At 45.0% G+C, this 124,596-nt stretch overlaps 7 protein-coding genes, 1 long non-coding RNA gene and 1 pseudogene across 15 annotated transcripts; 3 read left to right on the top strand and 6 right to left on the bottom strand.

Moving 5' to 3' along the window:
• Window positions 1-15,171: 15,171 nt before the first annotated feature.
• On the bottom strand, window positions 15,172-15,942 carry LOC149401168 (uncharacterized). Its single transcript, XM_089610610.1, has one exon. It carries the CDS (start codon window positions 15,940-15,942, stop codon window positions 15,172-15,174), a length of 771 nt encoding a protein of 256 aa, XP_089466736.1.
• Window positions 15,943-30,884: 14,942 nt separating this feature from the next.
• On the top strand, window positions 30,885-32,911 carry LOC149401167 (RNA-binding (RRM/RBD/RNP motifs) family protein). Its single transcript, XM_089611605.1, has 2 exons — window positions 30,885-32,231; window positions 32,551-32,911. The coding sequence occupies exon 1, from the start codon at window positions 31,007-31,009 to the stop codon at window positions 32,228-32,230; it is 1,224 nt and encodes a 407-aa protein (XP_089467731.1). The 5' UTR covers window positions 30,885-31,006; the 3' UTR covers window position 32,231; window positions 32,551-32,911.
• A 5,323-nt stretch (window positions 32,912-38,234) lies between these two features.
• LOC149401166 (uncharacterized) lies at window positions 38,235-40,439 on the top strand. 5 transcript variants are annotated; one of them, XM_089613264.1, is made up of 5 exons: window positions 38,235-38,396; window positions 38,611-38,693; window positions 38,899-39,466; window positions 40,045-40,193; window positions 40,278-40,439. In XM_089613264.1, exons 2-5 carry the CDS (start codon window positions 38,622-38,624, stop codon window positions 40,437-40,439), a joined length of 951 nt encoding a protein of 316 aa, XP_089469390.1. In that variant the 5' UTR covers window positions 38,235-38,396; window positions 38,611-38,621. The 5 variants fall into 5 exon arrangements, with proteins under 5 accessions (XP_089469390.1, XP_089469392.1, XP_089469389.1 ...); XM_089613266.1 differs by having other exon boundaries at window positions 38,604-38,693; window positions 38,918-39,466; XM_089613263.1 differs by having other exon boundaries at window positions 38,604-38,693.
• Window positions 40,309-43,380, bottom strand: TBL31 (trichome birefringence-like protein (DUF828)). Its single transcript, XM_089613262.1, has 5 exons — window positions 42,882-43,380; window positions 41,955-42,126; window positions 41,678-41,877; window positions 41,444-41,590; window positions 40,309-40,900 (listed from the first exon to the last, which is right to left on the bottom strand). The coding sequence occupies exons 1-5, from the start codon at window positions 43,208-43,210 to the stop codon at window positions 40,534-40,536; spliced, it is 1,215 nt and encodes a 404-aa protein (XP_089469388.1). The 5' UTR covers window positions 43,211-43,380; the 3' UTR covers window positions 40,309-40,533.
• A 27,879-nt stretch (window positions 43,381-71,259) lies between these two features.
• On the bottom strand, window positions 71,260-73,992 carry MMDH1 (Lactate/malate dehydrogenase family protein). Its single transcript, XM_089611275.1, has 7 exons — window positions 73,633-73,992; window positions 72,908-73,081; window positions 72,629-72,797; window positions 72,401-72,462; window positions 72,120-72,241; window positions 71,885-72,002; window positions 71,260-71,605 (listed from the first exon to the last, which is right to left on the bottom strand). The coding sequence occupies exons 1-7, from the start codon at window positions 73,879-73,881 to the stop codon at window positions 71,468-71,470; spliced, it is 1,032 nt and encodes a 343-aa protein (XP_089467401.1). The 5' UTR covers window positions 73,882-73,992; the 3' UTR covers window positions 71,260-71,467.
• Window positions 73,993-75,649: 1,657 nt separating this feature from the next.
• On the bottom strand, window positions 75,650-80,600 carry IPT9 (isopentenyltransferase 9). 3 transcript variants are annotated; one of them, XM_089611679.1, is made up of 11 exons: window positions 80,287-80,600; window positions 79,833-79,886; window positions 79,678-79,720; window positions 79,362-79,470; window positions 78,687-78,885; window positions 78,268-78,493; window positions 77,996-78,090; window positions 77,803-77,897; window positions 77,305-77,380; window positions 76,577-76,713; window positions 75,650-75,922 (listed from the first exon to the last, which is right to left on the bottom strand). In XM_089611679.1, the coding sequence occupies exons 1-11, from the start codon at window positions 80,536-80,538 to the stop codon at window positions 75,871-75,873; spliced, it is 1,338 nt and encodes a 445-aa protein (XP_089467805.1). In that variant the 5' UTR covers window positions 80,539-80,600; the 3' UTR covers window positions 75,650-75,870. The 3 variants fall into 3 exon arrangements, with proteins under 3 accessions (XP_089467805.1, XP_089467806.1, XP_089467804.1); XM_089611680.1 differs by having other exon boundaries at window positions 75,650-75,868; XM_089611678.1 differs by lacking the exon at window positions 75,650-75,922 and adding an exon at window positions 76,222-76,498 and having other exon boundaries at window positions 80,287-80,595.
• Window positions 80,601-81,324: 724 nt separating this feature from the next.
• LOC149401162 (ribonucleoside-diphosphate reductase large subunit-like) lies at window positions 81,325-93,290 on the bottom strand (annotated as a pseudogene). Its single transcript, XR_016296312.1, has 16 exons — window positions 93,189-93,290; window positions 85,209-85,270; window positions 85,032-85,119; window positions 84,338-84,887; window positions 84,192-84,268; window positions 83,929-84,090; window positions 83,745-83,837; window positions 83,481-83,630; window positions 83,300-83,386; window positions 83,042-83,206; window positions 82,826-82,945; window positions 82,387-82,589; window positions 82,156-82,298; window positions 81,939-82,086; window positions 81,696-81,768; window positions 81,325-81,599 (listed from the first exon to the last, which is right to left on the bottom strand). The product of XR_016296312.1 is annotated as a ribonucleoside-diphosphate reductase large subunit-like (transcript).
• An 11,003-nt stretch (window positions 93,291-104,293) lies between these two features.
• LOC149401161 (uncharacterized) lies at window positions 104,294-108,143 on the bottom strand. The gene is made up of 4 exons (XM_089610608.1): window positions 107,142-108,143; window positions 106,965-107,036; window positions 104,960-106,012; window positions 104,294-104,854 (listed from the first exon to the last, which is right to left on the bottom strand). The coding sequence occupies exons 1-4, from the start codon at window positions 108,141-108,143 to the stop codon at window positions 104,294-104,296; spliced, it is 2,688 nt and encodes an 895-aa protein (XP_089466734.1).
• A 13,912-nt stretch (window positions 108,144-122,055) lies between these two features.
• On the top strand, window positions 122,056-123,366 carry LOC149401160 (uncharacterized). Its single transcript, XR_016296815.1, has 3 exons — window positions 122,056-122,164; window positions 122,573-123,141; window positions 123,259-123,366. It is a non-coding gene; the product is annotated as an uncharacterized LOC149401160 (long non-coding RNA).
• The last annotated feature ends 1,230 nt before the right edge of the window (window positions 123,367-124,596 follow it).

Raw genomic sequence — 124,596 nt, 5'->3', positions numbered from 1 at the left:
ACATATCGACCCAAGTCTAGTCACGCTTACAGCTCGTCCAAGTCCGTCTGGCCAGAAGAATCGGTCAGTCAAAGAGGAGACCACGTTGTGAAGACCGGATCTGAGACGACTTCACCCTTGACGAGGAGAACGGATCAAGGAGCACGTGTCTTCAGCAAAGAAGCTCTGCCTCGTCTATAAATAGAAGATCATATGTCAATTTGTGGACACACAAGATTACAGTTTTCATCTCTTAACCCATTATTTCCGATATTCATATCGTTTACAATCTTGAGCTCGCCTTCTTGAGTTCGTCACTTCGCCCCCCCTTTGTAATTCAGTTTCACGATCAATAAAGTTATTCTTATTCTCTTCTTATCAAAACATTTCATTTTTATATTGTTTCTTATATGACGTCTTCTGAAACCCTCATTAAATAAAAATCAAATATAAGCATATTATTATTTGTGATTGTTAATCGACCCAGAATTCGACATCAACAATTTGGCGCCATCTGTGGGAATCATCAGAAAGACTAACCTCGGAAGAAACACTTCGTAAAAAAAAAATTATCATGTCTTCCACTCCGACTCATTATGAATCTCGAGAGGAGATTTCCCCGGGGATCAGGGCAATCCTGGATATGCTGACCCAAAAAATCGATGCACATGCAGAGACCAACCAAGCTTTCAACGACTGGTTGAATACTCTCTCGACCCATCGGAACACGCCGGACCCTCAGCGGGATCTGGAGATACGACCGCCTCGGAATCTGCTCGTCAAGCAGTCTCGGCTGCACAGACGAGCCGGGCTCTCCCTCCCGGAGTCCGTCTGGACGTCTCCGGGATCCAGGTCACCCAAGGAACAAACCAGTCTCTCGGCACAAGCTTCCAGCTTGGGGGGGCTGCTGGCGAAGTCACAGCAGAAGTCACGATCGACCTTACCGGTCTGCCTCCGCCTCCCCTAGTGGGAGAGCCATCCGGGTCTTTCCCGACTAATGCGGGACCTCGCCCTTCGGCGACCTACCGAATGTTCACCCTCCAACATTTTGGCGGGCTGAATCAGACCCGTCGTAACACCGTCGAGGCGACTGCGGTCATGCCTACTCGTATGGGACCTCGCCTCTTTCACGGGGGCGAACCCAGCATGACCGAACTTGTTCGATTTAAGGAGTCAATAACGGTCGAACTGAGAGCTGTTCGCTCAGAATTTCACTCTGCAACCAGTTCAGTCCCTGAAATAGATCGCCTCGTTGAAGAAACGAGGAGGACTCATTTTGCTAGAAATATCACCGAGGTGCTACTGGGAGATACCGGAAAGGTCCGCCTTCCACGGTATAATGGCACTTCAAGTCCGAAAGCTTTTATCTTGTCCTTCAGAGTCACGATGAGACGGGTTATGCTCATAGAGAGAGAATTGGAGGCGGGTTACTAACTATTCGCAGAAACCTTATCTGGGTCCGCTTTAGAGTGGTTCTCCAAACTCGAGCCGAACTCTATCGATAGTTTTGATAAACTATCGGCTGCATTCCTGAAACATTATTCGATGTTCGTGGAGGACGATCTGACCATAGCAGATTTATGGGGAATTCAACAGAAAGAGAATGAATTCTTGAAGGATTTCATGATCCTTTACAAGGATGTGCTCTCAAAAATCTCTAACGTATGTCACGAACCTGTCATAACCTCTCTAAGGAACGGGTTAAGGCACGACTCAAAGCTGAAACTAGAGATGACTGTTAATCCCCCCTACGTTGTAAGACGTAATTCACAAAGTCGCGAATTATGCAAAAGCCGAAGAGGAATTCGCTTCCTATGAGAGGCAACGTGCGGCTGAGAAGAAACCGCCATCCAACACTTGGGTGCGACCTGTCAGTGCTGGGGGCAACCCCCGTATGACCAATCCCCATGACGTTGTGCCCCATACCAGAAAACAACACGCCCCTCCTAATTACACCTTCAACATCGGTGAAGACAGTAAAGAGGGAGGTCCCCAGGCAAAGAAATGGACACGGGACCCCATCGCGTATTGTAGTTTCCATAAGGCTAACAACCATGACACGGTTAATTGCGAGACCATGCGCATGGCCTTAGCAAATAAGTATGCAATGGGGGAACTGAAGGACGTAAATCTAGGACCCCCGCAAAAAAAAAGGTCTTTAACAACAACAACAGAGGAATGGGCAACCCATCCCCTAAGAGATCGAGACCTGCCGAGGAAGGGGAACCAGATTCCCCGCCGACCATCGCAAAACATAGAGTTGACTTCATAATGGGTGGTTCAAAATTTTGTAACGGCTCGGTTAACTCAATCAAAGCTTACCAATGTCAGTTGAGTAATCAGACCACTAGAATCAGACCAGAATGAGACATCCAAATCTCGTTCTCCGAAAAGGAGGCTATTGGTACAGCAAACCCGCACGACGATGCACTTGTGATCACAATCGACGTATCGAACTGCGAGGTTGCAAGAGTCCTAATCGATGGAGGAAGCTCCGTAGATCTTATCTTCAAAGATACCCTGGCTAGGATGGGAATTAGCAATGACGAGATCGAAAGAGAACAAACCCAATTGACAGGTTTCAATAGGTCAACTACTCCATCATTGGGAACAATCAAGTTGCCCGTAAAAACAAATGGAATCAATAAGATAGTAGAATTCCAAATACTAGACTGTCTCTCTCCCTACAATATCATTTTGGGAAGACCATGGATACACAGGATGAGGGCTGTGCCCTCAACCTTTCATCAATGTATTCGTTTCCGTACGCCTGATGGGGTAAAAGAGATCCGAGGCAATCAGGCGACCTCCTGTAGGTGCTATTTCACTTGTCACAGACATTGCGTTAAAGGGGCTAAAGAGGAACAATAGCAATTAATGAACGTGGAATCAGCTGAGAAGATTATTGAATTGGAAGAGCCCGACTCCCTCAACGCGCCAAGCACTGAGATGACAATCTAAGTGCAGCTCGATGGCTCCGATCCTTCCAAGTGCGTCGGAATCAAGGCCGAACTTAAAGGTAGTATCAGGCGAGAGCTGATTTGTTTCTTAAAACGAAACAAGTCCATCTTCGCCTGGACCACCGAGGATATGCCAGGCATAAGTATCGACGTTACATCCCACCAACTTAACGTCGATCTAGTTTTAAACCCGTAAAACAAAAAAGATGAAAGCTTGGTCCCGACAGGGCACGGGTTGTCAGCAACGAAGTCAAAAGACTACTCAGTGCAGATTCAATCCGTGAAGTACAATATCTGGATTGGCTGGCAAACACCGTCGTCGTAAAGAAAAAGAATGGAAAATGGAGGGTATGCGTGGATTTCACTGATCTGAATAAAGCATGCCCTACCCTTCCCGTTGCCCCATATCGACCAACTGGTCGAAGCAACCGCGGGACATAAGATCCTTTCGTTCATGGACGCATTCTCAAGATATACTCAAATCCTGATGCATTCAGATGATCAAGAGAAAACAGCTTTCATCACCAACCGAGGCACGTATTGCTACAGGACCATGCCATTTGGACTGAAAAACGCTGGCGCCATCTACCAAAGGCTAGTCAACGAAATGTTCAAAGAGAAGATATGAAAAACGATTGAAGTATATATCGACGACATGCTCGTGAAGTCCCTAAGGGAAAAAGATCATATAGGGCATTTAGAGGAGTGTTTCAAGGTGTTGAACAAATACCAAATGAAACTCAACCCCACGGATCAACTGCACGCCTTGCGAGAAATGCCTTCACCCCGTAATAGGCGTGAAGTTCAAAGGTTGACGGGACGCATTGCTGCCTTTAACCGCTTCATCTCTCGATCCACAGACAAATATCTCTCTTTCTACCGGCTCCTTAAAGGAAACAAGAAGCTCGAATGAGACGACAAGTGCGAAGAGGCATTCAAAAATTGAAAGAGTACCTATCGACACCCCTGATCTTGGCAAAACCTATTGCGGGAGAGTCGCTCTACCTATACATCGCCATATCTCATGTGGCCGTTAGTGGAGTACTTGTCAGAGCAGAACAAGGGGACCAACGACCATTTTTTTATGGAAAAATTGGCCCTGACCGTCGTTTCCGCCGCGCGGAAACTTCGGCCATATTTCCAATCTCACACCATAATAGTAATGACGACGCATCCGCTCAGAAGTTTTTTACACAACCCCAACCAATCAGGAAGGTTAACTAAGTGGATCGTAGAACTGAGCGAATACAATATTGAGTATCGAATGAAGACATCCGCGAAATCGCAAGTTTTGGTAGACTTCATCGTCGAACTCCGGAGAGAATATCTCGCCGCAAACGAAGTCGAGGGCACCTGGACACTCAAAGTGGACGTGGCATCGTCAAAGCAAGGGGTAGGGATACGAATACACCTAACGTCCCCTCACGGCGAGACCATAGAACAATCATTCAAGCTCGACTTCGTTGCGTCCAACAATGAATCTGAATACGAAGTGTTAATGCCTGAAAATGGATCAACACGAAAACCGGTCCGCGGTTCGGTCTAGGGCCGGACCCTATGACCGCACGGTGGTCGAACGGAGAAGTTGTCCTAACACATGTACCTCCGCCGTGCCGGAAAAGGATTTCCGACGACCCGTCACCTGAGAAAAGAGAAGAGAGTGAGCTAAAGGACCGCGGAGGGGTTTCCTCCGGCGGGCACTCCGACGCTCAACATTAGTCTAGGTGTCGTGCTTCGAGTTCTAGAGAGATAAGCTCTGATGAGAGAGAAGCAGAGGTTTTGACAGTGTGAGCCAACTTACCTCCAAATGAGGAATCTGAAGGTATTTATAGGATTTTGAATGTGAAAAGTTATGGAAACTTGGCGGAGGGATTCTCCGGTTTTGTGGATTTTACCAGAGGGATCCTCCGGTTTTGTAGGTTTTACCGGAGGGATCTTCCGGTTTTGTGGGTTCTACCAGAGGGATCATCCGGTTTTGTGAGCTTTACCGGAAGGATCCTCTGGTTTTGTGAGCTTTACCGGAGGGATCCTCTGGTTTTGTGAGCTTTACCAGAGGTGTGCTCCGGTTTTGTGAGTTCTACCAGAGGTGTCCTCCGGGTTTTTGGGTACTACCGGAGGGATCCTCTGGTTTTGTGATTTTTCCCGGAGGGATTGGTCCTTGGCAGGGCTGTGTTTTTTCTTTCCTGGCCCTTGGCAGGGCTGGGATTGCCTTCACAATTTTTGGGTTGGACTTCCGCCTGGAGGTCGAGCTCGCCTGGAGGTCGAGCCTGGCCTGGAGGTCGACCCTAGCTGGAGGTCGAGCCTGGCTGGAGGTCAAGCCTGGCCTGGAGGTCGACCCTGGCTGGAGGTCGAGCTTGCCTGGAGGTCGAACTTGCCTGGAGGTCGAGCTCGCCTGGGGTCGAGCCTGGCTGGAGGTCGAGCCTGCCTGGGGGTCGAGCTCGCCCGGAGGTCTAACCTGGCTGGGGGTCGAGCCTGCCTGGAGGTCGAACTCGCCTGGAGGTCGAGCTCGCCGGGGGGTCGAGCCTGGCCTAGAGGGCGAGCCTGGCTTGGAGGTCGACCATGGCTGGAGGTCGAGCCTGCCTGGAGGTCGAGCTCGCTTGGGGGGTCAAGCTCGCCTGGACGGCGACCCTGGATGGAGGTCGAGCCTGGCCTGCAGGTCGACCCTGGTTGGAGGTCGAGCCTGCCTGGAGGTCGAGCTCGCCTGGGGGGCCGAGCTTGCCTGGGGGTCGAGCCTGGCCTGGAGGTCGACCCTAGCTGGAGGTCGAGCCTGCCTGGAGGTCGAGCTTGCCTGGAGGTCGAGCCTGGCCTGGAGGTCGACCCTGGTTGGGGGTCGAGCCTGCCTGGAGGTCGAACTCGCCTGGAGGTCGAGCTCGCCCGGGGGTCGAGCCTGGCCTGGAGGGCGAGCCTGGCTTGGAGGTCGACCGTGGCTGGAGGTCGAGCCCGCCTGGGGGTTGAGCTCGCCTGGAGGTCGAGCCTGGCCTGGAGGTCGACCCTGGCTGGAGGTCGAGCTCGCCTGGGGGTCGAGCTCGCTTGGAGCTCGAGCTCGCCTGGAGGTCGAGCCTGGCCTGGAGGTCGACCCTGGTTGGAGGTCGTCGTTACGAGGGAGGCCATCATTACGAGGGATCCTCTGGTTTTGATGGTCCTGGCGGAGGGGTCCTCCGCTTTTGCGTCGTTTTTGCATTAGGATTGTCGTTTTTCCCATACGAAAAATGACGCCATAACATTAACCCCCCAAGTTTCATGGGTGACTTGTCGCCCGTGAAATTATTTGCTCCGCTCTTAGTATTTCGTTGAACCTGGATCCGTGAGCTTCATTTTATTTATTATATTTATTACATGTATATATATATAGATATAGATATTTTTTCCTGCTAGGCTACTAACTCCCTTAATATATGGTGTCAGGGATAGTGATAAAGCTACTGATCCTTTTGACTTTCCGATTCCTTTTCCATGTGCTGATAGCCTTATGCTATTTGAGAAGGTATAGTTTATACATATATTGGTTATTTTCTACTGTAGCACATCTCTGTAAATTTCCATCATTATATTTTTGCCGTATGGTTTTGTGTTTGTCAGGCACAAGGATGGGCTTTCCTTATTTTTCGTGGTGATTAAGCTGCCAATCCCTTTTGACTTCCTGATTACTTTTCCATGTGTTGATGGCCTCATGCTATTTGAGAAGATATATTCTATACATACATTGTTTATTCTCTGCTGGAGCACATTTCAACTAGTTTCCATCATTTTATTTTTGCCGTGCGATTTTGTGTTTGTCAGGCACAAGAATGGGCTTCCCTTCTTTTCCGTGATTGACAAAATACATCTCTATTTCTACTCAGTTTTTCCTTCTTCGTTTTATTCTTCCAATTTGCATCTTCTTTGTCTTGGGTTTTAAATATTCGCTTTATCTCCCTTTCCTCCTTTTTTTCTCTCGCTGCTAGGTACTGTGATAAGCCTCTTTCACCATTTTGGACACTTGAATCTCCAATCATCCAACAAGAAAGAGGTAGATTCCTTACTCGCCCTCATTCTTTGGTCTTCGTTGCCTTTTGCGTTCTCTTTGTTTTATTTATATAATTTTTCATTTTCACTCTTAGTCTTCTTTTCTCCATTAATATGAGCAACACCAACCAGCTCACAAATGGTGGAGAATCACCACTGTCCCCTTCTTTAAGTGTCCCATATGATGAGTTGGGAAGTTGGACATCATCCCTTCAAGAATTCGATTAGGAGGATATATCTAGCTTTTTGGAAGGCAGCAACATGACCTTTTCACCCTCACACCCGGAAATTGACTATGGAGATTACTTTGACGATGCGCTTCTTTCCTCTTTGTCCGGGATGGCCATGGAGATGGGCGTCAGCGAGCCCGAAGTCACACCGCCGACTCTGCAAGGCGTGGAAACCGTCGTCAATGCGCTGGAGTCGAGCGTCGAAATAGCGACCGGTGGAGATAAATTGAGCGGGAAGTCCTCGCCTAAGGGTTTGGCAGCAGCAAGTGGTGGAGATTGGAACTCGTCGAGGCTGTCATGTGGGACGTGCATGGCGGGGACCATCGATGGAGAACAGATCGTCTCGGCGGAAGCGATTGGTGGAGAAAAGAGTTCGCCGGGTTTTGAGCCGGAAGCTTCGAGCGGTGTGGGAATTTTAGCCTCAGGTGTCGGCGAGGTTCTTGGAAGCACCGTCGTGTTGCGTGGCAGTGGCTTGGGCGAGAGAGAGCCACCCAAACGGAAGAGACTTATCGGTCCGAGGCCGGCGCCTGGTAAATTCACCGGTCTTTACGTTCCGTGTCTGACGACAAAGGAAAGAGTAGAGTATTTTGTTCGGGAGTTCGATCATCGTGCCCGAGCCTGGTGACGTCGCTAGCGAGCCTCCTGCGGGTTACACCGCTGTCCATGTCGAGAGTCTCCGAAACGGCCTTCGTTTTCCGCTTCATCCCTTCATTCTCGCTCTTTTTCAGAGGGTTCACTTGGCTCTCGGCCAATTGAACGCAAAGAGCTATTATGGTATAATTGCTTATTACATCATTTGGTTCGATGAGAAAGGAAAAGAGCTTTCCGTTGATGAGTTCCTTTCCGCATGTCGCGTGAGGCCGAATGCTCGGACGCCGGGGTCGTGTCTTGTTCGGCATCGGAGGTCGGCTCTGCTCGAGGAGTTTTTCAACAAAGATAGGGGTTGGGTAGATGATTTTTTTATGTCTGTTCTCCGGGTCTCGGCAGTATTACGCTTCGTTTTGTCGATGTCGCCGAAATCCCGAAGCCTTACGGGCCTTCTGAGGAGTTTGCTTCTTTTATAGACTCTCGTTCTTACTCAGAGCTTGTCGCGTCTCAGTATCGAGATCCAAGTCTTTGGGAGAGGGTCGGGTGGTTTCCCTATCGCCCGGCAAATGAGATTCCGACCGTCCTACCGCGCCCCTGGTTACTTCCTTCTCTCGTTGTTGAGGCCGTCGACGAGTTACCTCGAGAGTCTCTGGATCCTTCGGTTCCTTTGTCTCCTTTGGCAAGGGGTGGTCGTGGTGGTATTTGTCTAATTGTGCCATTTTTGTGGGTGCGTTTATCTCCATTTTTTTTAATGATTGGTATGCTTTAGGTATGGTGGCTGAGAAGAATCGTGGTGCTCGCGGGCGTAGGTTGATAGGGTCGACATCTTTCATTGACGCGAGGCTTCCTTCTCCGCCTCCTCTGCTCGTTTCGTCTTCTCATGCTGGCAAGGCCCCTGCCTTGTCCGTGAGGGTGTCTGGTGCTAGCTCGAAGAGGCCTAGAGATGACAAGGCTACGTCGTCTGCTCTTCTTCGCGGCAATATTTCGAAGAAGAATAAGGAAGCTCATCGCACGTCACCCGCCGCAGTGTTGTCCTCTTTTCGGGGGTCACTCCCTTTGGCTGCTAAGGCCATTGCTTGCATCGAAGCGGCTCTTCCATCGGAGGTGATCAAAATAGATCGGATGCCCGGCGTTGCTCTCGTCGAGACACTTACTCGGAATGTTTTGCAGGTATACATATTTACTTATATATATAATTTTTTTATTTTTAGCTTTTGCGTTTTTCATTTATTTTAGTTTATATGTTTGCAGTGCTACTTCTCTGCCCTTGCTGTGAAACGCAACTTCTGCGACTTGGCGAAGACGACCGAACCACCGTCCGAAGTCCTCCGTCTTGCGAGGGAAGATGGTCTGAAGGCTGGTCGGGAGGAGGGCGTGTCAATGATCAAGAAGTTGCGGGATGAGGCTGTTGACTTATCGGGAAAGAACCGCAATCAAGCCGTTGAGCTCCGACATATTCGTTCGAACCTACAGGCTGTTCGCGCAGATTGTTCCACCATTCAGACGGAGCGTAATGCGTTTCGGGTGGAGTGCGACGTACTTCGGGAGGCGCGGCGCCAGCTCATTTCCAATCGGGCGTACGAGCGTATGATTTCTTACTGGCGAGGGATCTTTTGAGGGAAAGGAAAGACGATAGCAGATAACCCGGGTCTCCCTATTTCTTTCTCCCATGTTCCTTCTAACTTGCCTCCGGAGGTGACTGAGGCTGGCGAGGACGAGGAGGTTCCCCCTTGGGGCGAGGAGCGAGTAGACTTGAGTGGTGATAGCGACTCGTCGTTTTAGGAGCTTGCATGTCCTTTGTTCGTACGGTCGCTTATGACATTCTGTGCTTGTCCCCCTTTTTTTGTCTTTTTTTTTGCGTAGTTTCTGTGTTTGTATGCTTTTGGGAAAACTATTATTTGTTGGTTTTTTCCTTTTGGTGGTGCAGCTTGTTGAGCGTCCTTCTAGTCCGCTGTATCTTTCGCGGGTCCCAGTTTTTGGTTTATTCGACAAATGAACAATTTCCCTTAGAGCATTAATAGTTGTATAATCTTTAAGAGTCTATGGATTATCTGTACAATCTTTTTCAAAATGATATTTTGTAAGAGTATTGATGGTGTTGGGATTTTGACCTCATCACCTCGTCTAGTCGAGCTCGTCACCAGCTAGTCGAGCTCGTCACCTCGTCTAGTCGAGCTCGTCACCAGCTAGTCGAGCTCATCACGTCATTTAGTCGAGCTCGTCACAGGCTAGTCGAACTCGTCTCCTCGTCTAGTCGAGCTCGTCACTTCGTCCCGTCGAGCTGGAATGACTTCGACACTTCGTCCAAACGTCTTTTTTTATTAGGGTCTCGACGACACGAGCTCTCTTTTTCCTTTTGTTTGAGTCTCGACGGCGCGAGCCCTTTATATATTGTGAGTCTTGATGGTACGAGCTCTCTTTTGTGGTGTTTAAATGGTGGGACGAGAGTTGTCTTTAATCTTAGTCTTTGAATGTTATACTGTGTTGAATATCTTGCTTGCTTTGATGTTTTTGACTTCAGGGGCGCCTTGCCGCCTTCCTCGTTGTTGGGCCGGACATCGTTGATGTCTCGAGTCCCTGTTCGCGTGAGTGCCTCGTGGGCGCCTCGCCGCCTTCCTCGCTGTTGGGCCGGACATCATTGATGTCTCGAGTCCCTGTTCGCGTGAGTGCCTCGTGGACGCCTCACTGCTGGGCCGGACATCTTTGACGTCTCGAGTCCCTGTTTGCGTGAGTGCCTCGTGGCGCCTCGCCGCCTTCCTTGCTGTTGAGCCGGACATTGTTGATGTCTCGAGTCCCTGTTCGCGTGAGTGCCTCGTGGGCGCCTTGCCGCCTTCCTCGCTGTTGGGCCGGACATCGTTGATGTCTCGAGTCCCTGTTCGCGTGAGTGCCTCGTGGGCGCCTCGCCGCCTTCCTCACTGTTGGGCCGGACATCGTTGATGTCTCGAGTCTCTGTTCATCATTAACCCCCCCCCCCCCCCAGTCTCTTGCGTGATCTTGTAAAGATTGGGGAAGAGACTTAGAAGGCTACTTTCACCCTTAATTCCCTTCACTGTGACATTAACATAAGCGATAATTGCACGTCAGGTGATAAATAAGGATTCAAGAAATGGGTAAATGCGTTTCATTAAACTAAAATAGTGTTTTGCGGTTACATGGGACCGATTACGAAGACACTTTCATATGTGTTTCACTACACACTTCGTGGAAATAAAAAATAAAGAAGGTAAAAATAGGTCGTTGGTTGAGTTCATGCATCACTGATAATATTGTCTCAAATGCTCGGCGTTCCATGGGTGCTTGATTTCCTTCCCGCCTGTCTCCTCGAGGCGGTAGGTTCCGTCACGGATCACTTGGCGGACGCGGTAGGGACCTTCCCAGGTGGGTCCGAGCACTCCTGCGCCGAGTTCTTGGGTGTTCTGGAAAACTCTCTGCAAGACGAGGCTGCCTTCAGCGAAGCGACGAGCCTTCACCCTGGAATTGTAGTGGCGTTCGATGACCCTCTTTTACACCGCCATGCGTGCGAGTGCGTCTTCTCTTCTTTCTTCGATCAGGTCCAGCTCGCCTCGGAGGGTTTCGTCATTCCCTTTTTCATCGAAGTGTTCCACTCGGGGGGATGGGATTGCTACTTCGGCGGGGATGACTGCCTCGACGCCGTAGGTGAGGGCAAAAGGTGTTTCGCCGGTGGCGGAGCGGGTTGTCATCCTGTACGCCCAGAGAACGAAATGGAGCTCTTCTGTCCACTTCCGTTTCTTGTCTTCCAGCTTCTTCTTCAGGTTTTCCTTTATGGTTTTGTTGACGGCCTCGACTTGACCGTTTGCCTGAGGGTGTCTGGGAGATCGTCTTGCTGATCCCTAGTTCCTCGCACAGGTGACGGAGCTTGTCGTTGTCGAACTGCCTCCCATTGTCTGTGACTATGGACGCAGGTATCCCGTGGCGACATATTATGTTCCTCCATATAAAGTTCGTGGTGTTGCCCTCCGTGATGGGACCCAAGGGTTCTGCTTCGACCCACTTCGTGAAATAGTCGATGGCAACGATCGCGTATTCTCGCCCCCCAGGTGCTTTTGGCAGTTTTCCAATCAGGTACTTCGCGAAGGGTCGCGGGACCAGGACCGGACACAATGGGGCCGGGGGATGATGCGGGACATGGGCGAACCGCTGGCACTTGTCGCACTTCCGAGCCAGGTCGTGCGCATCTTTCTTGAGCGTAGGCCAGAAGTATCCTTGCTTAAGGGCCTTGAGCGCTAGCGACTGTCCCGTCGAGTGGTTCCCGCATATCCCCTCGTGGATCTCCCTGAGAACAAAGTTGGCTTCGTCGCTCTCTAGGCATCGGAGGAGCGGCTGCGAGAATCCCCTTTTGTAAAGCGTGTCGCCCTGCAAGGTGTACCTGGATGCTTGGTACTTGAGCCGCTTTGCTTCCGCGTGGTCAGCGGGTAACTCGCCATGGCGCAAGTATTTCACCAAGGGTGTCGTCCAGGTCGGTTCACCTTCAGCGGCAATGGCGAGGACCTCCGCCTTCTCCACCGACGGGCAGGCGAGCTCCTCGACGGGGACCTTCCCCAATTCCTCGTCGTCTGCCCCAAAGGCCATCCGGGCCAGCGCGTCAGTTTCGACGTTCGAGCTTCTCGGAACCTGCACGATCTCGTACCACGCAAACACCTCTAGGCGGCGACGGGCCTCAGCTAGATAGGCGATCATGTTTTCTTCCTTAGCTTGATACTCTTCTTCGACATGCTTTGTGATGAGCTGGGAGTCACAGTGTATCTTAAGGTTGTCCACGCCAAGCTTCTTGGCGATCTCGAGTCCCGTGAGGAGAGCCTCATACTCGGCTTCGTTGTTTGAAGCCTTGAAGCCGAACTGGAGGGCATACTTGAGCTTTTCGTTGTGTGGGTTGGTGAGTACCACTCTCGCCCCTGAGCCATGGGAGTTGGATGCCCCGTCGACGTGCATATCCCACACCGGCCCGCAGGGGGCGGCCTTTCTCTTCGGAGTTGGTGGGTTCTCCTTCTGCCTGTTGTGTCTCTATGTCATATGTGAATTCTGTGATGAAGTCGGCCACCGCCTGGCCCTTGATGGCGACCCAGGGTTGAAATTCCACACCGTATTCGCCTAACTCTTGGGACCAGATGGCCACCCTGGAGGACGTCCATTTTTGTAGGGCCTTCCTGATGGGGTGCTCCGTCCGTAGTACGACCTGGTGTGCCTGGAAGTATGGACGAAGCTTCCTGGCGGCGGTGGTCAAGGCGAGGGCGAGCTTTTCAATCTCCGGGTACCTGGTCTCGGCGTCCAAGAACGCCTTACTTATGTAGTAGATGGGGTTGTTGGACTTTATCTTCTTCCCGAACCAGTACGGCGCTAACCGCCCTGCCCGAAACGGATAGGTAGAGGTAAAGTGTCTCGTTGTCTTTTGGTTTCGCGAGGAGAGGCGGTGAGCCGAAGTAGGTTTTTAGTTCTTGGAACGCTGCTTCGCACTTCTCATCCCACACAAAGTTTTTCCCACCCTTTAGAGCCTGGAAGAAAGGTTGACACCTGTCCGTCGCCTTGGACACGAAGCGACTCAAGGCGGCGACGCGCCCGGTCAGGCTCTAGACTTCCTTGACTCTTCGCGGGCTCTTCATTTCGAGCAGTGCTCGAATTTTCTTGGGGTTCGCTTTGATCCCTCGCTGGTTGACCATGAAACCTAAGAATTTCCCTGACTCGACCCCGAATGCGCACTTTGTGGGGTTGAGCTTCATCTTGTACCTGCGAAGGAGTGTAAACATCTCCTTCAGGTCTTGCACGTGATCGGGGGCCTTGAGACTTTTGACGAGCATGTCGTCAACATAAACCTCCATGGTCCTGCCTATCTGTTTCGCGAACATGCGGTTCACCAAGCGCTGATACGTGGCACCGACATTTTTGAGCCCGGAGGGCATGACTTTGTAGCAGTACAATCCCCGGTCGGTCGTGAACGCCGTGTTGATCTGGTCAGGTTCATGCATGCGAATCTGATTGTATCCCGAGTAGGTGTCCATGAAGCTCATGAGTTCATGTCCAGCCGTGGCGTCAACCAGCTGGTCGATCCTCAAGAGAGGGAAACAGTCTTTTGGGCAAGCGGCATTGAGGTCGGAGTAGTCGATGCATATCCGCCACTTACCGTTTGCTTTCTTGACCATAACCACGTTGGAGACCCAATCAGGATACTCGACTTCGCGGATGAACTATGCGGCGATTAGTTTGTCGACCTCCTCGTTGATGGCGAGGTATCGTTCGGCGTTGAACATTCTCCTTCTTTGGACCTTAGCCGTTTTTCCGTTGAGGATGTTGAGTCGGTGGACTACGATCTCGGGGTCGATGCCGGGCATGTCTGCATGGGTCCATGCGAAGACATCTTTATATTCCTGTAGGAAAGAGGCTAGCCGAGTCTTTATCATCACGGGCAGGTGGGCGCCGATCATGACTGTCTGCTCAGGTTTCTGTTCGTCTAACACAACCGGAGTCATGTTCGAAGAGGCCTCCACCGCCTTCCTGCGCGGTTCCTCTCGTGGGTCGAGTTCGTTGAACATCTGTGCGTCCCCGACCTCACACGGGTAGTCGTTCTCGATCTGATATATGGTTCCGACCGTCATGTCGATCGTGTCCTTTCGGGTGCCTTGGATGTAACACGCCCTAGAGTCAGCCTGGTTTCCCTGCATTATGCCAACCCCGTCGGGGGTAGGGAACTTCACGAGTAGGTGGAACGTAGAGGTGACGACACGGAGCTGGTTAAGGGCCGGTCTCCCGATGATGACGTTGTACGCCGAGGGTTGGTCGACTATCATGTAGTTAACCATTCGGGTGACCTGCGCTCCCCCTTCCATCCCGAATGTCGTTGGCAGTTCGATGGACCCTTCGGTGAAGACGCGTTCCCCTGTGAAACTGAACAAGGGTGTCTTTACGTGGATGGGAGAAATTTTCCCCAGGTTCATGCGGTCGAGAGCCGCCTTGTATATTATGTCTGCCGAACTCCCATTGTCGATTAGAACTCTCTTTACTATGTTGTTGGCTATCTGGGCTTTGACGATGATCGCGTCGTTGTGGGGGTGAGCTATTTTCCTTGCCTCCTCGTCCGTAAAGTGTATGACTTCACAAGGCACGGTCGGCGGTGGGGCGAAATGGCCTGCCAGGTTGACCTGATGCAACATCCTGTCTCCCTCCAATGCTCGCGCGTATAGCTTGCGTCCCTTGACGGAGTCGCCTGTTGCTGGTCCGCCCATGATGGTCGTTACGATGTTGAGCGGGGTGGCTGCTGCCTTTCCCCGATCATTGTTGCGATCGGAGGTGACCCTTGTACCTTCGAGCTGTCGCTGATCAGTGGCTTGGGGTCGCCGGCTGGACGAGGCTCCTTTGGCCGCCACTATCTGTAAGACAAATTCTTTAAGTTGACCTCCCTAGATGAGGTATTCGATCTGCCTTCTCAACTGGATACACTCGGACGTGACGTGCCCGTGATCCTTGTGAAAATCACAATACTTGCTCCTGTTGCGTTGGGTGAGGTGAATCTTCATCGGTGCTGGTTCGGTGAACTTGTCTCCGTGGAGACTTAGAATTATTTCTGGCGTGGTCGACAGCGGGGTGAAGCCTGCATCCTTCCGGAAGCGATCGACCAGCCTCGGCCTCGTGTCGCGGGGCGGGCGGACGCCGGTGATCGCGATCGGGTGTCCCTGATTTCTCTTTCTCCGCGCATCTTCGCCCTCGCGGTCTTCTTCATCCCTTCTCCGGGTGCTTCGTTCTGACGCCTTCCGGCCTTCGAGGTACTCCTCGATCGAGATGTGTTCGGCCGCCCGCGTCATGAGCTCGGTCATGGTCATCGGTCTCTTGCCAACGAGCGACTTTAGGAACTTGCCCATCTTGAGCCCGTCGATTAGGGCGATGATTGCGTCATTATCGGCGTAATCGCTCAACTTGTTTGCCTCCTCCGTGAACCTGCTTAGGTACCTTTGGAGGGACTCGCCATTCCTTTGCTTGATCGACCACAAGTACGACTTCTCCTTTTTTTGTACCAGCGAGCTTGCGAAACGGGTGATAAAACGTTCCTTTAACTCCTCGAACGACCCTATCGCTCCTTTGGTCAGTTTCTGGTACCATTCGAATGCCGGACCCGTGAGGGTAAGGCAGAACGCCTGGCACATGGCGGCCGGGGTTTGCCTTTGGATCTGCATGGTCGTCTGGTACTGCACTAGGTGAAAGACGAGGTCACTGCTTCCGTCGTAAATGAGGATCGAGGGGAACCGGAGATCGCCGACGACCTCCTCTGTGAGTAAGTGAGGGGCGAGGGGCGAGGGGCGAGGTCGTGCCTTCGACCATGTTGCGTATCGCAGGGTTCGAATTCTGCGTCGCCTGGAGCTCCCGTATCTCTCGTTGTAACCCTTGTACAAGGTTCGTCAACTCTGTGTCGGGGGTCGGTAGCGCCGCTGCGGGGGGTGGCATGATCACCCGCCCGGTGCCCTCGGCCGCCAGGTTTCCCTGCATGTCCCGGCGAGGGAGCGAGTTTTCCAGGGGGGCTCCTACGGTGTTGGCAGACTCTGCCCTCTCCGGGGGATATTGACGTCGTGGGATCTCTCATCGGCGGTTGAGGTGTTGCCTGAGATCTCCGTTTCTGCCTGCCTGCCCTGCATTGTTGACGCGGCGGGGCGGGTGGAACCTGAGCGAGTCTCCGCTATCCACCATTTCTTCCCTGCCACCGAGACGGGCGAAGGCCGACCGTCTGGACGCGTCGGTGTGTGCAACAGAGTGTGCGCGATAGTCTTGGGGAATTGGGTTTTCGTGAGGGCGCCTGGTCGGTACGTCGGGGCGACGCAGTGCGCGCTGGGTGCGTTCGCGGTCGGCACCTCGGAGGCTTGGGTCCGGGGCGTCTTCGCTCTCGTCTGGCCTGGGGTCGCGCCCTTCACGTTCAGGCGGGGTCTCCAACTGCTCCCCTCCCCCAAAGATTCCTTCCAGGGCGGGCTCATACCCCCCAATCCTGGCTAGCGCGCCGGTCAACCTAAAAAGGTTGTCCTCAAGACGCGTCATCCGCACGTCCCTCTCATCGTGGACGGGGTCGGAGGTCACGCTCGCCTGGGGTGCGTTTTGAGCCTGATTTTGGCGGGCGTGGACTTGAGCCCGAGTGTTCATCGCGATGCTCCCGCGGGGCGGAGGGCTGCGTTTTCGGAGACGGTCACGCGGTTGGCCATCTCGTTCTTCGGTACCTAAGGCGATGAACCTTCAAAGTCGTGGAGGAAAGATTTGCCGGTGGAATCTCGTGGTTGTTGCTCGAGACCCCCTACTTCTAGCGCCAAAATGTTAATGCCTGAAAATGGATCAACACGAAAATCGGTCCGCGGTTCGGTCTAGGGCCGGACCCTATGACCGTGCGGTGGTCGAACGGAGAAGTTGTCCCAACAGCTGTACCTCCGCCGTGCCGGAAAAGGATTTCCGACGACCCGTCACCTGAGAAAAGAGAAGAGAGTGAGCTAAAGGACCGCGGAGGGGTTTCCTCCGGCGGGCACTCCGACGCTCAACATTAGTCTAGGTGTCGTGCTTCGAGTTCTAGAGAGAGAAGCTCTGGTGAGAGAGAAGCAGAGGTTTTGTCAGTGTGAGCCAACTTACCTCCAAATGAGGAATCTGAAGGTATTTATAGGATTTTGAATGTGAAAAGTTATGGAAACTTGGCGGAGGGAATCTCCGGTTTTGTGGATTTTACCAGAGGGATCCTACGGTTTTGTAGGTTTTACCGGAGGGATGTTCCGGTTTTGTGGGTTCTACCGGAGGGATCCTCCGGTTTTGTGAGCTTTACCGGAAGGATCCTCTGGTTTTGTGAGCTTTACCGGAGGGATCCTCTGGTTTTGTGAGCTTTACCGGAGGGATCCTCCGGTTTTGTGAGTTTTACCAGAGGTGTCCTCCGGTTTTGTGGGTACTACCGGAGGGATCCTCTGGTTTTGTGAGTTTTACCGGAGGGATTGGTCCTTGGCAGGGCTGTGTTTTTTCTTTCCTGGCCCTTTGCAGGGCTGAGATTGCCTTCACAATTTTTGGGTTGGACTTCAACCTGGAGGTCGAGCTCGCCTGGAGGTCGAGCCTGGCCTGGAGGTCGACCCTGGCTGGAGGTCGAGCCTGCCTCGAGCTCGCTTGGAGGTCGAGCCTGGCCTGGAGGTCGACCCTGGCTGGGGGTCGAGCCTGCCTAGAGGTCTAACTCGCCTGGAGGTCGAGCTCGCCTGGGGGTCGAGCCTGGCCTGGAGGTCGACCCTGGCTAGAGGTCGAGCCTGCCTGGAGGTCGAGCTCGCCTGGAGGTCGAACCTGGCCTGGAGGTCGACCCTGGCTGGGGGTCGAGCCTACCTAGAGGTCGAACTCGCCTAGAGGTCGAGCTCGCCCGGGGGTCGAGCCTGGCCTGGAGGGCGAGCCTGGCTTGGAGGTCGACCGTGGCTGGAGGTCGAGCCTGCCTGGAGGTCGAGCTCGCCTGGGGGGTCGAGCTCACATGGAGGGCGACCCTGGCTGGAGGTCGAGCCTGGCCTGGAGGTCGACCCTGGCTGGGGGTCGAGCCTGCCTGGAGGTCAAACTCGCCTGGAGGTCGAACTCGCCTGGAGGTCGAGCTCGCCTGGGGTCGAGCCTGGCTGGAGGTCGAGCCTGCCTGGAGGTCGAGCTCGCCTGGAGGTCGAACCTGGCTGGGGGTCGAGCCTGCCTGGAGGTCGAACTCGCCTGGAGGTCGAGCTCGCCCGGGGGTCGAGCCTGGCCTGGAGGGCGAGCCTGGCTTGGAGGTCGACCGTGGCTGGAGGTCGAGCCTACCTGGAGGTCGAGCTCGCTTGGGGGGTCGAGCTCGCCTAGAGGGCGACCCTGGCTGGAGGTCGACCCTGGCTGGAGGGCGAGCCTGGCCTGGAGGGCGAGCCTGGCTTGGAGGTCGACCGTGGCTGGAGGTCGTGCCTGCCTGGAGGTCGAGCTCGCCTGGGGGGTCGAGCTCACATGGAGGGCGACCCTGGCTGGAGGTCGAGCCTGGCCTGGAGGTCGACCCTGGCTGGGGGTCGAGCCTGCCTGGAGGTCAAACTCGCTTGGAGGTCGAACTCGCCTGGAGGTCGAGCTCGCCTGGGGTCGAGCCTGGCTGGAGGTCGAGCCTGCCTGGAGGTCGAGCTCGCCTGGAGGTCGAACCTGGCTGGGGGTCGAGCCTGCCTGGAGGTCGAACTCGCCTGGAGGTCGAGCTCGCCCGGGGGTCGAGCCTGGCCTGGAGGGCGAGCCTGGCTTGGAGGTCGACTGTGGCTGGAGGTCGAGCCTACCTGGAGGTCGAGCTCGCCTGGGGGGTCGAGCTCGCCTAGAGGGCGACCCTGGCTGGAGGTCGACCCTGGCTGGAGGTCGAGCCTGCCTGGAGGTCGAGCTCGCCTGGGGGGCCGAGCTCGCCTGGGGGTCGAGCCTGGCCTAGAGGTCGACCCTGGCTGGAGGTCGAGCCTGCCTGGAGGTCGAGCTCCGGAGAATACTGGACTAGGGACGAGCGAATAGAAGCATACCTGAAAGTCATAAAAGATCTTGCAAAACATTTTAAAGAATTCTCCCTGACACGAATCCATCGAGGCGAGAATACTTCGGCAGACGCGTTGGCCGCCTTGGCGTCCACCTCGGACCCGAATCTCATAAGGATTATACCGGTCGAAACAATCAAACAACCTTCTATAACCATGACTGTGGCCACAGCCATAGCAATAGAAGAGGGATTGGAGAGATGAAATATTGCATTACATCACGACTGGTACGGTCCCAACCGATAAGATGGCGAAACGTAAACTCGTGTTGAGAAGCGCGAGATTTTGCATCATAGACGGAAACCTGTTTAAAAGAAGCTTCGCAGGACCATACCTCAAGTGCGTCGGAATGAAGGAGTCTAAGCGAATCCTAGAAGACGTGCACGAAGCGGAATGCGGAAATCACGCAGGCGGGCGAGCACTCGCCATCAAAATAAAGAGGCAAGGCTACTTTTGGCCGACCATGTTGGCAGATTGAGAGGCGCACTCGCGTCGCTGCAACCAATGCCAACGCTACGCACCTAACATAAAAAGACCCGCAGAAGAGTTGTCCTCCATCTCGGCGCCATACCTATTCAGGAAATGGTCTATGGACATCGTAGGACCAATGCCGGCCGCCCCTGGTGGTCTAAGATTTTTATTAATCTTAACAGATTATTTTTTGAAATGGGTCGAAGCAGGCGCCTTCGTCTTGATAAAAGATGTCGACGCCACGTCATTCATTTGGAAAAATATAATCTGTAGACATGGAACTCCACACGAGATCATAACGGACAACGGGTCACAGTTCATATAAAAAAAATTCAGGAATTTTTGCTTCCACAATAACATCGAGGTGAAAATGTCGACACCACGATACCCTCAAGGAAATGGACACGCGGAAGCTGCAAATAAGACCATAGTAGATTCCATAAGGAAAAGGCTCGATGCTAAGAAAGGACGGTGGGCAGAAGAGCTACCGGATGTGCTATGGGCTTATCGAACTAGTCCGCGAAGGCCGACAGGGGAAACCCTATTTTCCCTGGTCCATGGAGTCGAATCTGTCATCCCAATCGAACACCAAGTGCAAACCCTTAGGGTGATGTACGCGCCTGAGGATGAGCCAAAAAATGATGAGTCACTATGCGACGCCTTAGATCTTGTAGAGGAAAAGCAGGATTCAGCCCTAGCACTATTATCCCACTATAGGCAATCTATTGCCAGATTCTACAATAAATACGTTAACACAAGAAGATTTGATGTATGGGACTTGGTCCTCCAAAAAGTCTTTCAAAACACTACCGAGGAAAACGTCGGAAGGCCCCTATAGGGTCACCAAGGTAGTACACCCCGGCGTCTATGAACTTGAAACACTCAACAGAATCCGAGTTTTAAGATCATGGAACGTCTCGAACCTTAAAAAGTAATACTGTTAAAACCAATAAGAATCGAACTACGTCCGACTTGATCCCTGCATAATGGTACGTAGGCAGCCTTTTCTTTACAAAGGCACAGTCCCCTACTTCTTAGAACCCCCTGACCCTTATTTTCGCCAAAAAGGGGAAGGGGAAAGAAGAAGAAATATAAAAAGATATTCCTGACCTACGGAGCTCGCATCTCGGCCAACAATGCAAATACCTCACGATGTCTCTGGCGAGATCCGACATCTCACAGCGTCATCTAAATTAGAGGCCACACTCCGAAAAGTCGACCTCGTCCAAAAATCTTAAGGGAAACTTTTTAGATCTCTGACGATATAAAAGACTTAACAAAATCTTGATTAAATTCATTTGCGGACTTCGGCTTCAAATCTAAGGGGAAACGTAGAGCCGTTACAAAACCTCAACCTAAGGGAAACTTTTTAGATTTTTGACGATCTAAAAGACTTAGCGAATTCTTTGAAATCTTTAAGGGAAACATTTTGGATCGAATACATGCGATCTAAAAGACTTAACAGATTCTGCAAGTCCCAGTTATCTCGGGGGCGAACTAAGTAATACTGTGAACACCCTCAGATCGGTTGGACGGACTGAATGACAGACAAAATATAAACATTCATGCATGCAAACGAAAATTTGGCGAGCTAAAAGACTTGGCAGATCTTAAGAAACGAAATTGGGTTGCATAGAATAAAAATAATAATCCAAATAAAATAGGGGTACCGAAACCCCCTATAATTGTCTAAAAAATAAAAATAAAAAACTCGCCCAAAACAAACGGGCCCTAAGAACAAAAAAATAATAATAAATTCATAATAACCAAAAACAAAAAAGTAGACCCCTTGCTGGCACAGAAGAAGAGCTTAGACTTGGTCTTGGGGCAGAACCTCGGCACCTGTTCGCTCGGGAGTAGACGTAAATGCCGCCACATTCTCGCTCTCCTCGGGAATAGAGTTCAAGACCTCGTCGGTCTGATTGAGCATGGAGCCATGCTCATCAATGACGGCGGTCTCATCATCGGCTGTGGAGGCATCGGCAGGAGATCAGTCCGAGTAGGGGTGAAAGGGACGTCCTCGACCTCGGGGATCGCGATGGCTGCGTAGTCGGTCTCGTACTGGGCGATATTGTCCTCAGTATCCTTCAGCTCGCCCGCCCAGTCCGAGATTCACCCTTCAACGCCTCTGAGATCAGCTCCCTATTTCCCCGGCGCTGCTCAAGTTTTTTCAGTACAAGGATGGCCTCGTCCGTCTTTTCTTTTTGAGCAAGCTACTTGAGAATGTGCTCCCTGTATCGCAGCAAAGTCGCCTTATTCGCCGCATGCACGGCCCGATCTTGTTCCGTCTTCGCCGTCCTCTTCGTCCGAGCGAGCTCCTCGAGAGCGTCCTTCAGCTCTTTGTCCCGATCCGCCAGGTTGACCGCCAATTTCTCCTTCTCTCTCATCAGCCCGTCCGCATAAGCGCCCCACTTCTGGATCTTGGCCTTCTTGTCATCAAGATCCACAGAGAGGCAATGGGCCTTGGCGAAGAGATCGTCGCCCCTCTACTTCGCCCTTTCAAGCAGGGCGTCCTTGGCCAAGAGATCATCCTGAAGGGTGGAGATCTTCTCATTCATGCCTTGGAGCTCGGTCTGAAGAGACTCCGTCCCCTTTTGAACCTCGGCCAGTTTCTCATGCTTGGCCTTAGCATCACGAATGCGCTTCTCATAACGAAAAACGCCTCTGCTCAGCTGGGTCGACAGCTGAAAACAAGAATTGGCGTTAGCTCGACCTCAATAAATCCACCAAAATTTTTACAAGTACAATAGGTCGACTATAAAAAAATAATAATAATAATAGTCTAACAATGATATATGACGCTTACCCCGGTAATGGTAGAAGCCATCATCCGGTACCAATCCGATTCAGCAAGCTCGGGCACCTTCGGGAGCACCATCTCGGACCACGTGAACTGGCGTAGAAACCCGGCCAAAGAGTAAATGTCGCCGCACAACATGTGGTCTTGTGCATAGTGAAAATTGACGACGTGCTTCTTCTTACGAGAAGAAGCCGGAGTGGTCCCAGCTAGGCCACTGCTCCGCGAGGCCTTACTTCCCTCGGCAACAGCCTTGCCTTTGTCGCCCGGGACCGATGTGGCCACGGGGGCTTCGGTAGAAGGCTCCTTCTCGCCACCTTCAGGAAGTTCTGGGGCCTGGTCCTTCTTCTTCTTCTTCTTCTTCTTCTTCTTCTTCTTCTTCCTTTTCTCTCATTCTTCGGGCACTTCGCCCTCAAGAACTCGGTCCGCTGGCATCTTGCGCTTCTTAGGCGCAACCACAACCTCGGCGCTTTCATTGGCGCGCCCCTCCTCGGCGACTGGAGCAACAGCCTCGGGAGCTTCGGCCTCCAAAACGACCTCAGGCGAGGTCACGGCCGTCTCAGGCGCTTCGCCCGAATTCATCGAAACTACCGGGATCGAAGACACCAGTCTAACCCCCGTCACTTCAACCTCCGGGTCGTTAGTGGGCATCGATGGTGCCGGAGTCGAGGTAGAGGCCATGACCCCCTTCTTATTTTTTTCTCGCCTCGCGAGCACTAATTGGGGTGTTCATGTTGTCCCCTACGTCCCAAAAAAAAAGAGAGGAGAAAAGGCAGTAAAATATCCTGTACAATTGACAGTAAAAAAAAAAGAGACGAAGTCGACGTTTGTCGAACTGACCTTCAAGATCTCCTTCTAAGGAAGTCGGTGGATTTGGCCAAAGTCTGGCCGAAATGAACCTATAAGGCGTGAAGCTCGACCACTCTACTTCACCCTCCCGTAATTTCATAAGCTTCTCGGCGAACTCTACTCATTGAGAGGGCACCCTGATCTTTTCTGAAAAAAATAGAATAGGTAAATGTTAGTCCACTTCACTTACCCATAAAAAATAAATAATAAAATAAAATAAATTCTCATGCATACTCGGCGAGCTTGCCCACTTTGACGAGAAAGAACGAGCTCGATCCCCTAGGGAATGCCTGTTTATGGCGAAGTAAAAATATCGCCTCCCCTAAAATTTGTCTTTCCAGGGAAAACCCGAGATCACTCCCTTGCATGCAGCCCTCGAAAGATAGAAACACTTTGGATCTTGTTTCAAATTTGCCTTAACAACACAAAGACGGACTAAATCCATCAGTGTGAGTTCGAATTTTTCTTCATGGGCCACAACTATTAGATCCATTACCATCCTAACAAAATTTGGGCACATTTGGGGTAGGGTCAACCCTAGAGTCTGGATGAAGTCGAATAAAAGAGGGTGAATAGGAAATCTTAGCCCGCATTTCTCTAGCCAAATTTCATATATACAACAGAAGCCTTCCACGACGGTGTCGGCAGTGGCTCCCGGGGGGGGAGGATGTTAATCTCTGGGGGGAGTTGATATTTTTCACGGATTCTCCTAAGGTCGGTCGAGGTCAGGCAGAAGGCAAAAGGATGTCTTCGTTCCTCAACCCTGATGGACGAGGTCCTAAGCTCGACATCTAAAAGGCTAAGATTTGAGGACGAAGTGTTTAAAGATATGAACTCGTTTGAGTTCGCTAGCCGAACTGAGAATAATAAATAGCCGAAGTCTAAACAAAGTCGAAGAACTTAGAGAGAGAACTCAAGCTCGAAATAGAGAGAACAATTCAAAAGAGAGAATTACCTTTTAACCACGGATGATGAGAATATAAATGAGAAAAAGTGACTCTTTGTTGCGAAAATAACTCGCGCACGCAAGCGTACGTGAGTATTGTACCCACAGAGACTAGTGAAACAACGATTTCCTAAAACTTGATGCTAATTAACTCCAAATAATATTAAGAAGATGTTTGTAGCAAGAGTAATAATAAACTAAAGCAGAGAATTAAATACGAGTTTTGCAAGAAGAGAAAGCAGGGGTCACGATTTCACCAGAGCTAACTAGGTCGGGGGTTTCGGGTTTGAACAACAAAATCTACTCCTATGGATGCTAATCTCACTCTATCAAACTTATTCACTAGCCTCTCTCGAGTGTTCTAGCAAACTTATATAATTGACGGATTATTATCCTCTCGGCATCTAATCCTATTAAAACAATCACACGCAATTAAACAAGAGTTCAAACGATTACATAAATTGCCTAGATTTTCTAACCTAATATCAACTATGAAGACATGAACAAAAGCACGATTATTTACTCTCTCTCGAGTAGCTAAATAATCCTAGATAACAACTCTAATGGTGATCAAACATTAGAAAGCATAAGGAACAATTCATATCAAGCAATCCATAATAATGAAGCAAACAATAATTATCTAACCCTAACGAACCCCCCAACCATTATCAGTTCCGGCTACATCGCAACCCCATAAGAAACTTAGCCTCTAATGGTGTTCATAATCAACGCTAAACATAACAGAATAATTAAAAGCAATAAAATAAAGATTGAAACCTAAAGAGAATTCATATTAAATAAAATTGATGTTCAACAATAATTTAGAGCAATAAAATAAATAAAATAAGAGAAGAAAGAAGAACGGATGAATTCGGAGAAGGGGAACTCGTCGGGTTGTCAATTCCGTTGAAGAACGCCTTTTTCCTCTTTCAAAAGCTCTCAAGAACAAGCAAACAATAAAAGAGAAACTTAAAACAAAAGGGAAGATGTGTTTTTGAGAGCTTAAAGTCGAATATATAGGTCTAGGAGTGATTTTTGGAGCATATTGGGCCTTTGGAAGGGTTCAAATGACCCCAAAACATCAAAAACGGAAAGAAAAGTCCGTCAAAACCCGAAGGAACGCGCGGCGCGCCTGTCGAATGCTAGCGGCACGCACTGGTAGTCTGGAGATCCTCACGGCGCGCACTTTTTTCTCGCGGCGCGAGGATTCTTCCGGACGCGCGCACTGTTTTTTGTATCGGCCATATCTTCTTGCTCCGATGTCCGATTTTCGCAAATAAATATACGTTGGAAAGCTAAGAGATAGCTCTATCCAATGATGGAAATAAATTATCCAGAATCATCACTTAAAAAACTCAAATCATGCATAAGAAGACGCCATGTTTCTTGATTAGCTCTAACTCGTCCGAAAAATCTTCAAATCATCCCAAAGTTGCTCCATTGCCCTCAAAACACTTTTAGATCATGAAAACCTATAATAACAACTAAAAAACACAAAATATATATAAAAAAAAACTTAAGGATTCGCTTCGATTCAAGTCCGGGAACGAGCGATTTGTACGTATAAAACGCACTCATCACTCTTCGGCGCGCTTATTTTTACATTTCATTATTAACCAAAATCCCGAAAAAATCTAATGATTTTGGAAAAAAAATCAAATCAAATCGAAGATATTTCCTTGATATCTACAAAGATATCAACAGACGCCCCGACTTTTCGACTTCGACTTACGAAGTGCAACCACATCTCGCCACGTGTGGAGAAAACGCGCTTCTGCCCAATGCCACGTGTCAACAAAATATTTGATTTCCCCCCTTAAATTCGAGGCGGTTCGAATTTCCTGCGGTAAATATTTTCAAAATATTCGCAATATTTTCAAAATATTTGGGGGCTAATTGCAGGGGTAAAAAAAACTTCAATTATTTAAAATATTTATCTCAAATGGGATTCGACTCGACCAAAGCCCATTATCCATTTTGTAGATCGGCCCGCCGGAATAAATTTTGGGCCCAGTTTGATCTCGACATATCAACCCAAGTCTAGTCACGCTTTCAGCTCGTCCACGTCCGTCTGGCCAGAAGAATCGGTCAGTCAAAGAGAAGACCACGCCGTGAAGACCGGATCTGAAACGACTTCACCCTTGATGAGGAGAATGGATCAAGAAGCACGTGTCTTCAGCGAAGAAGCTCCGCCTCGTCTATAGATAAAAGATCATATGTCGATCCGCGTACACGCAAGATTACAGTTCTCATCTCTTAACCCATTATTTCCGATATTCATATCGTTTACAATCTTGAGCTCGCCTTCTTGAGTTCATCACTTCGCCCCCCTTTGTAATTCAGTTTCACGATCAATAAAGTTATTCTTATTCTCTTCTTATCATAGCATTTTGTTTTTACATTGTTTCTTATACGACGTCTTCTGAAACCCTCATTAAATAAAAATCAAATATAAGCATATTATTATTTGTGATTGTTAATCGACCCAGAATTCGACATCAACAAATATCAATTTATACTCTTAAATATCAAGAATTTGTTGCAACTAGCGATTCTTTTGGCCATTTTTAAGATTCTAGTCAAAATTTCATTTTATTAAAAAATAGCTCATGAGACCGCAGTAAATTAATTAACTAAAAAATAAATTTAATTAACTAAAGAGTAAATTAAATATACTTCTTAGTTCATTTATTTATTGCACGCTTGGTGGACTATTTTTTAATAAAATAAAACTTTACCTAATTTTTTAAAAAAAGCGTGAGCTATTGAGCTATTACTTAATTACCCATATATATTGATTAAAATAATTAAGAGTATTTCTGATCGATTAAAAATATAATCCGCATATAGTTTTTTGTAAGTATCAAGTCCACGGTCTTTAATGGACTTATACTTTTTCTTTTGTGGAAATAGCCTCCAATAGTTGTTTCACGTAACTTTTTTTTTCAATATTAGCCGGTGAACCTTTCATTTTTCATACAAACCGTTTAAATTTTGAAGTGCCCATTTTGTCTTTTATAAATGTTGAACAGATTTCAATAACTGTTAACCAGATTACTATAACTTGTTAACCTTATTTCAATATACCAATATTTTAAACGAGATTTTAACAATTATTAACCAAATATCAATAATTAATAACCAAATTTCAAAAAATGTTAATCAAATTTCAATAAATGTTAACCAAATTACAATAACCGTTGACCAGATTTCAATAATTGTTGATCAGATTTGGAACACAAGGGTATTTTTGTTCGGAGAAAAGGGAAACAGTTACTGCTAAAATGTTTGAAAATATGAGTGAGATATGAAAAGCGATGCACGTTTTAAGCTAATTATGTAATTTTATTTTTCATTTAACCCTTTTGGGCATTTCTTTATTTCAGTACATTAGGGCTTTTAATCTATTCCTTCTCCAGCCATCATCTTGCTCTAAATACACGCTCAAACAAAAAACGCCGCAAAAAATAAATGAAAACAACATAACATAGACAAACAATTCCGAGAGTGATGTCGACTTTTGTCGATTCTCGCCGACGTATTCACATTTTTCAATTACAGCATGACGAAATGACACCGGCACCGAAACTCGCCAAAAAATTGAATGTCTCTGCCATTTTTCTGGAGGGCCGGAATATCTCACAGCTTTTCATTTTCCCTTATTTTCTTCAATGTTCGCCGAAATTATGCATATTTTTTTCTTTAAATGAAACGACATATTGGTGTCGTTTTTCAGCCAAACAACTTGTCGTTTTCCCAAATATTGAACAACATATGACGACAAAACAAATAATATCATATTCATTGGCTGTCAGTTCACCGGCAACGGTTTCGCCGGTGAAATTCGCCGATTTTTTTCGGCATTTAGAACTTTGATTTGAACTAGTTACAAATCGATATAATTTATATTTTAAATAAATAATTAAAATTACACTGTCAATGTTAATATTTTTAAGGACTTCCATCAAATTTGAACGACCCCTACATTAACAATTAAGCAGAGTAAAAAAAGTTATTGACATTTGGTAACGACCTATTTTTTAAATATATCTATATTTCACTAATTAAATATAAATATTATATATTTTGCAAATTTATTAGTTTCAATATGCTATTTAACTAGAACACCCAATAACTCATGGATTATCAAATTGAATGTTTTTTAGTTAACAATGTCAAATTTTATTTTATAAACTAAACTTTCTCAAACCCATCAAGAGATTCTTAGCCTCGACAAGAGACTTTCGACCTTAAGAATGGGTCTTAAATGCGTCAAAAGGTCTCAACCCCACCATGGCCTCAACCCGTCAAATGGTTTCATCCCCACCAAAGACCTCAACCCCACTTGGCGCTATCAATTGGATCGGGTCGTCCGTTGGCTAACCGACCCGACTTTTTTTTAGAGGTTTTGGGCCGGTCCTGTCCTTTTTAGAAACGGGTCGAGCCAAACCGGACTTCATGTCTAGGCTGGGCGTAGGGTATAGGTCCTTAAGCCTGGCACTCAGGTCCTCAAAAAAGCACAACCCGGGCTCGGACTCGGACCCTAATTAGGCCCGATTCGGGCTCAACTCTTTTTAAATAAAATAATATTATATTTTTGTTTCAAATTTATGTTTTTATGTGTAAAAAGGTACTTTTGACACAATTTAATTTTATATTAATGATATTAGTGTTTTTTTTACTAACATACTTGTTTTTTTATTATTAAAATTGTATTTTTTTTAATTTTAAAAAATATTTTTTCAAGATTATAATTTGAGCTTTTTGAGGCCCAGCTTAAGCCTTTTTCAAGGCCCCCAGTTCTACCCTCGGCCCCAAGGGTCGAGGGCTTGTCCTGGTTTGGGCCTGAGTCCATATTCTTTAGGCCCATGCCGGACCGACACTCCAATATAAGGGTTTGGGTCGAACCCGATCTCAGGCCTCATTTGGGCTTGAAGAAGAAGGGTCGGGCCGGATCGGTCCGACCCTTTTGATACCTTTAGCCACACCAAAGGTTTCTTAGCTTCTTTAGTGGCTCATAGATCCCATCAAGGGACTCTCAGTCCCTTTAGTGGCTCACGCACCCCACCAAGAACTTCGCAACCCCACTCAATGACTCTACCAATGGATTCTCAACCCCACCCACAGATCCCACTAAGGGATTTTCAACCCCACTCATACATGCCCTTAGCCTTCTTCATAAATCATGGGCCCCACCACCAGGGTTCAAAAAATTCTATAAATACACCACTCACTCTAGAGTGAAGGGGAGACTCAATTTAGAGAGGCCAAATACTACCAAATTGATTCTTCACTCCTTTTTCTGTCAAAATACTCAAAATACTAAAAACATATACTCACTCATTCAAAATGTAGCTAATGTTTAGCGTTGGAGCGCGCGACGGGGAAAACCCTCCGCGCTAACTTGTTTAGGCAAATGGACATCGAGGAGAAGGCATTCTGGCGACTCCGGCGAAGACAAGGAAAAACAAGGAGAAGACACTCTGATGAGTTCGACAATGACCAAGAAAAGACAAGGAGAAGGCAACCCGACGAGTCTGGCGAGGATAATGAGAAGATAGCCAGACGAAGACAAGGAGAAGATAGTCCATGAAGACAAGGAGAATGCATTCCAACGAGTCAGACGAGGAGATATCACAAACCCAAAGGACCCTCAAAAGGATGATGATTTTCGGGTTTGCTCCGAGCCTTTCGCTGCTCTCTCGAGACCTATAGAAGAATGACCATGATGACTTAAGAGCGAGGCATGTCGTAAGCTCGCATCCCGACATGTGTCCGAATGTTATTCGAGAAATCGTATCAACATAAAGTAAAAGATGAGGTAAACTAGTTGATTTTTTCAACTCTTTGAATTCAACAATGGAAACAATAATCTTGGAGTTGAAGATAATGATTGGTGACTGGTCTCCATTAGAGAAGATGAAAGGCTAATATCCGATAAATAATAATAAAAGATATAAAAAAAAGAGTTTGTGATTAGAAAGTTTGTTATAATTTATGGAGAGGCTCTTTTTTTTTCCAAGGACAACTTTATTATAAGAGGTGACAGAACCGTGGTAGCTAGCTTGGTCTACCGGTAATCCCACACTCACCTCGACGGAGAGGTCATGAGTTCAAGCCCCCATGGGATGCAGAAATGCATGCTCCCTAGGATTTATTCTAATAAGTATGTAATCTTGGCCAATAGTGCTACCTACTATGTAATCTTGGCCGATAGTGCCACCTGCACTTTGCACTGCTAATATATCATGTAATCTTGGTCGATAGTGCCCCTACTAAAAAAAAAAAAAAAAAGAGGTGACGGAACCCATGACATCTATTTTGGAGGATGCTAGCTACCAAAAAAGAAAAATGATTGTTTTTTTTTTTTTTTTGAAAAAAGAAAAATGATTGTTTTTTTTTTTAAAGAAAATGATTGTTTAAAGGGGTCTGATTTTTTTATTTTATTTTATACTTTTGCATCATCGGTATTGATTTGTTTCATCAAAATAGGTATTTATTTGCTAGCCCTGCAATTAGGGACGCAAACAAAATTCATTAGGTCATTTACTACAAAGTTCCTTTTCCCTGCCTTCACCACCTCTTTCGATCTCTTCACTTTCTTAGGGTTAGGGTTTTCTTTGCCTTTTCTCTCTCTCTCTCTCTCTCTCTCTCTCTAGGGTTAGGGTTAGGGTTCGTGTACGATGGACCAATCCAAGAAGCGGAAGATCGAAGAAAACGGCATCGCTGGCGACGGCGGTTCCGACCTCGCCGCGAAGCTCACCCCCGAAGACGCGCGCAAGATCGTCGAGCGATTCACTCCGGACCAGCTCATCGCCATCCTCGCCGACGCCGCATCGCGCCACGTGGACGTGCTCGAAGCCGTCCGATCGGTGGCGGACTCCGACGCCTCGCGGCGGAAGCTCTTCGTCCGCGGTCTTGGGTGGGATACCACCGCCGACAGCCTCCGATCGGTGTTCTCGGCCTTCGGCGAGATCGACGAGGCCGTCGTGATCAACGACAAGGCCACCGGAAAGAGCAAGGGCTATGGTTTCGTCACATTCCTCCACGTCGACGGGGCGGTCATGGCGCTCAAAGATCCGAGCAAGAAGATAGACGGAAGAATGACCGTGACTCAGCTCGCCGCCGCCGGAAACTCTTCATCCTCCGGCGCAGTCAACGGATCTTACTCCGCCGCGTCGTCGAACCCCGCCTCGGGATCGGGATCGGGATCAGGACCTGGATCCGACATGACGACGAGGAAGATTTACGTAGCGAACGTGCCGTACGAGATGGTGGCTGAGAAACTCTTGTCTCATTTCGCTCTGTACGGAGAGATCGAGGAAGGTCCGCTAGGGTTTGATAAGCAGACGGGGAAGTGCAGAGGATACGCTTTGTTTGTGTACAAAACCCAGGAGGGAGCGAGGGCGGCGCTGGTTGATCCGGTGAAGAACATCGACGGCCGGCAATTGAACTGCAAGCTCGCCACCGAAGGGAAGAAAGGGAAGCATGGCAGCGCGGACGGAGCTCAGGCTCCGGCCGGGAGAGGGGACGGAGGCCACGGTCAAGGCCAGGTTCCGCACGGCTCGATGCCCGGGCACGGCCAGTACGGGCCCGGCAGAATGGGCCCGCCGTTTGGGGGGTTTCCAGGCGGGCCCGGGGGAGCGGTGGGGCATCACTATCCGCCAGAGATGGGCGGGCCTTACAGTGGCGGGTTCGGCGGAGGCGGGCCCGCTGGCAATGGTGGTCCGGCGCCGTCTTTGTACAGGCTGCCGCCGCATTCTGGTGGGGGAATGCCGGGCTCCGGTGGGTATCCCGAGACTGGACACTACGGGATGCCGTCGGGGCCACAAGGTTATCCAGGTCAGCAACCGGGGCTGACTCCGGTGCCGAGGCCCGGTGGAATGTACCAGCCACCCTATTACTGAGGTAATGTTTTTCCTTCTCTTTCCAGGCTTGTTTCTTTTTTGTGATGTTTTATTTCAGTTTTGGGCATGTGTAGGCATGTTTAATTCTTTTATCTTGTACTCTTCTGAACATGGTTAGTTCTTAGCTTCTTGTATTTCTTGTCCTGCTTTAGCTCTCGGCTTGATGTATTTCAGTGTTGTTTGTATACCTTTGTTACGGTGCATGGATTCTTACTTTTACTTTGTAAACTTGATGCTGTTTTTGGTAGAGGGTTGAGCTCATTTGTTTATGTGCTTTGAGATGCTATATGGATTGAGTTGCTGATGGGTGTTTGATTCAGGTTTGTTACTGCTTGTTGGGCGAAGATGCTTTTTATGGTTCTGGTGATTGCAGGCTATATGCTCTCTCGTTTGATGATTGTATTAGTAGCTGTGGCTTTAAAGCTGCTTCTTCACTTGGTCTGATGCACTTTTTTTTAGGCTGTGTTTTGTTTTTGAGTGCTGGTAGAAAACCGGAGCTGTTATGTACTTCTGTCTGAAACCTTTATCCCACCTGGTTTTTTATCGATGACGTAGTTTAGTTGCTAATTTTGATTTTGAGTATGTTATGCTTGGTTTAGAATTTGCATATTTTGTTGCTTCTATATTCTACAAGGGATTGGCTTATTGCTTGTCAAATAAATTATGTTTGTGGGCTAGTTATCTATTATGTTCAATCAAATGAACTCACAGCAAGCTTGTGGATTATAAGTTTAGTACATATTTGTTGCTGGTTTTGTTAGAATATTCGTTGCTTTAAAAATGTTTTGTTGCGAATTCCATGTACTGGTGACTTGATTGGTAAAGAGTACTTTGCAAGCGAAGAATCTGGTTTTTCTCCCGGGTGTCTTTTATGGTAGCATGACACCTGAAAACTCTTGATAGTGGAAAATGTTATCTTGATTGTCTTTTTTTAGCCCAACTATCCCTCTGAAATGCAACTCATGGCTGTACAATATGTGGCTGAAGATTGAAATCTGGTTTTTCTCCCGGGTGTCTTTTATGGTAGCATGACACCTGAAAACTCTTGATAGTGGAAAATGTTATCTTGATTGTCTTTTTAGCCCAACTATCCCTCTGAAATGCAACTCATGGCTGTACAATATGTGGCTGAAGATTGAAATCTTTTGGTTTGAAGTGCTGTTTGAATTGGATACTGGTTCCAATTTTGGTTGAATTCTGGAGATTAATCCACAAGCTTGCTCTGCTTTATTCACTTGGACTTGTCAGTTTCTGAATCTATAAGATGGTCTGATTCTTACTGCCCTCATTTGTGCCACAAAAATAGCTTAAAAGCTGGTTGGTTTGTGCTGAAACTATTTTGGTTCAGTTAATTCAGTCCTCTGTTATGTGTGTGAAACCAAGAAGCTAGACTTGTTACATACTCTGTAAGTGAGCCAGTTATCGCATCCGATTTGTTTGTTTTGGGTGAAACTGCCAAAAAAGCAGTGCATTTTGCTTTATCCCGATGAACCCAGCTTTTTTAAGTTCATCATATCTCTGCATTCAATAAATTTTGCTGCTTTGGAATTTTGACCTGTTTTGATGGGACGGAAAATAAACCGTTTTTTTCATAGTGTTGATGTAAGCTCATGGTTGGGTTTTGTGGTTGCATTGTAATCTATAGCAGAATGTATAACCCTATCACAAATAGCTTATTAAATAATTTGATTAACTATGTACCTTTTTTTTTAATCGAAAAACTATGTACTTCTTGTTGGTAGGATAGATAGTAGAGTTACAGATTGCTGATTTGAAGTACATTATGTCTTGGTTTTAACTTTCAAGTACATGACTTGCACTTATATATTTATTTATTTATTTTTATTCGTAACTCAAGAAAAGAGGTTCGTTGTTGGTGGCGGTGTAAATGCTTAAGCGTAATCTTAAAAGTCATGATCGGAGTCTTTATTTATTTATTTTTTTGGTCTGTATTATTGGTAGGTTGGCTTCTTTTTTTTTTTTTTTTTTTTTTTTTTTTTTTTTGCAAATTGCCTGGAAATGCTTTGTGTGGTAAAGTGATATAAAAAATGACATTCCCGTCTACTATTGTCTCCTCTAATTTTCCATTATTATAGTTCAATAAAAAAAATTAATTTTCTTTAATAGAATTGCATAAAAAGGTGTCACAAGGATCTACAAGTGGTGAATGTTAATTGCTTTGCTGGATAAGCATAAGAACATTGCTTACGTGGTTGGTTGGCTGGTTGGCGTTGAACTTGGTCCTCTGCTTTTCATGCCAATTTGCATGTTGAACCTTTTCAACTTGGAAATTTTGTCGTTTTGTTTCGTTGCTTACAATAGAGATTATTATTATTTTTTTTAAAAGTACATGCCTTATTTGTATGGTTGCCAAAAGTCGCCTAGTTTATACACCGAGTATATAATATATATGGTTGAGGTCTGTATTGGTAGTTTGGTTTTTTTGTTTTTTTGTTTTTTGTTTTTTTCTTTTTTTATACGACTTCTTAGAAAACGGCAAAGGAAAAGAAGAGGAGCAGAAATTGGCTGGTCTCAGCGCGCCTCACTTTCACCTACGCTTTGGTTGCTTGGGATTTAATCTTCCTAATTGTCAAAATGATGTGGCAAAGCCTTTGATTTTTTTTGTACAAATGTATGTTTGCAACAAACAATCGTCATATATTTATAATAATAATAATAAAAAACAATCGTCATATTGTATGTATAAATTATGTATCCTAAATTATTGCGAATTGGGTTAAGTTAACGTAGTCGGAGAGAGAAAGACTACTTGACATCTTTTCAAAGCTCTAATTAATTAATGTTAGCCGAAATTTGAAGGCTTAGAATTTTTGGTAAAAAATGGTGGATGAAAAAGTATTTATTCGACCGTATTTTTTAAAAGCCAAATCAAATTATTTCAACAAACTTCCGAATTCCCCTTCTCTTCTGCGTATTTACCCAAACCTTTGAATTTTTTCTTTAAAAATTCACAAAATAAACCTGTGATAGGGGGTGTCTGGATCAAATTGGACTGGTCCGGTTTAAATAGTTATAAATATTTTTATATTATGCTATACCAAATAAAATGGAAAATTGGAAAATATCACACTCGTTAAATTGGTCAGGTCTGGTTTAGACCATCAGACTTATTTAAATATGATCGTCTTTTATTTTTATTATATTTTTCTTAACAGGTCTGGTTCGATTTTAGTATGTTAGACGATTTTAGAACGGTTGATACAAATAGGTTTGTTTGTTTAACCGGCCGGATCGTTTATAAATACAAGCCGGACTAAGAAAAATTTTAAACCGTTTAAAATATGGATCTAAAATTTGCAGTCTACTTCGATTTACGATTTTATTTTTACGTATGCCGTAACATGTGACATCGACGTTTCTAGGGTCTAAAGCCTTGAACACTATAACCGTGTCTCTAATTTCTCAAGCAAATATCAATATAAAATGTCACTGTTTCCTTAATAATAATAGTGAAAAATCTTAATTAAATTCATATATTCAAATTTAAAAGTTAAGAAAAACAAATTGAAAAAAAATGAGGTATAAAAAAATATTTTGAAGACACGATCCGAGAGTTTTTTCCAGGGCATTTATGGCAAGTATTATGACTGTATATATAACCCCGATTCCGAAACATTTTCTCTTATTTCATACCTACCGTCTCTCTCAAGCCAAGATGCTCTCTAACACTACGGTATAACCCTTATCTTCCATTCTTAGACCATTTACTTCAATGGTTCTTTAATTCAGTTTTTCATGTTCGCTGGAAAATGTGGTGGCTCGGCGGAAGTCTTGGTGGTTCGCCGGAAGTGTCAGAAAAATCTGAAGGAAAAAAAAATCGTAGATCACAACGTTTCAAACAACTTTAATGGAGGACATTATGTTAAAAAAAATCAATTCGTAGACCAAATTATGTAATACATAATCTAGGTTTAAAAAAAAACGAGCACAAAGTCGCCGATTTTCTCAACCCGCCGTCGATTTTTTGTATAAATCACCTTGACAGTTTCCGATTCTCGCCTATTAGCAATGAAATTCGTCGAAACTTGCCGAAAAATTGACGTCGTCATAGCTTGGATGTATTCGTCCGATTTTCTCTTTTTTGGCCGTTTTTTTTTTCAAATGTCTGTAAATGTCGAGGAAAATATGCTGAATTTAGTCTTTATACACACCGAAAACGACTGATCATTTAGTGTTGAAACGACACGTCGTTTTCAGTGAATTTCGAACAACAAAAAGAGGAAAAATGACATCCACGCTTTCTCCGGCCGTTGGAAGTCCGAAAGCAGCTTTGGCGGCGATTGTCGAAGAAAATCGCTGGCTTTTAAATCCTTACAATTAATTAACAAATCAAAATATAACACGAGGATTAATGAAAGCCACGTCATAAATAAGCTATCGAGACATCAAGATAAACTTCATAAGTTTTAGGCCGGCACAAAAAAACCGTAAACCGGACTGGACCGTTGATTTTTAGACCGCCGGTCCGGTTTAAAACGGTTCTTTTTTTTTTCATCCGGTCCGGTCCGGTCTACTCATTACAAACGGTCCAGTCCGTTTTTTTTAACGGTTAAACCGGACCGGATCGATTTATTTTAAAAAAATAAATTAAAAAAAATAAATTAAAGTCCAACTATCCAAATTAGGCATTTGTGCATGTATTCCCCTCCCGTACATGATTATATATTTTTTGTTTTGGTGAAAAATTAATGATTTTTTTTTTTTTGCTAATTAAGTAAAACGGTCCGGTCTAAACGGTTTAAAACAGTCCAAACAGTTTAAAACGGTCCGGTCCGGTTTGGATTTTTTTGGACCGTTTTGAACCGTTCGGTCTGGTTTTTTGGTCGGGTTTGGACCGGACCATGCACAGCCCTAATAATTTTGGTGAGGTTGATAGCATCACAATATGTCAAGTCTAATAATAACCGTAGAATTAGAATTTGACAACGTAATTTTATTTATTTTTTTGAAAAAATTACAACTTTAGTCATTTTAAAAATGAATTAACTTGAAATGGCTATTTATTTATTTTTTTTAATGATTTTTCCTGCTAAAAGCTATAAACTTATACGATATATTGACATTATGGTAACAAAATACTTCAAAAAGTTGGATCTCGACAATATATCATATCAACAATATTTTAAACACTAACAATGTAAGAGAAACTTGAAAAACGCTACTAGTTAGATGTCAAAGTTTGATAACCATACCATGTACTCTTTAGATTTTTTATTTTTATTTTTATTTTTTTAGTGATTTTCAAAGTTTTTAGAGCATTTTTGAAGTATTGAGAACATTTAAAAGTTCTTCCAACATTTTCAAAGTTTCTCAAGATATTTTCAACAATTATTTATTTGTTGTAACTAGTCAATTTTTTACTTTTTTTTTTTAATAATTTAGCTCAAGTTCCATTTTATTAAAAACATAGTATATTAAGTCGAATTTAATTAAATTAATTGTTTAATTAATTTAATTAACTGAATATTTAATTTAATTAACTTCGACTTGGTGGAATATTTTTTTAATAAAATAAAAATTGAACTATTTTTTTAAAAAGTGGTGAACTATTGGACTAATGACACAATTACCGCTATTTTCAATCTGCAATGTTTTTCAACATGTTTGAAGTTTTCGGGACATTTTCAAAGTTTTGGAAATTTTTTATTAGCATTTTCTAAGTTTATGATTTTTTTCAAATTTTTTTTATATTATTTTTTTTCTCTATCTTTTTTTTTTCTTTCTAAATTCGAATATACCAAAAAAATATAAAAAAAAATAATAAAAAAATTAGAAAGAACAGAGAAAAAAACACAAAATTTAAAAAGTAATAAGTTTATTTTTTTCGGTTCTTTTTATTTGATTAATATTTTTTAATGTAAAAATAATAAAAATAATTTGAAACAATTCATTATTCTTTATTAAAATAAAAAATATTAATTATTCATTCTATTTCTAACTTTGAAATTATAATAAACATTTAAAACTATTAAACCCTGTTGCTTATCTGAATACCAAAACCCTGATGCCAAGCCATAAAATTAAGGCTAAAAAGACGACGAAGAGTCTCAATCGTTAAACAAGTCACCCGCTTTGTTAATCGTCTGAACCTGCGATCACCGGTCATCGCTTTTAATTCCCCGTCGCCGGAGATTTCCTTATTCTGGTAATCCATAAACGACGCTCGACCATCTTCGTTTCTCCTTCTTTCTTCACGCAAGTTCTTAAAGGGGAATCAGTTTTAGAGAATTATTCTTTCCGATGAAACCCACTTTTCGTGTATTAAGGAGTTATTATTATTATTTATTTTTATTTCATTGTAGAAACAATAGGAGAAGCATAAACTGATATTATTATTTAATTACGAATGAAGGATTCAGAAAACAAAGCTATGAATTGGAGTGGAAACATTTACCATAAGTTCGAAAGAATTATTCCAGATGTCAATGATATAAATATTCAGGTATGGTTTTGAATTTGTTATTCCTTTTCAATATACATCTAGATTCAATTTGATTAGGATGCTACAAATTCTTTCTTGTTGATACCTCGTATTAGTTCAGAAATGAAAAACAAATAAATAAAAATTAGTCAGGCTTTGTGGGTTTGAGTGATAAGTTTCAAATTAGTCTGTTTCGATTAATTGACCGAATGTGATTCTGAAACAGGGTACTTTTAAATATGTAGAAAGCCATGTGAACACAGTTGGTGGGAGTTTCAAGAAATTTTGTTCCGGCGTGGCTCAAGATTTTTTCCCACCCTTAATGGACCCGGAAGAAAAACTCAAAACCGACGAAGCGATACTCGGATCTCACGATGACTTGGATTCCGTCGCAACCGAAGATCAAATTGATCGCGGTGCGAATGTGGACGAGCACGGGCTAGCAAAATCCTCTGAAAGCCATGGGTTTAATAGCTCGGAGATGAGAGAGAACGATGAGAATGGGGTGAAGGAGTGTGAAGACGGACTGTTTAGAGAACCGGTCGTTGCTGCTAAGCATGGAAACGAGAGCGCTGTTTCGAGTTCAGCTCAAAATCACGAGACGAGTTGCGCTTTATATGATCTCGGTGTTGCACCGCCAAGTAGCGTTTCGGAAGTGAATTCTTCTTCTACTGGCTCTCATAAACGGAGTTTGTCTGATAGTTTCAACGCTGTTGTTCTGACCGAACGTATTTCTGATACTCTTAAACAACCTTCTTCTTCAACACTGACACCGGCTCCGCTGAAACCAAAGGGTTTGTTCTTTGATTCCCCTTTACTTATCTAGTTATTTGACCCACAAAGAATATCTCCGAAACATTCAGGTTTAGAAAATTTTTGTGCATAAAAGTGACTTGACAAACATAGATTTAGGTTTTCAGTACTCGTTATCTATTTGAAACTCCATTAGAGTTGGAGTAAAGTTCGAAAAGAGGTAGTATACATATGGTTGGTCTGAGAGAAGTGAAGAAAAGGTCATTTTTTTTTCATGTGAGAGGGGTTGCTAGTTATAGGGAAATAACGGGGATATCCTTTTTTAGCGTATTTATGATTTTGCCAATCAGATCAAGTTTAAGCTTGAATATTGTTCCCTTTTAGTGTTTACGGGGTCTAAAATCGGGTACCTATAGTTGTGAAGGTCCAAAACGCATTGATGACGTGGCTATTAGTAATATTTTGATCAGAAAATTTGGCTATGTTTGCTTTCCAAAGGTGTTCTATCCCTCAAAGTCGAGTGCACTAGTTACATGCTCAGAGCTATCCTTATTTTCTATGCTATGAGACTATATTTCAACGTGATTGTTGAGTTACTAATCTTAGAAATAATGCTCAGACGAGTCGAGTCTGGATATCGCTGCGGACATGGGAATGGAAACGATAAGCTTGAACGACGATGCCAAGCTTGGCGAGAGCTGTGTTTTCGTAGATGACACGCTCCTCTATGCCGTTTCTCGTAGAGCTCGAAAGCTCGCCTCGTACAAGGTATTTCATGAACACACAGTCCTATATATAGAGACCGATGTGACGAAAGTAATTAGCTTTTAATCTCTCTTTCTTCTTAATTAGAAAAAGATTCAAGACCTTTTCACTTCGAAGAAGAGGCTTGCAAAGGAGTATGAACAGCTGGCGATATGGTACGGAGACGCTGATATAGATTCCGGCCCAAACCCAAACCCACTCAACTCTCAAACTCGTCAAGCTTGTGACTCGGAGTGGGAGCTATTGTAAGTAAGTGAAAATTGTTTCTCTGTACAAAGTATCATCTTTTGCTATACTCTGTAAAAAAAATCTATGATTCAAATAAAGGAAAAAAAAAATGCTTTTAAGTTGGTAAAATATTTTGATGGGTCTTTAGTAAATGAGCATACAAGATCTCGTTCCACGTATCGGGAACTCCGGGCAGACACCAGTGGATGCAATCGGAAAAATTCTTGGGATCGGATCGCTGATCCTTTGTCAAGAGTTTGCCCTTGCGTTCGCCGTAAATCGTCGTGTGAGCGTCTTTTCGATACTCCGACAGTTGGGTTATGTTCAGAAGCGTGACTTTGGGTTTTAATCGGTCGAGAATTTCGCCAACGATGTCCATCATTTCGGGGCTCGAACCGGTGCCGCGGTACGGCGATCGAGTTTCGATCGGGCGTGTCTCGTTGAAACAGTTTCCGTTGCTCCCGGGATTCCATTCCCAGCTCCTACACACCACCATTAATGAAAAAAAATAAATATCAAATCCTTTCTGTGCAAAAACATAAACAAATGGTATAGGGACCGGACCACTGGTTTTTAAATATCCGGTTCGGTTTAAAAGGGTTTGTCCTGAACTCTGCGGGGTCTGATATTTCAAACTATTCTCAAATGGTCCGGTCCAATTTCGAATACTGAAACAGTGGTCTAGAGTTTAGACTGGCCAGACCGGTTTCAAAATGTTATATATTTTTTTCATTATGTATTTTAACTTCAGGGGCATTTAACTTTTGATAGTTTCAGCTGAAATATTAAGTTTCTGATGTACATGTTATATGCTAGCTTAAGTTAACTCAAATTTTCTAGCCATTTATTCTCCAAAGCTTGACCAGACTGGTCAAAACGGTCTGGTCCAGTTTGATTTATCTCATATTTGGCTCGGTTCGGTCTCAATTTTTCAATACATTCAAAGCGGTCCAGTCGGGTTTAGAGCCTCGTTGACCAAACGATGCACATAAATTCAAATAGAAGCTTAAGGAGTGTAAACTCACCATAAATGTGTTGGAGACATGGTCATGAAGAAGACCTTTTGAGATTGGGGATCAATGCTTGATTCTATCCACTTTCCCCAACTCTCTAAAGCCAACCTGTATGCTCTCAATACATCGTACTCTTCTACAATATCTGGATTCCCATATCTTCCAAAAAAAAAAAATAATAAATAAACGAGTTTTTTTTTTTTTTTTTTTTTCTAGTAAATGAAAAAAAAAAATTAGAAAACCAACGTAGCGTTAATGGTGGGCTTGTATCTCCACCAGACGTAGCTCTCGAAGATCAAGATGTCAACACCTTCCCAGCTCTTCCCATGCTTGGCAATGGAGTCGAGTTTCACAAGCCTTTTCATCACTGTGTGGTTCGTTGCGTGGTCTGAGATTGACTCCACTATAAACGGAGCCCAATAATACTCAATTGTAGCATCAAATTCCTTAATAATAAAAAAAGGTTCTCTGTCACAGACAAGTATTTATTACTATTATTTACAATGCGTGAGTGCCAAGTTACCTTGATTTTGAAGACTTTCCTGGGTGGTATTCTTTCAAGGGATTTCAATCCTTGAGGAATAACAGACTCGACCAAACACACCAATGACTCAAACTGACTTCTCTGCACTGAATCTCCCACAAACATCAGTCTTTTCCCTCTCAAAAGCTGTAGCAACTTCAACGCGTCAAACCTGAATAATCACTCACTCAGCATATCTATTTATTTATTTAGTAATAGTATAGGTGGTTCTATCCGAGCGAATCACATCACTCTCTCGCCGTGTTTGTGCGTCATAATGACTCGATCGACAAACAGATATTTACGTTTTTCCTATTGCTTCGTGATAATCTCATTTGGACTTCATGGATAATTCGAGATAAAATTCAGAGAGATAATACGAGTATTCTATAGTATTATCATATCATGGGAAGATCCATCCATATAAAAATCGTAGAGATAGGTATTCTTTAATGTTTCGATCTATAGAAAAATCATGTAACACCCTTTTAAATATTCACAACTTTGTCACTCAAATGAGACGTAGCTCAAGTAATTTATAGACTATTTACATCTAGGCCACTCAAATGAGATATCACTCAAGTCTTTTATAGAGTATTTACATCTGTGCCACTCAATTAGAGTCATGGCTTAGTCTTTTGTAGAGTGTTTACATCTGTGGCACTCAAATGGGATAGGGCTTTAGTCTTATCCTTTTTGCCAAGGTTTGGATTTTTTTGGATCTGTAGCTGAAACTCACTTTGCCTTGTCATATTAATGGCGTGGCTATTACTTACAGTAATAGTTTGACCAACAACAGGTTCGTATTCTATTTTTTCCCCAACATTATCCGAATTTTGAACACAAAAACAGGGACCAGTTTGTCAAAACTCGTAAAGTATAGGGACTATAGGTGCAAATAAGATATATTATAGATAGTCTATATACCTGGGAAGATCACAGCCATTGGGTTGCCATCTCCAATGCTTGTAAGAGGAATCTGGTCTCCCATTGGCTTGGCAAGTCACTTGTTTGACCAAATAAGGACATGTCTGCTCTGTGTAGAGAGGCCTTGACACGTCGTCCCAAACCCAACGGCCTTCGAACACGTCGCACCCGTCCGAGAACCGGTCCTCGGGCCCCACCACGACCGTCACCGCCGCCGGCGGTTTCTCTCTCCAGAATGTCGGCCTCCGGCGGCTCTCGAGGATCAGCCTGGCGGTCCCCACCAGGAAGACCGAGGCCAATGCCAGAAGGAACATTTGTTGCTGCTTCATGTTTTTGTTTGTGTTGGTCTTTGCCTTCTTGAGTTTTTAGGAGTGTCTTATTATGGGTTCTTTATTTTTATTTTTTTTGGGAAGGCTTGTTTTGTACGTGAGTTTAGTAAAAGAAAACCATGCAACAACCAGTTGGTGGGATAAAATGTTTTTGTTGCTGTTGGTATCTATTTAGGTAAGGTTGTGTTCGTAGCTATGATGTTGATTTCATATAAGTTTTGAAATGCTTGGCATTTAAGATTCGTTTTTGTGTTTAGATCCCGATGGCTTTAAAGTAGAACCAAGTATAGGAAAGAAAAAAGAAAAAAAGAACAACATTTTTGAGTGTTTAGTTGTCTTTGATTTAAACTTTAAATCGGATTTAGGACTTGGATCTTTAGGCATAAAGAAGAACACTCAATACTATAGTTTATTGTATAATAAAATACATGAAATTATAGTTTTAACGAAAAACTATACAAAATGACAATTTGAAACAAATTGATTTACAAAATAGCTAAAATTTTAAATTTTCATCAGTCAAAGTCACGTTATCGATTTTTTATTTTTTTATTTTTTTATTTTTATTTTTTGGCATCAAAATCAATGATTCTTCTTATTTACATAATTTAATTGATAGAATTTCTTAGCAGACTCATTGTATAATCAATTCGAAATGTTTTGCCTATGATCTTTGTTATGTGGATTTTTGCCATACTAAGAAATATCAAGGCCCAACCCAAACAAGAAGCAAGGCGAGCTCAGGCAGGGTCGACCTCTAGGCCAGGCTCGACCTCCAGGCCAGGCTCGACTCCCAGGCAGGGTCGACCTCCAGGTCAGGTTCGACTTCCAGGCAGGGTCGACCTCCAGGCGAGCTGGACTTTCAGGCAAGGTCGACCTCCAGGTCAAGCTCGACTTCCAGGCAGGGTCGACCTCCAGGCCAGGTTCGACCTCCAGTCAGGCTCGACCTCCACGCAGGGTCGACCTCCAGGCCAGGCCCGACCTCCAGCCAGGCTCGACCTCCAGGCAGGGTCGACCTCCAGGCCAGGCCCGACCTCCGGCCACGCTCGACCTCCAGGCAGGCGAGCTGGACTTCCAGGCAGGGTCGACCTCTAGGCCAGAGGTCGCCAGCTGGACTTCCAGGCAGGGTCGACCTCTAGGCCAGGCTCGACCTCCAGGCAGGGTCGACCTCCAGGCCAGGCCCGACCTCCAGCCACGCTCGACCTCCAGGCAGGGTCGACCTCCAGGCAGGGTTGACCTCCAGGTCAGGCTCGACCTCCAGCTAGGCTCGACCTCCAGGCATGGTCGACCTCCAGGCCAGGCCCGACCTCCAGCCAGGCTCGACCTCCAGCCAGGCTCAACCTCCAAGCAGGGTCGACCCCCAGGCCAAGCCCGACCTCAAGGCAGGGTCGACCTACAGGCAGGGTCGACCTCCAGGCCAGGCCCGACCTCCAGCCAGGCTCGACCTCCAGGCAGGGTCGACCTCCAGGCCAGGCCCGACCTCCAGCCACGCTCGACCTCCAGCCAGGCTCGACCTCCAGGCAGGGTCGACCTACAGGCCAGGCCCGACCTCCAGCCAGGCTCGACCTCCAGGCAGGGTCGACCTCCAGGCAGGGTCGACCTCCAGGCCAGGCTCGACCTCCAGCCAGGCTTGACCTCTAGGCAGGGTCGACCTCCAGGCCAGGCTCGACCTCCAGGCCAGGCTCAACTCCCAGGCAGGGTCGACCTCCAGGTCTGGTTCGACTTCCAGGCAGGGTCGACCTCCAGGTCAGGCTCGACCTCCAGCTAGGCTCGACCTCCAGGCATGGTCGACCTCCAGGCCAGGCCCGACCTCCAGTCAGGCTCGACCTCCAGCCAGGCTCAACCTCCAAGCAGGGTCGACCCCCAGGCCAAGCCCGACCTCAAGGCAGGGTCGACCTACAGGCAGGGTCGACCTCCAGGCCAGGCCCGACCTCCAGCTAGGCTCGACCTCCAGGCAGGGTCGACCTCCAGGCCAGGCCCGACCTCCAGCCACGCTCGACCTCCAGCCAGGCTCGACCTCCAGGCAGGGTCGACCTCCAGGCCAGGCCCGACCTCCAGCCAGGCTCAACCTCCAGCAGGGTCGACCTCCGAGTCAAGCCCGACCTCCAGCCAAGCTCGACCTCCAGCCATGCTCATATCTGGGGGGGGGGGGGAGCCCGAGTAGATGACGATTTTACCCCGACCCATCATCACATCTCTATAAAAACCTCCACTTTTCCCATTTGGAGGTAAGTTTGCTCACACTTACAAAACCTCTGCTTCTCTCTCATCAGAGCTTCTCTCTCTAGAACTCGAAGCACGACACCTAGACTAATGTTGAGCGTCGGAGTGCCCGCCGGAGGAAACCCCTCCGCGGTCCTTTAGTTCACGTTTCTCTCTTTTCTCAGGTGACGAGTCGTCGGAAATCCTTTTCCGGCACGGCAGAGGTACAGGTGTTGGGACAACTTCTCCGTTCGACCACCGCGCAGTCATAGGGTCCGGCCCTAGACCGAACCGCGGACCGGTTTTCGTGTTGATCCATTTTCAGGCATTAACATTTTGGCGCTAGAAGGAGGGGGTCTCGAGCAACAACCACGAGATTCCACCGGCAAATCATTCCTCCACGACTTTGAAGGTTAACCACCTTGGGTACCGAAGAACGTGATCAGAAACTCTTCCCACGAGATGGCCAACCGCGTGACCGTCTCCGAAAACGCAGCCCCCCGCCCCGCGTGGAGCATCGCGATGAACACTCGGGCTCAAGTCCACGCCCGCCAAAATCAGGCTCAAAACGCACCCCAGGCGAGCGTGACCTCCGACCCCGCCCACGATGAGAGGGACGCGCGGATGACGCGTCTTGAAGATAACCTTTTCAGGTTGACCGGCGCGCTAGCCAGGATTGGGGGGTACGAGCCCGCCCTGGAAGGAATCTTTGGGGGAGGGGAGCAGTTGGAGAACTCGCCTGAACGGGAAGGGTTCGACCCCAGGCCAGACGAGACCGAAGACGCCCCGGAACCAAGCCTCCGGGGCGCCGATCGCGAACGCGCCCAGCGCGCGCGGCACCGCCCAGAGATGTTAACCAGGTGCCCCGCAAGAACCCGCCTCCCCAAAACACACGCGCGCACTCCGTCGCATACACCAACGAGTCCCAATGGTCGCCCTTCGCCCGCCTCATAGGCAGGGAAGAAGTGGCAGACAGCGGTGACTTGCGCCAATTCCACTCGCCCTGCCACGTCGACGTACCCAGGTGGGAGAGCAGGGACGAAGACCTTAGGCACCGCCTAAACCGACAATGGGAGATACCACGACCCCAGAGAACACCCCCTGAGAACCCGCTCCCCCGTCGAGACGTGCCAACAAGCCAGACGGTTGGGGACACAGGACGAGTGGTCGCGCCACCCCCCGCGGCGATACCGCTGACCCCCGACAACGAGCTAATGAATATTGTGCAGAGTTGCGGAAGGAGATGCGGGAGCTCCGAGCGACAAATCGAGTGTCTCCAACTGAGAAGATAAATCGAGGACCTCATAGAAGGAGGTCAGCCTAAAGAATTCGCCTTACATGTAATAACTTCCAAGGGAGCCCAGCTAGCTGGCGACCCCAAACCGTCGAACAATGACGGCTTGAAAGCGCGAGTGACCCACTATCCGCAAGGACGACCGAGGGAAGGCGGCAACGACTCCACTCAATATCTTGCAGAACGACGGTGAAGTCAGCCTCATATAGTTTCTTCCGCAATCTCTGCAAGATTCCACAAGAAACTGGGGGGTTGATGATGAACAGGGACCGGAGGCGTCAAAGACGCCCAGCCTGACAACAAGGAAGGCGGCGAGGCGCCCTCCGGGGCACTCACGCGGGTCAGAGACGTTAAGTACGTCCAACCCAACAGCGGGGAAGGCGACGAGGCACCCTCCGGGGCACTCACGCGGGTCAAAGACGTCAAGTACGTCCAACCCAACAGCGCGGAAGGCGGCGAGGCGCCCTCCGGGGCACTCACGCGGGTCAGAGACGTCAAGTACGTCCAACCCAACAGTGAGGAAGGCGGCGAGGCGCCCACGAGGCACTCACGCGAACAGGGACTCGAGGCATCAAAGATGCCCAGCCCGACAGCGAGGAAGGCGGTGAGGCGCCCACGAGGCACTCACGCGAACAGGGACTCGAGGCATCAAAGATGCCCAGCCCGACAGCGAGGAAGGCGGCGAGGCGCCCACGAGGCACTCACGCGAACAGGGACTCGAGGCATCAAAGATGCCCAGCCCGACAGCGAGGAAGGCGGCGAGGCACCCACGAGGCACTCACGCGAACAGGGACTCGAGGCATCAAAGACGCCCAGCCCGACAGCGAGGAAGGCGGCGAGGCACCCACGAGACACTAACGCGAACAGGGACTCGAGGCGTCAAAGACGCCCAGCCCGACAGCGAGGAAGGCGGAGAGGTGCCCTCCGGGGCACTCACGCGGGTCAGAGACATCAAAGATGTCATGCCCTATAGCAAGGAAGGAGGCGAGCCATCCCCAGAGTCAAAGACATCAAAGCAAGCAAGATATTCAACACAGTATAACATTTAAAGACGAAGATCGAAGATAACTCTCATTCCACCATTTGAACACCACAAAAAAAAGTCAACAAAATCTAACTAGGCGCACAACCGACCGCACCACCCCAAAATCATCGTCTAACTAGGCGCACAAAAACCGCGCTACACAAAAAGAAAAATCTACTCAAACATGATAGACAAGGCACTAATAAAAGGAAAAGCTAGCCAAATAACGGGAGCACCACAAAGGCGTCAATCCTCATCGTCGGAATCACCGTCACGACCATCCCCCAGGTCCACGTGCGCCTCACCCTCGGAAGGACCCTCCTGCTGTCCCTGCTGAGTCGTCGCTGCGGGCGGCACGGCCGAACCCTCGAGGACGGCCCGGGGGGAGGCAGGAAGGGCGATCGGAACGTCGGGCTCGGCCACGGCAGGCTGGGCAGCACGGAGTCTCGCTGGAGCGCCATCGGTATCGAGAAACCTGTAGGTAGGCGTTCTCCTCCTGGTAACCGTCGTGACACATGGTAACCCCCATCCAAAACATCTTGCCAGAAGCCTTGTCCCACGTAGCCTTCATAATCTCTAGCTCGACCTCGACCGACCTGTTGAGCTGGGAGACGGTCGCCGCCGCGCTCGCCAGGTTAGCACGGAGAGACTCGATCGTTTTCTCACCCTCGTCAAGCTGGGCGCGCATGGAGACGAGCTTATCGGCGTTGCATCCCGCCTCACCCTGAAGACACCTCACTCGTTCCTTCAGATCGGAAATCTCATGACGAGCACGAGATACTTCGACGGACCGCTCGTCGGACGATAACACCACCTCTTTCAGCTCTAGGTCGCGTTGCTCCAATTTCTTCTTCAGCTGCGCCACCTCGACACGAGCGGTCAGACCGCGAGGCTTCTTCAGCAAGGGAGGGTCGACATCGGAGGCACGGCACTTCAAACCACCATCGTGCTGGGGGACAGACTTAGTCGCTGGGTCGCGAGCGCTAGGCACGGCGCGGAGCGCGACCAGTAAGGCTGAAGGGGGCGCGCCCCCCCCTCTCCTCACCGATAGCGCGAGGAACGGGAGCCACGTCGGAGCCACGGGCGTCCGGTCCGCCCTGAGAGGCGACCGGAAGATCCGGCGAAGAAGTGAACCTCCTCCGCTCGCTAGTCCTCTCACGCGGAGCTCGGGAGGTCAGAGCTTCAATTGGATCACGCGCGCCCGACGCCCCACGAAATTTGACGGGCGGAACCAACGAAGGCACGAACCTTCTCCTCCCACCCTGACCCATAAGAGCCATACCTGGATACCATAAGAAAAATCCATCAACTAATGCAAGTAAACATAGCATGAACAGAAGCTAAGAAATAAATGGCTAAGTATAAAGTTCCATCTAGGAAATCCGTCTACCACCCTACACCACCGTCGGCGACCCGGGGGGTGACGGGTCCGAGAGGTCTACTAGGGGAGTCGCCCCCGGGCGACACGGGACGCACGGCGGCCCGGGTCGACGACCCCGCGGAGATCGCCGAAGAGTCCGAGAGGGGCGATGTCGAAGATGGCGACATCGGGGTCCCTGAACATGACCTTGATACGGACCTTGATGCGTGACCTTGACACGGGGCACCTCGCCGCATTCCGACCTGCCACCACGCGAATCTCTATCCACACAGGCTCCAGAGTCAAGAGACTTACCCCCACGTCCCAGATCCGCGCTCGTCGGGACTGCAGCAAGGCGACCTCCCCCCGCCCGGACGTCGCCGCCCGCGGAACTCGACGCAATAAGGCGAGGCAAGCTCTGCGCTACGCCCGCTCCCATCTCAAGAACCTCATCCCGGCCCCGCGGGAAAGGCGCCCCTCCAACGATGACCTGTCGACGGTCAGATCAGGAGAGTTCCCCGCCGAGACGGCGCCACGCGCAGAATAAAGAAGGCGTCCGAGGAGTGGGTCTGGCACCAACATGGTTGAATCGGGCACCGCTTCAACGCGTGCTCCCGAAAGAAAGACGCGCGGCTTGTCAACAGAAGAATCAGGTTTCACCGTACGCGCATAGCCCTCCTCCCGGCCGAAGCTCTCACCCCGACCGGCGCTCCCGTCCCGGTCGATGCTCTGGCTCCGGCTAAGCCCAGCACGAAGGGAGCCGGCGTGCTCGCTCTCGCCCCGGCCGAGCCCGGCATGAGGAAGGGTCGCGCGTCCGCAGGAGATCTCGCCCCGACCGAGCCCCACGCAAAGAAAGATCGCGCGCTCGCCCCGGCTGCTGCTCCCCCGCGGCGGACTGGAGATCTGGTCGAAGGCCACCGCTGCTCCCACGCCTAGACGACCGAGATCCGGCCAAGGGTCGTTGTTGCTCCCGCGCGGCTGTCCGGGATCCGAGCTCGCGCGCCTGCCCAGGCTACTACCCCTAGGCGCTCGGGGCCCGACCGAGATCTGCTCGCGCTCCCGCTGGAGAGCCCGCGCGGCCGACTGGAGAGCCCAACCCCCGAGCGACCGAGATCTGTTGCTTCCGGAGCGAACGAGGAAGGGCGGGCTCCGTACGATCGGGGTCTGTGATGGCCGTTCCGGGGGAAGAGAAGTCGCGCGGGCCGGGCGGGCGTCCGAGATCTTCTCCTGTGTTGAGGGGGTCACGAGAGGAAGAAGAGAATGGGTGAAAGAATTTTGAAAACCCAATTTTGTCCCTTGGTTTAGAGGAACCAACAAAGAAGAAAGGGAAGAGAGATGGTCACGTGGGTTTTCAAATGTAGAAGGAAGAGACTTGGTCAAAACATTCGAATTTGATAAAAAAAAATTAGGAGAAGCAGACCTGTCCACATCACAACAACCCTGCAGACCAACTCCAACAACTCCCACATTATCAACGTCCTTTTTGGAGCTTTTTAGGGTAGTATCACTATCACAAGAGACCCCCTCTCTCCCTCTCCAAGGCTCCACACAACACCTGAAGAAAAAAAAAAAATAATAAAGGGTGTAAGAGAGAAGCAAGGAAATCAAGCTTAAGGAGCTAAAAAAGAAAAAATAATAATAATAATAATAGAAGACAACAGGGGAAGGCGAGCGGAGAGCGCTCACCATCGACGTACTCAAGCTAGAAAATCAAAGGCGGTCGGAGCGACGTCCGGACAGGCGACGGTCCACCCCGAAGACACAAAGTTTCCTGAACGACTAAGTCATCCAAGAAACTGGGGGGTTAATGTTATGTGGATTTTTGCCATACTAAGAAATATCAAGGCCCAACCCAAACAAGAAGCAAGGCGAGCTCAGGCAGGGTCGACCTCTAGGCCAGGCTCGACCTCCAGGCCAGGCTCGACTCCCAGGCAGGGTCGACCTCCAGGTCAGGTTCGACTTCCAGGCAGGGTCGACCTCCAGGCGAGCTGGACTTCCAGGCAAGGTCGACCTCCAGGTCAAGCTCGACTTCCAGGCAGGGTCGACCTCCAGGCCAGGTTCGACCTCCAGTCAGGCTCGACCTCCACGCAGGGTCGACCTCCAGGCCAGGCCCGACCTCCAGCCAGGCTCGACCTCCAGGCAGGGTCGACCTCCAGGCCAGGCCCGACCTCCGGCCACGCTCGACCTCCAGGCAGGCGAGCTGGACTTCCAGGCAGGGTCGACCTCTAGGCCAGGCTCGACCTCCAGGCAGGGTCGACCTCCAGGCCAGGCCCGACCTCCAGCCAGGCTCGACCTCCAGGCAGGGTCGACCTCCAGGCAGGGTCGACCTCCAGGCCAGGCCCGACCTCCAGCCACGCTCGACCTCCAGGCAGGGTCGACCTCCAGGCAGGGTTGACCTCCAGGTCAGGCTCGACCTCCAGCTAGGCTCGACCTCCAGGCATGGTCGACCTCCAGGCCAGGCCCGACCTCCAGCCAGGCTCGACCTCCAGCCAGGCTCAACCTCCAAGCAGGGTCGACCCCCAGGCCAAGCCCGACCTCAAGGCAGGGTCGACCTACAGGCAGGGTCGACCTCCAGGCCAGGCCCGACCTCCAGCCAGGCTCGACCTCCAGGCAGGGTCGACCTCCAGGCCAGGCCCGACCTCCAGCCACGCTCGACCTCCAGCCAGGCTCGACCTCCAGGCAGGGTCGACCTACAGGCCAGGCCCGACCTCCAGCCAGGCTCGACCTCCAGGCAGGGTCGACCTCCAGGCAGGGTCGACCTCCAGGCCAGACTCGACCTCCAGCCAGGCTTGACCTCTAGGCAGGGTCGACCTCCAGGCCAGGCTCGACCTCCAGGCCAGGCTCAACTCCCAGGCAGGGTCGACCTCCAGGTCTGGTTCGACTTCCAGGCAGGGTCGACCTCCAGGTCAGGCTCGACCTCCAGCTAGGCTCGACCTCCAGGCATGGTCGACCTCCAGGCCAGGCCCGACCTCCAGCCAGGCTCGACCTCCAGCCAGGCTCAACCTCCAAGCAGGGTCGACCCCCAGGCCAAGCCCGACCTCAAGGCAGGGTCGACCTACAGGCAGGGTCGACCTCCAGGCCAGGCCCGACCTCCAGCTAGGCTCGACCTCCAGGCAGGGTCGACCTCCAGGCCAGGCCCGACCTCCAGCCACGCTCGACCTCCAGCCAGGCTCGACCTCCAGGCAGGGTCGACCTCCAGGCCAGGCCCGACCTCCAGCCAGGCTCAACCTCCAGCAGGGTCGACCTCCGAGTCAAGCCCGACCTCCAGCCAAGCTCGACCTCCAGCCATGCTCATATCTGGGGGGGGGGGGGGGGAGCCCGAGTAGATGACGATTTTACCCCGACCCATCATCACATCTCTATAAAAACCTCCACTTTTCCCATTTGGAGGTAAGTTTGCTCACACTTACAAAACCTCTGCTTCTCTCTCATCAGAGCTTCTCTCTCTAGAACTCGAAGCACGACACCTAGACTAATGTTGAGCGTCGGAGTGCCCGCCGGAGGAAACCCCTCCGCGGTCCTTTAGTTCACGTTTCTCTCTTTTCTCAGGTGACGAGTCGTCGGAAATCCTTTTCCGGCACGGCAGAGGTACAGGTGTTGGGACAACTTCTCCGTTCGACCACCGCGCAGTCATAGGGTCCGGCCCTAGACCGAACCGCGGACCGGTTTTCGTGTTGATCCATTTTCAGGCATTAACAATCTTTGTCATGATTCTCGACTCTGAATTTTTTTTTGATTTTTTTCAGTTAATTAATTTACCAAAAGTGTAATTAAATTTATCGTTCGCATTTTTGTTGTTTGAAATCAGTGGGGACTGTTTGGAATTAGTGATGGTGATATTTACATAGTTTAATTGATAAAATTTGTTTACAAGCCCATTATATAATCAAATTCAAATTGTTATTGCCCCCGTTTTAGTTTCCCGCCCATTTGCATGTTGAAATATATTTAGAAAAAAAAAAATCAAATCAAATATTTATTAATAATGAAGCTGCGTGATTGATGAGTCAATCTTTAAACACGTAAGCTATTATTTTCCCTCACGCAAAGTCCATTATTCATATTCAGTTTCTAAAAAAAAACCTTTGTTTCTTTCTTCTATGTGAACACGATTTTTTTTTTGTCAGAATCAAACAAAAAAACACATGATAAAAAGGAATCAAATTCCAATCTGCATAATATGATAATAGTTAATAGTTATAATCTGATATTATTATTTACGGTTAGTAATAGTTAATAGCAAGAAACTGGTAACAATACATAATTACTAAATATTAAAACCGATAATATGTATTAACAATTTTTAATATATGTATTTTTTTTCCTCCATAATCGCAAAACTCACTCAATACTAGACTAGTTTTAGAAAAACAATGCAGGTAGGCAAAGAACAAGTAGGCTAAGGAATTCCACTCGATTTTAAATCTAAAAATCAAAGAATCATCGTTAATTAACATTGATATAATTACATCTTACAAAATTGGAAATGATTGAAAAATCCGCCCTTAGTGTTGTGTATCTCAAGAATTAAATATCAATTAAAAAAAAGTGAAATAACTGTTCCCCGTAAATATGGAAACAAATCTGGAAATTTGTGATTAATGAATAAAATCTTCTAAAAAAAACGTGTAATATGGGATGAAGGACAAAGCCGATATTTTGATACCCCTGAAGAATACAACGTGCGCAGGATGGTAATTGAATCTCTACAAAAAAGGAAAATAAATCCATAAACGCCACACGTAATAGGAAAAAAAATCATGTTTCAAACTCAAACCAATTAAATGAAAAAGGATAAAATGGAAATTTCAATATACCATAATCAAGGCCACCTAAGCGTATTGGCTATAAATAAAAAAAAATTCTAAAACGTGTGACAAAATAAAATTGTTAAGTTTCAACAGGCTTAGTAAGTTATAAATATCTAAATACAAAGTACCATGATTTAAGATACACAGTTTTTCATACAAGGATGTTATATTTCCGCATAAAAGGATACCATTGTTATATTGCATTATATGTAAGCTGCCGATTCAAATTATATATATATATATATATATATATATATATATATATATATATATATAAAATTTGAATCGGCATATAATATATATATATATACATTCATATATATATATATATATATATATATATACATTCATATATATATATATATATATATATATATATATATATATATATATATATATTTCCGCGTAAAAGGATACCATTGTTATTGTATTATATGTAAGCTCAGTGCCGATTCAAATGATATATATATATATATATATATATATATATATATATATATGTGTGTGTGTGCGCGCGCGCGCGCGCGTGCGTGCGTGCGTGCGTGCGTGCATGTGTGTGTGTGTAGAAGTTCAGTGATTTTAGGTAGGGGTGTTCATGAAAACCGTCAAACCGAACAATCCGATTATCTAAACAAAACCGCACTCTTTTATAAACTGCATCATTAAAACCCAATGAAGTTTGGGTTGTAACCAACCCAAACTGCAATTATTTCGGGTTGGTTTGGTTTTTATAGTTGTAAGATCAGGTTGAATCAAACCAACCCGATAGTGTTAATCATTTAATTTTTTTTTAAATTGCAAGTATTTTATATGTACTATTGTTAATTTTTTTTTAATAATATTATAATTGAATAAAAAAATACTCAGTATTAAACTTTATTATTTGCGTATACATGAAGATTTGGTAATTAGAAATATGGCATAATTTATATTTTAGTATGTAAACTTTCTAAAAATAAGTAAAATTTTGATTTTATTTGACATGCGTATTAAATATAATATACATACATGATTTTCATTCGAGTTATAAAGTCATTTGTCGATAATTATAATCCAAAAAAACCGACCCAAACTAACCCGATTATTTTTTGGTTGGTTTGGTTTGGTTTTACCTTTTAATCGGGTTGATTTGAGTTTTAAAACTAAAAATTAGTTGTAACAGTTCGAGTTTATAGCACATGAAAAAACCGACTAACCCAACCCGATTACACTCATAGTTTTAGGGATGAAAAACTCGTTGCTTTGTGAAAAAAAAAAATTGAGATTTTTTTAATAAATTGATGGTTTAGGGTGTTTTTTGCCAAAATAGAAAGATTAAATAGTTTTCAAATATTTCGACTATTATGCACAAGAAGTAAAGATAAGGTATTTTTTGTGTATAGATGATGTTCAAATCTTCCCTTGAATATTGAACGATTTAGAATGCTTATACTTTAACATGATGCATAAAATTAACCAATGGATCATCGAGTCACATACCCCCAAGAAAAAAAATAATAAAAGAGTGATAGAAAAGTTTTTTTTTTTTTTTTTTAATTTTGGAAAAAGATCTTTCGATTCCTAATTCAGAAAGGGAAAATTTTTATTTTGTAGATCTCATAACTAGAAATTAATTGTAAATTGACATTTTATTTACACACTTTCAAAAATGAACTATTGTCTCATTTTTTTGACAAAAATGCTCCTCCATACTAATATACTTTCTTTCAAACTCTTTTTGTCCTTTTCTCACTTCTAATTTTTTTTATTTTTTATCTCTTTAACTCTCTCGGTTCTCAGTTCTCACTCCTCCCTCCAACAATTTCCGATGATTGCAGACGAAACACGCACATAATTGATTTTTTAAAGTAAATCATTTCATTTGAAATATATCATTGAAGAAAATATTGAATTTCATCAAATTTAATCAGATTTAAGGGCAACATCAACTTTTTGGGGGCAACAATGTCTCTTAAAGAGTTATTGTTATCCTTAAATCTAAGTAATTTCGATTAAATCTGATTAATTCCAATGAATTTTATTATGTTCTTCAATGATATAGTTCAAAATTGATTCTGCGTGTGTTTGTATACGGTCACTGGAGGAGTGAGGATTGAGAATCGAGAGAGTTGGACAAATGTTATCGCTGTTTTTCGGACAACGATTTAGGAGTCAAAGGCGGTTAGACCCAAGGCCGGACCAAGTGGCCTCGCCTTGACTCGAGCGTGTCGGACTTGGTATCCCAAGTCTTCCCTTAGCTGTCAATTGTGTTTGAGCTCGCCGGCATACCTGAAAAAGATAGAAGAACCGTGAGCTAAGAAGGGAAAACAGAGGGGGTGCCTCTGTTTACCTCTCCGACGCTCAACATTAGTAGGATTGAGGTGGATATAGAGGGTTTAGAGGTGGTGAGAGGCCAAAGATGAGCGAAACGAGTGAAGTACGAGTTCGACAGCGTTTCGGGACTCAAAGTTGGATTACCAGGACCAAGGGAGGTGCCTTGGTATTTATAGGCGACCAAGGGGCATTTTGGATATCCCCTTGGCCGAAGGCCGGGTCTGAGTCGGCCATGGAGGAAGGCCGGGTCTGGAGGAAGGTCGGGTCTGAAGGAAGGCCGGCTCTGAGGAAGGCCGGCTCTGGAGGAAGGCCGGCTCTGACGAAGGCCGGGTCTGGAGGAAGGCCGGCTCTGAGGAAGGCCGGCTCTGAGGAAGGCCGGCTCTGGAGGAAGGCCGGCTCTGAGGAAGGCCGGCTCTGAGGAAGGCCGGCTCTGGAGGAAGGCCGGCTCTGGAGGAAGGCCGGCTCTGAGGAAGGCCGGCTCTGGAGGAAGGCCGGCTCTGGAGGAAGGCCGGCTCTGAGGAAGGCCGGCCCTGGAGGAAGGCCGACTCTGAGGAAGGCCGGCTCTGGAGGAAGGCCGACTCTGGAGGAAGGCCGGCTCTGAGGAAGGCCGGCTTTGGAGGAAGGCCGGCTCTGAGGAAGGCCGGCTCTGAGGAAGGCCGGCTCTGGAGGAAGGACGGCTCTGAGGAAGGCCGGCTCTGAGGAAGGCCGGCTCTGGAGGAAGGCCGACTCTGAGGAAGGCCGGCTCTGAGGAAGGCCGGCTCTGGAGGAAGGCCGGCTCTGAGGAAGGCCGGCTCTGGAGGAAGGCCGGCTCTGGAGGAAGGCCGACTCTGAGGAAGGCCGGCTCTGAGGATGGCCAGCTCTGCAGGAAGGCCGGCTCTGGAGGAAGGCCGGCTCTGGAGGAAGGCCGGCTCTGAGGAAGGCCGGCTCTGAGTCGGCCATGGAGGAAGGCCGACTGAAGGGTTCACTCGGCCATTGGCCGAGTGAACTGCATGGCTAGATGACCTTTGGGCCGGCCGTGGGCCGGCTGACCTTTGGCCCGGCCGTGGGCCGACTGAGCGTATGGCCGGCTGAAGGGTTCACTCGGCCATTGGCCGAGTGAACTGCATGGCTGGCTGACCTTTATGCCGGCCATGGGTCGGCTGACCTTTATGCCGGCCATGGGCCGGCTGAGCATATGGTCGGTCGTTGGCCGGCTGACCCTTGGGCCGGCCATTGGTTTGGGCCGGCCAATGGCTGAGGCAAGGTTTCGCCGCTCGAGGCCTCGCACTGGTCGCGTGGGTCGAAAGTGACGCCTTTGTCCCCGTCGGTCCGAGGCGGACCGACAACATTAGCCCCCCGAGTTTCTGGTCGAGCGTAGATCGAGCGGAAACTCAGTGCTTGCGTTGATGTGCGGACCCAGGACAAACACTCTCGAGTTTGTGGTCGCATCGTAGAAGGGCTTTCAATGCATCGTGAGGGATGGCATCAGTGCGTCACGAGGGGCGGCTTTTGTGCATCGCGAGGGACGGCTTCTGTGCGCGTGGCTTATTTTCTCGACTTGCCAACGAAGGCGTAATCGATTCGCACGACTTGGGCCCCGGGGGGGCGTTGGTGTCGCATTTGCGTGATTGGGTTTTCCGCGGACGCTGGATAGACCAGGTGCGCCTGGCGGACGCAGGCCTTTGAAACCCATTTGTGACTCGCTGCCTTTCGGCTCACGAGCTGGGCGGCGAGCGCGGAGCCACATTTGCGTGGCGAGGTTTCCCGTGGACGCTGGCTAGACCAGGTACGTCCGGCGGACGCAAGCCTTTGAAACCCATTTGTGACTCGCTGCCTTTCGGCTCATGAGCTGGGCGGCGAGCGCGGTGCCACATTCGCATGGCCAGGTTTCCCGTGGACGCTGGCTAGACCAGATACGTCCTGGCGGACGCAAGCCTTTGAAACCCATTTGTAACTCGCTGCCTTTCGGCTCACGAGCTGGGCGGCGAGCGCGGTGCCACATTCGCGTGGCCAGGTTTCCCGTGGACGCTGGCTAGACCAGATACGTCCTGCGGACGCAAGCCTTTGAAACTCATTTGTGACTCGCTGCCTTTCGGCTCACGAGCTGGGCGGCGAGCGCGATGCCACATTCGTGTGGCCAGGTTTTCCGTGGACGCTGGCTAGACCAAATACGTCCTGGAGGACGCAAGCATTTGAAACCCATTTGTAACTCGCTGCCTATCGGCACACGAGCTGGGCGGCGAGCGCGATGCCACATTCGTGTGGCCAGGTTTCCCGTGGACGCTGGCTAGACCAGATACGTCCTGGCGGACGTAAGTCTTTGAAACCCATTTGTAACTCGCTGCCTTTCGGCTCACGAGCTGGGCGGCGAGCGCGGTGCCACATTTGCGTGACGAGGTTTCCCGTGGACGCTGGCTAGACCAGATACGTCCTGGCGGACGCAAGCCTTTGAAACCCATTTGTAACTCGCTGCCTTTCGGCTCACGAGCTGGGCGGCGAGCGCGGTGCCACATTCGCGTGGCCAGGTTTCCCGTGGACGCTGGCTAGACCAAATATGTCCTGCCGGACGCAAGCCTTTGAAACCCATTTGTAACTCGCTGCCTATCGGCGCACGAGCTGGGCGGCGAGCGCGATGCCACATTCGTGTGGCCAGGTTTCCCGTGGACGCTGGCTAGACCAGATACGTCCTGGCGGACGCAAGCCTTTGAATCCCATTTGTAACTCGCTGCCTTTCGGCTCACGAGCTGGGCGGCGAGCGCGGTGCCACATTTGCGTGGCGAGGTTTCCCGTGGACGCTGGCTAGACCAAATACGCCCAGCGGACGCAAGTCTTTGAACCCATCGTTGCCTTTTGGCTCACGAGCTGGGCGGCGAGCGCGGACTCGGGACTCAGCCCGAGGAATGAACTCGTCTCGGGGAGGCATGTGAAGTCGGCACGAGGAGTATCTTTCGACTCGTGGACTCGAAGCTCGACTCGAGGAATGAGCTCGTCTCGAGGAGATGTGTGAAGAGTCGGCACGAGGAGTATCAGTCGACTCGTGGACTCGAACTCGACTCGAGGACTCATGTAGAGCCTGCACGAGGAGTTACGTGAAAAGTCGGCGCGAGGAGTATCGGTCGACTCGCGGACTCGGAGCTCGACTCGAGGACTCATGTAGAGCCTGCACGAGGAGTTTCGTGAAGAATCGGCACGAGGAGTATCGGTCGACTCGTGGATTCGAACTCGACTCGAGGAATGACCTCATCTCGAGGAGCCATGTGGAGTCGGCACGAGGAGTAGCTTGTCGACTCGTGGACTCGAACTCGACTCGAGGAATGAACTCGTCTCGAGAAGGCGTGTGAAGTCGGCACGAGGAGTAGCTTGTCGACTCGTGGACTCGAACTCGACTCGAGGACTCACGTAGAGCCTGCACAAAGAGTTTCGTGAAGAATCGGCGCGAGGAGTATCGGTCGACTCGTGGATTCGAACTCGACTCGAGGAATGAACTCATCTCGAGGAGCCATGTGGAGTCGGCACGAGGAGTAGCTTGTCGACTCGTGGACTCGAACTCGACTCGAGGAATGAACTCGTCTCGAGGAGGCGTGTGAAGTCGGCACGAGGAGTAGCTTGTCGACTCGTGGACTCGAACTCGACTCGAGGACTCACGTAGAGCCTGCACGAGGAGTTTCGTGAAGAATCGGCGCGATGAGTATCGGTCGACTCGCGGACTCGGAGCTCGACTCGAGGAATGAGCTCGTCTCGAGGAGATATGTGAAGAGTCGGCACGAGAGGTATCGGTGGACTCGTGGACTCTAACTCGACTCGAGGAATGTACTCATCTCGAGGAGTTACGTGGGGAGTCTCTCTTTGGGACCTCCGGCCTAACCATCGACCCCTTGAGACTTTACTATTATTATTATTTGTTTTCTGTTTCGAGAGGATTAGCCCAACACGTTTGGGTGAACTGGCGAACCGAATCCAAAGACGCTTGGACGAAGTGATGAAGTCGCTCCATCTTGACTGGACAAAGGGGCGAGCTCGACATACGAGGTGACGAGCTCGACCAGACGGAGTGACGAGCTCGACCAAGCGAGGTGACGAGCTCGACAAGGCGAGGCGAAATGGCGTGCTCAGCCTAGGCGAACTGGCGAGTTCGGCCTAGGCGAACTGGCGAGGCGAAGTGGCGAGGTCGGCCTAGGCGAACTGGCGAGCTCGGCCCAGGCGAACTGGCGAGCTCGGCCTAGGCGAACTAACGAGCTCGGCCCAGGCGAAGTGGCGAGCTCGGCCTAGGCGAACTGGTGAGTTCGGCCTAGGCGAAGTGGCGAGGGGAAGTGGCGAGGTCGGCCTAGGCGAACTGGCGAGCTTGGCCTAGGCGAACTGGCGAGCTCGGCCCAGGCGAACTGGCGAGCTCGGCCTAGGCGAACTAACGAGCTCGGCCCAGGCGAAGTGGCGAGCTCGGCCTAGGCGAACTGGCGAGCTCGGCCTAGGCGAACTGGCGAGCTCGAATATGCGAACTGGCGAGCTCGGCCCAGGCGAACTGACGAGCTCGACTAGGCGAACTGGCGAGCTCGACTCGGCGAACAGACGAGCTCGACTAGGCGAAGTGGCGAGCTCGACTTGGCGAACTGACGAGCTCGTCATCCCAACAATCTGTTACTCAACTCGAGGACTCATGTGGAGTCTGCACGAGGAGTTACGTGAAGAATCGGCACGAGGAGTATGGTCGACTCGTGGATTCGAACTCGACTCGAGGAATGAACTCATCTCGAGGAGTCGCGTGAAGGGTCGGCACGAGGAGTATCAGTCGACTCGCGGACTCGGACTCAACTCGAGGACTCATGTAGAGCCTGCACGAGGAGTTACGTGAAAAGTCTTTCTTTTGGACCTCCGACCTAACCATCGGCCCCTCGAGACTTTATTATCATTATTATTATTAGTATTTTTTTTTGTTTTTGTTTGAGCATTGATCCCTGTTAGCCCCCCGAGTTTCTTGCGTTTGTGAGACGAAGGCCAAGAAACTCTCGTGTTGGAGGTATACAAAAAGGTTGTCATGTGTAGAATAACTTTTTATTGCAATAAAGGGGGTCGTTACAGGTAGTCATGGCACTTGGCCTTCTTTGAAAAAAGAAGAAATTACATTTTCGAAATAAAAGTGATCACGAAGCCGATCGGGTTCGGGCGTGAGTTTAAAGGTCGAAGTCGCGACAATCATGGCTTGCTAGCAGATGCGACAAATTCTTTGAAGTCCCCACCTCGAATTAGGGAATCAATTCGCTTCTTAAGCTGGTAGCATTCGATCGTCACGTGCCCGTGATCTTTGTGGTATTCGCAGAACCTACTTCGATCTCGCTTCGCGGGGTCCTTTGTGAGTAGAACGGGGCTTCCCAGCTCATCGCGGCGTAAGCTCAGGATCCGGTCGGGCGTTGTGTTGAGCGGGACGAAGGATTGCTTCGGGGCTGGAGAAGGGTGGTCATTAGGGACTTGACCCTTCCGGCGCCTTTTCCTTCGTGACTCGGGACCAACGGCCGGTATCACAAGTGCGGCTGCGCGCTTCTGGTCGGGTGCTCGATCAATGTTGGGTGGTCGCTGCCCCAAGACGATCGCGGTCTCGCGTTGAGCGTCGAGTTTTTCTCTCAAGTCGAACTCGTGATCCTCTCTTTGAGAGCTGAGGCGGTCTCTCAAGTCTCCGGAGGCCGTCCCTATCACCCTTGTTAAGGGCGTGTCATTCAGGCGACGCCTTTGGTGGAGGCCGCGACCATCGACGTTGTCACCTTCACAAGGGTTTTGGACGCGGATGGTGAGCTTGGAGCGTCCCTTTCGGGACCTCGAGACTGAGCGTCCTCGGGTATCGTTCGACACTTGTTGTCTTGACGTGGCCGCCCGAGGGTGTCCCCTCGAGGGCGCGTGCGGGTGCTCATCAGAAAGTTGACGTTTCGACGCGGCCGCCCGAGGGTGTCCCCTTGGAAGCGTGCGCGTGTGTCCACTTTCGTGAATAGCGTGGTCGAGGTTGGTCTCGTGGTTGATGTCGACGTTGTTGGAGTCGAGGAGGTCGGCGATGAGCGCGCCGGTGACGCCGGGGCGGTCTAGGAGTTCGGCGAGCCTTCGAGCCGTGTCCTCTCGGACTGCGGCCTCGGGGTCATTCGCCGGGTCTCGGGGCTGGCTCTCGTTATCACGAGGTTACCCTCCAAGACGACGCACGGTGCTTCGGAGGCCGCACCTCGAGCCCGTTGCTCGGGCGCCCACGGCGGTGGCGGGGCCATGACTCATCTCTCGAGAGTCATAGAAGTGAGAAGAAGACTGGTAGAGGGAATGTGTCGCCAAGGTCGAGAGATCCCCTCCTTCTAGCGCTTAAATGTTGTCGCTGTTTTTCGGACAACGATTTAGGAGTCAAAGGCGGTTAGACCGAAGGCCGGACCAAGTGGCCTCGCCTTGACTCGAGCGTATCGGACTTGGTATCCCAAGTCTTCCCTTAGCTGTCAATGGTGTTTGAGCTCACCGGCATACCTGAAAAAGATAGAAGAACCGTGAGCTAAGAAGGGAAAACAGAGGGGGTGCCTCTGTTTACCTCTCCGACACTCAACATTAGTAGGATTGAGGTGGATATAGAGGGTTTAGAGGTGGTGAGAGGCCAAAGATGAGCGAAACGAGTGAAGTACGAGTTCGACAGCGTTTCGGGACTCAAAGTTGGATTACCAGGACCAAGGGAGGTGCCTTGGTATTTATAGGCGACCAAGGGGCATTTTGGGCATCCCCTTGGCCGAAGGCCGGGTCTGAGTCGGCCATGGAGGAAGGCCGGGTCTGGAGGAAGGCCGGGTCTGGAGGAAGGCCGGGTCTGATGGCTCTGAGGAAGGCCGGCTCTGGAGGAAGGCCGGCTCTGAGGAAGGCCGGCTCTGAGGAAGGCCGGTTCTAGAGGAAGGCCGGCTCTGAGGAAGGCCGGCTCTGGAGGAAGGCCGGCTCTGAGGAAGGCTGGCCCTGGAGGAAGGCCGGCTCTGAAGGAAGGCCGGCTCTGAGGAAGGCCGGCTCTGGAGGAAGGCCGGCTCTGAGGAAGGCCGGCTCTGGAGGAAGGCCGGCTCTGAGGAAGGCCGGCTCTGGAGGAAGGCCGGCTCGGAGGAAGGCCGGCTCTGAGGAAGGCCGACTCTGGAGGAAGGTCGGCTCTGAGGAAGGCCGGCTCTGGAGGAAGGCCGGCTCTGAGGAAGGCCGGCTCTGGAGGAAGGCCGGCTCTGAGGAAGGCCGGCTCTGGAGGAAGGCCGGCTCTGGAGGAAGGCCGGCTCTGAGGAAGGCCATGGAGGAAGGCCGGCTGAAGGGTTCACTCGGCCATTGGCCGAGTGAACTGCATGGCTAGATGACCTTTGGGCCGGCCGTGGGCCGGCTGAGCGTATGGCCGGCCGAAGGGTTCACTCGGCCATTGGCCGAGTGAACTGCATGGCCGGCTGACCTTTGGGCCGGCCATGGGCCGGCTGAGCATATGGCCGTCCGTTGGCCGGCTGACCCTTGGGCCGGCCATTGGTTTGGGCCGGCCAATGGCTGAGGCAAGGTTTCGCCGCTCGAGGCCTCGCACTGGTCGCGTGGGTCGAAAGTGACGCCTTTGTCCCCGTCGGTCCGAGGCGGACCGACAACAACAGATAATTTTAAATTTTTAAAATTTGTTCCGCATGTGTTCGTATACGGTCATTGGAGGAGTGAGGATTGAGAACCGAGAGAGTTGGATAGATAATGCCTCACATCTTTCATTCAAGTATTTGTCAACTTTATGCTTACTTGATCATGACGAGCCATTAGAATCTCTATACTCAGCAAAAACCCCTCGAGATCAAATTGAACACTTGATGTGCTTTCCTTAGCATTTGAATACTGTGGAATTTCTTTGGCGTATAAGTTGAACAAAACTTTAAGCAATATCTCAACTTTCTGACCTACATATGGATTCCATAATGCTTGATATGGATTCCATAATGTTTGATTTATCATTTTGTCCAATTTTTGGAATATGTCAAATACTTTTAGAATGAACAGATTTGTTGTATTATTTTGTTTTTCCCCATTCTTCAAAACTAGATGATCGCTGCTCAACTTTAAAAAAAAAATAGTTATCACAATTCTCATTGCAAACCATACCATCAAATTCCTTTTCAAGCTTATTGTTGTATCTGTTGGTGATTTATGATTCGTGCTAACTTAATACATAATTAGAGATTGACATAATATCATGATCTTAACGTTGTGTGGTTGGATCGGATCAAATCCTCCAAGTGTGTTTAGTTATTATTAATTCATATCCAGATCTAATCTAATCAATTATTAAATGCGAAGAAACATAACAATTATTTTCAATTTAATAACCATGAATTAATAACGTGGGGTCATTAATTTCTCTAATCTACATTATGAAAGTACTTGCAATCTATCGATTCTGGGTTCAACTACCTGTTGAGCGAACATTTGAACCCTTTCACCACTTGCTGTAAATTCCTTTATCCACCGATCATATTCTAGAATCCCAAAAAGTATTTAACCATCGTTTCTAAGTATGAACGAATAAATCAAAGACCCTGGAGATATGATCTTGAAGTCCAAGAACACATCCGGATTTAGATCAATTTTCACTATGACCACCATAAGGCTTTTGATAGCGTGTCATAACAGCTCCTTAAATGACACATCTAATCAGTCGTGTACAGACCTACTACACAGAATGTTTCCACTAACGCGTCCCTACACTTTGTAGACAAAATCTGCGATATTCTATCTAACTACCCAGACATAGATTAATCACCGACCATTTTTTAACATTCTACCCTGATGGATGTTCACATCTCGTTTGCAACATCTCAATCAAATTAATGCAATAGTATATAGGTTTGATGAGGGTTTTATATCTTTCCTCTCTTTGTCAAAATTATTCAAATGATAGTTTCCTCGTAGTTGAAGACCGCACATATTTGCAAGTGAGTATGATGCAAGAAACGGCTTTCTAAATCTCCGTCAAACATTTGTTCACTATGAAGTTGATGATGCGGACTCGCCCTACATCTCAAGTGTAACAAAATTTGTTTTAAGATAATGATAACAGGACCACAACCCAACTTCCTCTTTAAACTTCTTTGGGCCTCATTAGATGACGCATTATCAATTGTGGTTACACATATATTTTTTTTGTTCCATCCTTGCATGCACGTTTCAAGCTCTGTTCAAAATTTTCCCCCTTATGATTCAAATCTAAATTGATTTTTTATTTTAATATATATTATTTTACGTAATATATAAGAAACAAAAAAAATAAGCATTGACATAATAAATAAGGCATACCCGAAAAAGTTGATTCTCTTATCCAAAACCAAACTCTTGTCAATAAAATGTAAAGTGGCAAGCATATAATTGATGTTCTAAATGGACTTCCAAGGAAATTACATGCTTCTTTACACTACGACCTAGCTTTTTCTTCATCTCCTAGTATAATTTGTAACAATCTCGAGCTATAACTGTCCGAGATAGTGTGTCAAACTTTGGTCGTAGTGTGAAACAAAAATTCTTAAATTCTACGTTTTCAACATGCCTAAAAGAAAACTCCCCACAAATTATGTACTCGGCATAATCTTGTCTGTACGCTTTAGGTCAAAGCTCACACTTAACGATTTACAATCTTCGGTTGTCATCGACTGTTTTAGGAACAAGAGTTTCTTTTGCCTTTTATTACCATTACTCGGGTTCTTTTTTCACTTTGTAAGATGCAAATGCAAAGTACTTGTGCTTCTTTTGCTCTTATCACATTTGAAATACCTCCCACGGTGCTTATCATAGCCTCTCTCATTGTAGTTATCACGTTACTCACTTAACATAATTTTTTAAAGGAATCATAACATGAAGACTACAAAAGAATTAGGGTCTAAGCTCAACGTGGGCATGCGGACGGTGATTAACGATGGGTACGGTTACCGAACACGCTGTCTTCTTCCGCTGACAAGCCATTCTAGCCGTTCTGACGAAAGTGGAAATTGGTCTTCCACATGTCTAACGGTTAGACGTGGGCCACATAAATGAATTGTGTCGCTTATATTCGTTGTGCATGTGTGCACGTGTGTATGTTTTACTTTTTAATTTTTTAAGGATTAATCTCAGCTATTGAGATTCTATCCGTTGATGCAATCAACAGATTAAAAAAAGTATATGTTTGGGGCTCAGATTTCACACAAAAAATTTAATTTTGACCCTTTTAATCTTTCTCCTATAAATACATCCCATTTCATTCCATTTTCTTCACAACTCAAAACCTTTATCTCTCTCAAACCTTATAATTCTCTCAAGTATCAAGCTCTCGCAAACTTATATTTACATAGTTCTATACCTCTATTAAACCAAGATTTATATATATTTTTTTAAATAAGTTCTTATTTATATTACGTACTTGAGTTTTTATAAAATTTATACTACATAATTTTGAGTATGTCTGGAGAGTCATCGACTCACCGAGGTTCTCGTCTAGATTTGTGTGAATCACGTCGAAGTTCTAATCGCACTCTCACACCGTCACAAGCACAACAAGAAGAAGAGCAACATGTAGAAGTTCAACAACAATTTCCACCACGAAAATATCCACTAAAATGTGGAAATATTTTTCGAAGATCAACGATGACGATATCTGAAGAGGTCAATGCAACAAGTGTGGCAAGATCATCGACACTAACAATACGGGTTAAGAGACTTCCTCGTTACACCACTACTACAAGATGTGCGTGACAGTCAGATTATCTTTATCTCAGTTAAGTACACACGATCTCGACGAATTTAAAAAAGAACTTTATAATACATCGTCTCTACCGATCAATCATTTTCACATGCAGAAAGTAAAGGATTTGGTAGATTTGTGCCTTATTTAGTTTCTAGCATCCAAATTATTTCTAGAGGTACTCTGCGCATGGTAATTCTAAAAAATTATCACATAGACAAAGACACACTTAAAGCCATTTTCATGTCTGCTAAGTTTAAGGTTGCGGTGACGTCTGATGTTTGGTCGGGAAATGCAAAAAATGGACTAAATGAGTGTTGCTGTTCATAACATAGATGAGTCTTGGAACTTAAACAAGAGGATAATAGCCTTTAAGATAGTAGATGGTAGTCACATCACACAGATGCTATATTAGAAATCCTTTTAGAAGTTATAGAAGAGTGGAACATATAGGAGAGAATCACTGCCATAACCCTTGACAACGCCACAAACAACACGCCATGATTAGAGTTTTACGAAATATGACACCTCATCAAGACTCCTTTTTACACCAAAGATGTGCTACCCATATCATTAACCTGATAGTGAAAGTAGAGTTTGTACATTTTTCCGAATGTATTAATAAGATTAGAGAAGCTATAGTTTGGCTAAACAGTTCCAACTCAAGAGTAGACGAACTAAATAGGCTTTTTTTTTTAATTTAACGGCTTTGATAAGAAGACCTTTTACATCGATAACATGATTAGATAGAAATCAAAATTTTTAATGTTGAATACCTTTTTGGCCAAAGGTTATGTCCAAGTTCTTAGAGAATATGTGAATAAGGTCGGAGGCCATAACATAACCGAAGAAGACATCGAAGTGGCTAAAGTTTTTTTTATTTATTTTTTTTTATTTTTATTTTTTTATGATGAAACATGTGTATTGTCGGCCGTTTACACACCTACATCTTATTTAGCAATCCATAATATTACAAAAATTGCCGAACATCTGCATGATTCCAACTACTTTGAAATATTTCAACCATGTATCGCATCTATGAGAGCAAAGTTTGCAAAGTACCGAGGTTTAGGAAAATTCCTTTCTTATATGGTTTTGCATGCATATTAGACCGCCGAATGAAATTTGGAGGTTATCTTATATTTTTACAATATTTGAAATGCACTACCAGCAAAGCTTACGTTGCACACGATCATCTAAGGGTCGTGGAAGAGTTTTACTTATTCTTACCAAGGACAAATTACAACTCATCCCGAGCCGAGTCCACCCCGAAACGCATCAAAAAGAGCAAAGGAATGCACCATGAAATGTGGCATTTTTTCCGAGGAGGGAGTTCATCTTCATGATCATCACCACATTCAACAACCTCTCGAGAGACATCCGAACACGACGAGATCACGCTTTACAACTCTCAACAATTTGCCTCCACGAACCAAGACGACCTCAACTTGCTGGCATGGTGGAGGCACCACGAAAACATATTCCCAATAATTTCGAAGATGGTCCAAGATGTACGTTCGATCTCAATTTCAACGGTTTCATCCGAATCCGCATTTAATAGCTCGGTCGCATCATCGGCGATCGAAATCAAAGCTTGAAACCCAAAATGGTCGAGGCTTTGATCGTTTACAAAGATTAGGGTCAACATGACGAGCGTGCGTAAGAAACATTTGTGAACATCGATTTTGTTGATAATTTTGATGTACGTTTCCAAAACATGACTATACATGAGGACTAATTTTGTTGTAATGCTTCTATCATAATCTTGTTTTAATGTTTTAGCTTCTTTTTTTTTTCTTTTTTAAATGATTAATAAAGACGCAATTCAGTTTACATTTTAATTCCTTCTTTTAAAAGTATAACATTTTAATCCCTTTCATTTTCCATTTGAATTTTTTTTACTTAACTTAGAGGAAATCCTTATTTTCATTAAGCCTAACGGGAATACCGTTACCGTTAGCACCGGAAGTCAACCAAATGTCTAACGGACGTACCATTTCCGTAAAGCACCGGAAGACGTGCTAACAGTAACGGTACCTCCGCTACCTACCTTGAGTCTAAGCTGAAAGGGGGAAAATTACAGTTTTTAAAGTATCAGGAGTCACTTGTTAAAGACCCCATAATTCAGGGGCAAAAATATGATTAATCCTTAAGGTAATTATATCCATAATATTATACAGACAAGACATTTACTAAAAGGTCAAAAAAATAAAACATAATGATATACTCTAGTGGATTTAAGTAAGTATCAAACATAGTACCGATGCTAAAAAAAATTATCAGAAACATCAGAGCTCCAAACAAGGAAAAAATATATCCAAATCTGTACTAAAAATTATGTCAAATAGACATACCCATTACCATATATCCTCTAATTTGTCAATCTTCCATTACACCAAATAGGCAAATACCAAAAATAATAACACAACAACATTACAGACACCAAATATTAAAATAAAAGATTCAAAATCGGCACAGAGCAACGGACCAATCAAAATAAAATATTGGATAATTTACAAGAATACACCCTGAACTCTTGGTCGATTAACAATGTGCACCCTCAACTTCGATTTTCAACAAAAAATACTCTGAACTATCATTTTTCTTGACTTTTGCCCCTTCTGTCAAAATTTAGCAGTTACCATCCATAAGATACGCACGTTTTAGTCACATGTTACCTCAATTGAGGGTAGAATAGTATTTTTTTTATTATATTGAATTAATTTTTAATTTTTTTCTATATAAAATCTCTCTCTCTCTCTCTCTCTCTCTCTCTCTCCTCTTTCTTCTTGTCTTCTTCTTCTCTTCCCGCGCGCGATACACACCTGCAACAAAAGGAAAAAAAATTGCTACCATAAATAATCATCACCATCACCGCCATAAACATTTCTCTTTCCTTCTTCTTCCTTTCTTCTCTTCGCGCGCCATCACCCGAGCCTCCTCCACCGCGCGCGCTCCAGTCGAAGGAAAAGTGAAGCCGCCGCGCGCCACGATTACGCCGGATCGGGAAAGGACGTCGGGGAAGGCGCGAGAGTTCACCAAGGAGGCTGGATTTTACGAATTGAGGTGAGAAATCTCTCTCCTTGGATTGGATTTTGGTTAGGGTTCATGGTTCATATTTTGAGGGTTTTGATTTTGTGTTGATTTATGAGAAATTGATTGCTTTTATTTGGTTATTGAGCTCGATTAATGATGATTATGACTTAGATTTGTGGATTGAATTCGGATTTTCTTGTTTTGGTATGGTTTTGGCCGAAAATGTGATGAGCTAGGGTTGAGAATTCGAATTTTGGGGGTTTGATGATTCTGAAACATGTTGATATTTTGGATTGATTTTCTAGCTCGGATTTGCGACTGGAACTGATTTCCTTAAGGTTTCGAGAAGCGGATCTACGATTGGCAATGACGGTGGGTGACAGTGAAGAAGGGTTTGTTGGTAAAGTGAGTCACAGTTGAAGGAACGGCCATGGTCAAGAGATGAGCTACAACAATTCTTTGGATGGTTTGAGTGATGGTTGTGGTGGTGATGACCCGCCATTGGAGGATGAAAAGCAAAAGCTCGAGCAGGGAGAGAGAGGGTTCGAGAGAACCAAGTCCGAGAGAGAGAGAGAGAGAGAGAGAGAGAGAGAGAGTAAGGAAATTTTTAATAAATAATTTTTGAAATATTTAATAAATAATAAAATATATTAATACATTAAAAATACTATTCTACCCTCAATTGAGGTAATATGTGACTAAAACGTGCGTATCTTATGGATGGTAACTGCTAAATTTTGACGGAAGGAGCAAAAGTCAAGAAAAATGATTGTTCAGAGTATATTTTGTTGAAAATCGAAGTTGAGGGTGCACATTGTTAATCGACCAATAGTTCAGGGGGTATTCTTGTAAATTATCCTAAAATATTTTGAAGTGGCGACATGCAGCAAGAGTAGATCAATGATAAAAATAAGAAATGACGGTTTCCGAAGGGGCGACAATGGAGTAGATCAGGCATCCAAGGACTCCCAAACCATAATCCACCATAGATGAATGGTTCACCGGAGATGAGCTGATCTAGGTCAATGGTGAACAACAAAGGGGAATCGACAACGGAAAACTTGCGTCCTGTCTTTAAGTTGTTTTACTCGTACAGTACACCACACCACAGCTATCTTTTTTTTTTTTTTTTTTTTTTTTTTTTTCAAACAATAACCAGTCCAGTTTAAACCGGATTTCAAAATTTTGGACCAGACCAAACCGTTGGTCTAAAAACCAATGGTCAGCTCCGATCTACGGTTTTTCTGCAGAGCCATAGAAAATTAAAAATACTATAGGCTTTTCTTAATGTGCGAAATTTCCAGACCTCGATCAGAATACGCATGAAATGATCCAAGGGCAAATTTAATATCCTCTTGTTTAAATTCTCCCAGAAAATACAACCGGGAATTATTCAATTAACGGAATTTTGCAGCTTCATGTATAATAAGCCTATATCCTAACGGAACAGAAACAAAAGCCGGTGCTGTCTCGGCAGCAACAATACACACAAAATGCATAAACACTGCAAAAATTAGGACCATATTTTCAAGCCGATCATGGGTTAACGAACTTGACACCCTTCTCGATCGATGATTTCAGCTCCGGCATCAAGCTTTCCAGTCCTTTCTTTTCAAAGTCAGAGAGATGACCCAATCCCAAAACCTCCTCTACTCCGTTCTTTCCAAGACGAACCTGCAAAAACAACAACAAACGAGCTTATTTACCAAATTCTAACGAAACTCAAAGAAAGCCATTGAACAGAAGATTGGGAAAAAATATATCACCAAGTCTGGGTTTGGACACATATCATTAATTTATTACGATATCATACAATAACATAAAAAATGGTGATAAAAATATTCAAAATAAAATTGGCAATATTTGCGTCCAAATCTTTGTTATCAGTGTTCATTCTCCAATTCCCCAAAAAATAAATTATGCAATCTATTCAAACATGTTTAAAACATTCACCTTGGAAGCAAAGAAAGGTAGTTCCGTTACAGTCGATTGCACGTAAGAGCACTCAACAACATCTGGAACTCCGTTAAGTCCCTTCAGACAAGCATCGGCAAAAAGGGCTCCAGCATATCTGCAAAGAGAAAAATTACAAAAAAATATAAAGACGGCAAACAAGGAATGTACATTCAGAACTACTGTACGTAAAAACTTTAAAGAGATGAAGAACAAAGCATGAATAATCGCTTACGCCATCGACAATGTCGCAGATCCCTTCCCAGCCTTGGCCTCCACGACTTCAGTACCTCCGTCTTGTGTTCTCTTAGTGAGTGCCACAATATGATCGTCTGACAGGTTAGCTTGAGGCGAGGCCTACAGACACACATAGAAAACATCCATAAATATCACATGAATGCAATACACAGACACACATGCACACAGATATATATTTATATATATATATATATATATATATATATATATATATATATATATTCTAATTTCATAAAGAAGGAAACAGACATATCTTACCTGAGAAAACAATGGGAGGATAGTTACACCAGCGTGGCCACCGACGACAGGAACATTGACCTCTGCATTGAAATAAAAGTCAAAACTCCTCTATGTCAAGGCATATATAAATGTCCGAATCAAACCCTAAGGTAGATCTTCCGAACATTCACAAAATAGAACTTTCAAGCATGCATAATGATAAATAATATTTAGTTGAAAATTTGCAAAAAAGAGAAATAGAATCACCAGCAACTGGGACATTTGCTTTTCCAGCGTAGAAAGTCCTGGCTCGGACCACATCGAGAGTGGTGACACCAAATAGCTTCCTCTCATCGTAAGTGCCCGCTCTCTTGAATATCTCTGCGGCGATTGGCACCGTGGAGTTGACAGGGTTGCTGATCATGTTAATAAGTGCCTGAAAAAAAATATATATACTCCGTAAATAAAACAAGAAGGAAATAAAATAGTGGTTTAGAGCTAAGAAAAAAAAAAGAAGAGCATGCATGGTGGAGATCTGAGACCCACATTTGGGCAGTATTTGGCAATGGCTTCGCAGAGGTCTCGAACAATGCCAGCATTGATGTTGAAAAGATCGTCACGGGTCATTCCAGGCTTTCGTGGCACACCAGCTGGGATGATCACAAGATCAGCTCCCTCAAGAGCCTCACCGAGTTGATCATTACCTGCATACCCTTTCACCTGCGCATAAACAAATTAATAACAATAAAAAATAAAAATAAAAAACTCCAAATCAATTCTAATTCTAATTCTAATTCTAATTCTAATTCTAATTCTAATTCAATAACATAAATCTTGTTTTATGATCTCGCCTGAGAGAGAAAATCGTCCAATTGTTTGTTACACGCATAATGATTAGCATGTTTGAAAATAAATCCATTTCATAAACATGAAGACATAGCAATACCTAAACTAAAAAACACCAGACACGGATGAACATAAAACGCCCAAGAATTTCTAATGTAATAGTAAAAAAAAAAAAAATCAATCTGGGTAGGGAATAAGGACCAAACCAAAAAAAAATATTCCTTTTGATCCGACAAAGCCCCTGGAATTTAAGCAGATCAACATCAAGGAAGCAAAATCGGGACACGAAGATGACCATTTGTACAGAAATGAGATTTAAATTTTCCATTACACAAAACAAAAAAGAGAAATAAACCACAATGAGCAAAATAAGAAAAATCAAGCCTACAAACTATAGATAAACCCTAGAGAGAAATAGGGGAGACCTCAGATCTGGTGTTGATGTGGCTGACATCGGCGGCGACACCGGGAGTTCCCATGATATCGTAGAGCGAGAGCCTCGAGACGAGAGGGTTCAACTTCATCAGCAGCGACAGAGGCTGTCCGATTCCTCCGGCAGCGCCGAGTACCGCAACTTTCCGGTCCGGAGCTGAATCAGACGAGAAGCTCCGGCGTTGGATTTGGGCGGCTCTGGATACGGCGGATCTCAGGGATCTCGACATCGACGAACTCATTTTTGCCGAAGAGAGGTAGAGAGAGAGAGAGGGTTTTGGGTTTGGATTATTTTGTGGGTTTTTTTCGAAAGTATCGAAGTGAGTGAGAGAGAGAGAGATTGGTTCTGTAGCTGACTCGCTATTTATCGTATTGTTTGTAACAAAATATTATGTAATATTCTTTTTTATTTACTTTTAAGTAATTTTCAGAAATGGTCCCTAAACTATAGTACGCATTGAATTTTAGTCCCTGTCTTAATTTAATAGGTAAAAATACCCTAGGTGGCTTTTGTCCTTTTTCTTTCGTGGAACGAAATGAAGCTTTTGCCATAAATAAAAGGGAAAATATCAATACTATCCCTCGTGTTTAATCGAAATGTGAGATTTATCCCATCTATTTCTAGAAATATCAGACATATCCCTTTAGTTTAATATAAATGACATATACCTCCCATACAAAAATGTTATATTACAAATATCACCCTTTTCGTTTATTTTTTACAAAAAAATAATTTGAACTCCCCAAAATACCCTTAACAAAATAAATATTTATTTACTATTTTATTAAAAAAAATCAAAATCTCTCTTTATAAAAAAAAATCCTTAACTTATTATAAATTTTTTTTTTTAATTTAAACTTTTTGTATATAGAATAGAAAATAAAAAATTATTTCATTAAAGGTATTTTGGGGAGTTCAAATTATTTTTTTGTAAAAAATAAACGAAAAAGGGTGATATTTGTAATATAACATTTTTTAGGGGATGTATATGTCATTTATATTAAACTGGAGGGATATGTCTGATATTTCTAAAAATAGAGGGGATAAATCTCGCATTTCGATTAAACAGGAGGGATACTGTTGATATTTTCCCTAAATAAAATACGAGAGAGAGAGAGAGAGAGAGAGAGAGAGAGGTTGCAAATACTTTAACATATTCGAATATTCTAGGTGTCTCACTCTCATCGACGAAAGAACATGTACTTTCTCATTTTATTATTTACCAAAGAGATTGATAATCAGATAGATAAAGTGATTTTACACTTTCTAGATGACAAAGACATCAAAGCACAAATTTAGTATATATTCAAATTATATATAATACACGCATTCTAGTTATAATAAGATCATTCTAACCCAACTTTTTGTTTCACCGGTTGACCCTAATCCAACTCATGGACTTACATAATAATTAAATGCAACGAAGGCTTGGTCTTGTAATGGTCATAAGAAGAATGGCAGATAGTTTTGTCATCCAACGAAACATAATTGAAAAGTTATAAATTATTAAGATAGTTTAATGTTTTAAATGTCTCAAAATTCTTGAAACATTTCATTTATTTGCGTTGACTTTGATTGCATTATACTATTTCTACTATTATTATCTTATTTAATGAGATAAGTTATCTTTAATTTAGAAAGGTGTTTATATTCAAGTAAGTAATGGTATTTTTTTTTTTAAGAATAAATTACAGGATTCCCTCTTGAACTCATATCGTGATAATATTGTGCACCCTGAACTCGAATTTGTGACAAAAATTGTTATGATCTCTTTTTTTCTCGCACGTTGTACCTTCTATTAAAATTATCTGTTATCTCGTCACGTGTTGCTCACGTGAGGACCATTTCGAGGTAAATTATTTTTTGCCGTTTTGAACATCATTAAAATCAATAGAAGGATAAATAAATACATGGATCTTAAATACATTTGATAAATATTCAAAATATTACTCAAAATCGGGACGAGAGGAAAATTCTTAATCGGAACCCTAGAACCCAAAAAAAATCGCGTTCTCAATGGTGTCATCTTCCACATCTGGTTTCGCAATTAGCGTCGATGAAACGGAAGTTGTTGACCATCGTTGTGTGTCGAGCGAACTTCGTGGACGTATGACAACCAAGGACGTAGGTTATATGTGTGTTCTCTATACAGGGTAAGTGTTGCTTTTGTCCATGGTCTCTGTTCATAATGTCAATTGTGTCTGTCTCTATGGTGAATGCCGATGTTTCTTTATTTGCATAAAATTGGTGAAAAAAGTTGTGGAATGTTAGAGTGGATTGATCTACAATTTTGAAAGATAAGAGTTTTTATTATTTGCATAAATAACACCAAACATTAAAAAAAAAATTAATAAATAAACATCCTCTTACCAAAAAGTTAATGTGCATATAAAATTCAATGTAATTGAAAATCCAATATTTCCAGAGCTACCTTGTAGTTATGAAGGTTTCAAAAGCGATCACAAACTAGGCCAACATAAGCAATATCCATAATTATAAACTACTCAGACTCGAGCTTGAGTTGAAAAAAAAAAAAAAAAAAAAAAGTGGAAAAAGTTGATCTTAGATAACTTCCCGTAAATCTCGCTCAATTGGACTGTACCTTATAAATTATAGATCGAAAAAAAATCAACCAATGCAGTGAGATTTTTCAGTTTATGCTCATAGAATTAAGTAAATGACCCTTTTTCGAGTATTAACAGTCCAACAAAACTCGGACGTTGCTCGATACTAGTTTGCATTTTTTTGGCTGAACCTACACCTTGAAATGAAAATACTACACTTCGCTCATTGTTTTACATTGTGTTCTCGTTACCCACTCTAAAATCTCGGAACAATCTTCACGTTTAACGAAATGCCTGAACATATTAAAGGAATATTAAGACAAAAATGGGATACCGCAAGATTGAAATTCTCAAGTCCCTAAAGATTCATACCTGTTTTTAGTGCGATAGGCCTTTAGTGCAGCACCTTCGCGGTGACTCGTCTCTTTCCTCATTTTTAACAAATCTGGTACCACCACATTTTCACTTCTGTCTTGATAAGCTTCATAAATAAAGTCGAGCACCTTTTCCTGCAAAATAAACATGTATTTCTAAATTTATTTGTTGTAATATCTCCATAGTTGTTAATTGAGTTTGTTTGAGAGAATCCTAGGGCAGAATTCTGATAAAACTTTAGGTACATAAATAATTAGTAAAATGTTAGGGGGAAAAATAGTTTTATGTGATAGCCTATAAATAGAAGCTGAGAAATAATCATTTGGGGGAAGGAAAATTAGTTAGGTTCTAGGCTTAGCCTTTTGGAGAGTACCGGATCTCTCTAATACCCAAGTTTATCTTGTAATGTTTTATCATTCATCAATGAATTTCATTTTTAGAAAAATCAATGAATTTCAAAGGACTTTAAGGGTGTTATAATTCTTGGAAATTAAAAGTTAGCTAAAGCAATTACTTAGTAAAAATAAGAGAAGTGTGAAGAAGAAATGTCGAGTGAAAAATTGGGATGATTCCCTTGGGAGAGAACAAGCCCTCTCGAAAGCTTGTAATATCTTGCATACTCTATTTTCCAGGAATGAAGTATTCAGGTTCTTATCAAATTCATACCAAGATATGTTGCTCGAACAAATCAACAATATTTATCAACAATAAAAAAGAAGAGTTACCAAGGGCTTAGAAGCATCGATCCAGTGATATATTTCTTCATTTCGAAACCATGTCAATTGTCGCTTAGCAAAATTTCTGCATATATAGTAAAGCTACAATTGATTAGTTTCTGAGGGATCAAATTGAATCATAATGCAACATAAATTCCTAGTGTTTTCCAATCTTGAGCCATCCATTTTTTTTACCAGATCCGCTGAAGCCCAAAACATTTATGACATTGAAGCTACAGAGGAATCACACTAATGAAAAAAATTATGCATGAATTCTGAGTGAATATTTAATTGACAGAGTCACTCATTTTTTTTTTAAAATCGAATACAGAGTCACTCATCAACACCTAAGCTGAATGTTTTCCTCGTATAAGCAAGTATAATTCTGTTTAAGTTCTATTTCGTAATCCAACCCACAGGTTAAAGAAACTATATATAAAGTTCATGTGTATGACAGTTTCAAAATCATAGGGTTTCTTCAGTGAACACTAGGAGGTAATGCATTACCTAGATGCTTTCTGAAAATTGGATAAAAAGGAATAGAACGCTCCTGTTGAACTAGCATCGCCTAGACTTCTACACATCAATAAATACTCCATAGCCTGAAACATGACGTGTAATTCAATAAGAAATAAATGAATCTCGCAATCATCGCTGACAATGATATCACGTAAGGAATAAGGTAATATTGAGGCAATACATGTCTGTAACCGATTGCCCGGGAAGGCGAATTCGTATTTGGAAGTAGCCCTAGATCAAGAAGCTGTTTAGCCTCGGACAAAAGACCATCAGTACCTACCATCAAAAGTGACCAAATAAAAATAATTATAATACGAAATCAACCATAGCAATCAGTTGAGTTGTATTATTAGATCAAATTCTAGCACATTTTCTATAGCAATCATACAAATTCAGCTCACGTAAAACAAAAAATGGAAACAAATAAGGATAAGGATAATCAGATAATCATACCCAATAGCATATCCTCACAGCGATAATCCAGCGATTTATAGAGATCAAGTCTCTGGCTAGAGAGAAAAAAACAATAGAACTCGTAGTCCAATTCCCTTGATTTGATATCCAACCCCAAATCAGCAGAAGGATTGATTTCGGGAGACCCATCTGCTTCTGCAGACACAGGTTGTTTTCGGAAAGAATCGTACGGAACTCCAAAGGCAGACGGCGGTGATCCACTAGACTGTCGTTCCAACAAATTCAAAATATTTAACTCTTAGCAAGACTTTCCTAAGCAAGATGATCAAATCCTATGTTCTTGATGCACATTTCTAGACATCAACTAAAGTCTCTCTCTCCCTCTAGATAAATACAACAAGCTAAGATAATATAGGTGTTATCAGAGTTTAAGTGGTGACCATGGAAAGCCAGGCAACCTTAATAATCTCGAGGCTGCGTCGGAGTCGATACCAATCAAAGGCAGGCAAAAGTTCGGCCTTTGGGTCACCTGCTTTCACGACCAACTGAACCGCCGTTTCCCAGTCTTCGCTTTTCTGCAAACCATTCAGCTCTGCGTGCACTTCTGCAGCCACTTCATGAGAGGCTCGTGGAACATCCGGTTTTCCATATACGTACCTGTTCCACAACAACCCAAAAGCATTAGAAATGGCCTGGCATACCGATTTTTCAACACTCATTCCATAAATACCGCCAAAATGCTTTTTAATCCCATAAAATTCTAATTTTCTTTGTTTTCAAACTGTAGAATGTTAATTTCCTTAATGTTTACAGTTTTTTTTCATGCTTTTTTTGAAGTTTCATTTAACTTTTTACTGTTCACAGTTTTACAGTTTCAGCTTAAAAAATCCATATTCAAAATATTATCAGTTCAGCGCAAAAACCACATTCTCAAAAGAAAGAAAAAAAATTCAAATTCGGATTCGGATTCAAATGAACTATATAAGGTTATAAATCTACCATGAGATGTTAGGTAACAGACAGAAAGCAAACACAATCCAAAAAATCTTTAGAATAATGTGACTACGATTTAATTCGTTTAGGACGTGTTCAATAATAATAATAATAATAAACAGATAAACTGTTATATGTACCATCTCAAGTATAAACCAGTGCCACCGGTAACTATGGGAACGCGGCCATTATCAAGAACCGATCGTGTAGCTTCCCTTGCATCATCATAAAACTTCCCAACAGAATAATCTGGAGGACGAGGCGATATATGATACGTTTCGGAAGAACAAAAACATTTTAAACAAGACCTATAAGCCCCGACGGGTCCTTCCATATTCCACCCAAAGCAAACAATTTCACTAAATAGCAGATTCCAGTGTGGCAATTACAAATGCTCAATAATATATCAAGAAGCCATAGTAGCCTTATATGCTTATTTTGCTATATGGAACGGACCTTCGGATGGGTGCAAAATGTCGATCAGGTGATGTGGCACCTCCTAAACCAGACAAAACAGCGAGGCTCAATGATCAAAATCCTTTTATTCAACCAGAAAATTTGGGATAAAAAGCATAAATTCGCTTAAATCCACATCTGAATAATTTAAGAACCTGTCTATCACTTAGTGGAGGCTTGGCCGATCCAATATCGAGACCCTGATACACCTGTGAACCTCACAAGAAAGATCATCTTTAATCCATTGTCAATACTTTCTAACCCAATAAAAATCCCATTCAAAGCCAACTATCGGATATCTCAATTTCGCGTGTAGTACTAAACTAATCAAATGAAGTTTATAATATTTAACCAGTTTGATATTTGATAAACCCTAAAAATGCGAGCTTTATCAGGCTGCTTCAAACAGTCCTCTGTTTTCAGAACATTTTCATTTTCTCGGGAACCAAACAAACGGAAGAGAGGAAAGCGAAAGCCAAAAGCTAAACCTTAAAATTCGAGCTTTATCAATTATCACACACCACTCTAAACAGTACTCTACTTCAGGCTCTAATTTTCTTTTCTTTACCAAACAAACGGCAGAGAAGAGAGCCAAAGCGAAAGGTAAACCTGGACGGAATCGGCACTGATGATTTCACCGTTGAGGCGCTTGGCGAGGTCCAAAGCGAGCTTACTTTTCCCGGCGCCGGTGGGACCAGAGATCACTATCACCTTCTGTTTCTCCTTCTTCTTCTCCGCCGCCGCTGAACACTCCACGGTGAATGTCCTGCGGCCGAGAGGTACGGCGGCGTGGAAACAGAAACATGCTCTGAAGACTGTTCTGCCGCCGCCGGAAGCTACAGTGCTAGCGCAGACTATCATTTTAGAGGGAGAGTTTTGGGGGGATATTTTCCCCGTTTTATCTCTTTTCTAATTTCTATATAAAAAATGAACAAAACCTTCAAAATAAAAATTTATATGAACTGAATTAATAAACAAGAGAACTAAACCAATGTACTATATCTAATTTACTAGTACTTTATTGTACAAGTAAAATGATCTTGAAATTATTTATTTTGTAGTGTTTCAGTCATATTTATAATAATAATTTTATTATAAATTAATCACCATACTATTTAAAATATATTTGTCAACTAAAATAAGTTATTCGTTCTAAGAGAAACTAATTAAGTTAAAATTTAACCCTAAAATTTTAAATCGAATCTAAACAATTTGCATTGTTATTTTTGTTTAAATAATATATTTAATTATTAATAATTTATTTAAGTTTTTGAATATATCATCATGTATCTATCTATTCTAGAATTTATCATAACTAGTTAATCCCAAGTTTTTTTTTTTTTTTGGGTTAGAATATAGATTAAGTTTTGTTTTATTAAATAAATAGTCCACATATTTTCGCAGGTACAATTATACTTCTGTAGAGAAGAGTTAATTTAATTTACTCTTCTATTTATTTTAAGAGATTTGTTTAATCTATTCTATTTATTATATTTATGATGGTTAATTAACAATTATTAACAAAACGTTGGTTACATTGCAATTTTAAGTTTCATAATGGTTACTAAGCTAGACCACCCTTATTAAAACATCATAATTGCATATTTTAATTATTTCACTAAATAGCAATTAAATTTAATGGATTTGTAAAATGAACAGTATTTCTCTATAATTAGTGACCAAACCTTGATACTTATTCAAGCCCCTTCAAGAACAGAGGTCCCTAATTTAAAATCAACTCAAGGCAAAAAGATTTTGCCCTCTTCGAATGAAGATATAATTCAGAGAAAAATTTCACATAATTATTTATAGAGCATCCAGAATAAGTTTTCGTCGGAGCTTTAACTTCAATAAGCCATGCAATCGTCAGGTTGGACAGAGAGCAAACCGTCTGTGCCATCAGCTTCAACCTTTGGCTTGTCCTAAATTGCATATATATAAAAGAGAAATTCAATTGATCTGTACACAATAAAATGAAAAGTGACATCAAGTAGTTGCTCAATAAAACAAATACTTACTTTGATGGCGGCTTCATCCGCGGTCATCAGCCGCCGCACGAGACCTCAGATGGGACATTCCAGTTTTAAGACCCTATTATTGTTAGGACAAAAGGATCATTAATGTTGATTTATATATATATATATATATATATAATTCCAAAAGTGGTTCAGGTCCCTTTTTCAAGTTCAAAGTCGTATCACATCAGGTATATTTTATCAAAGTTAAAGAGCCAACTATTATTGCAGAACTGCATTCTTTACCTTCATCCATGTATAGAAGTGCAAAGAAGTGAGTTTCCCCAAGCTCGGTTTGTCAATGTGTAGGTTCAGACTTTGACTCCGATCAATGTAACAGCCGCGATCAACCGCCATATCAACCAACGTCTTTTGTTTAATCTCCCACACAATCCTGATAACACAAGATTGTTTTAGCACATACCCGAACAAAACAAGTAATATCACTATCTAGTTTTCTTACTTGTAAATATCTTTGAGGTCATCTCTGAGATGTTCAGAACGGAACCGTTTTCATGAATCATCTTGTTCCTGATAGCAGGGGACCAAAGGTCCATCTCAGTCAAGTCATGAAGCAGATGTTTGTTCACCGCAACAAATTCACCACTGACACATAGTAGTGAACATACAAGTTCAGAACCAAGGAGATCGGCTTTAAAAAATATAGACTACACAGCATGCATATAATTCAAACCTCGACACTCTGAAGCTGTAGATGTTGGAAGTATATGGCTCAAAGCATACACTGTTTCCCAGAATTTGGCTGGTTGAAGCAGTGGGCATTGGAGCCACAAGAAGTGAATTTCTAATTCCATTTGCACTGATCATTTCCCTAAGAGCCTTCCAATCCCATAGAACCGAAGGTTCTACATCCCACGTGTCTGGCTGAAGAACTCCCTAGTGGCCATTAGAATCAAGACAAAGTCATGACTAAGAATTTTGGAGTTATGAGCACTACAAGGAACATATGATAAATCCAAGACAAAGCATAAAGTCCATGGCACTATTTTTTGCCATACATATATATACCAATGTGATAAGTCATCAAACCTAAATTCTAGTGATATCTAAGTATTATCGTAAGTATATTATTTCATAAATATTCGTAATCGCCAACTTGGAAACTAGTCTACCTTGCTCACAGGACTGCCGGGATAGCTTTCATAAGTGCCTTCTTTAGCAGCTAATTCAGAAGAAGTCTTCAAAGCATGGTAGTATATAGTCTCAAAAATGTCTTTGTTTAGCTGCCGGGCCTGTAACAGGAATACTTAGCACTGTTATAATTGGCAAGTATAAGAAACAGGTAATTATAAATCTATCGTCCCATCAGATACAATTTTTTTTTGTACCTCGGACGAAGCAAATGGCATGCCAAGCAATATAAAAGTATCAGCAAGACCCTGAACTCCTATTCCAATTGGTCTGTGTCGCATGTTTGACCTTCTTGCAGTTTCAACAGGATAGTAGTTAACATCGATAATCTTTTTCAGATTTGTTGTGACAATGGCAGTGATCTGTCCACAGCAAATAATGTAAAGGCAATGGATTGCAGTGCACAAACTGAATTACAAAAACACTATCAAAAAGTTAGAAATATGAACGCAAACCTCTGCTAGTTTATCAAAGTCAAAGAATCGGTTTTTGGAGCCCTTGCTTCCAACAATCTTAGATGGATGGGACTCGAATGGAACTCCCTATAGAAGTAGAGAAAAGCTCATCTCGCACAACTAAAGAGAAAATCAAAGCAAGGGCATAAAACTTTTACTTTATAGTACATAAGATCCTTACCTTCTCTCTAACAAATCTTGGTAAAGCAATTGAAGCCAGATTGCAAACGGCAGTTTCATCTGGACTTGTGTACTCAATGATCTCAGTCCACAAGTTTGATGACTTTATGGCACCGAGATTTTGCTGGTTGTTTTTCTTATTGCAACTATCCTAAAAAGAAGGGGAAAGAAATGATTATCAAAAGGAGTTATAAAAACATTGTCGATAGAGTGGGCAATAAACAATTTCCACAATAATAAAATTAGACATTGAAAAGACCAGCACCTTAAAAAGAATAGAGGGAGTTCCCGTTTCAATTTGGGCTTTCAAAACTTCAAACCAAAGATTCTGAGCCTGGACAACCTTCTTGGCCTTTCCCTGGAAGTATATACAGCCAATATCAACTAAGTGGCTTCTAATTATAATAACCAGTAGACACAAGTATATGCATCGAGAGAAAATGAACCACCTGTGCTTCATATTCCGTGTAGAGCTTTTCGAATTCTGCACCCCAACAATCTGCCAACCCCGTTGCCTCACTGGGGCAAAACAAAGACCACTCTCCGCCGCTTCCGACCCGTTCCATGAACAAGTCGGGTACCTAGAGTGCACAAAACGGATCGTGTTCCTCCTAGAATAATTAAATGCAATTACATTAATTTACAAATATGCACAAAAAAGGCTTAAATAAGTAGCATCAGTCAAGGGCTACAAAACATGAAGAACATGTACCTTCCCATGATTTTTCCAAAGGTCAAGAAATTCAAATATATCAACATGCCATGGCTCCAGGTACACAGCAAAAGCACCTAAAGTAATCAAACACGAGATTCAGAACAAAGGACATTTAAATTCAACAAAACAATGACTTTGTATACCTTTCCTCTTCCCGCCACCTTGGTCGACTGTATCATTGAAAACCCTCAGCATTGGAACAATTTCATTAGATGTCCCATTCGTTTGACTAATATGAGTTCCAGTGGCATCAATATCGTGAACAGAGACACCGATGCCTCTACCACATTCCTTTAAAGTGTCACATATTCCTTCAATACTATCATCTTTCATGCCCAACAAGAAGCAGCTACTCAATTGCAACAACGTTATGTCGTGTCAAACATCAATAACATACAAAATATAGTGTATAAGAAATTTTCGACGTACACAAGGCCTTGGTGTTCCAGCATTCAAAAGGGTGGGAGACGCATGGGTGAACAAACGTTGAGACATCGTGTGATAAGTCTCGATAGCAGAATCAATATCCTGCTTGTGAATTCCAACAGAAACCCTCATTAACATGTGTTGAGGCCTCTCAACAACCGTACCATCAACCTTCTTGAGGTACGACCTCTCAAGGGTCTTGAATTCAAAGTAATCATAGTCAAAGTCCAGGTCGTAAATTATTTCGCTATCGAGGCGAACAGCATTCTGGTCCATCAAGAAAATATCAAAAACAAATAAATGGAGTCAGTCACTTTAGTCAACAGACTAGAAAGAAAAGAGATGACTAGTCGGTAAGCAACCATACTGTAGATGAAAATAGAAAGATCGTCAGATGAAAAATGACTTTACATTCATGATGATTTCATAGACATCGTCTGCAATAAGAGGAGCCTTCAAACCAGATTTCTCACTGACGTGATGATACATGATTTTGATCCTGTTTAAAAATTTCATGGTTAAAAAAGAATAATTTTATAAACATAGCCTCTACAAGGAAATAACAAACAAAAAAATGATGAGACTTACGTCTCTGAAAATGACTTCTTTGTGCTCTTGTGCAGATTTGAGACAACAATTCTTGCAGCCAACTGCAGAAAGAAAACCAAACCCAAAATGAATTACCAGCGTTCAGTGTATAAATGATTAACTTAAATCAATAGTGACCCACCCACTCATATAACCGGTATAGACAAACACTAAATCAGAAAAAGAAAAAAAATTGAGTCGCAAAATCTTGTACTTGATCCTAGTATGGACGCGCATAGCCCATCAAACAAAACAAACAGGAAAAAAAATTACAATGAACATCACTCAAGAGAATATACAAGCTGTTACCGGTCCGTCTCGGTCCGGTAGATCGACGACGGCCACGCTGGCGGCCGTCCTGAGCCCGGCGCTCGTCCGGGGCCGGCACTCGCCGTGGCCGGCGCTCCAAGGCCGGCCCTCCTCGGCCGGCGCTCCAAGGCCGGCCCTCCTCGGCCGGCGCTCCAGGGCCGGCCCTCCTCGGCCGGCGCTCCAAGGCCGGCCTTCCAAGGCCGGCCCTCGGCCAAGGGGTTCCTCAAACACCTCTTGGCCGCCTATAAATAAGAGGGTCTCTCCCTCGACCCAGGTAATCCGAAGATTGAGTACTGAAACGCTGCCGAACTCATAACTCGCTCGTTTCTCTCAACTCTCGACCCAAAAACACTAAACCCTCTATCAACCACCTCAATCCTACTAATGTTGAGCGTCGGAGAGGTAAACAGAGGCAACCCCTCTGTTTCCCCTTTGTAGTTCACACCTCTTCGCTTGTGTTTCAGGTGCTTGGACGAGATAGACATTACAGACAGCTAAGGGACGACTTGAGATATCAAGTCCGACACGCTCGAGCCGGAGTGAGACCACTTGGTCCGGCCTTGGGTCTAACCATTTCCGGTTCCTGAATCGTTGTCCGAAAAATTGCGACAACATTTTGGCGCTAGAAGGAGGGGATCTCTCGACCTTGACGACGCATTCCCTCTACCAGTTTTCTCCCTTTGTTCTCACGACTCTCGAGAGATGAGTCACATTCCCACTACCTCCGCGGGTACCCGAGCGACTGGCTCGAGGTACGGTCTTCGACACCTCGCACATCGTCTTGAAGGGCAACCTCGCGATAGCGAGAGCCAGCCCCAAGACCCGATGGTTGACCCCGAGGCCGCGCTCCGAGAGGACACGGCCCGGCGGCTTGCGGAGCTCCTTGACCGCCCCGGCGTCGATGGTTCGCTCATAGCCGACCTCCTCGGCTATGACGTTGAGGATAGGTCCGCCAAAGACTACTCCGACTCCGAATATGTGGGGGAGTCGAGGACCAACGAGGCAACGCCTAGTCTCGCCCCTTCGCGGCCCGAGAGGCCCAACGACGCTTTGGCCGGACCGTCACACATAGTGCGGCAGCAGGCACGGTCACATTCCCGGGGACTCGCCCCTTCGGTTTCAAGAGGTGGCCGGACACGGCCCCTCGCCGAGGAGAGAGCGACTCTGGTAGATGATGGGGCCGACAGCCGAAGCGCCCGCCGGACGGCCCGACCAAGGGCGACCTCACCTCGCCCCGCACTGAGTGCGGACCTTAGAGAGCGCTTGACGGCGCAGAGAAACTCCCGAGGGGAGGATCTCCGTCAAAGGCTAAACTCTCGAAGGGACGCGCTCCCCGCCGCAACTCTCGGCCGACCACAGGCCAATGTCGTGGACCAAGCGTCCAACGAACGCCAACCGGTGACTCCCGTGGCCCCGACGATCGGCCCCGCTAACGGGCTCGACATGGTCACGATGATTCAAAGCCTCCAGAATCAAATCATCGAAATGAGGGAGTCAGGGAGGCAAAGGCCGTACGGAGGGATCGAGGAATCATACTCTCCCTTCGCCGCACAAATCCTCGCGCAACCATGCGTGGGGAACTTCAAGTTACCGTCCATTCCCCCCTACGATGGACGCACGGACCCCCACTTCCACGTCCAACACTATGAGACGTGGATGACTATGCAGGGGCAGGCGGACGCCACCCTCTGCCAAGCCTTCAGCCTGACCCTCACAGGCTCGGGGTTTGAGTGGTTCCGAAGCTTGAGGCCGGGAAGCATCCCGTCTTTCCGGGCCTTGCGAGAGGCTTTCCTCGCCCGATTCGCCACCCTCGTGGCGCAGAAGAAGCCGAAGACCCACCTCCTCTCTATCCGACAAGGAAGAGACGAGACGTTGAGACAATACCTCGCTCGCTTCACCGAGGAGTCTCACAAGGTCGAAGGGTTCGACGACAGGGACGCCATCACGGCGATTACCGAGGGAGTGCGCACGAGCGACTTCCTCAAGTCTATTGTCGGCCAAGTCCCGCGTGACATGGCGGAGCTGATGACAAGAGCCCGCACATACATGGGAGTCGAGGACTATCTCGATGGTCGAGATGGCCGAAAGGCAGGAGGGCAGGGGAGTCGCCGCCGCGACGATCGAGACGAAGATCGCCCCGACCCCCGAAAGAGGAGGAACAAGGGAAGCCAGGCCCCTAACGGCCGTTCCCTCCCCGGGCCGAAGCCGTCGCATGTCGACAGCTTCCGGAGGTTCTCGCCATTCACTCCTCTGAACACTCCGCCGGAGCAAATCCTAGCTCTGCACCGTGACAAGTTGGGGAGCCCAACCCCGCTCACGAAGGATCCCGCCAAGAGGGATCAAAGCAAGTACTGTGACTACCATCAAGATCATGGGCACCTGACATCCGAATGCTATCAACTTAAGCGTCAGATTGAGGCCCTGATTCAAGATGGGAAGCTGAAAGAGTATGTCCTGAGAACTATCGGGACGGCCGCGGCGCACGGAGGTCGCCCGCGGCAAGGGAAGAAAGGTCCGGCGACGGTGACTGTCACAGACCGCGCGACAAACGAAGAGCCGGAGAGCTCGCAACTTCACGTCGTGGGTGCAATCTTGGGTGGCCCGGAGTTCGGGGACTCGGCTACGCAAAGGAAAAAGTACGTGCGCGAAGTTTCCCAAGGGAAAATAGCGCACTACATCAACCATACATACGAGGTCCCTCCTCCGGCCCCCTTCGAGTCCATGTTCTTCACCGGACAAGAAGCAACGCGAGTTCTCCATCCACACAACGACGCGATAGTCGTCTCCGCCCCGGTCGCCAACAACCTCGTCCGGAGAATCCTGATCGACAATGGGAGCTCCGCCGACATAATCTTCAAATCGGCGTTGGACAGGATGAAGCTATCCGGGGTAAGACCGACCCCGATCTCAACCCCGCTCTTCGGCTTCTCCGGGGAGAGGGTTATGACGGAGGGAACTATCGACCTCCCGGTTACCTTCGGTACGCCGGGGGGGCTCGAGGTTACCCACATCGTGTCGTTCCTGGTGGTGGATCAGCCCTCGGCTTACAACATCATCGTCGGCCGCCCGACTCTCAATCGGTTGAAGGCCATAACATCCACGTACCACCTGATGATGAAGTTCCCGACCGATAAAGGGATCGCCGTGATGTTGGGAGACCAATCCATGGCGAGGATGTGCTACATCCAGGGCGTGGATGGAAAAGGGAAAGCGAAGGTGGTGAGCACCGTCTTCCAACTCGGAGACAAATTCCCGTGCAAGTTAGAGGAAGGAGGCACCTTCGGAGAGCTAGACCAAAGGGACGAAGTCGAGCGTCGGAAGGTGGAGACACCGGACGACCTCGTTCCCGTCGTGTTGGACGACGCCAAACCTGACCAAGTGGTCAAGATAGGCGCCCAACTCCCGTCTGAGACCCGAATCGAGCTCGCCGCTTTCCTCCGAGAGCACAAAGATGTCTTTGCATGGACACACGCCGACATGCCGGGAATCGACCCCGAGATCATGGTTCATCGTCTTAACGACGACAAGAGAGTGGCCGAGCGCGTTCAACCGCGACGGGCGTTCAGTGGGGAAAGGTACCAAGCCATTGGCGAAGAAGTTGACAAACTTCTCGCCGCCGACTTCATCAGGGAGGCGGAGCACCCCAAATGGGTGTCCAATGTGGTAATGGTCAAGAAGCCAAACGGGAAGTGGCGGATCTGTATCGACTACAAAGATCTCAACAAAGCCTGCCCGAAAGACAGCTTCCCTCTCCCGAGGATCGAGCAGCTCGTGGACGCCACTGCGGGCCACGAACTGCTAAGCTTCATGGACGCCTACTCAGGCTACAACCAGATCCGCATGCACGAGCCGGATCAAATTAAAACCACCTTTGTTACGAACCGCGGACTTTACTGTTACAAGGTCATGCCCTTTGGCCTCAAAAACGCGGGAGCAACGTATCAAAGGTTGGTGAACCGCATGTTCGCCAATCAAATTGGCAAAACTATGGAGGTCTACGTGGATGACATGCTTGTCAAAAGCCTCAAAGCCCACGACCACGTTCGAGACCTTAGGGAAATGTTCACGATCCTGCGGCGCTACAAGATGAAGCTTAACCCCAACAAGTGCGCTTTCGGGGTCGAGTCTGGAAAGTTTCTGGGCTACATGGTGAGCCGCCGCGGGATCGAGGCCAATCCTGAGAAGATTAAGGCGATCTTAGAGATGAGGTCGCCACAAAAGGTCAAAGAAGTTCAAAGCTTGACGGGAAGGATCGCCGCCCTGACACGATTTGTTTCCAAAGCCACTGACAGGTGCCAGCCATTCTTCAAGGCACTGAAGAAGACCGACGGGTTCGTGTGGACGGAGGAGTGCGAGGAAGCATTCCGCGATATGAAAGCCTATTTCACCTCCCCCCCGTTCCTCGCGAAGCCAAAGAACGGCGAAACCCTGTACCTCTACCTCGCGGTTTCCGATAGGGCCGTGAGCGCGGTCCTCATACGCGAAGAAGACAAGGTGCAATGGCCAGTCTACTACGTTAGCAAGGCGCTCCTCGACGCCGAAACCCGATACCCCGAGATCGAGAGACTGTCCCTCGCCCTCGTCATGAGCGCGAGAAAGCTTCGGCCCTACTTCCAGGCGCACCCCATCGTGGTCCGCTCGGGGCATCCCATCGAGAAGGCCCTTCAAAAGGGGACCTCCTCTCGAATGGCGATATGGTCCCAAGAGCTGGGCGAATACGGGGTCGAGTTCCAACCGAGAACCGCCATTAAGGGTCAGGCCCTCGCCGACTTCATCGCCGAGTTCACAAGCGCGCCCCCAACCAATGAGGGCGACGAAGGGAGTAAGACCGCGGAAGACAAGGAGGACGACCATAGCGAGTCGTCAAGGAAGAGGACCAACGACCCGATAGGGCCGGTTTGGGATTTACACGTGGATGGCGCGTCTAACGCCCGGGGGGCTGGCGCCGGCGTTGTGCTCACAAATCCCGATAGGGAAAAGCTGAGGTACGCCCTGCGGTTCGAGTTCAAGGCTTCCAACAACGAGGCAGAGTACGAGGCTCTGATTGTTGGCTTGGAGCTAGCGAACAAGTTGGGCGCCCAAAACCTGCGCATCCATTGCGACTCGCAATTGATCGTGAATCAGGTTAAGGGCGACTACGCCGCAAAGGAGCCACACATGATCGCCTACTTGTCCAAGGCCCAAAAGAACTTGGAGGCCTTGTCGTGGTTCGAGATCGTCCAGGTCCCTCGAGAGGCGAACGTTGACGCCGACGCCCTAGCTCGCCTCGCGTCTGGGATAGACGAGGAAGGCGAAGGCAGCGTCCCGATCGAAGTGTTGACCCGACCCTACGTCTCGAGAGGCGACGTAGGGGTCATTGACGAGACTCCACCTCCCTCATGGATGACCCCGCTCGTGGAATTCCTTAAACGGGGAGTCGTCCCCGAGGACAAAGAAGAAGCTAGAAAGCTGAGAAGCCTAGCCCCGAAGTACACAATAAGGGATGACAGTTTGTTCAAGAGAGGCTACTCCATGCCCCTTCTCCGTTGCCTGACCGAGGTGGAGGCGAGGAAAGCACTCCACGAGGTGCACGAGGGGGTGTGCGGTAACCACGCCGCCGGGCAATCTTTGGCATTGAAGTTGCTAAGACTTGGATATTTCTGGCCAACCTTGAAAAAGGACTCCCACGAGTGGGCCAAGAAATGTGACAAGTGCCAAAGGTTCGCCCACATTCCGCGCCAAGCACCGGCCCCTTTGTGTCCGATCATCGTGCCGCGACCTTTCGCGAAGTAGGGAATCGACCTCATCGGCGAGCTACCTACGGCCCCGAGGCAGTACAAGCACGCGATCGTGGCTATCGATTACTTCACGAAGTGGGTAGAGGCTGAACCGCTAGCGAAGATCACCGAGGCGAACACGACAAGTTTCATTTGGAGAAACATCATCTGCCGCTTCGGGATCCCTGCGTCAATTGTAACCGACAACGGAAAGCAATTCGACAATGCGCGCCTCCGAGAAATGTGCGAACAGCTTGGCGTCAGCAAGACTTTCTCCTCTCCCCGCCATCCCCAAGCCAACGGTCAGGTCGAGGCGGTGAATAAGACGATCAAGGAGAACCTGAAGAAGAAGCTGGAGGCAAGAAAGGGGGCTTGGGCCGACGAGCTCCCCATGGTCTTATGGGCATACCGCACCACCGCCCGAAACGCGACCGGCGAAACCCCTTTCGCTCTCGCGTTCGGCGTCGAGGCTGTGGTACCCGTCGAGATCAAGCTGCCAACCTTGCGCATCGAGGAGTACGACGAAGCCGCCAACGATGACGCGATCAGGCTCGAGCTAGACCTCATAGACGAAAGGAGGGCGGACGCACTTACCCGGCTTGCCGCGCAGAAGATGAAGGTCGAGAAGTACTACAACTCGAAGATCAAGCTGCGGAAGTTCGCCGACGGAAGCCTCGTTCTTCGAAGGGTGTTCCAAAACACCAAGGTGCAAGGCGCGGGAGTTCTGGGCCCCACCTGGGAAGGCCCGTACCGTGTGCGCCGAGCCATCCACAACGGCACGTACGAGCTCGAGAACCTTGTGGGACTCGTGTTCACACACCCATGGAACGCGGAACACCTCCGGCAGTATTACCAGTAGACGTTCATTCGTCCTTTTTCCGCTTTTTGTCTTCATGTCATTTTCAATTCTAGCAAAAGCAGTTTACAATTTCAAGTTTGGCCAACGGCCTGGGATGTAATTTTTTGAACCATTTCGATAATTTAATAAATTACATTTCACTTCAATACACTTGGTATCTTAGTTTCTAGCCTCCTCTACGAGCACCCAAGAAACTCGGGGGGCTAAGGAGGATATTTCCATGCGCCAAACGGCAACAAAACACCCATAAATCGGATCCGCGCTCCGGACCTCCGAATTCGTACCCTCCCCGCGCGACGCTCTCGCACGGGTTGAGGCCGTATGCCGAGAGATAGCGAAACGTCGATGAGTTGGATCCGCGCACCGGACCTCCGGCCTCGCACGTCTTTTGCTGCGACCCTCTCGCGCGCCGATGCACCTTGCGCACCGATAGGCGACAAGTCATCGATGGATCACGTCCGCGCACCGGATTGTCGATCTCGGCAGTCAAAACCCAAAACATGACACGCGTACCAACGAGTACCACGCTCTCTGGGAGCTGCAAACCTACCCCGAGACGCACGCCGATAGGTAGCGTACTCGCCAGAGGATTAATGCGACGGCCACCCAGCTCGCGCGCGCCGATAGGCAGCGAGTCACAAATGGATGGCCGGAAATCACACCCGCCGGGTGAAACTGGTCTAGCCCGCGTCCGTGGGAAACTTCGCCGCCAAATGCGGCAGTAAGCCGTGCCAACCGGTTACGCTAAGCATAGTAAGCCGGGCTCGTAAGACACGTACTATTCAAATTGCGTAAATCGATTACACTAAGCGTAGCAAGTCGAGAAAATAAGACGCACGATGAAAAGAAAGCTTCAATCAAGGCAAAACAATATTGCGTAAACAACCCGATAAGAAGAATACGAGAGTACGACGCAAACATAGCAAGAATCCGAAAGAAAGCATAAAGCAAGCGCTAAACAAGTGCGCAAAAAAACCAAAGAGAACTCGATTACTCCGAACCATAATCGACCTGCTCTTCGTCGTCCTCAAGGTGAGGGGCGCCCGACCCGCCAACGGCTCCTCCGCCGGATTGACGGTTTGACGACTGGGCGGCCTCCGCAGGGACTTCGGGAGGCAGGTCGTCTTCCGGCTGCTCGTCCTCCAAGGGAGGAAACATGGCGTCGAAGAAGGAAAATGTGATCCCTCGAGACGCGTTCTCCTTCGCGGTCGCGTCTTTGACCCGCATGGCCACCTCGTAACGGGCCACCTCTAGCGAGAGATCCCAGTCCTCCTCTAGCTCTGTCTTCGATCGCACGGCGTCGTCCTTCTCCTCGATGAGGGTCTGCACCTCCGCCCGCAGGGTCTCCCTCTCCCTCTCGGCCCTGACCCGGGAGATCTCGCTTGCCGACAGTCGGGCGTGGACGATGTTCAGCTCTTCATCTCGGTTCGAGAGGGCCGCCTGGAGTTTCTTGGTCTCCCCTAAGAAAGTCTCGGCCGCCTACTCAGCCTTCTCCCGAGACGCCTTCTCGGCCGCCGCCTTCTCACGAGCTCGCCTTAGTTCTTCCTCAAGCGCTTGGAACTCTTGGACGGGGCGGGCCCCCGCCAAGGCAGCAGCATGGGCGGCCGCTGTATCCTCCTTGTCTTTTTCCATGATCTGCATGCGACGCAACAGATCCCGGAGAATGCGGTCGCTCCGTTCTTGGCGTGCGAGCATCTGTGGAAACAAACAACGTACATGTAATCGAAATAAGCACAAAAAATCGCAAATGAGGAAAACAAGCGAGTCATACCTTTCGAGCGTCGCCGATCCCGCTCTGGAAATGCTCAAGGTCGCTCACCGTCAGGAGACTCTTGAAATCCCGTAGTGAGGTTTCAAGGATCCCCTGAGAGCATCGGTCCCTCAGCTCCGCCGCCTCCGCCAGGAGCATCGACTCCATGCCATCTGGCGCCGCCGACGTATGAGCGCGCTTGTGGCCGGAGGATGAGCCGGGAAGGATCGTCGACGACGGTCGCTTGTTCGAGGAGTTCGCCTCGGTCTTCGCCCGCGTTGGAAGCCCCCTATGGTGGGCCTCAGCTTGTGGTTGAGCCGCGACCACGGCCTCGGCGTCGGGCGCCACCCTCGGTGCCTGCGTGCGTGGTCGGTGTCGCCGGGTCATCGTATCTGAAAAAGACGAAGAGATGACAGGTTAGAGTGCAATACAATGGATTATACACTAACTAGAAGCTTGTGTGCGATTGGTACCCCCCACGTCAGGGGGAGGAACAGACGAGCCCCCCGCCTCTGATTCGGGGTCCTCCGTAGCCTCCGCGGCGAGGCCCGAGCTCGGAAGGGCGTCGTCTCCAGGCGGGAACCACCCAGTCCTTGCCATTAGGTCTGGGGACTCGAAGTGGGGTCCTTGTCGCCTCGATTCCGGGAGCGCCCTGATCACCGCATGAAGCTCAGAGCTTTCGATATCGCCCGTAGGTGGAAAATCGGCCGCAAGACCAAAGAAGAGAGGCGCAACCCCGAAGGCTGATTCGGATACCCATATCCAAGGATATCGGTGCTTTGAATTAACGTTGCTGACGATAACGAAGCGCTTGCGATGTAGCGCTTGGTAGAAGCCCGGCTTCCCCGAATCCTCTCGTATCGTCATGAGGTCCTGGATGTCGTCGGCAGTGACAGCCCTCTTCTTCGCCCGGTAAAGCATCATGTGGCACGCTGCGACCACCCGATAGAAGGCCGGAGACATCTGTAAGGCGTGCACCCCCAGTCGAACTAGTAGCTCCTGGATAACCGGCTGGAAAGGCAACCTTAGCCCGCCGCGGAGGTTCGCCTCATGGACCGCGGCGTACCCCCTTCGAGGGCGGGACAGTAGATCGTCAGGCAACGGTCTGAGGATTGACACAGAGTCCGGGATGCTGTAGCGCTTCCTGAGGCTCTTGAAGCTGACGATGGAGATCAGGCTCGGGACATCGACGCCCGAGCAGTCAAAGTTACCCCGCACGGCTGACTCCCCTACCGGGAAGGACGAGGTCCGCGTTTCCTCCTGCGCAGTAGAGGAAAGTCCCCTCGCCGCGGGTGCTGCACGGCGGCTCGACGAGTCGCCGGAGTGTCCGGAGTCCGGGGCGGTGCCCGGGCGCTCGACCGGCTGCCGGCCGGCCGGGTCACTGTCATCGGGCCGGCTCGTCCTGTGGCCGGCGACGCCCTCGCCTGCGTGTGCGTCAAGCCCGAGGACCCAGCCCGCCTCCTGGCTGGGTGGCTCCTCCACGCGCGGTCCCGGCGACGTCCGGCCTTCGGCGCACGCGCCAGGCCCGTCGGCCCGGCCCAGCTCTCGGCCGGTCGAGTCTCCGGCGTTGGTGGCTTGCCCGGGCGTCCCGGCGTTCAGCCCAGGCGCGTCCTGCCCACCGGCCCGGCCCAGCTCGCGGGTTGCTGGGCCCTCCTCGCGCGCCTGTCGCCCGGCGGCCCTGTCCGGCGTTCGGCCGGTTGGGCCCTCCTCGCGCACGTCGGCCCGGCCCGACTCCCGGCCGGCTGCAATCTCATCACCTAGGCCCGGCCCATTGGGTCCTAGGGTTTGCAGGGCCACCAGGATGGCCGCCTCCCCCTTTCCAGCGTTGGGCGGCCGACACACCTCCTGTCCGGCGCCGGCGGCCCCTCCTGCAGCGTCGACCGCCGCCGGCGGCGCCCCCCCGACGTAGACACGCTCCAGCCCGGCTGGGGCCGACCCGCCTGGGCTCCCACGGCCGCCGACCACCTGCAGTGCAGCCCCACCCGAGGGGGTGGAGTCCTCCCTGATGCCAACGCCGCCCCGGGCGGCGCTCCTCTGCGCCAGCGCGTCCTCGCCGGCGTCGGCCTCGCCAGACGCGTCGCCCGCGTCCTCCACGGCCGGCTCGGTCCCCCCGGGACGAGGGACGTCTCCCCCAGGTCTGGGTCCGCCCCAGACGACGCCGACTCGGCCGGGCCCGGCCTCCTCCACGCCGGCGTCGGCGTCCTCGGCCTGGTCGGCGTGCTCCCCGGTCGGGGTCGTCGCGCGCGACTCCCCTGGCGCGACCCCGGGGCTGGGTCCAGCGCAGACGGCGCCGACCCAGCCAGGCGCGACTCCCCCGGCGTTGGCGGCGGCCTGCGCAGCGCCGCCGGTCTCCTGGGTGGTCGCCCCCGCGCGCGCGGCCTCCATGGCGCGTCCCTCGGCCAAGCCGGCCTCGTGCTGGTCGGCCCGGCCGTCCCCGGCGGCTGGTGTCATCAGGCCGGCGCTCTCCTGCCGGCGCTGGCCGTCTCCGGCGCTCGCGCCCTCACCCTCGTCGGCCAGCCACGCTTCAACCAGCGAAAAATCCTCTCCGGTCATCTCAATAGCGTTGAACGAACGCGATGAGTGTCGAGTGTTGGGTGGTGTTGATGGTGGCGAAAATTGAGCCCAAAAAGCATCCAAATCCACGTGGTTTTCCTCAAACAAATCATGTAAGCCATCGTCAACGGTCCCACATCCCGGGTCAATGGGGTCCATGGCGCGAATAACGAAGCGAGCACGATCGACAAAAAATATAAAAATAAAAACAACATGAAAGGACGTCGGAGCATACCTCTTGACGGCGGGCTTCTCCGATGGGCCAACGTCGGACTCTGAGTTTACCACACGATTTACAATCGGTGATAAACTCGGGGGGCTAATGTTACCGGTCCGTCTCGGTCCGGTAGATCGACGACGGCCACGCTGGCGGCCGTCCTGAGCCAGGCGCTCGTCCGGGGCCGGCACTCGCCGTGGCCGGCGCTCCAAGGCCGGCCCTCCTCGGCCGGCGCTCCAAGGCCGGCCCTCCTCGGCCGGCGCTCCAGGACCGGCCCTCCTCGGCCGGCGCTCCAAGGCCGGCCCTCCTCGGCCGGCGCTCCAAGGCCGGCCCTCCTCGGCCGGCGCTCCAAGGCCGGCCCTCCTCGGCCGGCACCCCAAGGCCGGCCCTCCTCGGCCGGCGCTCCAAGGCCGGCCTTCCAAGGCCGGCCCTCGGCCAAGGGGTTCCTCAAACACCTCTTGGCCGCCTATAAATAAGAGGGTCTCTCCCTCGACCCAGGTAATCCGAAGATTGAGTACTGAAACGCTGCCGAACTCATAACTCGCTCGTTTCTCTCAACTCTCGACCCAAAAACACTAAACCCTCTATCAACCACCTCAATCCTACTAATGTTGAGCGTCGGAGAGGTAAACAGAGGCAACCCCTCTGTTTCCCCTTTGTAGTTCACACCTCTTCGCTTGTGTTTCAGGTGCTTGGACGAGATAGACATTACAGACAGCTAAGGGACGACTTGAGATATCAAGTCCGACACGCTCGAGCCGGAGTGAGACCACTTGGTCCGGCCTTGGGTCTAACCATTTCCGGTTCCTGAATCGTTGTTCGAAAAACTGCGACAACACAAGCAAAAAAAACAAGTTTAATGAAAAACTTAATCAACTATTAACCATCGTTCCCATGAAAACAAAATTAATCAATGAAATGAAGGAAATAATTATAATAATAACAATGCATATAAAACGCAGAATTACAAACTGCATAGAACAACAAGTCTCAAAAAGAAATCGCCACAATCACAACCCTAATAAATGATTGAAACCAACCAAAGCATAAACCTAAGTAAAATCAATTCGAATCAAATCTACAACCACGTGAAGAGGGACGAAAAAAAGAATACCGAAGCTTAATCAGGATGATTCGCGGTCATGGCAGCGGCGGTCTCGGCGGCGAGCTCGTCAAGCTGGGTGGTGGTGACGCCCTTGCAGATGCCGGCGCAGACCTTCTGCGAAACCAACACGGGATCGCAGTGCTCGAAGCTTAGGCCATAGCTCAGTTTCTTCAGCCTCGCCGTGATCTTGTTGAAATGGACAGTCTCTTGGCGACCGTCTCTCTTCACAACATACATCGCTCTCTCTTCGTCTGGTTATCTTCAGCTAGGACTTTCGTCGAACAGTTTGCGCGCACGGGATTTGAGAAATTAGTGAGCAGATTGTCAGAGACGATTTTGTATATATAATATACAAGGAAGGAGATAAAATAAATGTCAAGCGATCTTGAAGAATTTCGATTTTTGGGAAATGCACGGGGTAATTTCCCGCCGAATTTAGGAGACGGATCATTAAAGCGTGTTTTCTTTTTCTCTTTAGAATTGCAGTGTTTCCCTTTCTATTTTGGTAAACTAGAAAGCGTGCTTGGCAAGTCGCTCATCCATACTATACAAGCGAAATGTTCGCGGGAAGCTTTGATGATAATTGATTAAATATATACAAATTGATAATAGATATATATTATATATATCTAAAACAAACAATTATAATTAATTGTATTTATGTAAAAGATGGACAGAATAATTTGTTTCTTCACTTGAAAATATTTAAAATAATTGATCGAAATATATCATTTTTAATTAATTAAAAGGAAAAATATCAATATTATTTCATGTGTTTAATTGAAATACGCGTTTTATCCCTTTAATTTTTAAAAATGTCATATATTTTCATTCAAGTTTGATAAAAATGACATACATCTCACCTAAACATATGTTATACTATAAGTTTAAAAAATTGTAAAAAATAAACGAAGAAGAGTGATATTTACCATATAACATACTTTTATGGGAAATTTGTCTCATTTGTATCAAATTTAAGTAAGATATTCGATATTTTTGGAAACTAATGGGAAAAAAACCCATTTCGATTATTATTGATATTTTCCCTAACTAAAATCATGGACATAATTATTTTTCTATTATATCCATCCCTCTCTATCTCAAATTCTCCTCTTTATCAATATCATTTTCATTAAAAAAAAAAAAAAAATCCTAAACCCAACAGCACTTCCCGTGCCCAAGCCCACAACCCTTTGACCACACCAAGAGATCAATTAAAACCACATTTTGTTTAATGTCGTTTAATTTAATGACGATCTTCGTCATTATGCTAGTTGTACATTGAACCATTAGATTAAATGGTATCCTAGGGTGAAATGAGATCAGCTATAAACAAAGTAACAAACACATATCACCAAATCAGAGGTGGCTCAAGGGTGGGACGTAAGCCTAAGGCCCCCCTCCAGGAACTAGGCCCCATTTTTCATAGTATAAAAACCGATGATCTTAACGGCCTATAGTCTTAACATAATTCAATACTGTGCAATATCCAGGTCCAATAGTATCAAAATCCAGAAGCTCATTTTCAGTCATAGCACATGATTTGTACAATTTTGATCGGTTTAATGTGATTTTTTTTAGTATTCTTTTGTGACTAGCCTAGTGTGGCCCATTTGGAAAATGATTGATTACAAAATTCCCCCTCTGAACTCATAATTAGTTTCAAAAGTATCCCTTGAACTTCAAATCATGTCAAACCTCCCCCGTGAACTCATAATTTGTTTCAAAAGTACCCCTGAACTTTAAATCATGTCAAACCTCCCCCTGAAGTCACTTGTAATTTCTAAGCATGAATGGGTGTAAAAATTAAGTATCTTCACATATAATAAACAAATTATTTCAAATATCATATTCCTATTTGCGATAAGAATTATTAAATTGAAAGTAGGTTTAGTTGTCGTGGTTGTTCATATCTAGGAGTGTAATTTTTCATTATATTAAGTAATGTTATTTTTAGTCACTGATTTTATTGGTTAATATTATTATAAATTAGCCATTTTTTATTTTATTTTTTCGCCCAAACCTCCAAATAGACTAAGCCGCCTCTACATCAAACGATATTCATTTTCTTCTTCTTCTCTGTGTCGGTCGTTCTCTCTTTCATCTTTCTTATTATTTTTCTTCTTCTTCTTTGGTGAACCACAATAAGAGACTCGCCGGCTCTGATAATCCCAACGACAAGAAGCAATTAGAATATTTAAAAAGAGATTATTTCGAAAGATGAAGAAAATCTTCATTTCGTATGTTGAACTAAGCTCTTCACCTGGTCTTCATATTTAAAAAAAAAAAAAAAAAAAAAAAAAAAACCTTTGAAGTATTTTTTTGTTTATCTCATTTACACTGAATATTTTTTATTTTTGTATTTTAGGCCAAGGACATAAAAGTATTAGCCTCTTTGTGTGAATGAGGTGTTATGTTCTTCTCAGCAATAAATAACAAAATCAAAATTGAAGAGAAAAAAAATGACTGAAGTTTTATTAGTTTTCACTTCGGTTTATTATTACTCTTTTATAGTTTAATGTGTGTGTGTGTGTGTGTGTGTGTTTAATTTTTTTAAATTCTTTGAATCTGAATTAATTCAATATGAGAGTGAGGCTTTTGGAACCTAAGGGCTCACGGAGTTCTTTTTTCTTGAATATTTTATTGCTCAAATGACCATGAGAAGTGCTACTTAGCAAGAGTTTGATTGCTAAAATTTGTGTGGAAAATAATATGATATCTGATGGATCTTTGAATTATTTTTGGAATTGGAAATTTAGTTTTTTATTTTATTAATATTTATTGATAAGAATTTATGGAAAGTGGAATACTCGGATTATTGTTTTTTTAGATGTGTTTTGGTTCGAGTTTGCCACTAAAGTTGCATCTAAAACGAAGAGCTATGAGGTTTGGTCAGTAATAATAAATACGATGAATTGTACTGTTGATGTTTGAATGTATGTTTGCTAAAATTCTACATGGATCTACGTGTTTTGTTGTGTTCGAGGGCAATCGGGAGATGATGTCTGAGCATTCAGGAAGTATAATGTAAGTATCAAAAGGTTTGAAGGCAACTGAAAGTTTGGAAAGCAGAGAAAGTTAGGGTCCGTTTAAACACATGGTGCATATATAACACATTCTAGGGGAAAACAAATTCCCCAAATATGTGGAGAACTCGAGAGAGTCAAAGTTTTTTTTTTTTTTTTTTTTTTTTTTTTTTTTTTTTTTTTTTTTTTTTTTTTTTTTTTAAGCAATGAGACAGCCCAAGAATCACCTATCTACAAAAAAATATGGATTTTTTTTTTTATTTAAGTGGCATTTTTGTAATTGTTGACAGTTTAAAGGGTTTTCAGATTCAATGGCAGAAATGTAATTTTGTAACTTTAGAAGAGCATAACTGTTATTGTAGAATGATCAGTAAATTTGTAAGAGGGGTCCGTCCTCGAATTTATTTTTATATAATAATATTAATAATGAGGTAAATCATAAATGTCAGCAATGCGGCCGAATCGTGAAAGCTATTGAACTTATGAGAGAACTTGCTAAACACAAAATATCTAATCAATCTTTTAGTCATATCGAAGTTCGATGATTTTCTTCGATACGCACTATTTGGTTGTAGAATTTTCAAACTAGTTCTATAAAGTTACATTGAGGAGGTATTTTATCAATTATTTTGTGGAAGAAAAAGAAAACCATTTTAACATCGGAGTCATTTAGTGTAGCTTAACCTCCGACATATACTAGAGACATTCTAATTTAAATTTCACGAGTCTTGTAATTTGTATTATAGACGAGTCTTGGACTTTAATCACAATGATAATTCCATTTAGGAGAATATAGAGAAGCCACACCACCAAAAAAATATCTTAGCAGTTGTTTTTATGAGTTGTAGAAGAGTGGCATTTACGTGATATATGATCATTCTGTTATAGGGTCAAAATCGTATATCGAAAAAGGACAAAACGCGATGAAATACGAGGAATGCAATCACCGCGGAACCACTTTTCGATAAGTCCCTGGCAAGGCCCAGATTGGCCCCGCGAGCCTCTGGCGAGGCACAGCCCAAAGGGCAGGCCTCGCGGGCTTCCAGCGAGGCCCGGATCTCCAAGGAGCCCCACCATACGACAGGCAAGGCCCAGCTCGCTGGAGCATGCCTCGCAAGCCATGAGCGAGGCGTAACCCAAAAGGGCAGGCCCTGCGAGCTCCCAGCGTGGCCCAACCTCACCACGGCAGGCCTCGCAAACCGTCCAGGGTGGCCCCACGACAGGGCCTCGCCTAATGACTCAAGGCCCCGCCTACCAATGGGCAGGCCTCGACTATGGCCACGCCTCTCATGGCAAGGCCCATAGGCCTCGCGCGAGCTTGCCATATGAGGCTCTGCGGGCCTACCTCAAAACTTGGGACACGCATATCCTCAGCTTATGTGCCTACACATATGGGTTCACTCCCTTCATTCTATATGTCATTCATAACCTGCAAAAGTCCAAACTCTCTCAAAGTACTCTAAACGCTTCTAAGCTAAGAGGATGTTTGCTCCATACACGCTTACATTACACTTACACTAATGTTGAGCGTCGTAGCACGCGAAGAAGGGAAACTTTCAGCGACCCTCTAGTTCAAGTTTGTTTCCTCTCACATGCGACAGGCAGAACAAGATTCCCGACTATCTTTAGAGGTCGGTGATCTCAGGCGTTTGACGACACCATCCTACGTGCAATCTTAGGGTCCGGCCCTGGGTTGAACTGCCGAAGGCTCTTTAGTGTTGACCCAATTTCCGAGCATTAACATTTTGGCGCTAGAAGGAGGGGACGTGAAAATACTTGCGTGCTCTCGCCAAAACAACAATCCAGAGGCCTCATACCAAGAGCTCATACTCCTTCACACTTTAAAGTCTATACGTAAGACTTCAACCACAATGCTAGCACAACCCTCCAACACTTCACGAGGAGGCGCCTCTAGGCACACCGGTGCCATATCATCTCACACTCGAGCCCGCTTCAGATTACGCAACGATGCCCTCGTTGCCCATGAAAAACGCATCAACAACCAAGCTCAGCATAGACCGCTCATAGCTTGAGCGTCTCATCTCATCTCCCTATGGACCTATGAGGTGTTGCGGGTATGCAGGGTATCGATGGGGGCATCAAGATAGGCTCCGGCTTGCGCATCGGGGTGAGGAGCATAGATGCTTTGTTGATGCGACATCCACGTGTTGTAGACGCTTTGTTGAAACTCATCCTTGTCGCGTTGTCTCTGGCCAAGGTCGGTGAGGAAGCTCCCGATTACATTATGGAATTGGCCAAGTGTTTCGATGTTCCGGTTGATTCAACCCAGGTGTTGGTCGAAGCGGTTCATCATGGCCAATATTTTGTTGTAGTTGGCTGCAGGTGCTTTGATGGGAGGTGGGACATCCTCGGGGGCATGTAAGATGGGAGGATTCGAGTTGCCTTGATATTGCTTAGGAATGTCGATGAACCCGCAACCATCCGGGTGCGTCCTCCCATGCTACCACTGCTTCAAGCTCATGATCTTTCGATCCTCAATTGGGTCCCCTAACTTCTCTCGCGTCTCAGAGGCAGGAATCCGAAGTCCTTGGTTGAGGTAGACTTGTGTGATGAGCCCCCTGTTGCCGAATATGACATCGGTGTCGCGATTCACACAAAAAACGAACCTCTCCTTCAAGATGTTGCAAATGTTGATGCCTTTACCGGTGACGATGCACACTAGAAAAAATATTTAAAAATAAATAAGATATTGTCATTTATTCTATCTCATGAATATTATGAGAGAATAATATTTAAAGGAAATAAAATATTGTCATTTATTCTCTCTCATGAATATTATGAGAGAATAATATTTAAAAGGAAATAACATATTTCCTTTATTCTCTATTTAAACATGAAATAAAATCTCATAGATATTGATCTTGTGACGACCCGGCTTTCCGGACCATCATACTCAGCTTAATTCTTTTACTTAGAAAAAAAGGATAATTTAAAAAAAAAACATCATTTCATTTTGAGAGCAATTATATCTGAACGTGTATTTCCTTTATTGATGAATATGGTATATATAGGAATACAACTGAACTGATTGCCTAAGTAATAGGACTGTACGTCTAACCTCCTAACAAACAGAATAAATATCTAAAACTGAAATAAATAAATAAGCATATAATTATTCCTACTTAATCTGAACTAACCTAATAACAACCGATTAATCTACTCTAATTTACATATATTTACACGTAATCTAACATTCCCCCTCAAGTTGGTGCGAAGATATCTTTCATGCCCAACTTGCTTAGAAAATCTTCAAACTTCTGCCTGTATAAACCTTTCGTGAACACATCTGCTAGTTGTTCGGTGGATGGAACGAATGGCATGCAAATTTCTCCTCTCTCAAGCTTTTCCTTTATGAAATGTTGATCGATCTCCACGTGCTTGATCCGGTCGTGTTGGACTGGGTTATGAGCAATGCTAATCGCAGACTTGTTGTCGCAGAATAGCTTCATAGTTGAGCTTGACTCGATGTGTAGTTCCTCCATAATGCGCTTAATCCATATAACTTCGCATATCTTGTGCCATAGCTTGGAACTCAGCTTCCGCACTACTTCGAGCCACCACCTGTTGTTTTTTACTTCTCCATGTCACCAAGTTGCCCCAAACAAAGGTGCAGTAAGCCGAGGTAGATCTTCGGTCATCTAAACTCCCGCCATAGTCTGCATCACTGAAGACCTCGATCTGCTTGCTCTCGTTTTTCTTGAAGAGTATGCCTTTGCCTGGACTTCCTTTAAGGTAGTGTAATATTTTATACACGGCCTCAAGGTGACTTTCAGATGGACTGTGCATATATTGACTTACAAGGCTCACTGCATATGCGATGTCGGGGCGAGTGTGAGCCAAGTAAATCAATCTCCCGATGAGCTTTTGATACCTAATCTTGTTGGCTGGTGCTTCTCCTTCCTTCTTATTGAGACGGTGATTGGAATCGATTGGTGTTGAAGATGGTTTGCAGCCGAGTAGACCAGTTTCAGTTAAGAGATCGAGTACATACTTCCACTGTGAGATTGCAATTCCCTTCGGTGACCTTGCTACTTCTATCCCCAAGAAATACTTGAGATTTCCCAAATCTTTTATCTCGAATTGTTGCGCCAAGAAGTGCTTCGCTTTGTGAGTTCATCTTCATCGTCTCCTGTCATGACCATATCATCTACGTACACGATTAATATGGCCACCTCCCGGAGTGTGCTTGTAGAACATAGTGTGGTCGGACTGAGCTTGCTTGTATTTATGATCCTTCATTGCTTTGGAAAACCTTCCAAACCAAGCTCTGGGGGATTGTTTAAGACCGTATAAGGACTTTTTCAATCTGCACACCTTTCCACTTGAGTTGTTGTCGAAGCTGGGTGGAACTTGCATGCATACTTCTTCTTCTAGCTCTCCATTCAAGAATGCATTCTTGACATCGAATTGCAGCAAAGACCAATCTAGATTCACTGCTAAAGAAAGCAAAACTCGAACCGTATTAAGTTTCACAACCGGTGCAAACGTTTCCTCGTAGTCAAGGCCATAGGTTTGGGTTAACCCTCGAGCAACTAGCCTTGCTTTGTATCTTTCCACTTTACCATCCGCATTATATTTAATTGTAAATATCCACTTGCAATCCACCGTGCGTTTGCCCTTCGGCAATTCGGTCATTTCCCAGGTCTCATTTTTCTTTAGGGCCCTCATTTCTTCTAAGACAGCGTCCTTCCACTTAGGAACACTTAGAGCTTCGTGTATAGAGCTAGGGACCTCATCATTCGTTACCATGGTGGTGAAGGCTCTAAAACTAGGTAATAGGTTTTGATAAGACACATAATTTGATAGTGGATACACGGGAAATTTGGTACAGGTCCTAGTTCCTTTTCGTATGGCAATGGGTTCATCTAGGTTGTTGTGGGATGATGCAATTGGTATAGGGCTGGATAGTTCTTGAGATACGCTGGTTTGTGATAAATCAGGAGATGAAGGAGTGTTACCTTGACTTGTTCTCGGTTCAGATGATGGCAGCGCTGGGGAATCAGTTGTCCTCTTATGCCCCCTCGAGTGAACACTGAATTCAGAAGATTGGTCCTCCATAGGACTAGTTCCAGATTCATTAAATGAGGAAATATTATCATTTTCATTCTCAATTTGGGGAACATCGCTAGATTTGGTATTTTCAGAATTTTCAATAATAGGTAGGACTTGTTTTTCCAAAAATTGATCTTCATTACGAGTGATCTCCCCCTGAAGAGAAGTTTTCTAAAAAAAAAGGTTTTGTTTCAAAGAATGTGACATCCATACTTATAAAAAGTTTAGCCGAGCTAGGGTCAAAACATTTGAAACCTTTTTGAATTGGAGAGAAGCCTAAGAAAATGCATTTAGTAGCTCTAGGATCTAATTTACCTCTTTTGTGGTCATGAATATGAACAAACGTTGTGCATCCAAATATTTTTGGAGATAAATTAGTAAAGCATTTATTTTCCGGAAAATAGTTTTGAAGAGTTTTTATTGGAGAATTGTAGCTTAGTACTTTGCTTGGCATTCTATTAATTAGATGTGAAGCAGTAAGTATAGCATCTCCCCAAAAACGTTTAGGAACATTCATGGAAAACATTAAAGCTCGGGTAACCTCAAGAAGGTGTCTATTTTTTCTTTTGGCGATACCATTTTGTTGAGGTGTATCAACACAAGAACTATGATGGATAATGATTAAGAAAAGTCCTAAGATTTTGTTGAAATATTCCCAACCATTATCAGTTCTTAGTATTTGAATCCGAGTTTGAAATTGTGTTTCAATCATAGTGTAAATTTTTTTGAAAGTATCAGCTACCTCGGATTTTTCTTTTAATAGATAAATCCAAGTATTTCTTTTATGATCATCAATGAAAGTAATAAACCATCTTGTTCCTGAAATATTTTTTATTCGGGATGGTCCCCACATATCACTATGTATCAGTGAAAACGGTTTTGAAGGAGTGTATTTAACAGATGGAAAAGAGGTTCTTTTATGTTTGGCTAACTCACAGATTTCACATTGTAAAGACTCAATACTTTTATCATGAAACAAAGCAGGAAATAAATTTTTTAAATACCAAAAACTAGGATGACCCAAACGAAAATGCCATAACATTATTTCATCACTTAAAGAAAGGAAACTAGAACATGGAGTTTTCTGAATTTGTTTACTCAAGTTGACATTCGAGTCCAGACGGTAGCAGAGTCCCCCGTGCGCTTCAACATTGCCAATCATCTTCCCCGAGTGCAGGTCCTGAAGAGTACAACCAGTAGGTAAAAAAGTTAGTTTGCATTGGGAATCAGTGGCTAATTTGTCGATAGACAATAGGCTACATGTTAGATTAGGGACATGTAAAACATTGTGTAAGGTGAGGGATGGTGAGAGAATGATTGAACCTTTTCCGGAAATAGCTGAGAGAGACCCATCTGCAATTTTTACTTTTTCATAGCCAGAACATGGGAAATATGAGTTGAATAAATAAGAGGACCCGGTCATATGGTCAGTGGCTCCTGAATCTATAATCCATGGAGTAGGGATGTTTGTGGAAACACTTAGGGCTGTTTTGAAGCTATATTTCTGGGCAAGTGAAGATGAAGAAGGTGAGGAAGATGACTTATGTGAGGTCCACAGCTTGTACAGTTGCTCTAAGTCTTCTTTGTTGAAGAAATTTTGCTCAGGTGGTGAAGTTTGGGCTCCTTGCTCGCTGGAATTAGTCTGAGAGGCTTGATACGCACTTCTGTTATCCCGGGAGGATCGCTGAGATGGCTGAGAGTCGGTTGGTTTGCCATGGAGCTTCCAGCATTTGGCCTTGATATGATCGAGCTTGTTGCAATAGTCGCAGATCGGGCGATCAGGCTTCTTTGAGAAGCGTTGGTTGGAGTCAGTCCGGGATGACATCATGGCGGTGGTGTCCATCTGGTTGGCTGTGACATCGGTGCTGCTTGATCCGAGCATGACTTGGCGGCGACTCTCTTCTCGACGAACATCTGTGAAGACTTCTCTGGTGCTTGGAAGTGGCTCTCGGCCAAGCACCCTTCCTCTAACTTCATCAAGCTCATTGTTTAACCCAACTAGGAAATCGAAAACTCGTTCCTTCTCGATGGTCTTTTGGTAGAAGGCACTGTCGTTGGGACAATTCCACTCGTAGTTGCAGTAGAGGTCTAGCTCTTGCCACAACATTTTGAGGTTGGTGTAGTATTGAGTGACCGTCTTATCTCCATGTTTCATCTTTCTCAGCCGAGTCTTGATCTCGAAGAGTTGGCCAGGATTTCCTTGGTCAGAATACGTCTCTTTTACTGTTGTCCAGATCGCACTTGTTGATGGAAGAAATAGGTAGGTCCTTCCTAGGCTTGACTCCATAGAGTTTACCAGCCATGACATGATCATCTAGTTCTCAGCCTCCCACTTCTCATATGCGGCTTGATTTGCAGTTGCATCTGGTTTCACCGTCGATCCTGATAAGTAGCCGAATTTTCCTCTTCCCTGCACAAAGAGCTTAACAGACTGGGACCATTCCATGAAATTACCTCCATTGAGTTTATGTGAGGTAATGGAATAATTTTGAAGAGAGTCGGTGGTGGAGATGGAACTCGATCCACCAGACTGATTAATGGTTTTGGTAGAACCGGTGCTATTAATACTTGGTTCAGCCATTAATGATAGGTAGAAACCTATATAAGTGTTTATAGCTCTGATACCATGAGAGCAATTATATCTGAACGTGTATTTCCTTTATTGATGAATATGGTATATATAGGAATACAACTGAACTGATTGCCTAAGTAATAGGACTGTACGTCTAACCTCATAACAAACAGAATAAATATCTAAAATTGAAATAAATAAATAAGCAGATAATTATTCCTACTTAATATGAACTAACCTAATAACAACCAATTAATCTACTCTAATTTACATATATTTACACGAAATCTAACACATTTATTTATAAAGTTTAGACTTTAAATAAAACGACTTTGAAAATAACCAACATTTGAAATCTTACAAAAACATTTGATGAAAATAAGAGAAATACTTAATTCGGAATTCCAAACCAAAGTAGATGGTTGGAATATTCAACGGAAATAAAACCATGAAAATTCAATTTCAGTTTTGCAAAACTAATTAAACTTGAAAATTATCTTAAGCATAAAAATCTCAAACCAAGTGTTTAGAAATTTGCATAGCGGAAGTCTTTTAAATAAACGAGCGGAACCATAACCCGACCCCTTAGCCATCAAACACCGCTGATCCACCTTCCTCACTTGTTCAATTGATGTTTACCTACAACACGGACGAATACACATAGAATGAGCTAACGCTTAGCGAGAATAACTATAACTCACAAAGAGATGAGTAACGCTTAGCAAAAACCAGTGCCGCTAATTTCAAATCATGAGTAGGATAATTCCTCTCGTTATTCTTGAGTTGTCGTGACGCATAAGTCACTACTCTGCCTTTTTGCATTAACACCACACCAAGACCTGTATTTGATGCATCACTGTAGATAGACAAAGGTTTTTCACTTTCAGGGACTATATGGATTGGCGCGGTGGTGAGTTTTCTCTTCAACTCGTGAAAAATCTCTTCACACTTCCTGTTCCACTCGTACTTCTTGTCTTTCTTGGTGAGGACGGTGAGCGGAGCAACTAACGTAGAAAATCCTTCCACAAATCTTCTATAGTAACCTGATAGAATTGAGGAAACTCATCTCTATCACACTTCGAGGTGGCTTCCAATCATTCACGGATTCTATCTTGGCAGGATCGACGGAGATTCCATCTTTAGAAACCACTTTTTCGAGAAAATGCATTTTATCCAACCAAAATTCACACTTCGAGAATTTGGCATACAACTAATGTTGTCGCAACGTCAGGACTGCGACTCGTAAGTGACCCTCGTGGTCTTCGGCGCTCTTGGAGTTAATCAATATGGCATCGATGGGGACAATAACAAACTTATCCAAGACATCGCTAAAGATCATATTCATTATGTCCATGAATGCTGCTGGAGCATTAGTGAGTCCCAAAGGCATAACAGTGAACTCGTAATGACCATAGCGGGTGCGAAAAGCTATCTTTGGGATGTCGTCCTCCTTGACCCGTAATTGATGGTAGCCGGATCGCAAGTCTATCTTTGAAAAACCTTTTCCCCCTTGAGTTGGTCAAATAGGTCTTGGTAGTCAATACACATGTGGAAAGACCCATCCTTCTTTTTTACAAATAGAACGGGTGCTCCCCAAGGTGAATGACTAGGGCGAATAAATCCCTTATCTAATAACTCTTGGAGTTGTGATTGTAACTCTTTGAGCTCGCCAGGGGCCATACGATATGGTGCTTTGGAAATTGGACCTGTTCTAGGTAGCAACTCGATTTCGAAAGAAATCTCACGTTTGGACGCTAAACCAGGGAGATCGTCAGGAAAAACGTCAACATATTCCCTCACCACTAGCACATCTTGTGGATTTGCTTCGACCTTCTTCGTCTTGTCCACCATTGTTACTAGGTATCCATGACACAATATACTCATCAACCTCTTAGCTTGCAATGCTGACACCATCATCTTTGGTTTCTTGAGTGGTTTTCCTACAAAGGTGAACATTTTCCCCGTCAACGATTTGAAGGTTACTCTTTAGCTCTTGTCCACTTATAATTATTGATACATCTTTGAGACAGTATTCTGATAACAACATATTTCCAGATGATAATGCCGTCCTGAAAACCTTCTTAGTTTTTACTACACTATCGCCTAATCTCATAGCCAGTTCTAACGAAATAAAGCAATGCGTAGCACCAGAGTCAAACAATACTAAAGCGTCAAAACGGATGACTTACTACCACATTAGAAGAGCTGGCTAGAGCATCAGTGTTGGTGTAAGCATAGATGCGAGCTTGTTGTGGTGGTGGTATTTGGGTGGTTGTAGGTGCTTCCGAATGACCCAATGACATTTGTGACCCTTCTAGTACAGTTGGCATGAAGTTGAGTCGTCCATTCTGATCGTGTTGCTTATACTGTCCATTCTGAGCAAAAATTGGTTTCGGACAATCGTTGAGAAAGTGACCAGACTGGCTTCCACTATCAAATACTAATTCTACGATAATGAAACACATATTACTATTTAAATGAGAGGAAGAATAGAGAAAAGTAGTACAAATTTAAAAGACTTGAATAACATTTATATGTTAACACAATGGCATATATGTCAAGTATACTTCGATTCAGAACCAGTGATACAGAGCACCAGTAATACAAAGTCGTATCTTTCGTGTCGATACAGAACTCTATGAAGCATAAAATCAATTCATCAATTCATTTTTAATCCACAGTCACTACATTGGCTATTTATACTTACCTTAGAGCAAGTTATTTAAGGAAATAGAAAACATCACAGGCTGATAAAAGAATGCCCAATATCCTTTATTTTTCCAAAAATTTTTACGAATACGTTTTTTTGAGATCGAAGTCCGTTTTTTCAGAACTTCCATTAAAAATCCCTTAGAAGCCTGTGCCCTAAGAAATCGCGGAGCCACCAGGGCTCGATGTACTTTTATCTTCAACGAATGGTCCCGCGTTCAATGCCGGTCCACAATGGAATCTGATGAGTAAGTCCCGAATTCAAGTTGATTATGTTTTGCCTCTTCCTCGGAGAAAGACGATCAAACAATTCCCAATGGGGGTGATGGTGGAAAAGTTGACAAAAAAGTCATCTTTCGGTATGAATAGCTTATCGGTCTGGGCATGGGTGTTCTTATTTGGACATCTTGGCTCTAATGGTAGTCTTACATTTTCCCTTTCACTCCGCCCTTTCTCAAGGCATTTCTTCAGCAAAGCCCCCGTTTTTTCCTCTTTCCAGATGGTAAATATTTATCAGAATATGGAGTGTGAATCAAACCCATGTTTGAATTGAAATTGAGATACTGATGCAAGTTCTTCGCTTTTGAATCAGACAGAGATTAGGCTAAACCCACTTCTTAACTGCTGATTGCTAGGCCCAGACTCCCACGTATCAGTTAACATTAAATTTATACTATTCGTGTTATTTAGATGGCTGATAAACTTATATGGTGTTGAAATTGTTTTTATCTTAATTATTTTTCCTTTAAACTGTTAGGTTATTCTATATTTAAACAAAAATAAACATGTTTGATAACAAAAAAAAGGTGAAAGCAGATGAATATACAATTTTATATATACAATATGCACACACATTTTCTGATAAAGTAATGTGAACAATAGTTGTCGTGTTTGTTCTTATTTAGGAGTGTAATTTTTCATTATATTACATAATGTTATTTTTAGTTACTAATTTATTGATTTATATTATTATAAATTAGCCATTTTTTATTTTATTTTTTCGCCTAAGGCCCCAAATAGATTGAGCCGCCTCTACACCAAAATATATTCATTTTCTTTTTCTTTATTTTTGTGACGGTCGTTCTCTCTTTCATCTTTCTTCTTCTTCTTCTTCATCTACTTCGGACTCGCCGGCTCCGATAATCCTAAGTCCTAACGACAAGAAGTGGGAAAATCAGTTTCAGTTAGAATACTCGAAAAAGTGATTATTTCGAAAGATGAAGAAAATCTTCATTTCTTATATTGAACTAAGTTCTTCACTTGGTCTTAATTTTTTTTTAAAAAGCCTATGAAGTAATATTTGTTTATCTCATACATAAAGGTATTAGCCTTTGTGTGTGTGTGTGGTGTGTTATGTTCTTCGCAGCAATAAATAAAAAATAAAAATTGAAAAGAAAAGCAAAATGAATGAAGTTTTATTAATTTCCAGAGGTGGGTTCGCCGGTTTGGTCCGCGGGGCCTGCCAGAGGTGGGCGGGACCTCACTCAAAGGTGTGCGAAGTCCTGGGCCTTCGCCCTTGCCATCCGCGGAGCCTGCTCCTTAAGAGCTGGGCTCCGCGCGTCCCCATTGCCGAGGCTTTTGGGCCCCGTCCGCGGGGCCTGCCAGAGGTGGGCGGGACCTCGCTCAAAGGTGTGCGAAGTCCTGGGCCTTCGCCCTTGCCATCCACGGAGCCTGCTCCTTGAGAGCTGGGCTCCGCGCATCCCCATTGCCGAGGCTTTTGGGCCCCGCTCGAAGTCCGCGCAGCCTGCCCTCGGACCCTTGGTGATGCGGTCTGGCCGTCTGGGCCTTGTTGGAAGCCCGGAAGCATGCCTGCGGGCTGGGCTTCGCATGTGGCTTACGAGGTCAGCCCGGGCCGTGTCTACGGTTCGTCGGACTTGGGCTAAGATTCGTCGTATTTTTCCTTTTTCGGGAGTCGATTTTGACCCTTTAATAAGTTGTTCATGTAATCATGTTCCTCTTCTCTTAGAACCTCGGCATCAATAATCTTTTGTCCTCATCTTTCTCAATTTTATGTAAATTAACGTATTATAAAAAATGATTCATTACAACACTAATTGCATATTCAATATAAATTTACAATATTTTTTAATATTACAACAAACATAGTATATATATATATATAAATTTAAATAGATATATAGTACAAACTTTAATGAGCTATATTTATGTAAAATATGAGAAGCATATTTTTTCCGATAGTTCAGTTGAAACCGTTAAAATCATCAATAGAAATAAATCATTTTTAATAACTAAATTATATATATATATATATATATATATATATATATGTTTTAATATCTTATGCACTTTATTTAGTATAGAAATTATCATATCTTCATTTTATTTATATTTTTATATATGAGCTTTATAAAGGGTACAAAATTTTTTGTTATTAAACATCCTTTATATCAAAGTTCATGCCATTCTTTTTATCTCGGAGTCTAAAAATAAGACATTCTTTTAAGTATGTGTATTGTGTGTATGTGGTGTTCTTTTGCCGAATGTGTATATGTGTGTTGAGTGTGTATTTTTTTTACAGGTTGAGAGAAAGATTAGCACGAAAGATCTAGTGCTGATGTTTGATTTGTTCTGTAGTTGCAGAATATTTATAGAGTAAGTATTGAAAAGGAGTCTGACGACAATCCAGAAATGTCTGGATATTATCCAGAAACGTCTGGATAATTTTGGTATTTTGTAATCGTATCTAAAATTTTCTTTCGGTAATCGTAAAGTTGTAAATTTTTGAATTTTCAGAAGTATTTGTCTAAACTAAATTACAGTGACATTTTTGTAAATTTTTATGTATTCAGAGTACACCATAGATATAACAGTATTCTGAGTCGGCGTGAACAATAAAAATAGGCTTTCATTTATTAACACATTGTTGCTTGTCACCGTCACCGCCCACATCTTTTTCTTTTCTTCTATCGCTATCTACATCACTTTTTCTTTGTCTAATCCAAATCCATTTTTGTTACAATCTCACACTCTCTCTCTCTCTCTCTCTGCAACTCTTTATTTCCACGGATTCTAAGTTCGATTTTGTGAAATCTCAAATTTTAAGCTTAATTAAAAAGCTAAAATATTGGTGTTCTAGTGACGTTAATATTTTTTTAATAAAGTAGTAGTGAATGATTTATTTATGTGGTAGTTTTTGAAGTTTTATTTTTATATGTGTGCTTTTGAATTTTAACATACTCTTTAGTATACAAATTATGGATATATATTGTATATAAGTTATATATTATAACTAAGTTAATATATATATATATATATTATATATATACATTATATGATTATATATATTATATACACTTACGTTTTATTTGTTAAGTTATTGTATATGATTATGTAATATATAATATAATATAATATGATACTAAAATAGGTTAACGTAATAAAGTATATATTATAGATATACATTATACATATACGTATATATAAAAATATAATAAAAGTAATAATTAATATTTTAATAGTAGAAGTAGGATTAGATTTGGGCTTTTAGGGTTTGAGTTTTTAGGGTTTAATCAAGCCATATATATAATATCCAATCCTTTTTTTTAATGCTTTCTCTCAGTCCTCTCTCTTCCGCTTCTCTTTTTCTTTGAAAATTCGCCCTAGATAGACAAGTCAATCATCGAAAAAAGGTATGTATTTCTTCTATCTGGTTCGGATTCAATAAAAAAACTCATTTGTTAAAACGCTTACCGTGGTTTCAAAAATCATTATTTTGCATTGATTCTTTTTGGAAAAGTTAGGTTTAAATGTCTTCTATCTAAATCCTTAATCAGAAAATATTTTATGAAACACAGAGCCGTCCACGACCAACGGTCGTAGTTTCCGAAACGAAGGTGAGAATAATCTCACTGCAACACGGATTCGTTCGAAAATAAATACATTGACTATATGATCTGAATTAGATAGAGTGTTTTTATTTGTGTGATTTGTTTGGATATGTTTGTTTGGATATGTCTATTTGTTTGGACAGGTCTGTTAGTCTTGTTATGTGAAATATTATGATATGATACGATATGAGAGTTTAGTATGCCAAATGTTATGATATGTCGAGTTGATGATATGATATGTTATGTTGTGTTATGTGATGATACGTTATAAATTAGAGTATTTATAACATGTTCTTATTTCTAGTTATCTTATCATAGATGTTTATTATGTATGTTTATTTTATATGTCATTCATGTATATAACGGAAATAATCAAGTGAAAAGATAAGTAAGAGAGTCGTACCGCCTCGAGCTATGGAGGTCTTACAGAGAATTTCTCGAGCCGACTTAAGGGCCCAAATGGGGAAATTTCTCATATGTTGTAAGTTTATATCATGGAGCGAAGTATGAGACCTTGCAACCCCATATCTTTGTTGGAATTGATCTAGGGTTTAAGAAAAGATTTAACGATTCAAGCAAGCGGCGGAAATTTTTTTTTTCTTTTAAACAAGTAAAACGATTTTACTAACCTAGACAAAGAGCATGAACATGTTCATATTAAAACTATTAAAAGCACTACTCATTTACTAACCTTTGTGAAGCTTGAACGTTGAGAAGCCTTACGAAGGTTGAAACGTTCGTCTCCCCACGCAACTTGTCTTTCTTCTTTCTTCGGGAACTCGAGCAACCACGAAAGTTTCTATCACAAGAATCACTCGAGAAAGAAAGGAATTAGTGTGTGGGAAATTTTAAACACGACGACTCAAGAACAAGTCTAAGGGTCGAAGAGCTAAAACACTAGGTCAAATGTGGACCTAGGTGCCAAAACAAAAACGAAAGAAAACTAGAGAGAGAGAGAGAGAGAGAGAGAGAGAGAGAGAGAGAGAGAGAGAGAGAGAGAGAGAGAGAGAGACGGCCACAAGGTCTAGAGAGAGAAGCTCTCAATCTCTAACTTATGTGGGATGATAAAACAATGAGAATGAGGCCTCTATTTATAGAGGAGGAATTACCTTCAACACGGTAGTTTCCTCTTCTATAGAATATCACATATTCATGAGCAAATATTACCTCTTTCTCCTCACGTGTCACACGACAAAGGCTTGCCTTCTAGAAGCCTTGGATTTGTTTCATCTTTTATTTTGCTTCTCTCTTGCCTATAGTTGGCCTCCCATCCTCTTTCCTTGTAGAGAAAATTTGTTTCCTCTTTTTCTTTTGGCAGGTATCTACATTAATGCACAAAATTGGCTCTCTTTCTCTTGGGTTGGACGTGCACTCCTTCTAGAAGGGGCCTCTTGATTTTTCTTCATTTGTTCATGACAACATAAGAAAAGTCCATTAAGAATTTTCAAGTAAAATTCCATGAAATGAAATTAATCCTCAAGGCCTAAATTCCTTAACTTGGCCGAGTAGAATTTTGAATCCGAACTCCGACTTTCTCAAATGAGAATACGTAAACTATGAAATGGCATGTCTCATTTAAGGATTGAGGTAAGCATGATGCAATTCATACGTAGTGACTTCGAGACATAAAAGGTTAAATGGTTGTTCTTATTCTATCTCTAGAAGTGCACTGGTCAATTCAGTACCTTAAGAAGATACCTAGAAGAACTATAGAGTCTTCAACTCTTAATGTCCCATAACCAGACATCATAGATTCTCCTAATAATCGTACTGAGATCAACAGTCCTTTGATCCTTAGATTGCAAATATATTGTTTTAAGAAAACTATGAAGAGTTTGTTCATGCAAATCTACATTTGTCTCTTCATAAGTTGTTAGGTTTGTTTATGGACTAAAGACTAAGGTTTTATCATAAAGCTTCAAACATACAAGGAAGAATGAATTGGCGTTTCAACTTTTATTAATAAATAAGCAGTTACAAGCAAGAGTCTTCGTGACACTATATTACATCAAATGTACATAAATAGACACTACTACTCTTCTTTTGGGCACCATTGACAACAATCTTTGTATCCAAAGTGCGCACTGAAAATTGGTACGACTACTCTAGGTGACCCCCGAATTAAAATATGATAGATTTATAATAGTGTATCTTATGTCACGGTTTAGCTTAAAACACTAAAAATCAGTTCATGCATTTTTATTATTTATGTTTTGTGAGTTATAGTTATGCTCACTGAAGTTAGCTCATTCTATATATATCTGCTTATGTTTTGTGAGTTATAGTTATTCTTGCTGAGCGTTAGCTCATTCTATGTATATCCGTCTGTGTTGTAGGGAAACAATATTTGAACAAATGAGAAGGGTGGACCAGCGGCGACGATAGTGAGAGGGTTGGGTTATGGTTGTCATTCACGAAAATAAAAGACTTCCGCTTACCTTTCAGTTTTAAATGATCAAACTCAATGTTTTATTTATATGGTTTTAAGTTACATATTTTAAGATCCTTTCAATTTTGAAAAAGGTTACAATTTTATTTTTGGGGTTATCTACAATCGAATTTTGAGTTTAAATTATTGTTTATGCAATTGCTACGTTTGAGTTATTTATTTTATCGAGTTATGAACTAAACGTTCTATTCTTAAGTTGGTACTTTCAAATTTCCATCTCAAGTTATGTTTAAAAAAAATAAAAAAAATTATCACAATTTTTTTAAATAAAGTTTAAAAGTAAGATAGTAAGACAGTCTGGAAAGTCGGGTCGTCACAGATTTTGCATGTCTTCTTCGCCGCCGCCGAAGCCGATCGAGTTCGGACCAAGAGATTCCGTCGATGCCTTCGACAACGACAGTTGGTGGGTCGGCATCATCGTCGGAAAACCATGTTCCGAGACCTACTTTGTTCTGGTAGAGACCATCAGCGATTTGATCGATTATCATGAATCTAACCTCAGGCCTCACCTTGATTGGGTCAGAGCCAAATGGGTCTATCCTTCAAAGAACAAAAAGGTCTCTCTTTTTTGTTCTTGTATTTATTTATTTATTTTCTTGCATGTAACGCTAGAAAGTTCACACAGTCCAATTATATGGTGACATGTGGCGGGAGTCGCTTTTCTACCTATTGCGTCGCTTGATAGACGAGTGGCGCCATGCCTATTGCGTCGCTTTTTATGTATTGCGTCGCTCAATAAACGAGTGACGCCCCCAACCTATTGCATCACTTAATAAATGAGTGACACTTGACTTATTGCAAATCTATTCATCACTTTTGATCTATTGCGTCACTTTTATCATCTAGGGTGTCACTTTTAAATTGAGCGACGCACGATTCCATGTATAAAATCTGAACTTAGCGAATTCAACCACACTTCTTCTTCTTCTTCTTCTTCTTCTTCTTCTTCTTCTTCTTCTTCTTCTTCTTCTTCCTTCTTCACTTCTTCACTGATTTTTCTTACGAGACCTCCCAAGGTTTTTCTTCACTTTCAAACCCACGATTTTCAACCTTGGTTTCCTTTACTCGGTCTTGGAAGGTTCGGCCGGTACTCACGATTTTGGCCATCATTGTTTCCGTCGAAGGTATGTTTATGGTCATATATATAAATGGTTTTTTTTTCAAACTAACATTTTTACGAGGTTTCGGCCTTATTTTAGGCTTCGATTATAATGCATATTTTCTTGTAGTTTCAAGATTTTTACTCGGTGTTGACTTTCTCGACCGCCTTTAGCCACTCCGACCATGTCTCCATGCTTACGGCCGAGCTTCTCATCCAGGTAAGTTATTTTGAAATTCTAAGTTAATTATTTTTATTTGTGTTTTTAAGTTTTTCGAATTTTACTTTTAGAGGGCATGAGATTGGAATTTTAAAATTTAAAATTTGAATCTCCGCGCTCAAAGTAATTTTTTTTAAAAAAATAAATTATCTATTGCGTCGCTTGTTAAACGAGTGATGTCCGGCCTATTGCGTCGCTTTTATACTTGTTGCGTCGCTCATTTTTCGAGCGACGCAGAGCCTATTGCGTCACTTTTAACCAAGCGACGTCCCCACTGATTTGTGCGTTAGATCCGACGTGGCGCCACGTGGAACGTCACTTTTTTTAAAAGCGACACTCCAGACCTATTGCGGCAGTGCCTTTTGCGTCGCCTATAAAGTGACACAATTGACCTATTGCGTCACTTTTTCAGCGACGCAAATAGCTTGATTTGTAGTAGTATAAGCTTTGAGTAGCAACTAAATGGTGATCCCAATGTGTCTGTGTACTCGAGCGTTCAGATGGTGGCTGTGAAATCCCAAAACTAGCTTATAAAAAAATTTAGATATTTCATAATAATATATGAAATTTAAAGTTCAAAGTTTATGTCAGTATAGTATCTGTGAATTTTGTTTGAGTTAATTATTAGTTTATGGTAAAGTATTGTGTGCCTTATTAATTGGTGTGCCAACATTTATGTATTTGATGTTATGAATTTTAGATGTTATATGTATGTATATTTGTGTACGTGATTGAATTAAACTACACACACACACATATATATATATATATATATATATATATATATATATATATATATATATCTTCAGATACTTATGAATATGGAAAAAAAATCTAATATATATATATATATATATATATATAATATAGGGCATTGTAGCAAAATAGTCAAAATGAAACTATGAAATTTGTTTTTAGCCTATGTTTTAAAACTTTTAGAGAAATAGTCAACAAGTTTATGTGTCAATAATAAAAGTCTGATTCGTCCTTAGTTATTAACAAATTCGTCATTTTATCTCTCCTACTTTTTTCCTACACTTTTTTTTACATAAAAACATCAAAAAACCATATCTATCTCATATGAACTCGAAATTGAGTGATTCGAAATCCTACGGATTCGTGACACCGAGATCTTCAAAAATAGATCCATTGTGTTTGATAAGAAATCATGTTTAATACTATAGATGTAGAAAAATCACGTTACTACCTTAAATATAGAAATAACTGAAATTTTTTGAAATTATTGACATAAATATAATTTTTCATCAAACACAATTATTCTATTTTTAAAGATCTCGATGCCACAAATTTGTAGGATCTAAAATCACTCAATTTCGAGTTTCTATGAGAAAGATACGAATTTTTGAAGTTTTGATGAAAAAAAATTATTTGAAAAAATAGGAGAGAGAAAGTGACGAATTTGTTAATAAATTAGAGCGAATCGGACCTTAATTATTGCCACATAAGCCATTTGACTATATCTCTAAAAATTGTCAAATATAAGCTAGATCCAAAATCACATCTTTAAAGTGGCCTAGTTAGTTACAAATTTCTAATATATATGTATATATATTATTAGACTGAAACGTGTTTGGAACTTATATGTTCCACCGACTAAGAAAAAAAAATACGGAAATTAAATTATATATGTTGAAAGAAAAATAAAGAAATAATATATATATATATATATATATATATATATATAACCAGTGAGGAAAACAAATTCAGCATATAATAAAATCTCTTAGTTTATTTTTTAATATGTAATTTATTTTTTTTATATAAAGAAATATAGTGATAAGATAAAAAAATATTCATTTACAGCTTATAAATAGGCTTGACCTAGCAAGAGCATTCTTTTTATCTCTTGTTCACCGTTTCCCTTCACTGTCTCTTTATCGCTTTCTTTTCTTCACTATAAACACTAACCACCAAATAAATATATATTTCTCTCTTTGTTTTTTAGTCCTATAATTTTTAAAGACTAATTCTTTTATAATCGTCTGAGAAATTAGGTATGTAATTCGTGATCTTTTCAAATTAATTTCTATATTGTTTTGTGATGTTTTTTTTTGGTGATCTTTTAGATAAAAAAAAAGTTTATGGTTCGGTTTTAATCTAACCCTGATTTTCATACGCTTACCGTGGCTTCAAAAATAATTATTTTTCGTCGTTTGTTTTTGTAAAAGTTAGCTTTAGAGGTGTTCTGTTTAAATGTTAAATTGACTAATATTTTTATGAAATAGAGAATATTTTCCGATTATTTTCAAATCAGTGCGCAGACCTGATTCGCTGGTCTAGCCTATTTCCGATTTTCAGACTTTAAAACGTTTACTGTGGATTCAAATATTATTATTTTGCATTGATTTTTTTGGAAAGATTAGTTTTACCTGTCTTCTTTTTTAAAAAGTAATCGAAAAATATTTTCATGCTATATATAATAGTTTCTGATTATTTTACGATCGGTCTGAATACCTTTTTTCACAAGTTTTAATGTAAGATATTATACTTGTTTTATTTTTAAGAAATAGTTTAATGATGTTTTTGACCGTTATGCCTTTACAAAAAGTGCTCAAATTTATGTTTTATAGTTATCTTTTTTATATAAAAGTTTTTACAGATCTGTTGGATTACACAACGGAACACAGTGCTCAAATGTTGGATTACACAGTGCTCAAATGTTGGATTACACAACGGAAATTCCACAACGGAACACCGTACCGTTGTGGAATCTATATGCCTCCACAACGGTACAGTCGTACCGTTGTGGAATGTCCAAGATTCAACAACGGGACACCGTACCGTTGTGGAATATCCAGGATTCCACAACGGTACCACAGTACAGTTGTGGAATCTTTATGATTCCACAACGGTACTGTAGTACCGTTGTGGAATTCTGGACATTCCACAACGGTACAGTGACCCGTTGTTGGATCTCGCCGCGGCCAAGGCTCAAACTCGCCGCGGCCAAACTTTTCCACAACGGTACACTGTACCGTTGTGGGAAAGGTATGAAGTCAGACATCTCGCCGCGGCGAAACTTATGAGTCGCCGCGGCGAATCGATTCCACAACGGGACAATAACCCGTTGTGGAAATTTTTTACGACATTTCGCCGCGGCTAAGGCTTAAACTCGCCGCGGCGAAATGTCGTAAAAAATTTTAGGGCTTCACTATAAAAGCCTCATTTCGATTTCTTTTTTCATTTTTTACACTTTCTCTTGCCTCAGACCTTCATTTCGGCCGATTCTGTGCCATTTCTCCTCCCAAACCAACCTTGAAACTTCGCCGCCATTTCGCCGCCGCCAAATCTCGCCGCCCTCCTCGCCGAAGCAAAATCTCGCCGTGCTCTTCTTTCTTTCTCTCGGTGTCGCCTCCCTTGCTCTCTCTCCCACCAAATTCTTTTATCAAGGTATGTTTTTATCTCAATTTCATATCAAAATCCTAATTTTTATGAATACTTTGTGTGATTTATAAACTAATTTATGATTTTGGTTGATTTTGGTTGTAATTTATGATATTGGGGGGTGTAGATTTGGCCGAAATTAGGGTTTTTTATTTTGGGTTTTTTGTTCTAATTTATGATTTTGGGTATAATGTTATTTTAGATTTAAAATGAGTTGTATTTTGATATTGTAGTTAAATTGAGGTCGGATTTGAGTTTGAATTTGTGTTTGTGATGAGTTTTATGTTTTATTTATTTGAATATAATGTGTTTTTATATGTATTTAGTGTTGAATTGAGTTTAATTTTGTGTTGAAGATGATTTATTGTTTGAAAATGTTGTTGAATTTGAGTTTGAAATGATTTGTTCAATTAGGTGAAAATGGGCCGTTCAAAGACAACCGCCGGTCACAAAGAAGCCGCCCCTAGCTCTTCTCGCCCCCCCACAAAAAAAAATTAGAGGTCTCGTCAAGCCGAACCCGAACCCGTAGTGGATTATAATAGTCGGGTATTCACTAGCAAGGCCGCAGAAGAACGCTACGACATCCTCGTTCAACGAAGTCCGATCTTTGAACGAGGGTTGAAGGTGAGCTCAACCACGCCTATAGGGTCTCAAATCAACAATACCATCGAAGGTTTCTCTTGGAGAAAATTTTGTGCCACACCCGAGCACAAAGCAAACGTTACGCTCATGTACGAATTCTACGCGAACTTACCAGATCACGAGGATGATGTGGTGACGGTTCGTGGTGTAGACGTTGATTGTAGTGTCGGAGCCATCAACGCATTGCTAGGAACCCCGGACATCGAATTCGAGAATGAGGGTTATCGACAATGGTTGAGAAATCCTAATCTCGATGAAATGTTGAGTGTGTTGACTACTCCAGGAGAGAATTGGGTCATGGACAAAGGAGTTAGAAAGCTTTTCCGTAAATCACTGACGAGGTTAGACTTTTCTTCTTTTTTGCGTGTATTATTTTATCTATTGTATGTTTTAAATAGAACGGTGTTTATTTTTTCTATTAATTGCATGTTTTAAATATAACGGTGTTTAATTTACAGGCTCGCAAAAACGTGGATTTATTTCATTTGCTCCCGTCTCTTTCCGATAAAGCACTTCACCCGTCTCGACGAGGAACATGTCCATCTTTTGTTTTGTATCATTCGTGGTAACACCATCAACGTCGGTCGATTCATCTATAATTGGATGAAGAGAATCGACTACAAGAATATCAAAAATGGGTTGCCGTATCCGTCAATCATCTACGGCTTGTGTCTGAATGCCGGTGTTGGAGGCGCAAAACACGACACAACCAAGAAGTGTGGGGCGCCTTTTAATGACAAGACGATCGAGAGATACATTGTCAAAGAGCCGGAAGAGGAGGAAGAGGATGAAGAAGATGAGGATGAACCATCACTCAACGAGCCACTGTTGTGTTTACAACCACCTCCGGGGTATGATCCCGCCACCCAAGAGTACATTGCTCGGTGTAGCCACTATCTCGTTGACGGGTATCAACACACCCAAGATTACATGTACCAACAAGGACAATATGGCGCCGCGGCTTTCGAAGGATTGAACGAGATGATTGGTCGATGGGACATCAATCAGGAGAATCAATACCGGTTTCCTCCATATCCTCAATACACATACTATCAGGCGCAAGCACCGCAATGGCCACCGCATATGGCACCTCCTCAGTACCCGGGGCCACCACCACCACCACCACAACCACCTACGAATGACAACGATGACAACGAGTAAATTTTTTTATGTGTTTTTTGAAACCTTCTAAGTTTAATAATTGTTTTCATCTTTTTTTTATGTGTGTGAGACTTAAATATTTATGTCTTTATGTGTGTTTGATACTTGTTTCAGATTTTAATTTGTGTTTGAGACTCGTTATGGTATTGTATGAATTTATGTTTGAGACTTGTTATGGTATTGAATGGATGATTTGAGTATTTAAAATTTATGTATTGATTGTGTTTGATATTACTTCAGATTAAAAAGTAATAACTATAGATTCTCCCCGATGAAGAAGACATTAGCCGCGGCCACATGTTGTTTTGGCTGCGGCGAGTCATCTTCGCCGCGGCGTGTTTATAAATGGCCGCGGCGAATTGGGTTTCTAAAAAAACATAGATTCTGGAACTTATTTCGCCGCGGCCAGGTGTTCTATTTGCCGCGGCGAGACATCTTGGCCGCGGCGTGTTTTGTACATGGCCGCGGCGAAGTGGGTTCCTAAAAAAACATAGACTCTGGAACTTATTTCGCCGCGGCCAGGTGTTCTATTGGCCGCGGCGTGACATCTTGGCCGCGGCGTGTTTTGTACATGGCCGCGGCGAGTCATCTTGGCCGCGGCGTGTTTTGTACATGGCCGCGGCGAAAAGGGTTCC

This window comes from Urtica dioica, chromosome 4 (genome assembly GCF_054948205.1).
Source record: "Urtica dioica subsp. dioica isolate 48M chromosome 4, U.dioica_male_clone48M_v1_H2, whole genome shotgun sequence".
Classification (NCBI taxonomy): domain Eukaryota; kingdom Viridiplantae; phylum Streptophyta; class Magnoliopsida; order Rosales; family Urticaceae; genus Urtica; species Urtica dioica.
The sequence above is the reverse complement of the archived record's forward strand: the minus strand, read 5'-3'. Positions and strand labels throughout refer to the sequence as shown.

What these genes read in the sequence shown, in the direction of transcription:
- LOC149401168 (XM_089610610.1), bottom strand. Translation starts at nt 15,942, where the DNA reads ATGCAGATCCAAAGGCAAACCCCGGCCGCCATGTGCCAGGCGTTCTGC.
- LOC149401167 (XM_089611605.1), top strand. Translation starts at nt 31,007, where the DNA reads ATGGACCAATCCAAGAAGCGGAAGATCGAAGAAAACGGCATCGCTGGC.
- LOC149401166 (XM_089613264.1), top strand. Translation starts at nt 38,622, where the DNA reads ATGAATTGGAGTGGAAACATTTACCATAAGTTCGAAAGAATTATTCCA. An exon ending in GGCTCCGCTGAAACCAAAGG is followed by an intron (nt 39,467 to 40,044) that starts GTTTGTTCTTTG and finishes AATAATGCTCAG; the next exon opens with ACGAGTCGAGTCTGGATATC. An exon ending in GAAAGCTCGCCTCGTACAAG is followed by an intron (nt 40,194 to 40,277) that starts GTATTTCATGAA and finishes CTTCTTAATTAG; the next exon opens with AAAAAGATTCAAGACCTTTT.
- TBL31 (XM_089613262.1), bottom strand. Translation starts at nt 43,210, where the DNA reads ATGAAGCAGCAACAAATGTTCCTTCTGGCATTGGCCTCGGTCTTCCTG. An exon ending in AAGCCCACCATTAACGCTAC is followed by an intron (nt 41,591 to 41,677) that starts GTTGGTTTTCTA and finishes TTTTTTTGGAAG; the next exon opens with ATATGGGAATCCAGATATTG. An exon ending in ATGTCTCCAACACATTTATG is followed by an intron (nt 40,901 to 41,443) that starts GTGAGTTTACAC and finishes GGTGGTGTGTAG; the next exon opens with GAGCTGGGAATGGAATCCCG.
- MMDH1 (XM_089611275.1), bottom strand. Translation starts at nt 73,881, where the DNA reads ATGAGTTCGTCGATGTCGAGATCCCTGAGATCCGCCGTATCCAGAGCC. An exon ending in AGCAAATGTCCCAGTTGCTG is followed by an intron (nt 72,463 to 72,628) that starts GTGATTCTATTT and finishes ATTTCAATGCAG; the next exon opens with AGGTCAATGTTCCTGTCGTC. An exon ending in TCTGCGACATTGTCGATGGC is followed by an intron (nt 72,003 to 72,119) that starts GTAAGCGATTAT and finishes TTCTCTTTGCAG; the next exon opens with ATATGCTGGAGCCCTTTTTG.
- IPT9 (XM_089611678.1), bottom strand. Translation starts at nt 80,538, where the DNA reads ATGATAGTCTGCGCTAGCACTGTAGCTTCCGGCGGCGGCAGAACAGTC. An exon ending in CTCCACTAAGTGATAGACAG is followed by an intron (nt 79,721 to 79,832) that starts GTTCTTAAATTA and finishes TGTCTGGTTTAG; the next exon opens with GAGGTGCCACATCACCTGAT. An exon ending in GCCTATCGCACTAAAAACAG is followed by an intron (nt 76,499 to 76,576) that starts GTATGAATCTTT and finishes TAATATGTTCAG; the next exon opens with GCATTTCGTTAAACGTGAAG.
- LOC149401161 (XM_089610608.1), bottom strand. Translation starts at nt 108,143, where the DNA reads ATGGAGTCAAGCCTAGGAAGGACCTACCTATTTCTTCCATCAACAAGT. An exon ending in CATCCCTCACCTTACACAAT is followed by an intron (nt 107,037 to 107,141) that starts GTTTTACATGTC and finishes TGTACTCTTCAG; the next exon opens with GACCTGCACTCGGGGAAGAT. An exon ending in GCTACCGTCTGGACTCGAAT is followed by an intron (nt 106,013 to 106,964) that starts GTCAACTTGAGT and finishes ACTTCTCTTCAG; the next exon opens with GGGGAGATCACTCGTAATGA.